This window comes from Apus apus, chromosome 2 (genome assembly GCF_020740795.1).
Source record: "Apus apus isolate bApuApu2 chromosome 2, bApuApu2.pri.cur, whole genome shotgun sequence".
Classification (NCBI taxonomy): domain Eukaryota; kingdom Metazoa; phylum Chordata; class Aves; order Apodiformes; family Apodidae; genus Apus; species Apus apus.
Window position 1 is genome coordinate 118,628,706 of NC_067283.1, and position 144,179 is coordinate 118,772,884.

The 144,179-nt window shown below is 39.5% G+C and overlaps 1 protein-coding gene across 1 annotated transcript; it reads right to left on the reverse strand.

Annotated features, from left to right (window-relative positions):
• Positions 1–34,754: 34,754 nt before the first annotated feature.
• Positions 34,755–84,329, reverse strand: CA8 (carbonic anhydrase 8). Its single transcript, XM_051609769.1, has 9 exons — positions 84,102–84,329; positions 83,643–83,834; positions 79,721–79,845; positions 59,605–59,700; positions 57,172–57,234; positions 55,693–55,741; positions 52,993–53,105; positions 46,556–46,724; positions 34,755–35,219 (listed from the first exon to the last, which is right to left on the reverse strand). The coding sequence occupies exons 1-8, from the start codon at positions 84,178–84,180 to the stop codon at positions 46,590–46,592; spliced, it is 852 nt and encodes a 283-aa protein (XP_051465729.1). The 5' UTR covers positions 84,181–84,329; the 3' UTR covers positions 34,755–35,219; positions 46,556–46,589.
• Between the last annotated feature and the right edge of the window lie 59,850 nt (positions 84,330–144,179).

Genomic DNA, 144,179 nt, shown 5'->3' on the forward strand with positions numbered 1-144,179 from the left:
CTTTCTGTTTTCACTGATCTGCAATAGCCCATCCACCATCAAACTTTCTATTTCCTCTGAATGTGATGATATTATTATGCAGAAATGTAGTACTACTCTGGACTGGCTAAACCATAAAATATGTATGTTTCTAAAATTGCCTTAGAGTATGTTTATTTTCAATTTATTTTAAAAAAAAGTTACAGTAATGGTGCGGGTCAGATATATATAAAATTTCTAACAATCAATGCTGATATAAACTTCATGGTTTGTATTACAGACATTCAGATCATATGTTCAGAAAAACAGGCTTTCAAAACAGGAGTTAAGAAATAGCAGAATTGAGGTTACCATTAAGATTATGTGCCCATTTTTCTAATGCTATCTTTAATTATACAACTACAAAATAATTCCTTACACACCACCTACCTCAGTCAGCATGCAAAACAGTCTTGAGGATAATCTAACCAATATTCTGTTTTTCCTTATTGTTCAGTGTGCAACCTCAGGCCATATTTGTTGCTAAAATGTAAGCTTACAGATGGGAAAATGAATTTTCATATCAGAGACACTCATCACATCCACAACGGAGTGACACATAAATATTAATTATCTTCACAACAACTTGGTGAGCTGAAGAGTGGTGTGAATACTATTTTATAGCCAGAGTGCCTGAACACACATGTGAAAACAGATATATTTCCTCTGATCAGCAGGCAGAATTTGAGACACAGGAAGATGAGACCCCTCAGAGCACTTGATGTCATATACCGGTTTACATAATCCTATTGAGTTTAGCTGAAGGTGTGAGCTCCTAGTACTTTTCTAAATCAGATGTCCTGGTACTGCAGTAAAAATCAGTGATAAGCTGTGAAAAATGCAGTCTGATGTGACTTCCTGTTATTTTGCAACTACATGTCCTCTCAGCTGGGAGTTTAACTTGTCCGAATGATCTGAATTTAAGTTCCTCTTTAAGAAAAGGGTTTGAGCTCACAAATGGGGAGCAGGATATGGAAACCAAGCTGCCATCTACCAACCCCAGGCTGGCTGCAATTATGCTGTTGATACTATGCAATTCAAAGGCACTGGAGGTTTGTAGATATCTGCCTGCCTGGACCATGAACACTCAAGTCCAGGAACTTTAGGAAAATGTTCTGTTGGCTGTATTCAAGGGACATGAGGTTTATTTAATTCAGTATGTTCTTTCAGTGCCTGTGTTGGCCATCGAACAACTTCAACTGGTGAAAATAAACTCTGCCAGACTCACCTTTGTACACAGCACTGCCTCATTCCCAAACTGTTTCTGGACTTGTAGAGAGAAGGGCAGGGCACTGGAGGAGATGGAAAGGGCTAAAGAGCATGTAGCTCTTTTGAAAGGAGCGTAGATGGATGTCACAATACTTATTTAAAAAGGAATTTCTAATTAAGTTGCAATGGAAACCTTAATTTTCCAGCTTTCTCATTTCTCATTGTGCTCACCAACAAGGAAGGCCTTGTTGAAGCAGTGGTGGTCAATGGCAGCCTTGGTTGCAGTGACCACTAGTTGGTGGAGTTCAGGATCCTGTGTGGGAGGAACAGAATACTCAGCAGGACCAGAACCCTGGACTTCCACAGAGCAAACTTCGGCCTCTTCAATCAATTGTTAAGGGAGGTCCCATGGGACAAGGTGCTAGAAGGTAAAGGGGCTCAAGATAGCTGGTCAACATTCAAGGACCACTTCTTGCAAGCACAGCATCAGTGTGTCCCAATGGGTAGAAAATCTAGTAAGGGAGCTAGGAGACCAGCGTGGTTAATAAAGGAACTGCTGGGCAAACTCAAGTGGAAAAGGAAAATCTATAGATCATGGAAGGAGGGGCTGGTTACTTGGGAGGAATATAAGAATGTTGTCAGAGAATGTAGGGAGGCAATTAGGAAAGCTAAGGCCTCCTTGGAACTTAACCTTGCAAGTCGGGTTAAGGATAATAGAAAGGGCTTTTTCAAATACATAGCTGACAAAACTAACACCAGAGGCAATATAGGCCCACTGCTGAATGAGGTGGGTGCGCTGGTGACAGAGGATATAAAGAAGGCAGAGGTGCTGAATGCCTTCTTTGCATCTGTCTTTACTCCTGCAGGCGTTCCCCATGAGCCCCAGAAGAAGTCAAGATAAAGGAGGAGTTTGCTAAGGTAGACGAGGATTGGGTTAGGGATCAGTTGAGTAATCTGGACATCCATAAATCGATGGGTCCGGATGAAATGCATCCAAGGGTGCTGAGGGAGCTGGCGGAGGTCATTGCTAGGCCACTCTCCATCATCTTCGGTAAGTCATGGGTAACAGGAGAGGTGCCTGAGGACTGGAGGATAGCAAATGTCACTCCAGTCTACAAGAAGGGCAAGAAGGAGGACCCGGGTAACTATAGACCGGTCAGCCTCACCTCCATCCCTGGAAAGGTGATGGAACAACTTGTCCTTGGCACTATCTCTAGGCATATCAAGGAGATGGGGGTCATCAAGAGCAGTCAACATGGTTTTACCAAGGGTAAGTCATGTTTGACTAACCTTATAGCCTTCTATGAGGAAATTACTAGGTGGATAGATGATAGTAGAGTGGTAGATGTGATCTATCTTGATTTCAGTAAAGCATTTGACACCGTCTCCCACAGCATCCTTGTAGATAAGTTGATCAAGTATGGGTTTGATGATCAAGCAGTGAGGTGGATCAAGAACTGGTTGAAAGGAAGAAGTCAGAGAGTTGTAGTCAATGGGGCAGAATCTAGTTGGAGGCCTGTGACTAGTGGAGTCCCTCAGGGGTCAGTACTGGGACCGGTGTTGTTCAACATCTTCATCAGCGACCTGGATGAGGGTACAGAATGTACCCTCAGCAAGTTTGCTGATGACACCAAACTGGGAGGAGTGGCTGACACATCAGAAGGCTGTGCTGCCATTCAGAGAGACCTAGACAGGCTGGAGACTTGGGCAGGGAAAAACCTGATGAAGTTCAACAAGGGCAAGTGTAGAGTCTTGCATTTGGGGAAGAAAAACGCCATGTCCCAGTACAGGTTGGGGGCTGACCTGCTGGAGAGCAGTGTAGGTGAAAGGGACCTGGGGGTCCTGGTAGACAGGAGGATGACCATGAGCCAGCAGTGTGCCCTTGTGGCTAAGAAGGCCAATGGCATCCTGGGGTGCATTAGAAAGGGTGTGGTTAGTAGGTCAAGAGAGGTCCTCCTCCCCCTCTATTCTGCATTGGTGAGGCCGCATCTGGAATATTGTGTCCAGTTCTGGGCCCCTCAGTTCAGGAAGGACAGGGAAGCACTTGAAAGAGTCCAGCGCAGAGCCACAAAGATGATGGAGGGAGTGGAACATCTCCCTTATGAGGAAAGGTTGAGGGAGCTGGGTCTCTTTAGCTTGGAGAAAAGGAGACTGAGGGGTGACCTCATCAATATTTACAAATACATAAAGGGTGAGCATCAAGAAGATGGAGTTAAGCTTTTTTCAGTGATGACCAGTGATAGGACAAGGAGTAATGGATACAAATTGGAGCATAGGAGGCTTAAGGTGAATATCAGAAAAAAATTTTTTACTGTGAGAGTGACAGAGCACTGGAACAGGCTGCCCAGAGAGGTTGTGGAGTCTCCTTCACTGGAGACATTCAAAACCCACCTGGATGCCTTCCTGTGTGATGTGCTCTAGGTGATCCTGCTCTGGCAGGGGGATTGGACTAGATGATCTTTCGAGGTCCCTTCCAACCCCTAGGATTCTATGATTCTATGATTCTGTGATACTGAATGTTGAATGTAAATGTTGAATGTAAATGTTGAAAGTAAATTTTGCCAGGTGACACCAAAGGTGGGTCTAGCCCCATGTCTCCATTGGAGAGTGTGTGGAGAGAGAGAGCCAACCTCCACCGGTACCTGACTGACTTCTTATTCTAGAGGTTACAGCTTGTCACGTGTATTAGCCAACAGTGGATCTAACCTGCATTAATTCCTCTGATCCCCTTATAAACTAATTTAGAAAAGTATGCCTTCTGTGCATGAAAAGTATACATTTCATGTCTTTCAAAGTCTCCTTTAACAATTTCATTTGGTGGTGTTACCCGTATTGTGAGAGGAGCTGTTTGCTATCGATCTCCTCTGTTCTGCAAATCTCTCATATTCTTTGTCATCTTTTTGCTACAAATTCAGATTTTCATTTGCTCTGTACCTGTATGAAAGACAATCCACACCTCTGTTTATGTTTGTTGCCTGTGTCTGGATCCTTGGTAATTCTATTATACCTTTTTCTTTTGTTATGGCAAGCCCAGGAATACAAGTTCCAATTCTTAAATTTAGAATAATGAAATCTTGAAATATTAATAGATTATTAATGTGCCCTGAGACATGATTATGCATTCTGTTAGGCTCCTAATTATTCTTCAAATTCTAGTTACATTTATAGACACTGCTGAACTCTGAGCTTTTATTCTGAAAAACAGTTTGCAATGGTTTCAAGATCTCTTTTCTGATTGATAGTAACTAAAGTGAAGGCCATCATATATAAATACATGTAGGTTATTTCTTTTCCTAGGCTCTATATTCCACTTTCTAACATTTCTTCTACCTTTTTATAATCTACTTATAAATTTGAGTTCCTTGACAACTTCTCACAATCAGCTTTAGATTACTCCGAATAATTCTGTAACATTTTCAAATTTTGTCTCCCCATCATTCAAGTGATATCCATTTATAAATACATTGAATGGCATATATTACATATATAGAGTATGTTTGAGCTCCCTTCTTTCTGAAAACCAGCTACCCACACCTATCATCTGTTTCTTATTTTTTAACCAATTCTTAATCCACCACCGGACATTCTTTTACCCCATGAGAGCTTAGTGTCTTTAAGCAATTTTGAAATGAGACCTTCTCAAAAGTTGGGGTTTTTTTAATGCCTGTATGTTACATCACCTGAATCATATGTTCAGTGGCTCTTCTACAGTTATCTAACTGGTAATGTGAGTCATGACTTCTCTATGTAAAGGCTATGTTGGATTTTCCCTAGTATATTGTATTTTGCTATTTTATTACTCAGTCTGTTCTTACAGAATGGAATCTTCCTACAAAATCGCTCTTACACAAATATAATTTATCAGATTTTAGTCATCTGTGTTAATCTGGAAAATCTTATAAAATTCTGGGGTCATATTTGCCATTTTCCATTCTTGAGGTAACACAACTCATTTAAATGATAGGTTATTATTATTCACCATTAATAGCTCAACAGTTGTTTATTTTAGTTGGTTAAGAGTTCCTGAAGGGAACAATCCTCAGAACTTATCCTCTGGAAAAGAATAGCTCTCAGTAGGAATTTCTCTGACCTACAATAATTTTTTATTATTTTTTTTTTCTCCAAAAGCATGACCTTAGTGAATGCTCCTTTCACAGCTTGACCAACTATGAGACCCACATATTTTCTTGAAGAGAAACTTTTAGGAGAAAAAAATGTTTAAATTTTGTTATTTTATTAGCTTTCGTCCTGTGCGTTTTTATGTGTGACCTCTTGGGCTTTTTTGAAAGAAGAAACTGGAGAAAAATTTGTCCTGTGGCAAAAAATGAAAGACCTGGAGAAGAACTTTAGGGGTTTTAGCAGAGAGCAGGCATCAGCAATATAGTTCTTGCTGGTCAGATGTGGAGCCCTGAGGTAGCAGTTTGTCATCTCACTGTCATTTTTACTAGCTGCAGAACAACGGTGAGACTCAGGACACTTGTTTTGACCCAGCAGTGTGCATATTGAGCAAAGACTTTTTCCCATTCCTGCCTTCTTTGACCTTGACTTTTGGTCCTTATGTCAGCTCATTTGAACTATTTTAGTTGGCTTTTTCCAAGAATGGCAACCTGAAGCCAACATTCAAAATATCATCCCAGACAAGCTGGCAAATTTGGAAGTCACTGAAAACAGATCTTGATAACTGAAAGCATGAAACTGTCATAGTAAGAGACAACAATACTAGTTCTGCCTAAAATTGCTATTCTTAAAAAAAAAAAACTTTTCTATCTATGTGTTTTCAGGGGGGAACCATAGGATTTCAATGGTGCTATGGTATTACAGTTTCTAAATTGTAACTGATTCAAAATGCAAGTTATTTCAGCTAAGAAAAAACATGTCAAAATTCCACAAGTTTGTACCATCACTTTGCAAGAAGAAAAGGCTCATATAACTTCCTCTCTATCACTCTCTCATTCTCCCTCTCACTGAGCTTTGCAGGAGCTTCACCCTGGAAATCACTCACCAAATACTTATTCATACTAATACTGTTATGCGTGCTATGAACCCTTGCCAGGGATCTCTGGGAAAGGGCTGGTGCTTTCAGAGTCCTAACTTTCAGGGAGGTCTTCTGAAAAACCGTGAAACTAATCTGAACCTTACACTTAGTTCAAGTTTCATTCTCTGACCTTGCAATGCAGATCCTATGAATAGAACATTGTCCTTTCCGTGCAGTCTCAATAACTGGACATTTTCTGGGTCTGTGGATTTGTACAATGAGATATCTACTCCAATCTGTGTGCATAATGCTCCAATGCCTGCCAGGAATGGCTGCAATATTGACGCCTTTCAATGTCGATCACATCATTGACATACCAGGGTTCAATAAAATGATACTGTAGTTAACAAGTTTTATAACACAAAGTTACTTTAAAACATGGAACTAATCAGGAGGAAGCCTGTTTATGCATGTCACAGTTACATGGAATTGTCAATAAATAAACAAAGATTTGCTTCACCTATTGTCATGTATATCAAGTAAGTCATTAATCTATACTAATGAAGCTTAAGATATATGACAGGCCGTTCTTATAGAGCTCCTTCTTAATGATATGTTTGCTTTTCATTGTAACACCAAGAGAGCCCATTATCTAGAAAGAAGCACATTATAGCCAAAAAGCCTTGAATCCGCTGCTTCTCTCTTTGTTCCTTGCTCACAATAACTAGTGCTTCCACCTACATTTCCATAAAGCTCTCTTGGATGAATAACATTATTCAGAATTGAAGAAAAAATCAAAATAAAAATTGCAACAGGAAAATAATGTGTCCATTGCTTCATCTTTAGTCAGTTGTCTATTTTGTTAGAAAGGTAGTTAGTTAAGGAATTTTTTTTCTCCCCTGGAAGACAAAAATGAAGGCTGGATTCGGTTTCATACGAACATCCATTTTAAATTTATGAGAGTATTGATTCTACAAAGCTTTAAGTGACTGCTTGCTGTTGACATGAACCTATCTTTGTTATGAGGCACCATAGAATAAACCCATTAAAAATGTTGCAGAGAAAGCAAACAAACTTGAATTTCCAAGAGCAAGATTTCTGGTTTCTCTCCATGGCTTTGCCAGTTTGATATTACGGACAGAAAAATGAAATGGCAATCTGTTTATCATTTCCTTCTGAAAATGGTCAGAATTAATTCAGAAAGACCACCTAGTAACAGATCAGCTTCATTTCTTGTTGTACAAGGTGCTCAGATATCAGCATCTCATGCCAGTTTGACTGTCCTAGGACATGAGACACACAGCCAGACAAGCAGTTGTGGCATCACTGTGAAAACAGCTGTACTTGCAAAGCACCTGAAGACAAGATCACACCTTCTAGAGCATCTCAGGTGGCAGTAAACACCCCTGATTTGGCTCCTGAATCAAGCACGGGATGCTTCCCATATTCCTGTGTTTGAGTGAAGGTGTTTCCAGAGGTAAATCTTGATAAGAAGGGAATCAAATCTCCCTTCAAAATCTTCATATTTTTCTTGGTATTCTGTATCAGAAGTGAATAGGCTCTGTGGTAAAAATTATTGCCCTGTTTCTAATTTCACTTTAACTCTTCTAAGTCTTAGATGTTATATTTTTAAGTGCTTTGCCACAGTGAAGAACCTGATTGTCTTTCTGGTCCCCTGAAAGTACTGAAATCCTTGAGTGTTTAGTACTCATCACTTTTGGACCATGAAATGTCATTTCATACAAAAGAAAATCTTGTCAAGTGTTGGAGAAGATGTTTCACATAAAACATAAGTTTGCATTGATGTTACAACTTCCATTGATCCAAGTTGCACTAAGGTGGTGTGATCATCTGGGAAATACATATGTCTAGGTGTGTATATCCCATTTCTATGTTGTATACTCTTTTCTAGCTGTAAGCAGGTCTTGAAAATTCATATGTTCCGTGGGGATATTTCAATTAGATTTTAGGTCTCCCAGTCCTGTTGTGAATTGCTTCAGATTGCTTTGCCCAGATTAAAGTATGTCATTGATCTGAGGAACCCAAAACATTTCACTTGAAATACTTCTTAAAATCTGCCTGATTTCTTTGGAAGATTGGAACCTTCTTGTTCTTAAGGACTGGCCTCCGCAAAACTACTTTTTCCATAGGGCAGTATGAAAAAGACGGGCAATACCTTAGTGACATAATGCTGAGTGCATCATGCAAAATCTAGCACCTCTGCAAAACTTGAGACTTTCTTGGTCAGCTTGAAATGTTGACCATAAACAACTTTTATGGACTGAGGCAACTGCCTGACAAAGACTGAGATATGCAGTTAACATCAACCGTGAATGCACCCCACTAGATTCATACAGGAATCAGAATATGTCCAAGAACCATTGTTCAGTACTAATTTTTCAAGAATTAACACTTTACAGATGCTAAACCTGCACAGACATTTGCCATTGCTAGTTGCCCTCTATTACAAAACTTCAAACTAGCCTCTAAAATGTCTTCTTTTTTTTCCCCTGTTTTGGACCACAGAGAATTCTTTGCACTGGATCCTTAGCTCCTATGAACAGAAATAAAATGCTGCTGATCAGGTCTTTTTCACTAAGCAGAGAAACTAGTCTTCAGAACCACTGTAGGACTAATTCAAAGTAATTGAGATTTTAATTTAGTATAAGCAATCTGAGCATCCCATCCTAGCATAAAATGGTTCAGTGAATCACTATCACCAATCTGTCTGGGGTTTGTTCTCATTCGTAAACACTTCACCACTGATGTAATGCCTGCAATTGTAAAATGATCCTATGTATAAAGTATAAATATTCAGTATTAATAGCTATCTAACAGCTATTAAAGAAAGCAAGCTCTGGAGAGAAAGTGGGGTTTCCAAAGCTCTGCTCTACCTTTGCAGCAAGAGGGGTTTTTTTACTTTTTCCCTTATTTTCTGGGATTAAAAAAGAATCTGTTCAGTTTACTACACAGCCATTTACATTCTGGCTTTGGGTTTTCAAGAAGACAAAAAGTCTGTTTCCATTAGCACTAAAACCAAAGAGAGGCTTTCACCCTAGAAATGTCAGGCACCATTACTTTCAGTAGAGTCTGAAAGCACTGCATCTGTTGATGTCAGAAATGGGCAATATGTCTATCCATAGAAGAGCAATGAGGCCTGTGAAAAGAACGTGTAAAAAGCCAGTCAAAAATGTTTTCATAGATGGCAAGTATCAACACTGGTAAGAAAAATCCCAAATTTCCATTTTGTGTGGAAGAAATAAAACACTAAAAGAAGCCACCTGAGCTATTTATTTTGGGGGAAGAAAAAGTAAACACTTTGCATGGTTGAGGTGTACACAACTTCCAAAATTTGAAACACTTCAGATGCAATAGATGAATGCAATATTGATGTGTGATATTCCACTTTAAGCAGCACTTCGAAAAACTTGTGTTGCCTTGAGCTAAATGTTGTTTGTTGTATACACTAAAATCCATATTATTCAGAAAGATATTAGGCTTAAGAGATAGATGTTAAACTTAAACGTTTACAAGAAAGTACTAAATTAATAAAATACCGGAATTGTTAGCATGTCGACTTAACCATGGTTTTTTTGTAAATTATTTAAATAATTCTTGTTCCCGTAAAATTCTCATGCCAGCTTGAGTAGATGTATTAAGGGATCTAAGACTTTGCAAAAGCATTCTACCTGTATTCAACCAAAAATCTATATATGCTTTCTTTCACCTGACCTGGACAGTCAGGAATAGCTGTTCCATACTTCACTTTTTCACTGAGAACATATTCTTCTTCATAGTCAGATGTCATACAAGCATGACTTTTTATAGATTCTCTGTCTCAAAATAGGCCAATGTGAACCAATCAAATCAAGATTTTGTGTTCCAGCCACAGATAGACTCAGATCTGCCTCACTATTTAAATATTTTTAAAATATAATCTCTATCGACATAATAGCATTTTTATGTGTGATGGTCTAACATTGCTCCAGCAATTAAAAGGCCACAGACGTACATGGGAATGCTGGTATTTTTCACAGCTATGAATTATTGCAAATTTGTTTTATTCAGCAACCTAAACTAGCAGAAATTTAAGGTATATACCCATATCTGTTGCAAGTACATATGATGACATCATGGCCATAAATCATATCAAAAAGGGATTTTTTTCAAACTTGTGAAATTCAGTCTCTTCAACTGAATTATAGATATTCTATTTTAAATGCAGGGTTTGCTTGGAACATTCTTATAACACAGCTCTTACCACCCACTCAATAGATTTTATTAGTTTTGTACTTAAAATAAACATATTTAAATGAAATTCAGAAATTAGTAAAAATTAAAAGATAATGCTGAAAGACAAAATGCTCCTAAGAGTTCAAATAAAGACCTAATCTCATCTTTTTTTTGCAGTCTTTGAAAATAGTGTGATATGGGAGGCCAGATCACAGCCCTGGTAATCATATTATTAAGACAAAGAACTAAAACACTGTTACCTAGTGTGCAAAGAACTCTCTGGATTGTGCCAGGAACAATCCTCAATTGTCCCATAAACTCTTAGCATTTCTATTACAGTCTATTGGGGAGAGAGAATTGGAATATGCAGATATTAGATCTACTATCTATATAGTAAAAGTTGCATTTACTTCACAAGATCTGGATTTCACTCACTGTGTCTAAAACCAACAGCAAAAGCTATTCAGGACCTTGAGTAAATGTTGCTTAAAATTATGGAATCTCTCAGTAGGGTCATTTAAGAAAAACATGTCACAAATTCACAATTGCACTGTGTTGAATGTATTATGGTAATTGAACTGTCATCATAGTGTTGTCAGTGTGCATCTGTGTCTAATTGAAAATACATTTCATTGCAGCTTTAGCAATAAACAGCATGTGACAAGCCTTTCTTGGAGGACTGGGGGATGGGTTCTGAAGCTTTTGGCACTTTTTTTTGCCTTTGGTGTGAGCTGTAACCAGGAACACCAGAAACACCACCACCAAGTAAGCAGAAGAATTTAACAAATAGAATTAGCCTTATACTCATGAATTTCATAAACCTTGGGTTTAGATGAATTTTAAAGTGATTTTCCTGTCAGTAATGCTAGCATTGATCTGAGCAGGAAAAAATTATTAACAATTTTCTATTGTAGATCATTTTAAGAGAGTTATGTACTTTAGGCCTGAATACCACATGCAATAATTCATAGCAGAGCAATCCACATGCTACACATCTCTGTTAATCTGTCAAGTGAAAATGCTAAACCAGGAGCAGATGAGAAGAACAGATTTATTGGGACAACATATTTTTTATTCCTTTTTTTTCTTTTCTCACCTAAAAACTTGTGTATGCTAGATATTATTCCTAGGTAAATACTTATCCATGACTTTATGTACTTTCCTGGTGAGAATTCATCTTTTCTCACCAAGACTCTCAGCCAAGACTGCCCAAATCACTAGTTCAATATTCACTTCAGATCCTCCTGTAAGTAATGCAGTATTTATTGCTAGCACTAAAGAAAGAGAAATTACTTGAGTAGATGGCAAATTTAAAGGCAAGTCTGCAAGGGAATAGATCAGAAAGTATTGTAGGTATTGCTTTAAACTCTTGTTACAAGTCAAAGTCACAGAAGGCTGACATACTGCAATAAAGTATTTTTGGGTCACTCATACAGCCAAAATTACTTAATTTTTTAAGTTGGAATAAAATAATAATTACTTGAGCTTTCATCTGAATAAAGTCGTAAGTATTGATGAGCTCACATCAGTGTCTGGATCTAGAGTCAGAAGAGCAGACGTAGATGGGTCTCAGTCTTCTAGCTTGGGGACCTAACCAGGCAGAGCATGAGTTGCTGGCAGGTCTTGTGCCCCTGTCTCCATCTTTGCTGGCTTGGCTGAACTCAGCCTAGGTTCACATACCTGTCCAAGAGCCTGCAAACAGTCCTGGTTCCCCCAGCTTAGGCACAGACCATGTGAATGTCAGACCCCCAGTCATGTCAAGTTAAACTTGCTATAGCTGATGTGAAACAAAAACAGTCTGTGGCCCTCCCTTCAGAAGTTAGACAAGAAGACCTCTATTGACTATTCAAAACCTGTAAAATCCTAAGCTTCTGACTCTCATGTTAGCACTGTCTGGCTCACGCAGTTCTGTTGAAAAAGTAGGTTTTATATATATAAATATATATATATATATACACACACACATATTACTTATATATATACTAAATAAATATATTTATATATTTATAAATATATATATTAAAATATTTTACATATATATCTATGTAAAAAGACATGGCTTGCACATTATTTTCATCTTAGTCACTGGTTAAGGAGATAGGAACATCCTAACTGAAGAGATGGACAAAGTGTTCAATGCCAATCTTTCTCATTTTAATGTAACCAAGCAGTGAAAAGCACAAGGCACATTTTTGGCCATTTTGATTCATCACTCAGCACCTCACTAAGCCACTCATTATCACTTACTGATAAACCTGATTTAGACTAATTTCAGTTGCTGCCATGACTCTCAGACATACCTTCATTCTTTCATCTATCCAGAGGGTGAAACTACACTTCTGCCATCCCTACTTAGTTCCCTAGGGGTCAGTCACAACTGTGGGCTTTATTAATGCAAAATAATTCTCTCGTCCTCTTATCTCCTGACATCACTTTCCTCTCCTGTTTAATGGTGGAAAGCAATGAAGACATACTATAGATAAAGTATGTGTCAGATAATCGTGGTAGCTACCAGGCAGCCAGATCATCAGACCCTTCACAGAAGGAAACAGAATTACTGATATGAGAAGGCTGTCAGATGAAGATGCTTTGTCAAGAAGAATCAAAACGGGATCTTACAGGTTAAGAAGAAAGATAGCTGATGAAAATGTACACTAGAGAACATCCATAAGCCTGCTGAGGATTATAAATAAACAACAAACAAATAATGAAACCCAATGTCAAGATTTATGTATACATTGCAATCAGGTCTATGATGCCTACATATGAGGTGATACTGCAATACTGTTTTATTTCCATCATTTATTTCCTTGGTTTTGTTTTTCACATAGATAAAACCCTTTTTTTAACTTTTAGCACCAAAGATATATTTAATATTGTCTGTTACTAAAGAAAGAGTTTTCTGGATAAAAATATGGCAACTGAATACTAAATTCCATATTTAAGTCCTCAGAAATCAGAAAATTCTAAAATAAAGACTGCTACTTAGGTAGTGGTACTAAGTCCATGAATTTCAATTAACCAAGTACAAAATACCCTATTTTAAAAACATGGATTTTGATACACGATATACACACACATTATAAACAAAGTATCTGTTCTGGTGTGCAACGAAATGTTAAGGTTTCCAATGAGTTTGGTCTAGATAACAACCATATTTTTATAAATATTACCACTTTGATATTTTCACAGATATTTCAGAATCAAGGTCCTTTGGTAAGTGTGCCTTGTCATGTACTACTTTATTCAGTCCTCATTTTTATGCTATTTATTCATAAATACTACAATTGTATAAAGTACACAGTGAAAAATAGTTTTAGCGCAGTTAAGATTTTTACATAGCATTAAAAGTGTAATGGGGTCTGCCAGGCAGGTTTTTCTCCATAAGTTACTAGGAAATGTATTACTGAAGAGACTAACAAGTGATCTAATGGTTGCTAAAGTTTCTTAAGAAAAGGCTGGTGTCTCCATACCCATGCACAGAGTGTAAACAACTACAGAGTTAATGCTTCAATTAACTCCCACTCTGAGAAGCCATTGTTATTACATTCCAGAGAAATATGGATATGTATCGAGAGTAAGGGGATTAAATTATATATAGGTATAGATACAGATACAGATATTTATCTATAGCTCAGCTTCTGTGCATAAATAGAATGACTTAAGTCTTCAAAGGAAAATGACAGGTGGCATTAGTGAAGCATGTATCCCACTAAATGTTGCTATGAAATAAAACTTGATGAGCTGCTTGTGATTGTTCAGTAAACCAGACTAGAAGACAACTATTTAAGTTAAGAGGGAACACATAAGAAGAGTGTATAAACTCATTGTATAAACTTGTAGGTTTCATGAATAAACACATTATCTGTTCTGACCCCAGTTAAATACTATTAAGGTAATTAAGACAAAATTGGAAGTATATTTTTTAATCCATTCACTGAAGAGAATTATTAATCAGTTTATGTTTGGGAATTATTTTATTTGCTTTAGGTTGTTGGGAACAACTTTTAATTTAAAAAATTCTATTTATTTTTGCAAGAAACTTTTCTGCCAACAAAAATATACAGAACACCCACAAGTTTCTCTGTTTCTTTTTCACACTAGCTGTCACATATGTAAGAAGAAAATAAATAGATAAAGAACTGGTCAGGTTATACAACTGAGTACAAAAAGGGAACTTTGAAGGAAGGACACATTGTTTAGAAATTATCTTGATGGAAGCAACAAATCTAAAATCATCTGTGAAGATTGTATCAATGACACAAATATACTTCAATTAAAAAACAAAACAAAACAAACAAACAAAAAAAACCAAAACAAACCTGTCTGTCTCCTGTGTTCAGAGTGGATCTGTTCTTTCTTCTGAGAAGGTCAATAAATATCCACTGCTTTCAGAGCCTGAAGGAAACTATTCCCCCTAGTGAAGAAGCAGAATCTCTTATCATACACCTGTGTACAAGCAGGCATCCACATTTTAATAACCCAAAGTTATGTGAAGTCTTCTCATAGAAGTCACTCAGTCACCCAAACTCCACAGATGCCAACTGCAGACAATTATACTGGTCCTTGCATCTCATTACTAGGAGGGCAGATGTGTTAGTAATTATGAGGGTTTTCATTTTTGCAGTGTATCAGGCCAAAAATAACAGATTGTAGTTCTGAAATCCTGCCTTTTGGATTTATTTGCCACTTGATGGATAGCAAAAAAAAAACAACAAACCCAGGCTGGTGGATGGAGTCTGCACAGTGACTCTAAGGTGTGTTGGGTGCCTGGGGCTCTTCTCCTGCAGAAAACACCTGCAGGTGCTCTGTTTGCCAAGGGTGAAAAGCAGAAGTGCTGCACAAGTGCCACCAGCTCCTCATGTCCCATTACTGTACACAAATGTGTCACCTCCTCAGAGAACCACAAGCCCAGGGATCAGTAGGTTGCTGCCCAAACTGAAAGGGCAACAAATTTTCACTAAAAGGTCAAGAGATAACTCTGATAATCTTCCCTCTGCTTTAGTGAGTTTCACCAATAAATTTCCTTTACCTTTTTTTTTCCTGATATCACACACAAAAATTACATTTATGCTTGTATACTTGAACTAATGAGATCATAGAGTCATAGAACTGTTTGTGTTAGAAGAGGCCTTAGAGAACATTCAGTCCCAACGCCCCTGCATGGGCAGGGACACCTCTCTCAAAACTAGGTTGCTCAAAGCCTCATCCAAACTGGCCTTGAACACTTCCAGGAAGGGGGCATCCACAACTGTCCTGGGCAACATGGGCCAGTGTCTCAACACTCTCACAGGAAATAATTTCTTCCTACTATCTAATCTAAATCTACCCTCTTCATCAGGAAACCATCCCCACCCCATATCCTATTACTACATGTCCTTGTAAAAAGTCCCTCCCCAGCTTTCCTGTAGTCCCTTCAGATACTGGAAGGCTACTATAAGGACTCCCTGAAGCCTCCTCTTCTCCAGACTGAGTAACCCCAACTCTCTCAGCCTGTCTTCATAGGAGAGGTGCTCCAGCTCTCTGAACATGTTTGTGACCCTCCTTTGGACTCCCTCTAACAGCTCCATGCCCTTCTTGCTTTGAAGGCCCTAGAGATCAGCTAAAGAGGTCACCTACAGTGTGAGCTTGGAGGAACCAGCTGAAGAGATTTGCAGCATCTACAACATGACAAAAATTATAGGAGGCTGGGTAGATATCCCTTAGGAAATATTTAGTTATAGCTGATCCTGCTGAGGAAGTGGGCAGATGAACTCTTGAGATTATTTTCTGTCATGTTTTCTAAGATTTTGGGAAATCTAATGACAACATCTGTTTCTCACTAACAATGGATATTTGGACTGCAGAAGAGCAGTGAACAGCCTAAAAGAAAAGATATAATCACTTTTGACTGATATGTCTACTGAAAACCCAATCTGTAACTCTTTCTCAGTGAACATTTTCTTTACATTTTAGCTACATTTTATTTTTAAAATTCAATTCACTCGAGTTTAAGTAGCTCACATTCTAGGTTTGTAAATAGCTTGTCTGGTAAATGCAGGAGAGATGCTGGCAGCAAGCACCCACCTTCAATGTTTTGATTAGTTCTGCTTGGCTTGTATCATCAGTTGACTGAATGTACGATTGTGCACATTAAATACAGTAATGTATTTATGGCTACTTGGCAATTATTTAACCACTACATTGTACCCCAAACCTCTTTTTCCCAGATAAATAAAATAAATCCATCATTATCCATCCAAAGAAAGACACTATTATTATTATTCAATACATATAATTCACAGAAAGACATAATAACAGACTTTAAATATGCTTCAAGTTGAACTTGTAAATGGACATCCTGCTGTGGAAAGAACTCCATACAGACATTTTATGCTGGTTTTCAGGAGGTATTGTTGTGTAAAAGTGCTCGAAGTCTGTTGAATCTGTAGATGTTCTGAGTCACTAAATCAGGCCTCACTTACTGTCACACCAATAAAGGAGAGAATGAATTCTCTGAATTTCCCTGGAAAGGATGCAGAGCTATTCAGTTATTCATCAGATGCTGAGGGCTTTTTTCAAGCAGTGGATACAGTTCCTCAAGATTGCGGGGTGGAGGGAGGCAGATCCCAAGTTGAGGCAACCAGAACATGACTTTTAGTGTTTCTCTGTGCTGAAATAATGTAAAGAAAAAGATTACTAAAATTTAATATTTTTATGATGTGTACCAATCCACAGGATGGCACGAAGACGTGGAACAAAAGGTCTTTAAAGGTCTCTTCCAGCCCAAACCATTCTGTGATTCTATGATTTCTGATGTATCTTCACAATTTTTCTGAGATCCTTTGCAAATAAACCCTCAGCATCAGTCCTGCAAGTGTGCTGGTTCTAAGAAACTAGGCACGCAGGGATAGTGACACTGTGTTACAGAGGCACTTGATTTCTACCTGAGCTGCAGTGCTTGCCTCTGAGGTCTCTGATCACTAAATGAAGAGAGGGAGGAAGCCTCTCCAAAACCAGGAAATCAGTTTGGAGCCTGGAAAGACTGATATCATAAAGTAAGATAATGTGTTTGGTCCTGCCTCTCTCTTGCTTTCTTTCATGCTTCCTTGTGTTCCCAGGCCCATAATTAAAACATTAGTTGAGATAGCTTGGGGTTTCACAGAGTACTACTCCAAATGCAGAAACTATTTTCTATGAGCTGTGTTGACTTTTAATTCAAAATAACTTAGTGCTGAAAGGACTATTCATTCTCCACATGAGATTAAACTTACCTGGTCCATATTTAATCTGCCTACTGAGTTTATTAGGATTTAATAAAAAATCAGAATTAATTTAATTTTATTAGAATTGACAAGAAAAGTGTCTAAAACTTCCTTACCCTTCCTTTAGAACCATTCTGAAAAAAAAAAAAATTCAAAATATTCATGAAATACAAAAAAATATGCTCGTCATTTTTTAATAATCTGATAAAATATATTGCTCTTCAAAATACTTTGAAGGAGCTGTAGCAGCTGCTGCTCGGTGACTTTGTAAAGGTGGGCTCCCAGGTTGTGCACAGGCTTGTTGAAGACAAGCAGACGGTACCTGAACTTTGCAATTCTCCTTGTGTGTATTTGCCTACAGGACTGGCTCTGTCTCTCATGTCTTCAAGAAATGCAACTGTTCCAGAGGAAAGAACGTATTTTTTCAGTTTATCACTGTTGCTTGAAACTTCAGAATCTGGCAGCAATATGAAAAAACATCTCACTGTTTGTCAGTGTTCATTTCAATATTTTCTTGGAGATGTGGCAGTAATTTGCAATCAGACAGCTCAGTGCACTTGGAAATACTTAATTTCTAGAAAGTGGAAGTTCTGGGCTCCTGTGGAGTCCCAAAGCCTGAAGTTAATATATAGGCCCCAACCTTGCTTTCATTTAAGTCACTGGCAAAATTCCCGTTGACTTCAAGTGAAGCAGGATTGGCCTGGTTTCAAAGAAGAAGTATTATTAGGTTTAACATTTTAAACCCGCAAACAAGAAATAGTCTTAACATCATTGTGATTGAGCATTTTATTCTCAAATGCATTTGACAGTGTATTCAAACAAAGAAATGTTGCTTATCTTTTAAACTTCCAAATTACTGGTTTGAGCAAAGTGGGAGCTGCTTTCAATTAAATAACGCAACGAAAATTATCAAGACTGAATTGCATTTGGCAGAAGAAAATACTGTATTTATCTCATTGTAGTGCATTCAGTGGTTATGGCTGCAAAGCCTTCAAGCAAGTATCATAAATCCACATGATGTCTTTGCATGTTGTAGCAGATTTTTCATTTGGGTCTCAGTGTTAACTGAAAGATGTGTTAAAACTCATTAAATTAGGCAACTTCCAGTCAGCCACCCATCTGAGAAGCCTCAGAAGTGCTTACAATGAGGTTTGGGATAAAGCTACACACCAGAAATTGGGTCCAGATATGTACACTACAGAGGAGAAAACCACATGAAGTGCAACTGAAATGTCCTACAACAGGCCAACCAAAACCTCTTTGGAGGTTCTGACATCACAATTGTGAAAGGAATTCAGGTTTAGAGACATAAATGTAAACTCCCAAGCTAAAAATATTGCCAGGATGAAAGGCTGCTCTAACCAGCTCAGTCTGGCACTCCTGAGTATCAGAATTCCTTAGCCATTGTCCTACCTATTGTAACCTGGGCAGGGTGGCCTACTCCTCAGTTGCACAAGCAGTGATACCTCCTTGTGGACAGTGTGCTAATGAAAGAGCAAAAGAGACACGCACCAAGTGCTCCTGGGGACAGTGAACTGAATCCTGTTGTGGGTATTGTTCAGCAGGAGTGAGGAGCAGGCTGCAGGCTTCTCAAACCCTGTTTGAAGGCTCCTCTGGAAGCTGTGCTGCTCTGAGTGAGGCTCACATGGAGACTCGAGAGGTGTGGGACTGTACAGCTTGGTCCATGCTGGCAGCAAACAGTAACAGTACAAGGAACGGCTGGACTAGACCAGATGTGCCTGGTTGGTATCTTTCAAAACAGGAATCTCAGAAGCAATGTCTCCACCAAAGTGTCCAGTGGAGCCTCTGTGTCAGCTTATCCAGTGGTTTTGGCTGTAAAGGTCTTGCTCAGGTACAGCTGGGCACAGAGAGCCCTGTATCCAGAGGATACTTTCACTCCCTATGCCAGCATACTGGGATCAGTGAATGAATGGGCTTCTGAGAGGACAGATACAGTCAGGCTCTAACAACAAAAAATGCTAATGTTTGAGCTGAGCTCTTTCTCTATGCCATAGAGGTTGACTGGGGTTTTTTTGCTCTGTTGTATATACATATGTAGAAGACTTGTATTATGGTTTTTATTTCTTTTTATATTATTCTAATAAAGGAAACAGAGAGGATTCAAAGACAGCCAAGAATGAGGATGTAATATCCTAGCTTCTCGGAGCAAAGGGATTTCCAAGAACCTATCATGAGAAGCTTCCAACATCAGCTAATCCACTGCATGGGACAGTGTGACCAGGGACTTGTTCTGCCAAGAGTTCCAAATTACCTCTCTATCTTCTCTCACAGACACAGACTTTGAAGAGTGACTTCCCTCTCTCAGAGTAAGTCATCAAGGCACCTCATCTGTCACACGTCTGCCAGAGGCTCCAGCACTCCTGGACAGGTACTTAACATTGGCCAGAAGAGTATGGAAAAAGTACCCAGGATTTGCTTGTTTGCCATGAGGAATAAGTAACAAAAGTGTTTGGTTTATAATTGGCTGCTCAATAAACAAAATTACTGCAACATTCAAGCTTCCTACCACTTGCATGCTGAGTTCAAAGTGAAAGGATTAAGCAGCTTGTGATAGGTCTAGTAACTGAAAAAGTGAATGAACCCTATTACATTACCAGCTGAAAGAACCTGATTATAATTATGATTCATCCACCACTTTCTACTACAGCAATTGCAAATGTTGTGAGTACTGTAACTGAAGGAAAACTATTTTGTCAATTTTTATATTGACAAGGCCATTCAAACAAATGATAACCGCAATTTACCATATATCCAAAATAACTGTTCTCTGCAGATTTCAACATAGAACAGTCAGTCTTTTTTTAATCCATCTAATTTAATGTTTGTTTATCATAATGCAGAGAGGACAGATAATCAGTACACAGGTTGTTTTAGAAAGTTAATAACTCTTGAGTTATTAGATGAGACTTTGTACCTAAACAAACACAGGGACATAAATGTGTCAACTAGTCACAGTCAGTTCTAGAAAGGAATCGCAACCACATAACTCAGTTTATCCGTGGAAGATAAAACTCCTGTAAAGGGTAATTTTCATTTCAGGGTGAGATGACAAATAATTCATTTTAAAATATTTGTAAAGGCTTGATCCTCTTCCTCTGAATGGGGTGGTTTGTCACTGAACCAGACACTGAATCATCAGAGTCAGATCATTAATGTTGCCTGAAAACAATTAAGGCAGAATGCATGTCCCCAGATATTTCACTATATTATACACTTTCAGAATATACATTTTGTAGTACACTTGTGGCTTCCTAGAAATATTCAATGCCTGTAGTAAGGGGAAAAAATGCTGGAAGGAAATCGATCCAGTTTTACTGTTAAAAATGTATACTTTCCTGTTGACATAGGATATAACCACTAGGTAATCTTAGACATTTTTCTTTGAGACAATTACAGATCTTTCTCTAAAACATCAACTTTAAATGCTGTCTTGTTATCTACAGCTGATGCTCTTACCATTCCTTTTTATAGCAACCATTTTTCAAACATTTTTTGAGTTGGTGCCTCAGTCTGCTGGCCATTGTCTCTTCAAACACTCTTTATTCTGGATGGTGCCAAAATTGCTGGCTATCACAGATCTAGAAGATTAATTACTGCAATGAAAAATATTCAGCCATCAAAATGGCTGCTGTCTTTGCAAGATACTGCATTAAAGTGTGGACATGGCCTAGCCTAGATATTCCCAGTATTAGCAATGTATTAAAGAAATCAGAAATGCATTTACCATTTAATGTGTTAAAAGACTCAAGAACCTTCGGGATAAACGTATCAGAAAATACAGTGTATAACTTCCTTGCCTCTCTCTGTGTATTATCTTTTTCATGAACTTTGTTTACAATGAAATTTCCTTTTTCTATACAGAAGTTATGCTACCTCTGCTGGTAAATCAGGCTACTTTAATCTGTTTATGTGTTGATCTAGCAAAAGTGTTCTTGGTACATCCTCTGGTGGCAACATTTGGAAACATCAGTTAGGTGTGCAAAGAACTGACTTCTCCAGTTTCTGTCTTAGTGTATTAGAGCTGCCTTTTCCCTGTTTAGGCAGAGGAGATCTGGTGGGCAAGAGTGTCCAGAAGGAGCATTTGGGAAGCAGAAGACCACCTCCACCCCAGGCTGGGCTGCCATTCACGAGGGCTGTCCACTGCACAAATTCAGATGGCTGGTGGCACAATCACACCACAGCCCTTTGTTCACACCCCTCCATGCCAACCTTCTGCCTCAAACTAATACTTTTCTGTGGAACAGAAGTGAAGCTGTACAAGTCTTGCTTGTGGTTTGTTTTCCCCAGAGCATGTGTTACATGCAAGGCCCTCAGGGCAGGCACAGACAGCAAAGCCCCACACCAGAGGGAAGCAATGTAGATGGGAATATACTCCTGGCTCTCTGTATTTAATGCAAACAGGAGAAAGTAAGAACTACTGAAGCAATTTTCCGCTACAATGGATGAGCCTGACTGAACAGAAGGTGACAGTCTGGCTGTTGAGGAGCAGCAGAGTGAGGTCCCTTAACCTCTCCCTGTTTCTTCTTCCCAGGCAGCCCAGACACTGCTTCTCCTCAGCACTGGAAGTCAGTGAGCAGGACAATGCCACAAATTAATAATGTGCACAAGGAATGAATAAAGAGCTATGAAATAGGTGTGAAATTGTATTAATTTTAAAATGGCTAACACATGATAATGTGAGGAGCATGTATAAAAAGCTCCTTTTCTAAACAGGAGGTTTTCTCTTTTACCCAAAAGATAGCTTTTCTTCTTCTTTTAACCTTTTAAATTCAGGAGATGGGTAATATACAACATGTTTTACTGTACTACTTTTCACTCTAACAGGGAAGGGAGATTAGTTACTACTTAATCAGCTGCTTTGTTCCCAAGACATGTTGATGAGGCCTATGAAATTAAACCGTGCAGATTTCTCAGTCTTGGAAAGTGGATTGTGCTGTTGGGTGAATTTCTGTCCTAGGGGATGAGCCCTGGGAAGGAGGCAGAGAGGACCAGAGAGAGACGTATCATCAACCACCAGGAAGTGGTGCCAGGTGGGATCAGTAGCATCTCGTCATCACATGCACCTCAGTCCTCCAGTGGGATGCTGGCTTCTCTGTACCATATATATTACAGACTAAACAAAAGTGCCCAGTGCAGAAAATAGCAGAGGTTGGCAACAGAATTTCTTCAGAGGACTCTGCCTGAGTCCTGTCTCTATTCCCACGCTGGTGCCCGATGCCAGGACAGGGGCTGCCCCAGTGCCCCTGGCTGCTCCTGGCTGAGGTGCTGGGATAGGACGGGCTGCCAGGCCCTCTCCTGTATCCCCAGGGAGCCCCCAGTCCTCATAGTGCCCTGCTACACTACCATTTCCATACCTTGAAGGATTCAAAAGGGACGGGGGCAAGCTAGGGGCACATGGTCACTGAAGCTGCGTGTGGTTAGCCCAGAGGAAAAGCTTTCTAAGGAGACAAGGAAGGCTCACTTGGGAGGCTCCTTAAAGCAAGTTACACAGATAATCATCAGCCATGCTTGCCTATTGCTAGGATAGAACCAGACAGGGTAGTTCAAAGATGCTGCTGTTTTGACAGCAGCAACAGGCTCAGGTGTGACAAAGGGAGACCTCTGGGAGCAATTGCTCTTGTTAAGCTCTCTTGAAGGTGCATCATCAGACTTCACCCAAGTAGAATGAATCACTGTTTTGCCTACCCCTTTAGAACCCTGCTACAGTGGCCAAGGAGGGATCAAGCACTTTCATTAAGTCCTTCCTGCTACTGAGCCCATCCAATTCCGGCCATATCAGCCACCTCTTTTTCAAGAGATTGACTCCATGGCACTGATGCCATTTTGTAGTAACTTGAACTATCAATAAGTAGTGCCTGCAAACCTAATATTTAATTATTTGAGTATTTAGGTATTTTTACAAATATTTATTCAAGGTGCATTATTATAAGGGCAAACTATTAGATACTCTGGGTACTAGAGTGTCTTACTACAGCTCTGGCAAGAGGAAAACTTGTGCATGCATATAACAAGCAGGATAGGCAGACAATAAATTGTTTCCAGGCCATCTCCTACTGTTCAGAGATGTACTCCTGATGTACTATGTAAGAAACAGGTCCTGAACAGAATTTTAAAGAAGTGAAGCATTTGGACCATTCCTATTGATTCTGCAGTACCTGGAAAACAGGAAATAAAAAGTCATTTCTTGTTTAAAAACTCATATCCTGGAGATCTGTTAGTCACAAAAAAGAGAACAGAACCCTTTGTCCTGCAGCTGGAGGAAGTGAAGTTACTAACAGGAGTAAGAAAAAGTGGAAACTTGTTTCTGTCAGGTGATGCCTGAATGTGCACAGAGGTAATCTATTTACTAGATTACAAAGGTGACTCAGTCACTTTTGGAGAAAAGCTACGTTGGCTAAATCAAATCCTTATACTATCAGATCAAGGGATCTCCTTAAGCACTGAAGTGCGTAGAGAGGGTTAAATATTTTTCCCAAGAAGCGCATAAACTCATTTATATGTCATCAATCCCTCATTTTACCTAAAAATCTTAGAAGTAAAAAGATCTTTGTCACTCCCAGTGCATGCACAAAGAGATTCCTGTGGAAGTGGTCAACACCCATTTTTGGCTCTTCACCTAAGATCCATCACCTGATTGCAGTGACAGGGAAGATTCTGGATTTATATTGATTAATTTGTGTTCTGTCTGTTTTCCTTCTCATCTCGCTCAACTGCCCTCCTAATTGTATACCTAATCTGCAGGTGTACACATGATCAGCGACAACTTTTATCACATAAAGTTCAGAGTTCAGCATCAGTTCTGGCTTTGCAGGGGTGGAGGAGCTTTTCCTCAGCTTTCTCTCTTTTGCAGTCTAAGGGGCTGGTGGTGCTCTCTGAGACTGCATCTCCATCCTAAGACATGAGCCCTGGATGTGCCAAGCCTCCTAACCCCTTGCAAGACTGGTCTGCCTCCAATGGTGAAATGCAGATCTCAGCTGGCAAGCAGCATGCAAGGTTGTGCCACTCAGTGTGGCAACCATCAGCCACGGCTGCCTCTTATCATAGAATCGTAGAAGGTTTTTGGTTGGAAGGGACCTTAAAGATCATCTAGTTCCAATCCCCCTGCATAAGCAGGGACACCTCCCACTACACGAGATTGCTCAAAGCCCTGTCCTACCCAGCCTTGAACACTTCCAGGGAGGGAGCATCCACAGCTTCCCTGGGCAACCTGTGCCAGTGTCTCACCACCCTCACACTAAATAATTTCTTCCTAATATCCACAGCTGGTGCCTTACCTTAAGCTACAGGCACCAGCCAGATATAGGAGGCAGCACTGGCAGCCCCCCTCTCACTGCCAGGCTGACTCTGGCAGCCACACCTCTCAGCTTGTCACACTGCAATGGCAGAGGAACACTATCACAAACAGGTTGAATGTGGGCAGCTGCCTCTCTCTGATAAAACCAGTGCTTGCCTAAGCTTCTCTTTTTATTCTGCTGGTGGCTATTTGATTGGCAGCATCAGGGGAGCAGAGGGCTGCTAAGCCGAGCCAAGCTGCATGCACACTCGCTCTCTGCCCCATCTTTGCTGGCAGAAGGGAACAGGCAGGGCTGTCACCTGGCAAAGTCCAAATAAGCAACTTCTCCACCTCAGCCCATAGGAGAGAGCCTGCACCCCTGTCTCCAAGAAAGCAGTTTCCCAGAAGAGAAAGAGCAGCAGAGCCCTCTCATACCATGCTCCAGGGGTGAGCTGCAAGTAGCAACTGAAAGGTGGCTGAGAGCAATATCCTAGGACAAGTGTGTCTCACCAGCCTTTCTGTACAGCACAGTATGGATCAGTGTGCTGGGGTAAATCCTGTGAAGAGAGAGGGCTCAGGGACTGCCAAGATGCGGGTTGAGGTTGACATTGCCTGTTACTAAGCTAAGAGGTTTGCCAAGGTCTAGAATGAAAGAGTGACTCAACGTACAAATCCCAGACAAGTGCTGTCTAAGTGATGTGTTTACTTGTATTGGCCAAACAAAATAGTATTACTGTATCCTTCTCGTATTTCTTACCAGGGGGGCCTTGATATTAAAGAACAATGGGAGGGTATTGAACAAAATGGGTGTTAATGAAGGAAATTCTACTGTCTGGGTTGTTCAAAGATAAGGTGAAACTACCAGAAGGATTCTTTCTGGTCTTAATATCAGGAAGCTTATCACTTTGCTGACATTGGTGTTACTGAGGCTGTAGTTAGACAAGATGATAAACCCATTTTAGGATGCTTATTACAAGATCAAAAACCCTGTGGCCATATGACACAAAACACTGAAACAACTTCAGTCTGTCAGTACAAATTTGTTCCAAATATTTTGAATTCTTAGAACAACTTCAATCTGTCTTGACAGATCAGTTTTTATCTCATTCTGCCCACTCTAATTTTATGCTGAATACACATCATCTGTTTACCCCTAGTTGGGATAAAGCCTGGCATATATCCATACCCTGTACTCTGGCTAATTCATCAGAAATATGCCCATACCTCATTCAGATCAGATTTGTAACACAGTATGATCCAGGAGCACATTGATCTTATGCTGTGGAAGCACAACCCACGTGCACCCTGTTGACAGAAATAGCATGTGACAGAAAGAATCCAGGAAGAAAGTAGAATGTAAAAAAGCTGGAGGAAAGCTGATGGGCAAAAAAAGAATGAGATCTGACTTAGAAAGGAAAATAGAAAATAAAAAGCAAAAATATAAAGCACGTAAACCAAAAGATGTGAAAACCACACACAAAACTGCATGTAATGCAAATACAGTTACACACGGTACCAGATGTATGTAAAACATTGAGAACATGGACTAAAGGCAACTCAAGACAGGCAGAAGGTCAATGCAAGCTTCTTGACTTGATGAAGAAATGACTGTGCGAAAACCTGGGGTCTGTTTTAGTACAACCAGGCCAAACACAGTGAACCTTTCCATTTTAATATTGGATGATCGTAAGCAATTGCAAGACACTTTGGTGAAGCAGTCTGCACACACAGGCTTGAATATATTGTTATTACTGCTCTGAATGTAAGGCTGTACAGCTGGAAACAAACAGGAAGAATGCACAGATAAAATGGGAGGACTCGATCTGAAGGAGATGAAGAAAACCTCATTAAAATCTAATGAAAGACAATTTAAGGGACTAAGGAGATAAAAAATACCACATGATCTCATTAAATTAGTAATTGAAAAACTCTTGAGAGCAGATTTAGACTTGAGAGATTTCTAACTCCTTTGCTTCCCATAGCCAAATATCTTCCTCTTACAGAGGCAACTATTTTGTTTTTGGTGACAACAGCTCTAACCCTACATGCAGATGTTCATCACAGCTAAAATGTCAGCTGGAATTTATTTTTTTTTCTCTCCTTCTTTTGGCTGCTGGGGAAAGGGACAGACATAAGGAAAGTGAGGGGAACAGTGGTACCTCATCAGCTGGCCTCTTGTTGCCTAATAAGCTTGCCAAGATTGAAAATGTTTGGATTCTTCATTCTTAGAAATTGGTGGGAAAGCATTATTATTAAAAACGGTAGAAGAAATCTTATCTCTACCTAGCTAGATGTCCTTCTATATTAAAAGATCACCAAAGTAATAACAGATTGCTCTTTTCTAACTGGATCATTAGCAAGAGGAGGTGTGTATTTGAACTGACAAGGCATCTCCTATTTAGATACAGTAATGTAACCACACATTATCAGTCCCTTCATTTACAGGACAACAGCTACATACTTTCTCAAAGAGCATTTCTTTTTTTCTTTCTCTTTCTTTGACAAATAAAAACAATTATTTTACAAAGCAAAGGTAGAATGCAGGTTGGACTAGAAAAAAGCTGGAGGCAAAATGAAAAGAAAAATTTAGCTGATATAACAAAAGTTGTAAGAAATGTGACTAAAAATAGTTGAAATTGGAAATCTCAATAATGTAGGGCATTCTGACATAATTAAAATTTCATTCTAGTTCAGCAAAATACTAGAAATGTCAAAAAGAGCACTTTCTTTCCTTGCAGGAGGAACAAAGACCGGTCTTCCAAGGGCATCACTTGCTCCATTTTTTGGAGACTCCAAGGTTATGCGCACTGTAGGCTTTTCTCTCAAGACAAACCATCTGCCCAAAAGGATTTCACATTTTCTTGAGTTCAAAGAAAAGGTGTTACCAGTGCAGACGTACAATGAACAGCACAGTTTAGCATTCACATAAATGGCAACAGGGTTCTGCTCTAATTCAAAAAGACATGGCAATGGCAACCTATCGGTTGCACCTTCACTTGTAAAAAACAGAAAAACATCCTCCCCCTGTCCCTCAGCTTCACAAATCTGAGACTCACTATTACGGACAAAGAGAGATAGTTGCTGCCACTCTTAACTACAAGACACCAAACAGATCTTCCTTCTCTGCATTTAACAAATGAAAAGGGTGTGAAATGAGCTTGTTAGCCTTTTAGTGATTAAAGACAAAGTTAATTGTGATGGAACACTAACTGCAATTATGGTAATCAACTCTAAAATGAGAACAAATCCTTAATATTAGATTCAATTTTGTTAACGAGAACTGGATTTAGGAACTGTTACTTGATTAATTAACCAAGAGATGTAAAGAAGCAAGGAAAGTCTGAACATAATATAGCACTCAAATTCTTTTTGGAAAGGGTAAATACTGTACTATCAATTAGCCCGCAAAAAGCAGCTGTGCTCTCCAGCTACCCACTACTACATATATTTGGGAAAAAAACTCAGGATCAGGAGAAGCAACGGGAGGTTGTATCTTGGAGCAAGCAAACAAAACCAACATGATATAGATGTCAAGAGGTGTTGGAGGGAAGAGGCAAAGTTCAAATGTAAGGGTTATGCAACATGGTAAATGATCCATTAATCTGCCTCTGTAGAGATGCTAATTTGAGATACAGCAGCTACTGCCTTTACATAAAACAGGATTTTTCAAAAATCTTCACAAACTTCACTTATTCCCAGACTGTGAACACAGATAGCAGGGATCTCTAAAGCTGGGTGTCTGATCTCAAGCAATACTTGCTTTCCAGATGCTGCCAAAGGCCCTGAAAAAAAGAGGATTTTTCCCCCATCCTATTCTTGGCATTTAAGCACAGCAAGCACCTAGGAAGGGCAACAGATCATTGTGCCTTGGGGAAATGTTGTGAGAAAAGTGTTTGTGCCAAACAGGTATATAAACTTCTGCCCATGCATCACACATGTAGACTGGGCTGTCCTATTGTTCAGGAAAAATGTGTGGCCTTCTTTAATGTAATAAATTATTACCTTACCTCTATTATTAAGCAGGAAGTCCTTGGGGACTATACCTAGACTAAGAGTGCTTGCATCTCCCAGCTTTGTATTTCCCTTGTAACAGCAGCTATTTTATTAAAATCAAACAGATTAGCTCCATTTTGCAAGTAAGAAGCAGCAAAAAGCAGAGTTAATCCCTGAATAGTTGGAGGCAAACCAGGACCAGGACTCATGGTGTTCCTCAAAGATGCTGGTGGCTCTGCTGCTGCCAACTCCAACAGGAAGATCTCCAATGCATCTGCAGTGATGCTGGGAGAGCAGTGCCCTGAGCCATGGGTGCACTGAGCACCCATGGGGGCTGCAGCACTGACTTCATAGCCACCCTTACTCCTGAGGACATCACTGCCACAGCAGGACTTCCCGCTGTCTTTGTTGCAGGTTACTGTTGCTTCATGGCACCCCACAACCCACTTAATTGGAATTGGTGATGATTTACGTGGTGGCATTTTGGATTTGACTTCCTTTGTTTATTTGTGAATTTCATCTGAATAGATGTGATCTCGACAAATTACTTCATCTACAGTTTTCTTTCCACTTTTAATAGAAGCCTGCCTCAATTTTCATACATGAAATTTTTCTTGCAGAGTATCTGTTTGCCCACAGATCCTTCCTTGAAGCAGGGGCAGAGGTCAGAAAAAACAGATGCTGAATTATGATGCAAAGAGACATACATAGGTATGAAATTTCTTTGTTTGCCTTGTATGCTGGAGAACAAACCCTTGCCTGAAGCACTATGGTATGCAGACATCTAGCGGCTGCATAATATAGTGCAATTAAACATCTTTACAGGACATTTGTAAAAATTTTGCAGTGTTACACCATCAGCTAAAGGCCAGATACCCTGGGTCCTGCTGAAAACAGTGTCTTTGGCTTTGCAAGTCTTTTTTTCAGTCATTACAGCCCTAGTTGTAGGTATTTTCAGGTGCTCTCATCTCGTGTTTCTAGGATTTAATTTTTAATTGTGTGCAACAAGGGTAGTCAAAACATAAAATGCCAAGAAATTAGGATGGTTCAAAATACTGCAGCATATCTGCTGAATCACAGCCTGTAATTTCACACTGAGCCTCATGCACTTGATAATCATTATTGGCTTCCCTGACAAGAGCATGCAGCTTCTCAGGGTTTTTTGTGTTTGTTTTTGATTTGTCTCTTGAGTAAACATCTCCTTATCTATGTGAATTACTACATGTTTCTAAGCCATGAATAAATCTTTCCGCTACCTTTGGTTTGCCTTTTTTTCTACTTGCTCAGCGGCATGTACAACTATCCAACTAGAGAGACCAAGCTTTTTTCTAATTATGATTCAAGATAATGAAATTCACTTCCAACTGACCTATAGTGCATCAAAAAAATCTGGTATGTTCACAACATGCATTTAAAAGCATATTCTCCAGAATTGCTTTATATGTGCTACTTAAAATACTGCTGACATAGTGTATGGTGTGCAGTTGTGTGTGTTTCACTGACTTATCATAACTGTCATCTGTTTTGTGCTCACCACTGTCAGATATTTACATGGGATTCACTTCAGAAAGCACTGTTTGTAGTGTGTATTTGTATTAAAGCCTAAGGGACGCATGGAGTTTATGCAAGATCAAGATGTTTCTGTCTCCACCTCAGACACAAACATCACCTTTAATAACAAGCACAGGAGCTGCTTATGCACTTGAAGCTCCAGCCTTCTCAAGTGTTTTGCTTCTTAAGAGTGGAGTTTGTGTTATGACCTTATTTCTTTATTGTCTTGTGGGTGTGTGGGGGGGGGGTAACCCAACACAGGGAATTTAGTGAATAGTCAGGGTTTGGGATAAGGACTGGTGTGTGTGCTGTCCAAGGATGAGTAGCCAATTCCCTGGCACTGGTGGGAGAGGGACGGGGAGCAGCAGGCTTGGGAACAAGGCTTGCTAGATGTGGTTTCTAACCACTGATCTGGGAGCTGGCTGTGAGTTAGTCAGCAGGTTTTATCCAACCCAGGATGGACCACTTCCAACACAACCCAGTTGAGATGGAAATAGCAAAGGAATATTTCCAACCTCCTCCCTTCTAGAGAAAAAGACACTTAAGGAAGTTTCTTTATGTTGTTTTTGGTTCATGCTACCTTTATGCTTTCTTTTTTCTTTGTTATTCAAGGCTTAAAAGTTCATTGTGTGCTTTATAGGAAAAGTTATTTTCAAGTTTATCTAATACTCACAGGCTCCATCTTCAGTTGCTTGCCTGACATCTTGGGAGGAAAAGGGCCTCTTTGGATCAATATGGGGTCAGGCTCTGGGGAAAACCAAGCAAAAAAGAAAAGCTGCCACTGCCTCTGTACACAGCATGGTAAGGACACTGGTGAGAATGTGAAGATGTAAAGATACTGGACAGAAGGGTCACAAAAACTGACCCTCTCCCTCTTCTCGTTGCTTTTGCAGTCTCATCAAAATTCAGATTAAATTTCTAACTTTTTTTGTGTAGATTTTTTGTTTTTTTGTTTGTTGTGTTTTTTTTTTTAATGTTGCCTCTTTGTTAAGCACTTTTAACTCTTCAGCAACAGTAGCCTTCAGTTTCGCTCTGGGATTCAGAAACAACCTTCAGGAGACAGGAATGCTGACCAGGGATGACCTTGCAGACTCAGTGTCCTAGTTCACGCCTGTTTCTGTACACAGGTACCATACCATGCTTGCCAAGGCAATGTCTGGGATCCAGCCTATCCTTTAACCTACACCAATTTACGCCTGGTCACCTCCCAAGTGTATTTTGGAGACAGGCTTAGTATTTTCACTATTGCGCCACCTATGCCTTGATTTTCACGCAAGGGAAACACAGGAGTCAGGGGAGAAGGCAGCCGTAGGGAGGCATGGTGCTCTCTAAGAGGTTCCTCTGACCTGAACAAGCAGGAGTCCAGGATCACAGCACAGAGTGCAAAGTCCATTACACCATAGTCTGAAGTCAAACTATGAGTTTAAAGCCTCTGTGCTTTCCTGGGAGCTCCAGGAAACTACAGGGGAACACAAAGAACATGTCACCTGCAGAGGGACGATCATCGACAGCAGACATCCTGCCTCAACTCACCTGCCTTGTCCCACAGCTAGCCTTCTCATTCCCAACACCTTTCTGAAGTTTACCAGAAGTCTGCGGAGTCAATGTTTGCCTCATGAGGCGCATAGCTGCTTTTAAGTATTATGTCACCAATTTATTGATCAAAAGTGTGTAACTGCTCAACACCTCTTGGAAACTTATAATTCACATTTCTAATAAAAATTTGAGATTATGTGGAGCATCACACACATTATTACTTACCTTTGAAAATACTTCCAGTGCAGATAGCCATCTGATTCAGAATAATTTTAGCAGCTGCAGGCTTGAAGAGGAAATTATTAATTTAGGCCCTTACACTACGCTCAGAACACCTTTATCAGTTTTTATGATTTCTTACAAATGTTAATACAAAAGCAGGCATGTGGAACTCTAATTGCAGAGTAGCAGAGCCTCGCCACACTCAATAAAACCTCTCATGAGTGCAGCGTAACTGAAGTAATACACCGAGAGTCCTTCCTGCAAATTCCTCCCTGTGGATTCCTACCAAAGCCAGAAAGACTAATTTAACCTTTCCCGACACACCATGAATGAGGGTTGACCACTCTGTAATTAGAATGGGTGTGTTTTGTGAATGATTTTTGTTGTTATAATTAGATCTGGTTCAAAAGACAAAATACAGTTACAAGTATTTTTACCAGTGGCATATTTTTTCTCTTTCAAAGCCAAGCCTAGAAAAAGAAAATCTGACAACTGTTGAGAAAAATTTACTAACCTCAATTCCTCAGTAGCAGTATTTATACGACTAGAAGTTCACTGCACAAGGCAACGCAGGAAAGAACAGCAAACACAGGAAGGGAACACAGGAAAGGAAAATAATGGACTTCAATTTTTTGGTGGAGACATTACATCATTTGCTTTGCAATGTATCTGTATTTCACAGCCGGAATAGTATCAGCTAACTCCAAGATAAGGAACATGTTTGCTTAGTGAATAAATCAAGTTCAGATTTCATCATATTGTCAATATTTGCTGTATTAATATTACAGCTCCTTTCAGTTAATATTAGTTAATAACATGCTGTGTGCAAAGGGAGCAGACCTTCTGAATGAGCTGTGCATATAATTGGGAATTGCCTGGTTCAGAACATGGTTCACTCTGCTTTTGGAGGGTTCCTTCATTTCTGGGTACAAGGAGATAGGAACAGGTCTTCCATTGGTAGAAACCAGTTGACTTCCAGCTTGTAGGGCTTTGTTTTGACATTCTTCCCCACAAGATTTTAGTGCCAAATCTGACCATTAGGACAAATCATCAGACTCCTGTCAAAAACCCCAGACAGTCCAGCCTCCCCATAGCATACCATTGCAGCAGACTTTATGCAGAGACTCCTCCCTGCCCTATGGCAAGATGTGGGCTGGTGGGGGGTAGGCTCTGGAGACCAGCATGTTGGGTTTGGGCTCCAGCTGCAGCTACTTGAGGAGTCATTGCTGAAGGCAGAGGAGCAGCAGTTTGTGAGGCTGCTACATGGACATTATGGAAGTGCTGGGGACATTGCAGCTAGAAAGCTTGGTTTTGACCAGCATTCAAATCTTGAACCACTTGACAATGAGGTTACACTTCATTAAACTTCCTTAAATAAAAGCCTAAGAAACACAAGTTTCCCTAGGTTCAAGAAACAATTTGCCAAATGCTACCATGCTAAGACCAAAACAGAGATGACTTCATGGTGGGCTGTTTGCTGTACATTTTCTGTGCATTTGTTGTGATGCGTGCTGTCTAGGGCAGCTGTGTGTATCTCCAAAGGAAGCACGTTTCTGCAGTACACATAGTTGTGAACAGCCAGCAGTATCCACCCTCCCTCACCCAGCTCAAGTGTGGTGTGTGGGCTTCTCCCATTGTTTCTGCTGTCCCTCATATATACATAAATGTCTCAGAGAATTCGTAACTTCTTATTCAGCAGCAGCATTCCCCATAGCCCTTGAAGAGGTGAACTAAGCATGCCTTCTGACACTGCCTTTACCATTGCCTGGTGATGACTTTGTGATTGATGACTCCCTGATCTGCTCCAAGGGAGTAACCTCCCCTTTGTGAACCCTGGGTTTGCATCTCCATTGTGCCCCTGCCTGGAGCTCGCCATCTGTGCCTCCAGCATTCTTCCACTCACGTAGGTCTCTGCATAAACCTGTCCACCTCATGCTAGTAAAGTGGACCTCACTGATAATTATGGTGATCTAAGCTACTGCCCGTCACATTACTGACTCCATCCTTCAGATCTTGGTGTTTTGCAGGAATCAGAAACTATGAGCTTGACTAGCTGGCTTAGACTACCATGCTCTTATCTGTTCTGTCGTATGTGTCATGTGTGGCCCAGCGTGGCAATGCCCATGCTGTGCAGTGAGCTCAGGACGTGCAGAGCAGGTCCCCAGACCACCATCCTCAGCAACGTATGGAAACAAATGGAACTGTCATAATACACAGGACAACAAAGGCTGATCATTTTCCGCCTAAATTGAACATTTCTTTGCAAAGTCCCATGACTCACCAAGTAGAAAATGATTAAGATTATTCTGTTTATTGTCACATTGGTTAATTTTCATTATTTCAGAACTGCCCTTTATTTCAGTAAGGTTCTCAGTAATGCACATGTCATTCAGCTTTATTCAGATAAACGATGTTAAGTGCATAGGTTTGGCAGAGAAGTGCTCTTTTCTACCCCAAAATTAATTCTGAATTTGTATAATTCTCTCTGTGAACAAACAATGTTTTTTATTAGCTTTATAGAATGCAGCTCCCCTCTACAGAAAAGATGGTTACTGACATCATAAGAGATTACGATAAGGAATAAAATTAAATCTAACAGTCAAAACAAAGTATTTCTACATATTAACATTCATATCAAGCTTAAAATTAGCACACACCACTACTGAATGCTATGGCGAAGAAACTATATAAGCAATGATAATTACCATTTAAAAATAGCCAACAGTGTGAATTGGAAGGTTTAATGTGTTTTCTTCTTTTAACGTACAGTCCTACTCCCAGAATTTCACTGGGCCATGCGGACAGACCAACTGTCACAGCTGTCTATCAAGGCTGAATTAGATGAAGACAAACAATACAGGCTTTGTGGTTCAACTGAAGCAGCAGCCTCAAAAGTTTCCATTTCTCATCTGAGGGCACTGTGGGAGCATTGTCTTCCCCCTCTCTGAAAAGAGAATGGAACAATTATGTTACTGAAATTCCTCCACAGTGGGTCTGAAAGACTGTTTATGTCCAGCCAGGGAGACCGGGAAAACTAAAAACAGGGATTTCATGACAGCAGGTGGGGGCAGTTTCAGGGTATATACTTCAGTGGCATAATGGTCCTGATTCTTTTCTTTCTGGGTAAAGCCAGTGCTTGAAGATTTACTAGCAAAAGGCAATAAAAATGCAAAGTTAAATGCAGTGGTAAAATTGTTAACTTGAAACAAACCTTTGCAATTGGCTTTCTGAATCAATCAGGTAATTGACTCTAATGTGGAGAGCATGGCAATCAACTAGACAGTAAAACATACTAGTCACTGAGAAATTTTTACCATTTACTCTTCGGAGGCCCCGACCAAGGCAAGTGCTGAGTACACAGCTCTTTCTCACAGGAGTCGAGTGGGCTCAGGAGATAGAAAGCAAACACCCAGTTTGTCCCTCCTAATAGCAGTAATATTCATTAGCAGCAGAGATAAACCAATACTTGATTCCATGAAAACAGCTATTCCTGTACTTCAGCATAACCTCAGGAAATCAGCTGTTCAGGTTGCCCTAGTGCTCTAGTTCAGAAGGAGTAGGTATGAGAATGTCAAACCATTTCATTTTGTTGTACTACTAATTTCCTTTTTTCTGAGGTTTAGTGCCAACTATAGCTCAGTACGTACACACAAAATATCTGTAAGTGCTTGGGTGCAAGCCATCACCCGGGGCTACAGTTCCCTCCAGGAAGAGTCAACACACCTCTAGAGAGTCCCACTCTTTTTCTTAAGTAGGGAGTGTCAGTTAGCCACAGTGCTGCTAAGAAATCAGCATCTACCCACAAGACAATCTGTGCCATGATTTCCATGTACTCCCTGGTTATCATTCAATACCCCCAAAAGTCATGGTATCTGGCAGCAGGACCATTTGATGGTCAACTGGAAGAACTTTCTAACAGCTGCCTCCTAAGGGAGGCTGTAACCCCTTCAAAGAGCAGTTAGTTTTAGCCACAGTTATGCTTTCTGTAATAGCACAGAGGATCCCCAGTTCTTCCTGGGGTTTGGTATAAAGGTCTAATATAAAAAAAACATACAATAATAACAAGTTATGCTCCATCTCTGGAAAAACTCTTGGCATGTTTTTCAGTGGCTGACTGGTATGAGGGTGCAGGGACCAACCTCCTCCTTGAACATGAACAGAAAGGTTCCTCTCGTGTGCACAGAAAATACTGGATCAGTGAATCAGACTGAAAAATCTGAGTGAGTAAGCTCAAAAGAAGCTAAAAACTTTGCATTCCTAAGGTTCTGTGTAGGCAAACAAATGTTGTGACATGGTGGCACTGTCTCGATCTCAATTAGCACTAGACTAACTAACAAAACTGTTTTATACACCGCAGTGAGTAGTATCTCTGTTCTTTCTTGGATAAGCCCTAGTGTGATGTAAGGGTGACTGAGTATCTAATTACTTCTTAATTGAATGCACATTTTGTACATTTTTCACTAGTTTAACTTAATGCTTTTGGTCCAAAAATCAAAGCCAGTGAAATTAAGTTGAACTGGGATTTGGGCAGCTATTGTTATTAATGGATTACTTTTGGAAAGGAGCTTAATTTTGAACCAGTTTGAATACTTCAGTTGCATTTGTTATAGAAATACTTCATGTATTGTTTGACAAAAGACTGATTGCCTATATTGGAAGTGTTGTTACATATATTTACCCTTTATTCTTATGTAAGAGTAGTGTTCCTACCATGCTAAATTAATAGCAGTGCTCCATAAAACACGTGGTTAAGTAACACGCTATTTCAGGCTACAGGTTTATGTGGATTTGAAGATACCTGCTTCTCATACACTCTTGGTAAGTTTTTGGAAATGTAATATTTGAGCCACAATTATACAGATGTGTATGTGTATTATAACCAGACAAATTACCTAGATTCCTTGCTTGTTTATAGATTATATTTCTGCCTCTGAAATTTCCTTTGCTTGGGTTGAGGACTACATACAATGAGTCCCACTACTTCTGGTGAGGTCCTCTACAGATCACACAACCATCCCCAAAGAACAGCTTTTCAGGATCAGTGCCATAAAGTGTAAATATCTGGTAAATCTGAGAGCTATTATCACAATACCCATGGTTTATAAAAAAGTAATATTAAAAAATATTAATCGAAATTCAGCAATAATCATACTTAAAATCAGACAGTAAAAAAAAAATTCATTTTGTTCCCAAGAATATTTCTTTCTAATTATTTCGTATAATAATTTTATGTACTTAGGATTCCTCACATTTTCTTGCACAAAACTGAGATAAACACAAGACTGTAACTTTATCTCAGGAACAAGGAGCAATGGCAGGAGCAAAGACAAGGCCAAGCTGGTATATTTTTAAGAACCAAAGGTCCCAAGAGTAATAGACAGAACACATTTAAAAGAGAAGATATACAGAAATTTCAGTGAAAAGGATTATTTTTCAAAGTCCTCCAAAAGTGTTGAGAAAGTGCAAATAAAAGGGCTATGTAGAAATGAAATAGGATGGCCATGATAATATGCTCTTTCATCTGGTAAGGAGGAAATAAGATACCCAACTGCAGCAGGAATAGGTCAATATCACTACACAAGATCAAAGACTTTCTTCTGATACATAAAAGTAGTCAGTCAATCTGCTCTCTGGAGAACTTTTCCATCTCTTTAGTCTTACCATATTTCTTACTATTATTGCCTCACACAAAGTCTCTGTTTTTTTTTTCCTTACAGAAGCATCTTGCCTTCTCATCCCCAACACTGCATTAAACCAAAACATGTAAGAGCTTAAAACAATTCAAAGAACATGAGTAGCAAAACCATGTTAACACTGACAGTACATTGCCACCTTCCTGAAAACAGCACCTGAAAGCATGGTCAGGCATGAATTCAGTGTCTCAAAAAAGACAACCAACTATCTTAGGAATCCTTATCTTTCCTGAAACACTTTGCATTCCTTACCATGCAAAGGTCACAATTTTTTGAGACTACATCTAATTTTGTGGACATTTAACAACACCTCGCTAACTAAAAGCTATCTTTGTTTCTTTTGAGTTCCAGGGATGCATGAAAATCTTTTTAAAATTACAGTAAGTTTTGCTTGGTAGCACTGCTCTGGCATAAACTGTGGTCTTAGTCATAAAACATTGCTAACAACAACCACTGCTGGCATTCTCCTCCTTGTGTGACAATTATCAGTTGCAAAAACCTTTCAACTGATAACGTGGTCAGGTTCGTTTGTTATTTATCTTCAAAATGTTGCTGTATTCTTAGCAAGAGTTTGTTTGCATACTTCAATTGAATTGTTTTCTTTCCTATAAAGAATTAGAATCGCAAATTCTATAACTACCTGGACCCTCAGTTCCAGTGGAGTAATAACATTCTCCTTAAAAATCTCTCAGTGATTTCATCTAGGTAAACCAGAATGCACTCCCACTGTCTAACATGTATAACATTGCCAAAGAAACAACCCATATTGTAGGATTTCTCCTGTGGCTGTGGTCAGACACATGTACCTGTACGTCTTTCTGACATCCCTGATATCTGAGAGCTGTTGCATGGCTACATTTTACACCTACAAATCTAGAGTGTCTGTACTTTAACAGACAGGTGTAGTTTTATCGAAGATAATTTAAGCTTCCTACCACTGTGTCTCAGCACTGATTTGCAGCATTTTCTCCATAAGAGAAAATAGCATGGCAGAGTTTCAGTATGTGTTCAGACTCCAGCTTTTGTGTTGAAATTGTGAATAAACATGCTGTGGGTGTTCTTATGACAGACATTCCCAGCTAGATTATCACTTCCCAAGCAGCAGTGCACAAACTATATTTGGTTTATGGTAAGCAGCTGGAAAATATACTCTCAAAATGACTTTCATCAAAAGGCTGATGATAACAGAGAATTATGGATAGCAAAGAATTTGAGATGTTGATAGAGGGCCACAGGTCAAGAAATTTGGAAGCCCTTGTCAGCATGAAGTATCTTATTTGAAGCTTAAGCAAGGGTCTGGTCACTAGGCTACCTTATGATTATTTTTAGCTTTGAAAAGGAATCACAGCATTTTGTTTCTTCTTTGCTTCTTTACATGCTAAGGGATTTTGAATTTTTTCCATTGTTCCACCAATATTTGCCTATTTCTAAGAAGAGTTCAGGAAAGGGTTGAACAGTGACAATTCCAATATGGTACTCATTCTGGAAATGGGTACAATTCAAAATGGTTTTCTTCCTTATTTAGGGCTTGATGCCTATACTGATGCTCTGGCCTGGACACAGCATGAATTCCTACTACAGCAATGAACTAGTCTATGACTTTTGGGCTGGCTGTGGCTACGAAATCCCTAAATTGTGGCTTCTGTGTCACAGGTATGTCACACATGCAACAAATGTGTTTTGCTACTCACTAATTTGAATTGTCAGTAGTCGGAAGACAAGTCAGGCTGACATCGCAGGGTTAATTTATAACCTCAGTGCACACCCAGTCTTCTGCTATTTCAATGAAGTAATGGGAAGCAACCTGAAAAGGCACCCTCTTCCAGCCATTCCTGAAGCTCTTGGTTCCCTGAACACTCCAAGAGCTTTGATATGTTTCCAACAGGTCTCTGATTATGGTGTGTAGCTCACAAGCCAAAGTGCTTGGCCCTCTGTTCTGTAGTCATGCACTCAAAGGTAAATGCATTCTCAAGTACTGTGAGGTGGCAGCAGAATGCTGGGCACTATACATAAGCTCTTAAAAATGGGAGAGCAATAGTTGGTTTCACTGATAACATGAAGTTGAGTTTCTTTCAAAGACTGAGACTTAAAATTAAACCAATTACCTCTTAAGCACAAAACCTAAACTCAAGGAGGCAAACAATGACAAATGAAAAATCACTTGCTGAGAAACAGCATAAATACTTCATTAAATCTAGGAAACTGGTGTTTGTATTTCTAAAGAACTAGTGTTGATAATCTTTGTGCTCTTTTTTTAAAAAACCAGGAAAAAGAGAAGAATGGCCACTGTAGCCTAATGATGCATGACTGCTGAAAGCTCACTCCAGCTCTGGATTTACACAACAGGAAAGAATAAAATCCCCAAGCGCTGGAACTTCTGCAGAGCAATTTGTTTGCGAACTTCAGGAACTACCAAGGCTACTAGTAAACTGAGAGTAAAGACACATATTTATTTGGTAATATAAACCTCTGTTCACTGAGATTTATTCAGGCAAAGAAATAAAGACCATAGCATCCTGCCACTTTTACCTTCATTTCTCAATGGTGAAGTACAGCTCCCTAGCTCACTCTGAATTTGAATGTCCCTTCGTATTCTATAATCTGTTCCCATACAACGAGCAATGCCACAAAGAGGGGAGTGCACCACTAGCTGTTTAGTACTCGCTCATTCCCAATGGCAACACTGATCCCCTGTTCCATGTTCTATGGAAAAGGCACCATAAGCTGCCACAAGAGCAGCTCAGCAGCTTCAAAAGCAAGTAATTTTCACTATCCACTCACTAACACATTGGATACCATCACCACATTGCCCTCTCTTTTCACTGGGAAACTAATGCTGTGACAGTTTCTGCTCGCCTGCTGAGACCTGTCAGTACCAGGCAGACAGGCTCTGCAGCATCAGGCATGCAGTCGCCATTCCTCCCACCCAAAATAACTCCTTCCTGTGCCTTAGGCCTAGAATAACCTTGATAATTTAATTATGTCATTTATTTTTTTTCCTCCGATATTGAATACACAACTAGGAAAACAGTAGTTCTATTAAGAATGGTTTTTAATCCAAATTAATTTCTGTCTGATTTAGCAGACATTGGGTAAACTTCTAGCTACTGACAATCTGAGGTCTACCAAAAATGTATATATATGTATGAATGCATACATGCATTTGTGTATATAAAAACTGATACTTTTTTTCAGGAGTTTGTGAATCTCTCACCAAAAAAATCGTAGAATCATAGAATGTATTGGGTTGGAAGGGACCTGTAAAGGTCATCTAGCCCAACCCCCTTAAAATAAGCAGGGATATCTCCAACTAGACCAGATTCCTCAGAGCCCCATCAAGCCTGACCTTGAATGTCTCTGGAGTAATGTAGATAGATAGATGGAGTAGGTATAAACAATCATCACATTTGGAGGACTATTCTTCATTTAGAGATACAAAGTAAATTGTTGCATCTGAGATACAAACGTTTGAGGCAACACACTGAAGACCTAATTCTTTAGTTTACTGGTTACACGCTCAGTAGAAAATAAATCAAATCTTGCCAATTCAAAAATAAAATATTCTTTCAATTTAACTTTAGCAAGTTATTATTGGAACAAGGTCTTACTGTCTTGTATTAAAAGAATCTCATTGATTCCAATGACTTCTGCACCAGGCATTTATTTAACCTCCTCTTAGAAAATGGGAGCAATGTCATTTAACTATCCTATGCGTGGAATCATGTTTATACACCTCGATTTATAAAAGGATAATGACATGCCATTATTAATTTATTATTATTATAAATTTCAGTTGATATTCAAGTGTTTGAAATCAGACATCTTGCTCTTTCACAGACAGAGCTATTCCACTGACAAAATAAAGGATAAAGGCATGCCTATAAAATCAGTCACATGTAAAGCAGTAAGAATTAAAGAGAGGGTAGTAAATCCATTGGAAATCACAAATTTTTCTGTCTTCAGGGAGGAATACGATTTTTTAAAAGTACTTCATTAGGAAAGGTGGCAAGCCCCAAAATAAATCAGCCTGCTGGTATAGGAAGGACATTGAGGTGCTGGAGAGGGTGCAGAGAAAGGCAGCTAGGCTGATTAGGGGTCTGGAGAACAGGTGTTATGAGGAGAGGCTGAGGGAGCTCTGGCTGTTCAGCCTGGAGAAAAGGAGACTGAGAGGAGACTTCATTGCTCTCTACAACTGCCCGGAATAAGGTTGTGGTGAGGTGGGTGTTGGCCTCTTCTCCCTAATGACTAGTGATAGGGAACGGGGTTAAATTGTGCCAGGGGAGGTTCAGATAGGATATCAGGAAAAATTTCTCCACAGAAAGAGTGGTGAGGCATTGGAAGAGGCTGGTCAGGGAGATGGTGGAGGCACCATCCCTGGAGGTGTTATAAAAACAGGTAGATGTGGTGTTTTGGGTAATGGTTTAGTGGTCACAGGGATGCAGGGCTGATGGTTGGACTTGATGATCTTGAAGGTATTTTCCAACCTTAATGATTCTATGATTTTATACTTACAATTCACATTTTGATTAATGAGTCAGGACTCAAATTGCCAAAAAACTTCAATAAAATGGAAGATTTGGAGTTTTTCTTCCTTGATTCTCAGGAGCGATAGCATTTCATGTCCCCATTGTTAAGCTTTGCTGTATAGCAGTAAGAACCACAACTCGTCTCCTGAGATCACCTGATCAAGAAATACTCTGGTGCCCGTAACAAGGGCTCTGAGTCAAGTCTGAAATATCAAAACACTAGCACTAACACTGAGGAAATCACAATGTTATCCCATACCTCTTTTCTTTCAGAAAATGATCCGGGCATCCTGGTAAACAGCTGAACATGAGCCAGTAATGCACCCATTTCCACAAAGGTCAGCAGCCTCCTGGGCTACACTAGGAAGAGCATTGCCAGCAGGTGGAGTGAGATGATCCTTGACTTCTACTCAGCACTGATCAAGAACATCTAGAGGAATGGGTCCAGTTCCGGGTTCCCCAATTCAAAATAAACAGGAACATGCTGGAGTGAGACCAGCAATAGGCCACAAGTGCAATTAAGGATTCCTAGAAGAATAGACAGAGAGCTGGGACTTTTTAGCCCAGAGAGGTATCAAGAGGGATCTTATCAATATGAGAAGAAACATAGAAAATGGCACCAGACTCTTCAGTGGTATCCAGTGAAAGGAGAAGAAGCAATGGGTACAAATTGAAATAAAGGAAATTTCCTTTACAACTAAGAAAAAGCTTTTCCCTACTAGAGTGGTCAAACACAGGTACAGGTTACTCAGAGAGGTTATGGATTTCCATCCTTACAATATTCAAAACCCTGCTGGACATGGCCCTGAGCATCCTGCTGTAGTTAAAGCTACTTTGAGCAGACAAGTGGACTAGTAGATCTCCAGAGGCAGCTTCCAATTGCAGCTATTCTGTGATTCTGTTGCTCTTCACTATCTAAAACCAAACTCAATTTTTTCACCTTCAGTGTCTGAAAAAAAATCTGTACTGAGTTTCCCTCCAAATTCCTTAACACCTGACTGGTTCTATCACTACTGGACATTACTTAAAGAGGTTAGAAATAAGATATAAAACGGCTTTTTCTGACGAAGCATACATGAAAACTTTGGCACCTGCAGGAGAGAAAGGATGTAAAGGCTGCTGTCTAAGGGGTGCTTTAAAAACCCACACATAGTAGTGTCCAAAGACTCATTAACCCCAGGTTATAGCAGAAAAGCAGAGCCAAAGAGGCCAATTAGATAGCAACAAACTTATTCTAAAGCCCATTTGGTTAAAGAGAGCAGTAAAGCTACAAAGTTCTACCTGTTGCCACCCTGAAAACTATTACCTCCCCATTTGTTTCTGAGTCTTCATTGCAATATGCAACCAATGTCAGTAGTCACAGTTTTAGAACCCTTACCCATTCCTATAAACGAAGGAAGGTGTCTTTTGTTAGGATATCTGAGGTCTGTGTGAGGAGCTATTATTTCTCTACACCTTCCTTCCGGAGAGATCTGTGTGAAGAAATAACTACAAAGTAAGTAGTATTGTTTTCTTCCCTTTCTCCCTCTTTGCATAGAAGAAAGGTGATCAAAGCCACACACTTTTTTTTACACTTCATATGTCTAGTTTCCAGCTCCCCAGAGACAAACCCAATAGCAAGAATATATTGTAAACCCTTGATTGGTTCACTGCTATTTGGACTAATGCATCCAAAACTCAAAAGAAGACCTAGCCAAAAGAATTTCTAATAAATAATTCAATCAGGTGTAGAGAGCCAAGTGCCAATTCTTCTGTGGGCTACACAAAGCCAGGAGTCACAGTTCTTTCTCAGTGCTTGAGAGCCCATAATTAGCACAGCCCTAAAGTGAGGGCTACCATTTTGCATTTAAAATTCCTTCATTTGGGAATTAAAAGGGCAGATTATTTTGTGAAGCACAGCAAAGATAAATCTTATTATTTAAAACAAATCTATAAGTATTTACAAATGCAATGAAATTTCAAGCATGAAAGCAAAAGAGAAATTTTTACATTTCAGTTCCAGCACTGTAAAGGAAACTCTTACCTGCTTAAATTTCAAACTCCGTGTGTCAAATAATTTTACAGTTACAGACTTGAATTACCTGCATTGGCCTCAGGACATTATTCACTCTCTGGGAAAAATTGTACTTTAATATTACTATGACTTTCCCAAGTAATTTTTATGCAGAAGTCAGGATGGATTTGAAACATCCATTAAAATATTAAAGTAGACAACATTTGGTGACTGCAGAGAACCATGTAATTGAGAATTGGGCTTAGGCATGTGCCCAAAATTAAATATGGGAATGAGAAAAAAATACTAATAAAAGGACCAATGCTTTATTTCTTTGCTTAACTTCTGGGATGTGGACATTAAATAAGGCTATAAAATACAAATAAAACCTTACTTCAACAATGCTTAGATACATACACTATATTGAACACTTACACTACATGGAAAGACCATGAAATTGTTGGCCACTGTCCCAGCCCATTTAATAATTTCTGTCACATGCAGGAGGAAAGATATTCCCATTTGGTTTTAATGGATCCATTTTTGGAAGCACTGAATTATTAATCTCTTTTAGGAATTATCTGCAGCCTGATCACTTGTTAACTTCATAGGAAGTTGGGGGCTGGATCCAGAGCATGCTCTGACAAGGCTTAACTCCATAAGAGAGCCTAAAGTGAACTAAGGAGTTCCATCACTGACCTAGATAGGTCAAGACAGTAATGTACAAATAAATGTCCTTACCTAAAACTGTATATTAAAAACCTTTCAGCCACATGCTTCCAACTGAAACTCTGGATGAATTGGTTGTCTTGTGAGCATATGGCTTTGAAGAAATGGGCAGGTAGAAAAACTGATGCTTTTATAGAATGGATTCTACCAGTAAAACAGGGTAGTGGGTAGTACCCATTGATTTTATTACATAAATAATGCTTACTGTAGGATAATGGATGAAAATTTTACTATGTTGAAAAGTCATAGGACTTATTAAAGAAAGCAAGTGAACAGATTAATTCTGGTCTTGAAGACTTCCCAGATTAGTTGTCTTACTATTTGTATCAAGGTGGAGCCACTTCATTACAAAATCAACTGTAAGTGTTGGTGCCTTGACTTAGTACTTTCAAGGTAACTAGTTGTCTTGATAGCAAATCTTTTTTAGCTCTTTAAGAATCTCATTACCAGGTTTTTCATTATAGTAAAACATTGATTAATGAAGTATTATGAGACTTAAGATTAACTGTTGAGCACTGAGGAAATTTATCTTATAACTGATAGAGGTTAGAGGAAGATGCCATGGGAGGTTTTAACAACTCAAGTGGGGATAATGCAGGTTCACGTGTATTAACTTTTGTACATTAAATCCAATGTCATTCTAAAATTCTTGTTCTGTGAGCCAATGCAGGCTGAAAACATCACTGAAGACAAGAAGAAGCAACTACTTTGATGAAATATGAAAAATTAGCCATGACACAAGTTAATTAGTTTCCTCTTGTATCTGCACTGGTTTTGCCCAAGATTCAGTCCTGTTGGGAAAGAACAGCATTGCAAAGCAGGGAGAAGGAATTAAAAAAAAAAAAAAAAAAAAAAAAAAAAAAAAAAAAAAAGCCTCCTTCTAAAACTACTACTTTATTTCTTTAACAGATAACACTAGAAAGATTCACTAATGACTGGTCTTCTAAGAACACAGCAAGAAATGAACCAGTGAAACTCAGTAAGTGGAGAATTCTACCACATAATCTGGGCATACTGTGCTTTTGCTCACTGCAGTAGGAGAAATTCAAAGCTACAAGAAGTAACTGTGATCTAACTGTGTGTGATCCACTGTCTACTGAAGTCATTACAAATATTTAAATTCCCTAATCACATCTGAGATTCCAGCCACTAAGGAACAAATAAATAGCAACCAAACTATTATACCATGGGATAAAATAAAACAGTGCAGTATCAAAATTTACAATTGTGACAACATTTAAAATTGGCTGAAATTAACCCACTGCATTTTCTCCTTTAGCTAAATCTGCCTTATGAAAATTATTTCAATGTTTTATTCTTCCCCTAAGCTTTTACTTACCTGAATAAAGGTTTTTGTTGCTCCTCCTCTTCTGCTACTGAAATGCAGCCCTGATAACTCTATCGCTAAGTGGCTGAGTTGGTCTGAAGTTATCTCCTAGGATTCCATCACAGCCCTCTAAAAGTTCTGCACCTTTAACATGTGTCCTCAGTCTACGAAACTCCTCTATCTGAAAGGAAGAAAAAAGGACATGAAGAAGCTGAGATACATTCTTCATGGTGGGACTATTAATCAAAATCATCCTTGCCCACCCACTTCTGCAGCTTTGAAACCTGGACTGTTCAGGTACCATATAATAAGGTCAAGATACATCATTAATAAGATTTTGTAATAGTTGTCAGCACTGACAAAACCTTTAACATATAGAGAAAAATATGAACTTGGTTTGACAAACTTATCTTTTACTTTTTCATAACTTTTTTTGGGATCTATATTACTCCTTAGGCATTGTAGATACATTCTACAGAACAACCTCACAGTTGCAACATGAGAGTAATCACTCTGTTCTTCTTCAAAGAAATGCATTTCAGGAATAACTTGGTTGACTATAAATAGTTTTCCATTTTCTTCTAGTGATTTATTTACCATCTGAAATGATTGCTTCATTTAAATAAAAAATATTTTCTAAACCAGGAAAATTCTGAACAGACTTTCAGCTTTAGAGGAAGTCTGCTGAAATTTTATATGGAAAAATATTTTTTTCACATCAGAACAAAATACCACCTCAACATCTCTGTAGAAGTAGGTGCTAAGTGTACTTAGAAAATTAAAACAGTCAGAAATCTATATAAAACATTTCAATTAGTCCAAAACTACTATGCTTCCAGTTTATAGACACTTTCTAAATCTAATCTAGTGTAGGGAAGAATGCGAACACCTTCCATCTCTATCCCTGGTATCAGCTCCAAGCTCTGTGTGATAAAAGAACTAAGGAAATCAAAACTAAGGAAATCTCAGTAAGATTATACCTTATTGTTCACAGTGCTGTTTTTAAGAGTCTGGTATTTTTAAAAAAGTAGGAGCAACTACTAAAAAAAATTGTGTTTGTTTTTGCTTTGGCCTATTGGTAATCTATCTTAAGTGGATACAGCAAACCTACTTGAAGGCAGACTCCCCTAGGCTGAGCCTTTGTACTTGTACTGACCCTGTGATGCCTTACTATCCAGCTCAGCTGTAGCTTGAAACTGAAGCTACACACAAAGCAAAATGGAACCTTAAGTATTTAATCATTACATCATCTAAGAAATTATAGAGAGTTAATTTATCCAGGAAAAAGAAATTCTGAACAATTACAGAGAGAATGCAAGTGTGATTCCAGAATTAAAACAAATGAGGTACTAAACAGCAAGTAATGGCAATTTTATTCTTATATTGTCTGCAGAGAATACTTTCTTAGCGCAACATGGAAGACAATTGCATTCATTGCTGTTTTCCACTCTACAGCAGAACTGATACAGACTTATTTAATTGATTTAGAGGCTATCTCTGCTCTGCTGTAGTCTCCTCAAAAAACAGCGTGCTGAGAAATCAACACTCAGCTTCTTGGAGCTGAGATGTGAGGCAACTGCTTAGACTGAAAAGATGAAAAGCAGAACACACTGTAAAGCTCCTTGGAGGTGCTTTTAGAGACAGAACTCTCTGTTGGAACATGGTTTGTTTGCTTAAAGAAAACTGAAAACAAACCCACTACAGACTTGGAACTGAAAAAGTGTTCAGGAGTCAAGTGCTGGTAAATCACTGAATGGGTTTTGTAAAGTTGCCCTCTCTTACCATCTGAATCAACTCTGCAAAGACTGCAATAACCGTCCTTTAGGAAGGAGCATGTTGCAAGAATGTGGCTTTTGTTTGATCTTTTGAGAATGAGAGACTTCAAACAAATACAGATGAAGGAGAGGGAAGAGCAGACTTACTGCACAGCTGGCATTCGTGAGCTGTCTCCTACAATAACTACAAATGCTCTGTCCCAGTCTCCACAGTGAAACCTTTGGGAGCTACTTCTCACAAAGCAGCTACCAGTCTCCTCAGTCAAGAAAGCAGGACTGACTTGATCCATGTGCCTGCTCTTTAGTCTACAGAGAAGAATTGCAGCCCTACTCCGAGGTGGAATGGCTTCTGAGCCCACCAGCCTCCTTGTTCAGTCTTTCATGTCCTGGTTCACAGCCCCATGACAGAGACTCTATGTACATGGTGGTCTGCCTCACTCTTGAGAAGAAATTGTGAGGGAAGTATAGTAGCTCTGCTGACACTACTTTCTGTATTAAATTTCCATGTGATAAAGCAACAATATGTGTGCCCCAATCACCCTGCTTCCTCTAATATGGAACCATTTACTATCTCCTCCCAACCCCCCTCAAGTCATTGCTGTGAAGTACACCCTGTAAGTCTCCCAAGGAAACGGGTGTTTCAAAGGCATATAGCTAAACACTCTTGGATAGCCACACACTTTCAACAGGAACAGCTATTTATAAAAGTTTATCTAAAGCCCAGAAGACACTAAGGATGACCCATGCCTGTTAGCACCAAAATTCAGGATCCAATTCTAGTCAGTGAAATGCATAATGTTAACACTTTTACTGAGTAAAAATAGTTATTTTTTATTTTGTAGAATTTTGCAAGAATGTTTTTACCACTTTCCTGTATTCAGATCCTGACTACCGCTTTCTTTTGTTCCACTTAAACATTTCCAGAACACACAGGGCAAAGAATTTGCATGTTTCTCCAAAAACATTTCTTCTAGATGAGAAATAGAAGCATTATCCCTGTTTGAAAATTTCAGATGTCTCCATGACACCTTCCAAGAACATAGACCTGTTTCCCAGTGAACAGAATACTGTGAACCTCTCAGAGTGCTATATTTCACAAGCTACATAAGTTCTGCACAATTCCCATTCCAGCTCCATATGCTCATTACTATTTCTGTCCTTTATGAGGTCTTGATTTTGAATGAGGTCGACAAAAGGATTAGAGACCTCACTATTCAATACAAAACCAGTTAACTCTGACAATGACTACAGAAGAATGACAGCTTCTTGCTGCATCATTGTTTGAAATCCCTATTCTGAGTGGCTTAAACAATGTACTTGTTCTGGGCTTCAGCAAACCACAAAGCACATTATTCACATTTGTCCTGTTTTGTGTTTTTTTTAATATAGTGGAGAGAAGCATGAGCAAGTCTTTTTCAGTTATTTCCTTCTCTTTACTGGCCTAATAGGAGTGGGTTTTCTATTTTCTCCCATTGCATTTCAGCCATGTACATGCATTGGTAAGGTGTCTCACAAAAGAAGTCAAGACAGTTCTTTCTGGGCTGTATATTTCAACATAGGACAAGTGAGGATGATAAAAACCACAGAAGGCAGGAATATGTAAAAAGAGCACTGCAGGGGGCAGCTTTCCAGACAAGCTCCTTTCCACCGAGGTCAGTAATAAATCTTCAAGACTCAGATTTGCAAAGCCCTTATTGTCCAGGGGAGAAGAGTTGCCTGCACACTTTATCCAGACCTCACAGAACCACCCATGAAGGAAATGGGCCTCTGATGGAAAGGAAGTCTCCTGTCAAAGAAAATTACTTCCCGTGAGGAAACAGCACTGGATTCCAGGAAAGCACATCCTGATGCTGCAGACCTGGCTTGCTCTTTTGCTATTTATATAACCAAAACACTCCTATCCCAGTTGCTGAAGCAAGGTGTTTCACTTAACAATTGACTTAGATGAGTAGCAAGCCAAATCTAACAGTTGAACTTTACTATCTATAAGTGTCTTCAGGAGAAACAGAAAAGGGTTCTCTACTTTGCAATGGTCAGACTATTATGGCAATGCCAAAATAGTTACTTCTCCATTGTTTCAAAAGAAGCAAATGGGAAAATATCTAGATGTGACTATGAAATAGCATTGTAATTTTATTCATTTTTTACCCTTATGACCCACAGTTTGTTAAGCTAATCAACATTCCTATATTAATTACCGAAAATGAGAATGTGAATGAGCATCTTGTCTCCAATATATTAACTAGCTTCATCTGAGGAAGGCAACAAAACCATTCCATAACAGAGTGTGTTGCTCTTGATTGCTATTTGTTATTGACACTCAGAAGTTGATTATTTTACAGCCTGAAAAATGAAAACATAAAGCTTTGAATTTGTCTCTTAGTGGCTATAACTACTATTTGTGTAAATCACTTGGAAGTTTCATGAGCTGTGTTAATTTGTACCCCACAGAAGAAGGTTCTACAAGTTAGTGGTACATGTAAAAATAAGGTATTTAAATCCATTAGAAATGAATTGGCACTGAAATCTATGCATTAATACTACAAGGAGACTTAATAAAATTGAATGCCTTTACCTGCCTTCCATGGATAATGTGAAGGGTATACGCTCTACTACATCCTCTTATTTTCCATTGACAAAAGCCCTTGCATTTCTCTCTCTCCTTAATGGGATCTTTCATAGGCACTCATGCCCACATGCACAAAAGAGGCCAGATACTTAAATGCAGCCAAAATGTTAAATACAAGATAAAAACTTGGATTTCTAGGTTATAGCAAAATATTCTGTCACCCCCCAACTCTTCTTTTGGGCATCCTGGAGAAATCTGAGTCTCTTTTGACTTTAAAATCCCAGAATCACTGTCTCTCACTTACTTGGCTCCATATTTATTTTCAATTGACATCTGAAAGGTATATATGATGCAAGTAAAATTTCTGTCCTTCATGTTCTTAACAAGTCTCTGCTGCACAATCTTGACCTTAATGCTGCTGCATTCATAACTAGTAGTGATGATTTTTTTTTCTAATAGATGCTGATCTATAAGTATAAAGTATGGTGGATCATTCTGGCATAAGTCCACTGACAGTCTCTCACTCTGCTCCAGTACCACATCTCAGCTGCATACTGTGTCAGTGGCAGGTAAAAAGCCCCTCCATGACTTTACACCCTTAGTCACTGCAACATTGTTGTTGGATTGGGTTTACACCAATCAAAGCAATGCAGCAACACAAGCCAGATGACCCTCACCTAACAAAGGCCACGGTTACGAATCACTCTCTCTTCCCCAGGGACAGGGGGACACTCCTTTCCCCAGGCACGATGTTCTGGAGACTTAACCTTATTCACACCATCTTCCAAAATCTTGTTTTTTAGTGGTAATCAAGCACAATATACTAACAAAACTTGTGTTTCAACTTAATTCCTTTTTCATTCACCCTCTCACTCTCTCCCACCATGTACAATGGCTTGAATTCTGTCCCCCTCTGTGCATCGACTGCATTAAAAGGGAACAGAGACTACAAAAACTATGGTCCTTATACTTCTGACTAAGTCTTCTCATTTATCCATATCATACCTGGATAATTAGCTGCAAAGTTATGCACTCTTGTCTTTAAAAGCTATTCTGAATCTAATAATGCCAACAGAATTCTGTTTCCTTTTACTCAGCAGTAAGCGGCCATAAGACTTATCTTTTCATAAGCAAATCAATATCAGGTTCATGATGGGATACATTTAAGTTGCAGCTACCACACAAATAAGCTTATTGGGAGCTATTACTTTTAGCCTACAATTAGAACTAGGATTTGGCTTCCATATGAAAAGAAACACTGCCAACTTCAAATTGTTAAAATTTTAGGTTATTAAAACTGCAATAACTTAAAGCTTAATTTATCACCTTTTATACTTCGCTCCCTTTTGTTTGCACATGCTTCAGAGCAAGCAATGAAAAATAACACATTCAGCTTCAGGGATTCTAGATAGTTTCACTTAAATCAAACCACATTCCTCCAGCTGGGATTCACAGACTGTGGGAGAATACTTATCAGAAGTTTTCATTGTTTTTACTGGGATTATTTGTAGACAGCTGAGGCTGTCTATGAAATGCTTTCTACAGAAAGGCTCCCATGTCTGTTTATAATTTAAAAAAAAACCAAAAACAACAACCCACCACTTTAAAATACACGTGTGAAATAAAATTTAAATAGGTAGTTTTCATTTGACATTTGTAATAAAACAGAATTTTAAAAGAGCAAAATAAGTTAAATATAAAATAGAATATAGCTAGCCTGTACTATGTTAACATTTTTCATTCTGCAGGACATAGTGTCTCCCTGTGCTTTTTTTGTTCCTTCAACATCAAAAAGCAGTGATATTTGAAAGCTTACAATTACAAAGAACTGAATTTCTTTTGCCTATTGACTTTTTCTTTTTCTTTCACTTAAATAAAGAATTATTTTAAATGCAGATGATAAATGATAACAAGGTTTTTCATCTCTGACCTTTGCATTGCTTTCAGGGACTCAAAAGGCTTAACCTTTACTTGAAAAGCCATGTACTGATCTAATGGGATCTTCAAGGAGAACAGATATAATGCCCTGATATATATATATATTTGCACGCTATAACCTTTAGCTCATAACAATATTCCAAGGTCACTTCAAGCACAGCTGTTACCTGCACTTGGGACACAGTCAAAGGATAGCGAAATAATATCCAGGTGACACCTTCACTGCAGGGTGGAATGGTTAGAGAACCCTCATACACCCAGTAGTCACGCAGAAGAGGATCTGAAATTAAAAGAAATGCGGAATTTTAATTACATTAAGGAAGATAATTGTCTTCCAATGACGACAGCTTATGATAGCCATGGGCTTGCTCATCGGATCAGGTTAGTATGCAGTAAGTTAAGGTGTGAATTTACAACCTGCCAAGCACTGTACACTACTTTCTCATGTGAACATACATAAGGTTTTGACCATTATATCACAGAAGCTTCCTTTTGCAGATGAGTATTTTAAGGATGAGAATGCTACTTTGCAGATGTGTAAAATAATGTGCACTACTCCTTAAACTAACACAGCAATTAAATAATATGGTGGGAAATAACTCCTATTAATGTTAAAAGCTACATCCCATTTTGAAGGCAGAGGGGTTATGGTGATCAAATTTTAACTGACTTCTGCGTTTAAGATATGTCTCAAGGATTAATTTTTTTCATTTTTTAGAAAAATTCAGTGAAAATAGCTCAAGCCAAACTTTTCCATTCACAAATCTGGTGACATTTTTCAAGATGCACTGGTGTCTCCTAGCTTTGGAAATAGGAGGGTAAAATCACAGGGAAAATAAAAACAAGGTTTATTTAAGAATAAGCTTATTTTTAAAGTTTCTAAACTTTTAAATAACTGCTAGAATAAACAGTTGTCTCTCAAAAAAAATGTACAACCATTTACCCAAGCAGAGTTTCATCTCTACATGCATGCTCGACTTCAATTATTTTAATTCCCAGAAATTCCAGTCACACTACACTTCAGAAGTGAAACTACATGGGGCTGCCCTTTGCTGCTGTAGGCCACACTCACAAATGACTTCCTGACACAGCTTCAGAAGTATGTATAGGAAACTGCCTCACTGTAAAAGAGGAGACAAGATACGAACATTGAGAGGAACTGGATACAAAGGCTGGTTAATCATGGCATGGAGAGCTGAGGGAAGGTTGCAACTAGCTTGACAAGGACAGGATGGGAGGTTGGAAACAGGAATAAACTTGCTCAGTTGACCTAGCTTGTTACTGCCATTTCACTACTAGTTCAGCAGAGTATCAGTAGAATTAAATCTTGTGAATGAAGCCTGTGCTTGTCAGTGAATTGATTTTGTTTTGTTGGTGCAATTTTCTATCTTAGTTAGGGAATTGCATAGCAAATCCATTGAAAGATTGTTGCATTGTCAAACACTCAGAAGTTAAGAACTGCAAGAATTAATTCAGCCCATCCTGTGCATGCATTGTGACAGCATCTTGATTGTATATATGATCATGTATGTCTTTTCTAAAGAACTTTTCATCATTCACTTGCAAAGATGAATGGTTTTCTTTTGATAAGCATCTAATGATATTTGGATTTCTCAGTACAACATGTGGTCTTTGGTCTTCTTTTTTACCATACTATTCAAATCCTGCTTGTTAGAAGGACCACATTGTCTCATTTTTCATATTTCTAATGCACTCATTTCTTCAGTGTCTGAGTGCTTCACAAACATGAATTAATTTATCCTTCCAACACCCCAGTGTGGTGAGGAAGGACAGATTACCCCCACACTTTAAAGCTGGGGATCTGAGACACAGATAAGTTAAGGTCAAATGCATCTTTTAATTTGAGGTGTTCAATATGAGATGTTTAGAACCTGATTTCTCAGAGTAGTTAACTTTCTATAGCACTTAATGCAGTCAGAGCACTGCTCCCATTGACTTCAGTTGGAGGTGTAAGCACTCAGCACTTCTGCAAATCAGACCCCATGATCTCAAGTCGGGCACCTAGAAAATGAGGAACACATAGTTAGAGATGACTTATGAAAATTTTGGTTTATGTGACTTGATCAGCATCAAACAGGAACTATGAGGCAGGGGTCCTGTAAAAATAACTTACGGTCATTGAATTAACAGATGTATATAATGCATATGCATGAAGAGGCACAGGCAGCCTTAATTCCTGCAATTCCTAAGCTCTTGACTTTGCAACCTAAACAGTATTCTTTTGATATAGTTAATATAGTTTAAGGTAGACCTGGATTACTTCAGAAAATTAAAGACTTTTGAGCTTAGAAGGATTCCTTGCAAAAACATTTGTCTCGTAGAAATTTTTTAAAGTGGCTTTTTTTTCAAGACAAGGTAGAGGAAGCGGTTGTTTCTTACTGTTGCTCTTTAACTTTCAACTGTATGAATTTTAAGTTGTCTCCCATTGTCACTACTCTTTGTATGCTATACAACTGGCACTGCATTATGGCACTGTCTTTTGTTGCTACCAAAAAGCTACCTTGGTAGGTGAGTAACCTTAGCTTCTTACTTTAAGCCGAAGCAGAGAAGAGTGCACACAGCTCCCCCCCTAGGTGGGACGATAAATCATCGGGAAAACTGGCCACAGTCTTGCCAGCAGTGCATCCACTGGACCACATCCCACTCGGATTTGGAAGTTGCAGATTTATCACAAATTCCAAAGGGACTTCATCCCTATCCCTGTTAGCATCACTAGGTGCAGAATGCATTACCACTTTATGGGACACTCTCAGGCTTGCAGTTTGGCTTTGCTCTAGATCAAGACTGTCTCAGCCTCTGCAATTACCTAATAATCCGCCCACATCAAAATAAGCAAAGTCACCTACCTGGCAATAAAGAGTTGGGATTAAAACAGGGTATTGTTTTGGACTTTCCCTGAAAAAATGAATACAAATCAATCTCATCTCTGGTTTCTTATTAAAAGGATGATGAATGGAGAGGCAAAACACACTGCGTGTTGTTACAACATTAAGCCTTGAATTCCTGTGCAAAGCAACCTCATTAATAGCCCCCATTTAATCATGAATGCATTTGTTCTTACAGTTACACAAACAAACTTTTTAATTCTATTTTATATTTTACTTCTAAAGTTATCTCAGCAATTTGTTAACTTTTTGCCTTTAATACCTGGGCTTCTTCCAGGTCCTAGCCTTGAAATACTCTACATGAAATTCAGGGTTCCATACAAAATTGGTTTAAAAAACAAGGGCAAATGTGAGCTTTCCCTTGACAAACATGGATAACTTTTTAATAAAATAAAGCTGGTTTCACACAGTTAATGAAAGAAAAAATATGTATACCAAAAGTGTGTTTTATGCTGACCCTCTGAAAGACATTAGCATAAAATGCTCAAAATTACAAGGACTTTCCTTACCTTCTTCTACCTGGCTGTCCTTTCAGTAAGGAAACTACAGAGACCTTCTTCTACCTGGCTGTCCTTTCAGTAAGGAAACTATAGAGTTCCATACTCTGTTGTTTTCTCTGAGACCTTCATAAACCGTAAGTTTGTAATATTAAACATAATGACTGAGGTTTATCATAAATAATTCTACTAAAAGATTTTTAACTCCCCATAGCAGCTTCTAATTTTTCTGCATTTCAGCATCCAGTGAAGTGAATGGCTAATTTTTCCAGACCAATACTGAATGTCTCAATACATCTCAAAATCCTTTAAAATCAAAGGTAGGTATGATTATTTCTGTGCTAGACAGAAACATGAAGCAGAGAGATGGAAGTAACTTGCCTAAGGTCATTCATGATAGCATCAACATTCTGGAGAGCACTCGTATCTTTCCAGTCCTGCTAGGCTTATTATCTGTCCTCCAGGGGCCCCCACACACAATCCAACTGACAAGAGAGCATTGTGGGTTTTGTTCATTTTCCCACTGCAAGTTAATATGGCTGCTCAGTTCATCTATTATTTTCCTCTACAAATTAAAATCAGCTAAGTTTGGAGACACTGCTGGTGTTCACTTAGCATGTTGCAGTGCTTGCATTCACACTGACTTCATGATAGTCACTGAAAAAGTAGCACTTATAATCACTTACTGCTATAGAAGATCAAAACTTCTGGCCATCAGAAAAGGTAGTAACAATATATTAGTTAGACTATATATTATCTGAAAGTGATGTAAAATGCTGAGCTTCTGATGCAGGCTACCAAACTATGGCTTTCACATTTGCTTTTCCTGCAGAGGTATCTGAAACCTTTTATTTGGCTTCAGTGTTTCATATATATCCTTCACTCTCTCACTCTCTATCTGGTCAGTGAAGGAACCCTTTCTTCAGACAATGTCTTACCTTACCTTGTACTGGATGTCCTGGAGGATTTCAGTTACAGCCTTTAGGCCTACATGCTCTTTTCCTATCTGAAATACAGCAAGCAAAGGTGAGTTTCAGTATTTTACTATTTCTGAAGCTGTGAGGTAACACAGAGGTCAACCAGAACAGTAAGTTCTGTAGTTGTTCTTAGTTAAGCCACCCAACCTTGTGTTAACCAAATGCACTGACACATGGCACTTCCAACAAATCACAATAAAGTCACCAGTCAAAAGTAAACAAGGTGTAACAACTTTAAAGCAGAGACACAAACTCACAGAACAAGAAAAAAAGTCACAGGTAAGTCTGGTAAGCTTCTACTAGCCATGTTTTACAGCATATACTGCATGTGGACTCAAAATCCTGCAGCATTATGGCATATAAATGCCAAGGATATGGTTTGTCTTTACCAGTTTTTGTCAGAAAAGTATAGAGAAAGAAACAGAGTGAGAAAATGCAAAAGACACTTGTTGCATTTGTTCCCACAGCATTGCAAATCTGCCCCAAGATATCTCTGAAGCTTGAAAGAGATTTTTTTCCTGCCTGCAGAGTACAGAGCAGCAGATCCCCTCCCTCATGGCATCTCTGGGATCCTGCTCCCAGCAGCCTGCAGCACTGCCTTTGCCAGATGTCACAATGTACTGAAGGCACAGAAGATGAAGCTTCCAAAAGAAACCATTCTAGAAACAAGCTACGCTTATTTTGTATGAACTTTGCTCACCCTGTGTGCTGATTTCAGCTGCTTCTGATCTACATCACTCATCCTAGGACCCTAGCTTCTACCTTCAGAACAACACTGGCAGAACAAGAAGACTCAGAACAGCCTTCCACTTCATTTCAGTGCCAATGTGTGCACATATGCAGTGAGGAATGAAGAGGTATAAGCAAGAACGGGACAGCTGGACCCTGAAAAATCTGTTCACTTCTTGTTCCTCTTGGAATAGAATGCCACAGTAGTCACTGGAAGGAAACAGCTGAATGTCAGCAATAGGTAGTTCATCACTTCTAGGAATTTAAGAGGCTTTTCCTTTGTTTCAGAATTTCCATTTTAAAACTTCAAAGTTGCTCAAAGATACTGAAATCACTTCAAAGATGCTGTTCCTAAATGAATAATCACCAAGGGCTGTCACTTACGTGAGTGAAAATATTTTCATTTACTTTTAAATTATGTGTTTGAGAACCGTGGTGCAAAACTTATTTTATTTCCATGCCTGGTCACTGAATTTCTTCTCCCTGTTCCTTTAATAACCAGCATAGATACTATTTTTCCTTGGTCAATTGTAATTATATTATAACTTTCTTGACTAATGAAAAAGCCCTTTGGAATGCCTATGAACTCTGATGAAGGTGAGAGACCAGAAATGGAAAATATACCATTGAAGTTTCATATTTATTTAAGAACTTATATATAACTTTGTAACTAACTCGAAGGTTACCTCTGCTGGAATTAGAAGGTGACTTACATAAGCAATTATCAGACAGCCCTCTAGGATACAAAATTGAAGACCTCCTAACTTCCATTTTTAGCAGTTCTATCTGAGTGTTGGAGCTGTAACCAATGTATATTTAAATTCAAACAGAGGTAAAGTTCAAAGGCATTCATAAACTCGTTATGGAATATGACAAATTAATAATATCACTGTGAAGTGAAATAAAATACGTTTGAACTAAGCATGAACTCTAAACCCCTTTCTCCAAACCCACTTAAATAAAACATTTTGTCATTTCTCATGAGGAGGATGAGAATCTGGAGCTTGAAGACTTCTTCATTGGGTGCAGCCCTTGAAAAACCTTCAACAGCAATTAGATTATGGGGCTGACTTGCATTACACCTTCTCCCCAGCAAGTTTTAATCTTCCTGGTTGCAGGCTTTTCTGAGAGAAGACTCCTTAAACTCTCAGTTTGGTATCTCCAAAGATGTACTATGGCTCCCCCTCACATTTCTCCTGGGTAAAGAAACACACTTGTCACCGGGTTCAGAAAACACAATCCTACAGCCAGTTTTTGGCTGTGCCAACAGGTTAGTAGTTTGGCATTTTTTCCTCTCTCCACATCTCTTCTGTATATTTCCTTAATCCTCGAACAGCAGGCCTGGCTAGCAATGGAGAAAAAAACATTGCAGAGGTAGTGAAGTACCTGTACTTCCTGACAGCCCTCATTCTGCCCTCAGAGAAGTAGAGAGTGGATGTCTGCTTATAGCCAGAGTCAGAGAGAGATGGCCAACTGTACATTATCCCTTCTTTAACTAACATACTTTCAATATCCTGTTTAAACAAGAATTACTTATTGACCAAGAAGTATTTTTTAATAGAATTTCAGCAGTCATACATTGTTTTATTTTATTAAATCCTTAAAAATGAAAGAAAATTGAAAGAAATTACTTTTCTCAGACAAAGGATAGTGCAACAGAGGAAACTTACCTGCACGAATAAAGCAATAATAGCTATGCCGTGCTTCTTCCCTACTGCCTCATCAATGCTGCTGTACAGTGTGGAGTTCCAGTGCATTAGATGAAGCTAAAACAAAGCAGTACAAATAAGCCAATAGAGAAATATACTTTGCAATAAAAAACCAACATCAGTTAATGTCAATTAACAAAGCCTCAGCATGTGTGTGTGCATGCGTGACAGAACATATGTGCATGTCTAAGGCTGTGCATATAGATATAACTGCATTTCTGATATAAACATGAAGAATTCCAAGAAAGAAAAAGGTCAGCGGCAGAGAAAGCAGTGTATAGCCAGTTACCAAATATCTACAACAAAGGTATGAATAACTATGTTAAGGATGCTAGTGATGATTTACCAACTCCCTCACTTTGAATACCTAAATTATGTAGTTAAGGAAACTCATCAGTGACACCTCTCAGCCAGCCAGCTCTCTTCCAAGGCAGGAGTATAATTATGGACACAGACTGTCCAAATACATGTTTGACTGGCTAACTGTACTATATTAATGTCACTTGTCTCACATATCACCTCCCTAGATGAGTCACTTAAATGTTGTTAATAGTTGTTAAGAGTAGAAGTGATTTCAGGAAAGGTTAAACATAGAGAAAGTCAAGCAGAGAAAAGTGGCTGCAGGACCACCTTGGTGACAGCAGTGAAAGAGACTGGAGAGGGAATCATGAGCCCCCTTCTGCCTTCTGCAAGGTAACAGGGCCTGCAGGAGTTAACGCATGAACACCTGTTAGGGGAGAGAGGGGAAAGGAAAAAGTTCTGGAAGACAGTTGGAAAGGGAGGGAGGGAAGGAGGAAAGGATTGTAAACACAAGTTTTTCAATACTAATGCTAAAATGTAATCTCTGTGGCTCAGTCTGATAATATTGCAGAGCATCAACATCATAAGCACAGCCAATCTGAAGTTTATCTGCCAACAACTTTTGCACACTCCATACAGATAAAAAAGCTAAAAAGATAGAAACTCTTAGATTTAATTCCTGTTGTAAAATTGTGATCAATATTTTGCTCAGTCAGGGGTCTAAGAAGTTAAAATGTCATCTTGTTACCTATAATTGTGTCCACCTTCAGCAAAATTAGTTTTTAAAACACACGGCGCGTCTTCCTATTTTGTGTTTCATTTCTGCCCAGTAATGGCCTCTGTGAAATACTTGCTGCTCCTTACATGGGAGGAGTTCACTCAGGCATTTCAGCTTTTCAGAAGACCAGTTCCTCAATCCCTCTCCCCTTACTTAGTCTCCAATAATAATTTTGGGCATACCTCTTGATGATATTAATTTCAGAAGTCAATATAAAATTTTAAACAAACATATTGTACCTCAAATTAAATTCCACATTATCATACAAATAATTATATTCACGCTTCTCAAAGGCATCTGCTGTGCTAAAAACACGAAACCTTTTTATTAAAAAATATAATCATTCATTTGCACATCAGAAAACTTAGGCAAACGTACTTTCCCACGGCTACAAAACTTTCAGACATATAAATGTTCCCTGTTATAATTAAGCTATCTCACTATCACAAATTTACTTATTTGGAGCCATGTATTTTATCATCTATCAAAAGCTTTGTTACAAATACTATTTGCTTTTGGCTTTTAAAGAAATAAAACCAGAGGATCAAATAAAGAGATTTCAGCTCCAAGACTCACTTTATCAGAGAGAACTAGCACCACCCGAGAAGATCAAGCCAGAGCATTGCGTTTTCCAAGACAAGCGTTTGCATCAGCCATCACTAGAGGGGGCTCAAGGAGTCCCACCAGCCTCCCCAAAACCCTGACGATAAGGATAGCGAAAAGAACGAGGTTGGGGTGACTGCAGTCGGGATGGCAAAGTCCTTGGTGCAGCCAGCACAGGGCTGCGTGGCACCACAGCTCGGTTGGTTGGAAATGTCGCAGCAAACTTGTCCGGTGGTGGCTGCAACCACAGCACTGAGGGTGATCGCCAGATCTAAAGTGACCATGACGCTAAACGTGTCAACAGGCACGTCTTGGCTAAAGCTGCCGTGGCATTCAGCATGTTATGCTCCTGTGGAGGGGAGGTCTAATCTGACATTCGTCTGCATTCTGACAGCAGTGGGGAGTTTTTTTGGAAGACTTGAAAGGAAAATGCTGAGCCCCAGCAGGCGGAAAATGACCAAGTGCTTCAGAACGTACCAGCAACCACAGAATCATACCACAGAATGGTTTGGGTTGGAAGACACCTTAAAGATCATCTAGTTCCAAACCCCCTGCATGGGCAGGGACACCTCCAGCAAGACCAGGTTGCTCAAAGCCTCATCCAATGACCCCGGTTTATCCAGAAACGGGCTGTTGCCCTGTCTCAGGCAGCCAGCTCATCAAGGCAGAGACTTTCATGTGATAAGGCTACATATCAGATAGAAAAATTAAACCAAAACCTCTGTGTAATAGTATAAAACATTAAGGGATCTAGAATTAGTCTGCACAGCAGCATAAGCAGCCTGACAGGAAGACAGGCTGCAAAATACACTCAGGGGCTGCATGAAAGGGGGACGGACCACAGAGCAAAACGCCCTGCGGCCGGAACTGCTTTCCAAGGAACATACCTGCTGGCCAGCTTATCTTCCCACACCTCCAGGGGACATCATGAGAGGAGTAAGTTAAGTATTAGCTACACATTTTAAGGGTGTCTTAGGTCTCTGCATCCCCCCCAGGCCTCCTGCCTTTCTACTAAAAAATTTTAAAAAATGTAACACAAAACCAAAAAAAGGGATATACTTTGAGGCTAAGGTAGACACCCCTAAACTAGGTTCAGTTTTACTAATCAGCATTACTGAAGGTACTGTCATAAACACAGTGGTGCCAAGATAGCATCAGCAGGTTAATAAATGGATTAGATGAGTTATGGACAAGTGCAAAAACAGACACTGAAGAGAACAGGTAGAGATGCTGCCTCTAGCACTCCTAGTCCTACGGCAGATGACTGTGGTTGGGCTCATGTGCTTCCTGTGCAGCACCCCTTACTGACACTGCTAGGGACAGGATACTGGATGGACCACTGCCTTGATCTAGCAGTGCATTTATTATGTTCCCATATTCTGAATCAAGGTGATAAATGGAATAGCTATTCACACACACACAAAAAGAATAAGTTCTGTCATGAGGGATTTACAGACTGAAATTAGACAGGTAACCTAATGTAAAATAATAATTAATAACATAATATCCCCTAACAATAGGTCAACAGGCCTCACATCTTTTGCTCTAACTCTGGTAAGCCAATGCATGCACACGGAAAGAAATAAACAACATCAACATGCACTTATATAAATGGAAATAAAATCAAATTAATTCTTCTACAGAGCAGGAAAAATGTAGCTCAGATATGAACTAGGTGAGTAAATGGAAAAGTGATTCAGAAAGGAAAATACTAGCAAATAGTAAGGTCTGAATGTTTGGGTAGCAAAGTTATGCTTTCAAATTGTGGTTTATCCTCTGTTTGTGTGGTTTCCTGGAGCTGTTCTGTCTTTTGTTCACTCTTGTTTTATTTGTATTATAACATCAGATGAAAACACCAGATAACAGCTTAAAAAAGAAAGCCAAAAAGTCCACAAACATTACAAACTTTGAACTCCTGAGAGCAAAATCCAGAAACAACATGGCCTGTAAATCTTGTTAATATTTATGGGAATCAGATGTGCACAGAGGAAAGTACTTTTACAAATCTCAAAACTGTCAATATCATATAATACAATGTCCCCGTATACTGACAACTTCATACCTACGCACATGTATCTTACAAGGAGCAACAGACAGAGAGGCTTATTAGATTAACACTCTGTATTTTGTTTTACAATTACTTGAGACAGCTATATAAAAATTGCACACCCACAAGGGGTGCCAGTCTCTGATATAAATACAATCATGTAGGTTGTGGGGTTTTTTAAATAATCAGCGGGTGTGTGTTGGCAGCTTATCATTGTGTGGTTTTCATTCAGAGTGCAAATAAGCTGCACACGCCAGTGTGGCAGAAGAGGCTTTGCTCAACTTGTTAGCTAATGTTCTGATACTTGGGAGTTATGATGGTTTTATACAGTCAAAATGAGTCAGCTATGCTGTCACCCATTATCAGTGGCTGGATTAGCATGCCAGACAGTATATTTTTGTAAAATAATCAGAAAGCTGTGAGAAACTCACAGCTTAGCACTCAAAAAATACATACATTTTTTAAAAAATAAACTAAATTCAGTTTTACATTCCAGCTGTAAAGCAAAGAATTGTAGCAGCGACTTGCTTAAAATCAGATAGACTGAAAACTCATGAAGGCAAATGATAACAAAATGCTGATAAAATTTATTTGTTCTGTGAACAGCTGGAGAAACTCTTCTTCACAGGAAAGATTAAGAAATGTTTCCAGGTATCAGAGCAAGCCCTGCAGAAGGATTATTCTGTATAGAAAAAATTCTTAGAATCTTCTCAACTTTCATGCCGTCCCCATTCAAACAATAGACTTCTGATCCCAGTCCTAATGTCCTTGCTTAGGAAAAGTTGACAGTAACAAGGGACCTGTCTCAAATCAAGACTTCCTCAAAACTGAGCAAGGACCTGAGATTCTGGCTTTAAAATCGATAAACAAATGATGAAAATCCTACACTTAAGTCCATTCCTTTCTCTAACACAGAAATGTATTTTGTGTCAATATGAAAACAAAAAGCCTCAGGTGGTAGATTTTTAGACATAATCAGAGTCCCTGGGATGACAGATTCTGCCAGGAATCAGTCACTGTAAATGAACTAGCACATTTAAGGCAGTTTCTCCCAATACAAAACAGAGTTACAAAAACACGAACTCTGTGGAAATCTTCAGGGTCCTAAGCTCACAAAAACTATCTTTTAAGCTCTGCTGCTGACCTTACTTCACTCCCAGCTCGCACATAAAAACATGTAATGACAGGATAATTTATGTTGGAAGTAGCCTGTGAAGTTCATCTACCTCCTTCCCCCATTCCCAGCAGCACCACCTTCAAAGTTGACTACTAATTAAAAGTCAAGCCACTCGGGGCCTTGTCTAACTGAATTTTGCATATCTGCAAGAATGCAGACATGGGAGATCCTACAGCTTCTCTGGGCAACCTGTTCTGTGTTTGACCTCTCCCATAGTGAAGAATTTTTTCTCCTTGTACCGGATCAGAAACTCTCCTGTTGCAGCCTGTGTCCCTTGCCTCTCATCCCTTCACACTCTCCAAGAGTCTCAGGGGCCCAGGCATGAATTGCCCATGACCCCCAGAATGACACCACTTGACTGACTCCTGAATGACCCCTCTTTCTCACACTCTCTGTCATCCACCTATGTGAATGACCACATTTCACCCAAGTTTACTTTCACCTAAGGTTACCCAAATCTTGCATCAGGGAAGTTGCTACTAGCTCTGTCCAACTGCAACATGCTGATGTGCATCTGCCACCCAAGGGCCAGATCAAACATAAGACAGGTTCAATCCTTACAGGAAAACACACTGTGAAATAAATCACAGCTCATCTTTTGTTATGACATATCTGATTAGTGGTAAGGGAAGAAGGACTCTGCTCCAATTTTTCTGCACTCTTATATGATCTTAATGTTACAAATTTGCTCTAAACCTGCACAATCTGGAATGACTTGCTACTATAAAAAGGAATCCATATACTATACTTGCTTTTTTTATTAATATCTATTGTTAAACTACTGAAACCCTGATTTGTTATTGAGATCCCTATAAAACACCGTGCAATATGCAGCACTTCCACTGGCTAAGCCCAGGAGTTTGGAGCAAAGCACCATGCTCACACCTCACTGGAGTCAAGGGGAAATGTGCCAACAACAAAATTCCTGCTGACCTCCCTGGCACCAGAACCAGGCTCCAGAAGGGGCTTATGCCTGATAAAACCACTGACAGCTGAGGCAGCAGGAGGCAACAGAAATCACCTGCCCAGCCTGGGTGTAAGTCCTGCCTCAACCTAGTTGGCAATCACAGCCCATTTTGCAAGAACATGTGACATGGGGGATCCTTCTGTTCAACAGGCTACTGTTTGTGCTCTACACACAATAGCCAGGCCACCACTTTTCAACAGTTCCTCTTCAGATCTGCATGTTAATTTTTTAGAACATCAAACTGTGACACTATTGTCACTAAACTTGCTTGAATCTACTGTTGTTGCAATTGCCTATTGTACTTTTTCCACTCTCTACTCTCTTACTCTTTACTAAGGAGCTAATTATTACGAAAGCTTCTTTCTTCAATTCATGCAGCACCATGTGTAAATTAATCTTCTGGAAAGCTTTGTTCCTTGATCAGAACAAGGCTATACAGCTATTTCTTGTCAGCTGTGCAACTAGTAATTACAAGATCCAGAGAAGTCTGCTTAGTTTATTAGTATCAAAAGACAACGAGGCATCTAAGGGTGAGAGATATGTTCTTGCTCTTGTATCTTTCCAACTCTGGTTTCAATTCCTACAGGCTGTACATCAGAAGACTAATAGGTGAATACTGCATCACCACATCTTAACCAGAGCTGCATGTTACTCTGGAAATTCTGAAAATATTTCTTCTTGTCATATTTCTGTCAGTGTGAGAAAGAGAGTGGAGCTGAAACTCTGCTTGATTCCACATAAATGTCATCTCAGGAATGAATCATATATCCCTAAGGTAAATTAAAGCAGCTTTAGAGCAGCTTTGCTAAAGACTGTAGAGCTAAGAACTGTTCTCCTGGACTCAACCAATATGCGATAAGAGTTCAGGAGAGAACAGTACAAATGGGAAACTCTGGCTACCTAACTAGAGCCAGAATGAAGTCTTTTTCCTGATTTGACAGGGGTGACAAGAAGCTGAGGATGTCAGCTAGTGATAATGGAAGGCAACACAGTCTAATCATACAATAATGATGTGTAACTTCAAAAATGCAAATATTGCATAAACAATGTTACAGAAGGGCAAAATGTGGAAAAAATGTATCCTGCTATTATACATGTGCATATGAATTTATGAGTTGATACTTGACTTGGCACTGAATTGTTTCAGGAAGCAATTGACTAAGCTGCTGGCAGTGACCATAACACATAGTAATTAAGTTCAAAATCCTCACAAAGGGACCAAACCAAGGATATGACCAGGGCACACAGCTTCAAGAAAAGTAATTTAAAAGGTAGAAAGTTAGTTATTAACAGCCTGAAGGAGAAGGTTAGGAAATTAAAGTTAATGGAATTGATACAGAGGCTGTTTGAAAATATTTTAGGAGAAGCAGCAGTATGTGCATACGCTCCATACTACAAACAAAACAAAACAGCAACAAAAAAAGCACAAAAAAATCCATCAGGTAAAAAAACTGCATGGTTAAACATTACAGTTCAGTCAAGGTAAATATGCTTACTTTGAAAATGCAAATTCAAAGAAAAGCAAACTACTAGATCATGAAGTCTGGGAAAAATCAAGAAAAGGAAGATGAGAAAATAGTCAAGGGAGCTAGGTTCTTAATCAGTTTACTTGGTTTTTGCTTGTAGGCAAATTTTTCAGTGCTTCTGCAGTGGATAGGTGTCAAAATGCCCCTGAATTTCAGTAGAAATTAAATCTTCTTTAAAATTTAATACATAGATCATCGTCATTAAAAAATGACATAAAGAGAACTCTATGACTATCTTTGAAAGCAACACTAATTTCAGTGTTAAGACAGACAAGCCAAAAAGAGCACTAAGAAACACAGATAATGACACTGTTAGCATCAAAAACTTCCTCATTAATACAATGTGGGAAAAGGGAAAGCGCAGGTTCTGCTGAACTTCTGCTTGTTACATTTTACTGCAAGTGTTAAAGATGTAGCAGGTCTAGTCTGTGGGTTAGCCGTCAAGCTCCACGTATGTAAAGAACAAGATGACATTCTCTGAACAAAGAACTCTGTAATCTAAAATCAAGAGAAATTAGGTGCAAACAAATCAGATTAGAGCAGAGTACAAGGTATTCTGAAGATCCTGTTGAAACAACTTTGCAGTCACAGTGTGAGAAGCTGTATGTCTCAGGTCAAAAGCTAAATTCACAGCTAAAACATGCAGAACAAATGCTCAGCCAAGACATAAGCATAGTCTAGAACCTTTGCCGTCTGGTGGTCTCCTCTCTGCTAACATCTTTGAAATTGCTGTAAATAAAATTGCTGTAAATAAAATTATTTTAGTTCAATCATAAAAGGCAGGGTTGCAAAGACATTTTCCAAAATCTATTCTCTTTCCAAAAAGCCAGGCAAGCAACAGCAAAAGTAGTCTAGGAAATTATGCAGCATACCGTCAGGTGTGCTACTGAAAAGGTAAGGAATAGTGGGACTACTGAATTATTTGCAGCATCTCAGGAAATACTTCCATAGTTGCTGTGGCAAATCACCTGTGCTAAAGAAGTATCTACAACAGTAAGCCATCCTGAGAAAGTATAGTAAAAACATTGCAATGTCTAACATTAGCCAAGGATCCATGTTCCCTTTGAGCAGTCTAGTCACATGCAGTAGTCTCATTTCATATATGACATAGAACTGTTGGTCCATTGAAGAAATGAAATTGACAGCAGGGAGTACATAAGTAAATTGAGAGATTCAAAAGACTGCAGCTATAAACAGGAAGCTAAAAAGAAAAGTAATGGGAACCATAAAAAATCCAATGGAATGTTCTTCTTTCTGCTCTGGCAAAAGAAGCACAAAGGCTAAATAAAGAAAATTAATTTAAATGTAAGGAAAAAAGTGTGTTCCTCTTCTAACAAGAGATGGACTAACTTTTCAGAGCATGGCTTCACTTCCACTGTACACAAGGTAAGGAAACAGGAAGTGGACACAAGTAGGCTGACACCAAATCCAAGCACTGTGGCAGTTCTCCCAGCACTCAGACGGAAGCAAGACATGGGCATAAACTCTCTGATGGTTAATGCAACCACAACACCAGTTTCTTTACTTGTCTTCGTTTTTGTGACAGACATCAACCCACAAAAAGCTTGGCAAATGTGACCTAGATCTCTTTTATCCAGGTCTGGAACAAAAGATCAAAATTTAACCCCATTTGCTCACAGAAGCTGCTGACATGTGACATTAGCTAGCCTGTTTCTTAGGAAAACCACTGGCAACACACTGAAGGGTAGAGGGGAAACCGAGGCTGCTGTAATTTGTGATTTGTATGGATTTATTTTTTCCTCCTGTTTGAAAGCACATGAACTGTTTATTTATACTGGCACACACAGAAGATGAAAAGAAAGCAGGAATTAATAAGAAGTGAACATTTTTCCAACAGTAATAAAATTATACAGCCTAAGAAAAGGAATGAAAAAGACAAAACACCCTTGATGATATTATAAACTAGCAATGCCATCAAGAAGACAGAAAACACAAAGTGCTATGGTTTAAGTACTTAATTCTGGAAGTGTTGTTTATATGACTAAGCATTTAATGTAAGTACGTCCAATTCCACAGTGTTGGCTGCAATCTGTTGTCCTGGGTTTAAAACCAGACTCTTCATAGACAAAAGAATTTAAATCACTGATTTAATTTTCAGTAGTAGATTCTGTAATGAAGGCAGAAAAAAACTCCTTTTCTGTTAATTTACTAAGTTTTATTAATAACTTATTTGAATCCCATAGTTCTCTGTGTTTCAAAGCTAAAGGTCTCCCTAAAGAGAGGAGAATCTGCAGCTGCTTATTATCTTCTTAACTCGCAATCTCGACTGCTCTCCAGTGAGCAGTTGCTCTTCCATACTACGCTCCTCTAGGAAGTTCAGTCAGGTTTTTTTTCTGTAATATTGGCTAAGCTTCCATTGAAATAATAAAATTTGTTACGCCTTTCCAACTGCTCTCTCTTGAATTGCAAGTTTGCAGATTGCTTAATGGTATTATGCTTTTCTCCTCTCCCATTGTTCCATAAACTCTCCAAATTTTGTTAAACTTTAACTATTCCCCAGTCCAGCTAATTACATGGCTCAATGCTGGCACAGCAAGAAGGCAGGAATGACCAATGAAACTATCTTGTCAGCAACAGTGTGGGCTATGCATGAGGGCACCGGATTGCCCTGCTGTTCAACTGCTGAACAAGGGATTTACAACCTAATGTTAGGTATTTCCGTACTATAGTGTCTGAATGTCTCACTAGAATTCAAGCATCTAGAAATCATGAGTTCTCTGCCAGTTTTGAAAAAAGCATCATGTGTGACCATGGCCTGATAATTTATTCCTTTTGAATGTGCTTTCTACCAGTTCATTGGCAATAGTAGGACTTGTCTCTGTCACACTGATGCTTTAAGAATTATATTATTTGTGTTTGTAAGGAACTCAGGCATGACAGCAAATATTTGTGAAAGTCTTCAAAGGTTTTCAGCTCTAAGATGATCTATAAGTTTCATCCTTTCTCTCTAAAGAGGTAACCATTAGCACCATTAGCACAAAAGAACACATAAGAAAGCTATTATCTACCTCTGAGAGTATTCACTCATGCACTGAGGCCAACCTAGGATCTGGTCCTGACACACGCATGCAGCATGGAAATAAGGAATCTCCTTTGCCAGCTTCTTCCACAAGCGACAAGTCTTAGACAGAAAATGCTAGGCCTAGTGGTTATGGCCAAATGCCAAGGAAAACCAAACTGGAAAACCAAGGCGCCAGGAAACTGAGGCAAGATTTGAGCAGAGTGCCAGCAATGATCATGGTAGAAATTAGAAAATTATGTACAACTGAAGCAAATCATATCAAGGGCACATGACCAAGAAGAACAGCAAGGAAGAGACTTGAACAGCCCTCTTTTTGTGCTCAAACTTGGGCCTAAAACAGATGTCCCATCTTCTAAGTGACTATTCAAGCTCGTCTCCCACAACAGAGTGAAAACGTATGTAGCCATCCTGTTAGAGCTGGGAATGGGGTTTGCAATAGGGGATGTCACGATGGCAGTCACTGTATTCCTGAGTACAAGCACTGATACCAAGACACTCGTGTGAGAGAGCAGAGTAAGAAGAAAGCAAAGCTATATTTCTGCTCAAGTAGTGGAAAAGATCTTTCCATTTATAAAGCATCAGAGGCTATGTTGTTTCCACCACAGACATGGACTGCTGAGAGCTACGTTGCTCAAGGTTACTTGGAGAGGGTCCAGAGAAGGGCCACCAAGATGATCAAAGGGCTGGAGCACCTCTGCTATGAAGACAGGCTGAGAGAGTTGGGGCTGTTCAGCCTAGAGAAGAGAAGGCTCTGAGGAGACCTTATAGCGGCCTTCCAGTGCTTGAGAGGAGCCTACAGGAAAGCTGGGGAGGGGCTTTTCATCACAGAAGATAGTGATAGGACAAAGGGTAATGGTTTTAAACTGAGAGAGGGGAGATTTAGGTTAGATACTAGGAAGAAATTCTTCACTATAAGGGTGGTGAGGAACCGGAATGGGTTGCCCACGGAGGCTGTTGATACCCCATCCCTGGAGGTTTTTAAGGCCAGGTTGGATGAGGTTTTGTGCAACCTGATGTAGTGGTAGGGTTCCCTGCTCATGGCGGGGGGGTTGGAACTTGATGATCTTTAAGGTCCCTTCCAACCTTAATGATTCTATGATTCTATGACTTGCCTACCTCTGCGACGACACAGCACTGCCAAAACTGTTACTACTACATGCAGCAACTGAACATTACATCTTAGCCCAGCACAACTGCAAGAAAATTTGGTGGAAAATATCTATTACAGGCAAAGCACTAAGGCTGTCTGAAACTTCTGACAAAACTAAACCAATAAGCCGAGGTAAGATGGAACAGGGAGCCCAGAGAATGGCTCCACTCTTGAGCTACTCCTCATTTTCTTCTCATTCTCATTTTTGTCACCTGATTTCTCTCCGCCTATGACATTTCTCCTCAGAAGAGTTTTCTCCTATTCTGATCAGTCATTTGTAGTTTGGACCATCTATTTCTTCAAAGACTACTGAAATTCTCCATCATGGTATAAGTTACATATCACAGACAACTGCAACTGTCACTTCAAAAGAGTTTTAGGTGCATATGAGCCACAACTCTTCTCCACACATGACTGGCTGTAAATTGGATAGCTATTAAAAGAGAGACAAAAGGATAAATAAACTTCAGTATACACTGTTAATGCCACTGTTCTTTGACCTGCTGTCTGGCAGCTTGTAGATCTTCCACAATCCAATAAATAAATGGCAGATTTTGCACAGAGGGAAATCATGTTTGCTACCTCTGAAGATGTATGTGTATGGTTCTTCCAGAGAGCTTAACATTTCTCAGGCACTAGCCAAGCTAAAAGCATGTTTGCACTAACACATCAGCCCTTTTTTTGCACCTGCTTCTTTCATCAATCCACAATAAAAAGCACATAGATGTATTCCTTTAAAAAAAGTCAAACTGCATGTGACTGAGCAAACAAAGGCCAATCCAAGCTTATATTGACAAATTACCTGGAAACAAAGTATACTTCAGAGACTGCATGTGCCTATTTAGGTCAAATTAACCCTCAACCACAATAAAAATACACTGAAAGAGCTTAGCAACTAGCAATCTCAAGAGTCATAAGCGGCTCATTGGTGCTTTTACAATGATGGTAATTTTGTTTTCCTCTTGTTGTTGGATTTCTGTTTCCCAGTATACAGGGAGGGGATGGAGACTTCCCAGCTTTGTACTACAAAACATCCAACAGAAGTCACATCAATTAGGGGACTGCAAAGTGTATGGTATACAGTAACATGCAGAAAAGCACTTAAACGCATACACACATGGGGCTGGGATCCTACAGAATACAATTCACAGGCAGCCCTAGAATTGGTGCTTAGGAGCCATTTTGCCCATGGAGTGCTCTGTAGAGCTAAGTATTATTTTTATGTTTGTAAATGACATCTACATAATGTGCAAAAGATTCTGTTTCTGGATAAATCAGTGCAGATTTGGAAAACAAAACTGAAAACATCTGCTTAGATATTGGCCTCATTTTCCTGTGTTTTTCCACAATTCTGTCCTGAAAAATTAGATAATGTCCAATGGGCATATCTACTTTAAACTATTATTAATCTGTTATTCATACCCTGTCAAGGATACAGCTATTACATGAATGTCATCATTTTTTATAAGACATACTGTTTTAATCATGGTTCACAGTATTCATCTGCAGTGATTCCAAAACTTAGAAAAATGGCCAAGACTTTGAGTAACAAGTTAATTTTCCACCAGAGAACTTGGACAATTTCTGAGCAGAATTCCAGACATCAACATGAAGCTACGGATTCCTTCTGGAATCTGTTCTTTTTGCCTCCTGTTAAATTTATTACTGCCTAAGCAAGATGTTCTTCATTCATAGCTCTCATGCTGCTAAAGTGAGCAGAATGGATGAATTTCTTCTTCACCAGCAGCTAATCAATGCAACCAGCTCAGGCAACAGGATTTACTTCTTAATTTAAAAACTTTGTTTTTAGGGTTTATGACCGGGATCATAGTCCCATTCAAGCTACCAGCAAAAACACACAGATATCAGAACTGAGCTCATATAAAAGAAACTACTGTATTTACAGATTAAATCCTGTGTGCCTTTCACACCTACCCAGTGCCACTGCAGTTTGTAAATCTCTGTAAAGAGGGAGAGACACAATTAAATACACACTCTCAGGCCTTCTATTACAACTACAAATACTCTGTTTTATTTTTTTAACCCAAATAATTTTCTAACAAGCTAATAAGAAACTGATTAAAACAAACAGCAAGATTAAATAATATTGGCAAAGAATGTTCAAGCTTGGTAAAGATCAAATTTCCATGTTGAAAGCATGATACCTCCTTTCAAGAAATGCCAGAAAGGGGATGCCCAGTGTGCAAGTACCTGATTTCAGAGCCAGGCACAGAGAAATCCCCACACCAAAGACTGGAAAGACTTGAGTAGATAAGCATAATGTTAACAGCCTAGCCTGAAGCCCTAAAGCTGTGACTTTGTTTGATGATCCTTAGGCAGGCACCATTTCACGTGAACAAAGGAAAACATAATGATTTAAATCAGATCAAGGTAGGATATGGGTTATTTGCATTCTATTTAACATCATTGCAGCAGGTATTTCAGTAACTCTGAAAGAGTCTACAGAATGTATTAGTCTGCTTTTCATTACACAACAGAAAGGAACATATATTTTTTCCTTTACAGAACTGGTTCTGGTCCTTCGGGCAACCGGATTTTCTTCTGTTGTACTGAAAAACTGTAGGACAGACAATAATACAGTTTTTAATCTTTGTGCACATCTTGGAAACATTTTTTAAATTATTTTTTGCCAATCCTCTTCTACTGAGAGCTTTCACATGGTTCACAGCTAATATAAGCCTACATTTTTAAGAGGATGGATTACAGAGAATTATCCTCCTGGTCATATTACAAGTGCTGAAAGGAAGTTTCTTATTTTCTCAGATGCAGTTTTAAAGCAGTGGCCTGGAAACAACTTTTACCTTCTGGTCAGATTATACCACCACTTGAGTAAATAAGAGGAATAGACACCTTTAAGGTATAATTTTCCCTGTTTCCAGTCACTTCAAAAGCAGTGAAAAACTCTTTTTTTACTAGTTTCTTTTTCCATAAAATTGCATTGATGCCACCATGTGATTCACTTTTTCCTGCTGTTTTTTCAGTCTTTTTTAACTGTACATTTATTTGGCCTAGCACTATAGCATGCTGTGTTTATACAGACTGGGTACAATGGGCCTCCATTTTTAGCTGCTCCTGGTTTAACCTTGTCAATAACAAAAGTAAATATCAGTAATTCACAGAATCAGAATCACAGAATCATCATGCTTGGAAAGGACCTCTGAGATCACCAAGTCCAGCCATCAGCACAAAAAAATAAAACAAACAAATACAAACACACACACTCCACCAAAAATACCCCACAAAAAAACTCTACAACCTCGGTCACTAGAGCATGCTCTGAAGTGCCACATCTACATATTTCCAAAACACCTCCAAGGATGATGACCCAATTACCTCCCTGGGCAGGCTGTTCCAGTGCCTGACCACTCTTTCAGTATAGAAATTCTTGCTAATATCCAATCTAAACCTCCCCTGCCACAACTTCAGGCCATTTCCTCTGGTCCTGTCATTATCCACTTGGGAGAAGAGGCCAACACCCACCTCCCTACAACCTCCTTTCAGGCAGTTGTAGAGGGCGATGAGGTCTCACATCAGCCTCCTTTTCTTCAGACTAAGTAACCACAGTTCCCTCAGTCTCTCATCATATGATTTTTTTCTCTAGACCCTTCACCAGTTTGGTAGCTCTCCTCTGGACACGCTCCAGCACCTCAGTGTCCATCCTACAGTGAGGGGCCCAGAACTGAACACAGTACTTGAAGTGGGGCCTCACCAGTGCTGAGTGCAGGGGCACATCAACTCCCTAGTCCTGCTGGCCATGCTCACCAGGATGCTGTTGGCCTTCTTGGCCACCTGGACACACTGTGGGCTCATGTCCATCTGGCTGTCCACCAGCAACCCCAGATACTTTCCAGACACTCCTCCCCAAGCCTGTAGCATTGCCTGGGGTTGTGACTGAAATGCAGGACCCGGCACTTGGCTTTATAGACTTGTGCATGTCTAGGTGCAGAAGCAGATCATTAACTCATCAATCCTCCTGGATTATGGGGGGGTTGCTCTGCTCTCTGTCCTTATCTTCCAGCTCAGGAGGCTGAACTCCCTGGGATGAGCTGGTCTGACTATTAAAGATGGAGGCAAAGAAGGCATTAAGTATCTTAGCCTTTTCCTCATCCTTGGTTGCAATGCTTCCCTCCACATCCAGTAAGGGATGGAGATTCTCCCTGGCTCTTTTATGAACACATTATTACAAATGAATAATAATGTATTTATAAAAGCTTTTTTTGTTGTCCCTTATGTCAGTGACCAAGTCAAACTCCCACTGGGCTTTTGCCTTCTTAATTTTCTCTCTGTATGACCTAACGAGATCTCAGTACTCCTCTTGAGTTGCCTGTCCCTTCTTCCAAAGGTGGTAAACCCTCCCTTTTTTCCTAAGTCCCAGCAAAAGCTCCCTGTTCAATCAGGCTGGCCCTCTTTCGTGCCCTTTACTTGTGACACATGGGGACAGTCTGCTCCTGGGCCTTTAAGACTTCCTTCTTAAAGAATATGCAGCCTTCCTGAACCCCTCTGCCCTTCAGGATTGTCTCTATTTGCTATTCCTGTCCCTGTCTATCTACTTCTTATACATTAAAGGTAAGGGAGAGAGTCAGAGCTTCATTAGTTCTTCATTTGTTCTTCCTCCTTCTACAATCTATACTCTTGGCATGAAGGACACGACTAAAGATCCCAAGTATTTCCTCTCTTTTTCACGCCAGAATTAGGTTCACGTAAGTCATATGTGAATGTAAGTGTGGGTTTTACTGCTCTGTGGAAACATCTACTGTAAAGCACAATCTAATCTTTGGTACCTTGTTCTGTTTGCTGTCGAGAAACAGTCTCTCAGTGTTAAGACCATTGCTAAATACTTAGCACAAACAGTAGCAGTAGCCAAAGTAACTTCGGCCAAAATGCTAAGCAATGCTCCTTACATGCAGTAGAAGTACTCGGTGAGAAAGATTTCTGGAAAAGTTTGTACAGATGTCTCCTTCCAATTTCTGGCCAAAAGGCAAGGATGGCCTTCATGCTCTTGTTTTCAAGGAAAAGAGAGAGGAGTATTGTACCCGTACGTACCATCTTCTGCTTTTCCTTTGTTTAAAAAGATGTCTTACAGTATTTAACCTTTGACAACTATTTATCGTTTTGTCCTGATTACCTGACTGATTGCAAACACAAACATTGCAGTGAAAATGATAACACTGGCGTATTGCTGTCAACATTCTGGTTTCTTCAGTCAAGGAAGGTGGAAACATATCTTTGCTGAATTTCATGTAATGATAAAAATAACAATGAACTCAGCCTCCAAGCCACATGAACAACCTTTTTTGACAGTGTGAATTATTTCAAGAAGCTGTTCCAGAGATTACATAAGTTTAGTAGTCTAACCTATTTCACCATGAACCTATATACCCTAACAACGCACAAAGGCTCCAGCTGTCTACTAAGAAATAGATTTTTCTACTAAGATATGCAGGATATTACCCACGTATCAACGGTGAAGAGACTAAGGGAGTATCTGAAGTGCTCTTCCAAAATTTTAAAAATAACATTTTTAAAAGTCATCTTTTACAAAGCTCATTATACTGATAATTTGAAGCTGTTCCACAACTATTTGGTTCAATCTAATAAAATAAAATCTTATAGTCTTCAGTCCTAAAAAAACAAACTGCTGTTCCAGTCAATAAACAGTCTAAGGTGGTCATCTCAGATAGATATTTTCCAACTCAAAGTTGATTTCTGTAGAAATGCTCAAGTTTTATAACAGTGTAATGGAGCATATAAACTGGGCCTAATTTGTTGTGGTGTTAATGTATTTACTTAAACCAAGTATTTATGTTTTCATACTACTGCTTATCCCCTTGACTTGTCTTCCTCCCACAAAGAGAGAAGAATTTAAAATCCTTAGCATTGGCTTTGAAAATAATTTTTAATTTCTTAGGAAAATGTCCTACTAGATTTACACCACTGGAAGAAGATCCAAACTTAGTCACTTGGTGCTCAACATATTTCTAAGCATGCAGTTGTGTACAAACAATGCCAGCTTAAGGAAAAAACAGAAAGTATAAAATACAAAAGTATAAACAAAAGTATAAACTACACCAGACTGCTAGTACAAAGCTGAAAAAGGCACCCATCACTGTTTGGGTTCAGTAACTACAAACGCAGTGAAAATCAAGTCCAATACATGTTCAGAATTATGGTGACTTCCAACAAAATGTATAAAGCAGTGCTAACGTTAAAAATTAAGAAAGTAAGATTCCCTGGTCTCTTGATCAAAACTATTGTTCCCACAAAAAAAAAAAAAAGGTGGCAATCCTTGGAAAGGAAACAGAAAATCTTCATTCTGGAGTCTCAGGTGTACTACATTAACATCTATAATGGTCACAAGCACCTATTTTATTATTGCCCAAGTAGAATATTTGATTTTGTTAATCTGAGATGGATTTAATATAGCAGCACTTTGTAGATAGAGCAGCTCATCTGTGGAACAAACTGCCCTGCACTTTCTTGCAGCATGGGGCAGAAGATGATGAACTGGCTCAGCCAATACACCTGTGTACTACTAACCTTGGATACAACAAGCCATTTCTGCTAGCAGAATTAATCTGCATACGGATCTGTTAACAAAATTAAACATTCACACTGTATTTAAAGTGTAATTTAAGTATTTTTTTTTTCTACTACATAATTTTTGCATCAGTAGTTATTTATTTGAGATCACAGTCTAGCTGAAAGTTACTTGGATGCAAGAGACAGGACAACACTGGCTTGTTCACCTCCAGGTGATGTTCTTCAACTGTGCCAGAATTCTGTTTGTACAGCTGCTGTGCTGCTTTTAAAGTAGGTGAAGAATGAAATCCCTTCATGACTGATTAAGTTTGTTGTTTTTCATTTCTGTGTCAAGCATATTTTTCTCTGGACTGATCTGGAGTAGAGAATTCTGGGGTTTCTGCAGGTTATCAATAGACTGTTCCCACATACCTCCAAGACTATTTGTGAAGTGATCCTTAATAAACAAGGAGACAGGAGACCCTGACAGACTCCCAGGTACAGTTCTTGACAATAGTTCATGTCAATAGTCCTTGACAACCAGATGCTGGATCAGCTTTGAGGTAAAGCACTAAGCAGAGCAGTTTCATAATAAAACTGCCTCAGGGGAGCACTGCAGTATCCTGAAGACCCTACTGCCACATAACACATAATGTATATATTATGGCAGGTAACCAGGATGCAGAGGTGATTCCTCTGCTTTCCCTTTGGTTGATGAGTCTTCTCCATTCAACTAAGTCTCCTGTACTGACAGGATCTGCCTGCAATCAGCCCACAAAGCCCCTGTGACTCACTTTATATATGGGATTTTTTGATGGACCAATGCCAAATAGCAAACAGCAGAAACCAAGATCTGAACTACAACTCTCAAAGAAAGTACCTGAACAATGCCAAGAAATAGATGGATGCTGAGTCCACAAGCTTTTTACACTTAGTTCTGCAGTAGTTGCTCTAATACTTTTTATATCATTCTCTGTAAAGCAGTTCTATCCTTGCAGTCTGGCACTCAAGAATGTAATACTACAATAACCAACTTCCTAACACTGAACAGCACAGAGAAAACAAAATTTTCAGGCTTGTAAGGGATTATGATGGATAAATAAGGCAAAAATAACTCAAAGAACTCTCAAAAAAATCTTGAGTTTCTTTAAAACCAAAAGCACACAACAAATGGAATAAAAGATGCAAAGCTGAAGTCCCCAAACAGCAGGGCTGGAATCTATTAAAATTGGTCTTGCAGCCCAGGTTCTAAGGGATGTTCCGAGCCATTCCTTCACAGCGTGAGCAATGAGACAGTGGGAAGTGAAGTCATGCAATGAACAGCTGCTGAAGGGTAGGAGAAATAGGTCCCAGCATTTTGGGTTGCCTAGAAGCCCAGACTGACACCCCATGAACAACTGAATTTTTTCAGGCTGCATTATCGCTTTGTTTGCATTCTGAAATTTTGTAATCCATTGAAATATTACAGAACATCCCCAAGAATATAACATAATCTTCAATTTTCAGGTATGTAAAGCTATTTCACAAACAAATTGTTCTACACTTACTCCAAATTTACCTAAGTTGTTATTATTCACCACAGAAATATTTCCAGGGCCTAGTTCTCCCCATCTATAGCTGTCAGTCAAAGTGACATAGGAAGTGTTGAAACAACAGATCTTGTTAGAACACTAATATTACTAAGACAGAAGTTAATAATTCTGCAAGTTAACTTTATGACCAATAAATTACTAAATGTGATGAGTGCTGGAGGCATTCTATTCCAGATGCACATCCTAATTTACCTGCACTATGGCACACTTCAGCAAGATAGCTTTGTGGTTGAACTTTAAAGCAATTAAAAAGCTGAACTAAAAGAAACTCACTTTTGAACTACTAGGAATTCAGGCTATGAAATCAAATCTTTTGCATTTAGTGGATGTCATGCAATGCAGCGTCACCCTTACCTCCATGGGAAAGGCCTTGAAATTAACTGTGTGTTCAGAACCACGCTGGTTTTCTCTCCCCCAGTGAAATCGAACATCATGTAGTTCAAACTCATGTCCTCGAGGTAATGGCCCTCCTATTAACACTGGAGAAGAAGACAAACTGTAAGGAACTTGGCTTTCCAAGCAGACAAGCCACTGAATATATTCTCCAAATACAATGGGGAGGTCGTTGCAGCTTTTTTATTATTAGCAGTACTAAAAAGGAGAAGAACAAAGTTGACAGACCTGACGTCTTTACTTTTGAATTACAGAAAGTGAAGCCAGGCAGTTATGAACAACAGGGAAATTGCTATCATGCTGCACTCTTGGTGAGGGAGAACAGCTGGTCATAACACACAAAAAAAATACATTGGACCTTTATAAGTCAGAAAAGAGAATATTTTTATTACTCTTATCAAGACAGTAGCTGTGTGCTTTAAACAGATGGGGGAGTTCTGAACTGAATTGGTAACTACTCCCAACTTGTCCAAATGCTTGATCTCCATCAGCTACATTTGCTATGAGACACAGAAACTGATACAAAACTAGGGATTGCCAATACTTTACTAGGTAAAGGTGCTCAGTCACACACCATCTGGCAGGCTTCTGAGATACATAATGCCTCCATATCTGAACATAATCAGACTTACACACACGACTAACTACACACCTCATTTACTCAAAAATTGCTTCTAGGAAGCCTTGGTGTTTGGGTTTTTTTAGTTTGTTTTTTGAAACATCTGGAATTTCATAAAAGCATCGATCCACCATTGCAGTACATACAAAAAAAAAAAAAAAAAAAAGTACATAATAGCTTGATACTTTTGCATTAATAGAGACTTCCGCCATAAGTAGTGAAAGTGAGCAGTTGTACCTTGTGAAGCCAAATCTACTCTGGAATTAAGCACTGTGAACATTGCACCCAGGGATTTGTGAATCTGCTTCAGATCAAACATTATTCCACAAGCTGCACAAGATAACTTCCTACTTAAATCATTGAAAGTTGGCTTCCAGGCAGGGCTGGATTTATTTACTGACATTCACAGTCTTTCCCAGAATCCATTAAATTCTAGCTTACTTCTTATAGACTTTGAATGAATATCTTACAATTTCTGATAACTGATAAGGATTATTTAATGACATAACCTACAACTTTAAGGAATTAAAGTTCCATAATAAAAAGTTATTTTAACACAAACTAAACAGCCTTTGCAGCACAAGATGTAGGGTAATAACAAAACACAATTTACCAATTAAATCATATTGCAACTGCACAAACACAAAAACAAAAGTACAGAAGTATTAAAAAGCCTAAAAGAAAACTGATTAGAGTTTTCATATGCAAAATTACATTGGAGAAAAAAGTAAAATACTCTGATTAACCCCCTTTCAATAATTCTTTAAAACTAATCTAACAGCCATTAGGGTTTCTAAAATGAAATGTCCTAAATATACTTACAGATTCAGATTTGTTCCTTAAACTTGCTTTATCTATATTCTGTCTATGCCTATATCATCTGGTGAACACTGGGGGAAACAGCCAATTATTCAGAGATCTCTGGGCAACTAAAAAGAAACATGATACTTAATCAGTGCTGTATCTTAGGAAAATGGAGCATTTTCTCTGTTTTAAAATATTGTTCCTAGACAAAGTGTAACTGGAACAAATGTTCTCTGTATCATGTAGTTCTGGATCTGCAAGAGCTTCAGAGATTTTATTTTTGAGGCTTAAGTTATAACATTGATCCCATGCTAAAAGCATTTCAATGCGTGAAGCACGTTTATCTTTCCTTTGCCTTTCATCAAACCATGATCCCTGTCAACGCATGAAACATGTTTAACTTCCCTTGGCCTTTCAGTAATTTTTGATCCTCATTAAAAATTATTCTAAAACCAGCATCCACTGCTGGCTTAAGAAAAGTCTCTCTGTTAGTGGGATATCCTCTAAAGCATTTTTCAACATGCAATTGCATTACACAGTTGGTCGTGCTTCTTCCACCTAATGCATAACACATGTACAATGATCAAACTGGAAGCAGTCTGTGAAAATGTTTGCAATTAAATAATAAAAAGGATTTGGGAATTCCAGATGGACTGTGTGTCCTGAATTAAAGTATAAAATCAATCACCACTAGTGACAAATTGATTTTTAATATGTGTCTTAATCAGTTTAGGTTTTTTCTTTGACTGTTAACATTGCAGTAGATGAGGATCTCTAGCACATTAATTGGACAAAGTTTCAAAAGCATTTAGTGCTCAACAGTTCCCATTAAAATAATCTGGCTAAATGGATTTGTCATTAGAGATCCCCTGTGAGGAAAAGAAGCAGCAGGAGTTTCCACAATCCCTGAAAATTGGCCAGAATACTAGGTCAAACAGAGCTTATTAACTCTTTTCTGCTCTTGGTAGGGATAATAAACATTGTCTTCCCCCTCCTAAAAATGAAAAAATTATCCTAAGTGTACAAATGGAGAATGGGTAATTATGTAACATGAAAACTAAGGAAAAGTTGAAAGTAAAACAACATTTCCTAAATGGTCATTCCACGCCTCAGTCATAAGCCTTTATTCTATTTCATATTTTCTTGAATTTCAAGACTCATCAGTCTGGCATCACACTGCATTCAAGTTTAAGAAGCAGTCTTTCCTTCTCCTAAGCCTCCAGTGGATTTTCACATGTCTTTAGGTATGTTGGTCCCCTCTTAATCATTGCTACTAAGTTACAAACTGCCCTTGGGAAAGGTAGGGTTGAATGAATTTCATTTTGGCATGCAAGTGATGACATCTTAGCAGTCACTCTCACTTCCTCCACAGGAGAATTCATGAACCTTCTTGATCCTGCAGAGAGAACCTTACTCCTTGGGAAAAGAGCTCTGCTTCTGACGAAGGCAGTAAAACTGACTGGAAGTATAAAATTTCTATTCTGTTGGAAATCTGAAAAATTCTGTGGAAAAAAATGCTCTGTGTTGCAATAATACATGGAAATTAACATGGAAAGGAAATTATAAAGGAAAGCATCATTATTAAAATAACAAACCATTTATTTAAAAAAAAAAAACTGTAAAATGGAACCAACTCCCTCACTCCCAGCACAGCTGCAGCTCCCAGGACTACTGGGATCTCAGAAGGAAACAAAAGCTGGAATGTCTTGTGGTTTGACAATGTTCAGCTGTTTAAATGCCCCCAAAAGGCTGTTACTAGCTAAGATTGGTTAGAGTTACTTGAATGCTCTTCCAAACACATGGTAAGAACTACCACAGCATTGGAAAACACTTTTTTCTTCCTACTTTCTTGACAGGTCTGAAAGAGATACTGCAACTTCACTTAAGTTGGAATTGTTTCTTTTATTACTTAGTCTTAATATTTATTTGACTAATAACACAAAAAAAAAACCTCTTTAAGAAAGGACAGCTCAGCTACCTGCTCTTCATCCATATTGTAAGCATGTATAACTGGATTGTCTTCAGCTGCCCAGTTCTGTGCTTAGTATTCGCAGCCCACTCTAATGGAAAAAGCTCTTTCAACTTACACTGTCTTTGGACCAAAGACAAATTTTGCCAGCTGCACAAAACAGTTTGGCATCACACTGTCTCAGGGATAGCCTGGACTGCTTCTGAAAGCAGACAACTGTTAATGGCAGTGAATTAGGTGGCACCAGCACAGGAGGAAATCCAGGACATGCCCTGAAGCAACCTGAGTGACCATCCAGTCTGGTGTTGAAACTCGCGGCTCCCGTTGCAAAGCTCGCTCCTTTTCCTACAGCAGACACCAGCAGCAAACGCCCTGCACCGGCGGCAGCCCACGCCGAGCGGGCACAGCCGCTGGCTGCCGGGAGCGGCTCCGGGACAGCCTGTAGGCAAGGCGGGCTCCGGCTGGAAAGCAAAGGCCGTGTCTCAGCATACCTGATTTTGACTTCAGGGCAATTTGAATCGAATGCCCGTCGTTGACGACCTCACAGTCGCGGCACACCACGTAGTTTGGCGACAAACGCACTTCCAGGAGCGAGGGGTCGTACTTCGCTTCTCTCGAGTTCAGGTTAATGGGCGACTGGTACTCCCCGTTAGCATCAGGGAAGATCAGCCCCCACTCCACTCCTGAGGCACAAGGGAGAGCCGTCACGGGGGGACCCGGCACCCCGCGGCTTAGCGGGACAGCCAGACCCTCCCCGCCCACCCCGCCGCTCCCCGGCCCGCCGGCAGCCACGCACCCGCCCGCTGCGGACCGGCGCGTCCCCGCCGCTCGGGCCGGCCGGTTTTCCCTTTCGCTCCGTCATTTAAATCCTTCCCACCTCCACCTTCTCCCCCTCCTCTCCCAGCAGCGGGGAAAGTTTTTCCCCGCCGAAGCCGCAGCCCGCTCCTCACCTTCCTCGTAGCCCCACTCCGGAGCCTCCTCCCGGCGCTGGAAGGGCTCCCCGCCCTCGATCAGGCTCCTGTCAGCCATGGGCGAGCAAGCCCGGCTCCCACCGCCCGGGCGGGGTGTGTGTGCGCGAGTGTGTGTGCGTGTATCTCGTGTGCGGGTGTGTGCGCGGGGGCGAGGCGGGCTGCCGCGCTCCGCAGCGAACCTCAGCCCTCCTCCCTCCGCCCTCCCGCCCCCGCCGGCGGGGCAGGGGCCAGGGGCAGGGCCGCCGGGCGGTCCCGGGGGCACGGAGGGGCAGGCGAGGGCTGAGGCGGCAGAGGGGAGAGGGGACGGGGCGGCCGCAGGAGCCGCAGCCCGTGCTGGCGTCCCCCGAGGGCCGCTGCTCCCCTCTGCTCCTGCCTCCCCTTCCCGCTGCCCTCGCCTCCCCCGGGGAGGCGGCTCCTCTCCCACGGCTGCTTATCCCCGCAGCTCCCGCAGCCCCCTGGGCTGGGCACAGGCAGTCTGTGAGCAAAGCTGGGAGAGCAGCTTCAACCAGGGGAAGGGTAAAGCCCTGTTCCTGAAGAGGAACAACGCAGGGACTGGTGCAGGCTGAGAGACGGCTGGCTGGAAAGCAGCTTGGCAGAGGAGGACCTGGGGGTCCTGGTGGGATGTGAGCTAGCAATATGCCCTTGCTGGAAATAAGGTGAGTGATATATTTGGGCTCCATTAGTAAAAGTGTTGCCAGCAGGTCAAGAGCGGTGACCTGGACACCACTCTGGGTGCTGGGTCCCATTCTGGCCTCCCCAGTACAAGAGAGATGTAGAGCTACTGGAGGCCATAGGGATGGCAACAGTACAAGGCCATGAAGATGGTTAAGGGACTGGAGCATCTCTCACATGAGGAAAGGCTGAGAGAGCTGGGACTCTTCATCTGGGAGAAGAGCAGGCTCAGGGGGATGTTAACAGTGTGTACAGATACCTGAGGGGGGGATGAAGAGGACAGAGCCAAACTCTTCTCAGTGGTGCACAGTAACAGGACCAGAGGCAATGGGCACACAATCAAACACAGGAAAGTTCCCTCTGAACAGCAGGAAACACTTTTTCACCACTTTTTCCCTGTGGGGTTGACCAAGTAGTGGCACAGATTGCCCAGAGAGGTGTGGAGATTCCATCCTTGGAGATATATCAAAAAACCTGTCAGGACATGGTCCTGGGGAGCTTGCTCCAGGTGGCCCTGTTTAGCAGGGATGTTGGACAAGGTGATTTCCAGAGGTCCCTTCCCATCTCAGCCATTCTGTGATGCTGAGGTTTCTCCTCACCCCACAGCATTGCGTCACTCCTATGGAGGGATGGAGGCCCTCAGTGATGGTAAGGGAGCCACTGAAAGAGCAGGGGAGCCCAGCTTTGTGCTTTCTGTTCTGAAGGAGTGTTGAGCCCTCCACTCTCATTGCAGTGACCCCTTGGTGTGAGCCATATCCAGGAGTGTGGTTTCAACACCTCCTGCAGAATATACAGGATATAGGTTTTCAAGGAAGTCTCTCCCCAACAAGAGGATGCCCTAGTCCAAGGATATGAAAGGACTCATCCTTCTCCTTTGCCAACAGCCATGGATGGACCTAGAAAACATTAATTCTGTCAAGGGAAAAAAGGACAGACGTCTGTCTTCAACAGGGATCTTCCTTAGGCAGTGACTGAAACACTTGCATCTGAGCGATCTGCCCTAGTTTGTTTTGGTCCTGCTCTGGCAGGAGTGTTGGACTCGACAATCATTGGAGGTCCCTTACAACCCCTAATATGCTGTGATTCTGTGATCAGTGACAGCAAGAGGAATGGGAACCTGGCACTGACAGTGCTGTCCCTGACAGCAACCAGGAAAGGCCCATCCTTGGCCACTTAAAGACAGTGGGCAGACCCCTGCATTCTGATAACCCAAGAGGATAACATCCTGATCCTGTGCTGTTGATCCACAAGCTTGAATCTAGATGCAGACCTCACTGTGCTCTGCTCCTCCCTATCTTAGCCATAATACCTGCAATTCCTGTGCAGGGCTGTCACGGGAGCAGAAATTATCATCAGTGTGGAACTGAGCTGGAAGTAGAGAAGAACTGAGCTGGAAATTCATTAATGAAGCAAGAGAGTACTGGTTTATGAGCTGCATGCAAGGTGAAAAGAAAATAGGACAAAAGAAATGGAATGTAATGGGTTGAGGGTTTTTTTAACACCTGAACAGAAACACAAGTTTCTTTCTGCAGGATCATTTGTTACTATCTTCACTGTTGATAATTGAAAGGAATGCATAATACATAAGCAAGCTACAACCTTAATGCAGCTTATTGAGGAAATAAATAAATAAATAAATAAATAAAGCCCACCAGACATTTTTCCTCGTATAGTGAGCACCTGGCATCAGGACAAACAGAACACTCAGATTTTTTAACATTAATTTTAGCCACATGAGATAAGATGTTGTATATGCATACCTATCACCCATATCAAACTGGCGTTATTGGTTGTTAATCGTGTCTCCTCTCATCACTTCTTAAACACATGCTAGTTATTTCTGTTAGTATAGGTCCCTTTGAATCATTGCTCAGCCTGATGGAAAAAAAACAAACATTCCCCTAAATCATCACTGATTCTGGTCCATCTGACTGGAAATTCATTTTCCTCTTCAAGCATAATCTCAACATTTTTAAATAAAAAACAAACAAACAAAAACAAACAAACAAAAAACAACCCACACCAAGAAGGCTGCTTTCATTCCCTTGCTCCTCGAAGCATGGCATTTCATTCATGCCCTCTATTAAGTCCTTTCCTGCAGTAGCCTTTTTGTGGGGCATCTGTTCTAGAATTTCACACTTAAGAGAGGCAACATAATCAGGAACCCGCAGGTTCCTGTTTTGTAATAAATACTTTTCATGGCTTTCCACAGTTTCCATGCCTTCCATTCATATCTGAACTTAAGAACTAAGCTTCTTATATTTGTTGCCCTTTCTTTTAACCTTTCCATTCTTTCCGTATCTCTGCAAAATTACACCTAACAGGTAAAGCCTTATTGAGCAGTTGGCGTTTCTTTATTCCCATATGTCTGCTCAGTTGTTTTCTGTGCAGATCTCCTATTCCGTAGTTGCCATCGGACATGGCATGATCTAATCAGCAGTTTAGACTCCGCTGAAGATTCCTACAAGCCATCTGATCATAAAGTGTGTAAGTAACAAAGGAGTTCAAGGGTCTGTCTCTACAATTAAATGAAGCATGGAACAGAGTTCTCACATTTAACTCCAACCACAAATGTGGATATTGACCTGACTGATCTCTGCTCAAACCATGCCATTCATTTATGGATCCAACTTCAAATAAAAGGATTGAGACAATCAGATGGACATAGTGGCATAATCTAAATCTTGTTCAAGATCAGTGGGATTTTGTCTCCTTTGGTGATGTAGGCACCCTTCAAAGTGTTGCACCCTCTGCCAGTCCATTTTTGTTCCTAGGTATGGTATACTGTCAGTGCCCTACACACTGTGCTTTGCCACAGATTGATGTACCTGTGCAATCACGTAGAAACACTCACTGTTGGAGCGTTATGTTATCTGATGTGCTTGTCCCTAGGCATCCACTTCCACATTACAGTTGTTTCCTCTTTAATTAAAGTCTGTTTTTTGTGGGGCTCACATGGTTTATGCCAACCATCTGTGTTCCATCTCTCACTTAAACTGACCTCATATCAATCTTCAGAAACTTTATTGTTAGGAGACATCTAAAGTTTAAGTTTTTTGCAGAAACTCCCAATAGTTGAATTTATTATAAGAAGATTATATACATTATAAGATTATAAGAACTATTATACACATAGATAAACTCTTTATTCTGTAAAAATGCATTAGCACGCTAGTGGTATTTGCTACGCTGGCTCAGCATACTGAAAAATCTGTAGGGAGCCATAGTTACATCCCTGAAGCTTGCATCAAATTGATGGGTGAAAAGGAGCAAACATGACCTTTGTAAGTGACATGGCACTACACCAGAAGAACCAGGAGCAGGACACCTCTCTCCTGAATCCAGGTTCAGCCTTTGATTCTGTGGAACATGCTGACTTCTTGTTTAACGGGGATTAACAATAACACCCTTTGATGATACCAGGAAAAAAAGCTCAGGCACAGATCCAGGGCTTAACAGGTTTCTCTTTGAACTCAGAGGACAGTAGTTCAGAAGCAGCCGTCTCTCTGACATTCTTTATTTGTCAAATAAAATATGGCATTTTGACACATGTTTGTTATAATACTTAATCCCGGTGAGATTCCAAACAACTATTCTTGTACTTCTTAAATGTAAATATGGTTATTATTATTTGTTATGCATTTAGTGTTTATTTAAAAACAAAATATACCTTTTCTAAACAACTTAAAATGTATATATTGGGAAAACCAAGCCTGAAACAAAATTTTGCATCCAAACACTATCAAATTTGTATGCATAAATCATCATTAATGACTAGCTACATGTTTTAAGAGATTAAATTTCAACAGCTGTACTTACAGCTTTCAGCACTCCGAAGGGGAGACTCCAATGAAGATAACTACAGCCAACTAACTGATCTATAAAAAAAGTAAAAGCAATATTACATACAGGTTATTTTAAACTATACAGTCCTACCTGCAGGATTCTGTGCAGACCACAGAACTGCTGGTTATTCCTCTGATTCAGAGGACATGAAATTCAGATTTTGAGAGGATCATATTTCCTTTATTATTCACCTTTTCTTTATGGCCTTGCTGCCAGCAAAGACCAGTTGAGAGCACACAGGACTTAATATTATGATAAGGGAATAAATATTCTGTGGGATACTGGAGTATTCCATTTACAATGAATGCATTTAAAGAGTACATTTTTGCTTCTCTTAAGCCAGATCTCAATTCTTGCCAAGGTGTCCTCAAAGAAAAGGCCAATGTAGGCAACAGAGGGGATGGGGACCATCTAGCTTTTTCAGTGAATCGGGCTTCCTTTTTTTTATTCCTGTATTGGACTACAAAGTTGGCCAGCAATCATCACTCACGTGGTCTTGTTTCTATCTTTATTTCTTGCCAGGGCACTCTTTCAAATAAGTTTGATTCTTTTCCAAAATTAGAAATGTAAGCAGAAAGTTTCTGTGTTTGATTGTTAAAGTACAAGCTTATATCTAACAAAATCAAAAATCTCTCTGTGCATTTAAAAAAGAACTAGTTCATTACAAGCAACAGTATTCCAGTATTCCTGGAATCATATTATTTGCCTATTTATTTTTTTTCTGCAGCTGAAATAACGTGTCACAAAACAGAAAAGGGTGGTTGGATAATATAAACAGTCCAAGATGAAAAGGTTAAGAGAGACCATTTTCAATAAAGGGACCATTTATTGCAAAGAGAAACCGTTCACAGCAAACAACTGTGTATGTTTGGAAGTCAGGTTTACATTGGCAAATCCTGTCCTGCAAACATTGCAAAATATGTCAGCTGGATCCCAATTTCCCCTTAAATCCACACCAAAGTGTGGTTTCAGTGGCTTCATGTGTTTTGTGGATCTGTAAGTGTGAATTTGTGCTTCTTGGCTTTGCCAGCTAACAAGATAGCAGGCTGCTCCTGAGCACACTTCACACATTAGACTTTGCAATATACATATCTTTGGAGGTATTAAAAGATCAGTACATTGACCTGAAAGTGTGTACACAAGTTTTTCTACAGGACAGGTATTGAACTCTTACATGTAAAATTGCATCTTTAAGAGTACACAGGAGATGAAGGGAAAATGGGAATAGGGTAATATTTCTAAATTGATGGGCATAACTAGCATGTATTCATCCAGTGTTCAAATGTGCAAAACAGGACTGTTAGGGCTGCCCAAGAGAATTCAAACATACATCTAGATGACACTGAAAAGACGACAGGATAGTTTCAGGTTCTTCAAAGAAAACCCAAAGAATATGAAGCCATTTCTAAGAACTAAAAATACCATAGTTGGAAGAAGTAATTAAAAATACAGTGTAAAAATATTAGAGAATAATCTAGTATTGTCTTCTGGATCTTTTCTTTTCCCTAACAGGATCTAGCCCTGGAAAAAAAATCTGTAAAGAATGATAAAAAGTGGCAAAGACAACAGGAATTGCTGATTAAGTAAAATAAGTACAAAAGTAAAGTGAAATCCTGATGACAATAGAAAAGTAAAAGGGAAGTGAGTTTTTCCCCTACTAGGCTAAAAGGAAAAGACAGATTAAGGATGAAATAAGATCTGTCTGAAATACAGAATGCAAATTATAATCAAGGGCCCTGACATGGCAAAACTCCTATACAAATAGCTCCTTATTTCTTTAGGAAGGAAGCAGGACTAAAGATACACCCAGACCCAAATCTAAGGAAGAAGATAGGATGCTTAGGGGAAAAATCTGCCATAGGGAGATGATAAATATTTATTTACCTAACTGTAATAATTTCACATCTTTAACATTCAATGAGATACCTGAAGTGTTATGAGTTTCATCTCATACCTACTGAAATGAAGTGGTTCTTTTATCAAGTGCAACTGAAATTTAATGTTTACAATAGAAGCACTGTTTCAGGGAAAGACATAATACATTCTAATGTTTAAAATAAAAGGAGAGAACGAGCTAAATAATGGGACAGCAGTTTTTCACTAGAAGAGCACAAGCAGGTGTTGGTCGTAAAGGCTTCTTCTCTGGGAAGCTCATGAGAAAGTGGAAACACTTCTCAGGATCAAGTGGCAAGGGAATAACAATATATTTGAGTCTGTAAAATGATGGTGAAAGGAAAGTCAGTTCTTCATTCACTCTAACAAGTTTTGCTTATCAATGTGTAAACATCCGTAGATGATAAAGGTCTCACATGCCCCATTCTGGTACAGCTATGAAGTCATATATTCAGAGTGCAGTCTGGCTTCCTATATCACAAGCTATTACATTTCATGCAGTTACTCATGTATTAAGTTAATTATTTCCTATCAATAAATAATACTTTGTGTTTTGCCCCAGCACATTTTCCAGAATGCATGACCTGAAGACATGAAGAAATGAAGAATTCATTACTTTGACAGTTTGTTCCAGTGGTTAATCCCCTTCAGTGTTAGCTAATGGGCACCCCATCCTAATATGAATTTATCTGGCTTTAACTTCCAGCCACATTATGCTTATTTGCCTTGATGGAAGAGCCTTTATTGCTTTGTGTTTTTTCTCCAATGTACTCACCCACTTCAGTCTGGTCACCTCTGTGCGGCTCTAAACAAGAGGAGCTCATTAACATTTACGAGGAGGTTAAGACCAGGATATCCCGGATTTAGCTTTTTTCTGCACATTTTCCTGTTTTTCACATCAAAAATGCAGACACCAGAAGTGTTCTGTGTAGCTCCTGTGTTCTGTGTTCTCATTTCTTAGTTATCTGGACATTGATGATTCACATTTGTCTTTTTTTGCTGTTGGATCAGACCTTGGAGCTCTTGTTCTGCTGCTGTTGAATATAAAGTTTAAATGCTCTCTCTGAGTCAGGGTATCCAGGAGCCAGTCTAAGGAATGTGGACACAGCCTGTATTATCAGTTTGCATTTACTTGGCTCAAAATGCCATTCATTTAAATGAGTCCTAGTGTCCAGGTTTAATCAGAACCTTGTACACTAGTAAATCATATGCCTCATAAAAATCCGTGATCTCATTATACGTGTTTGTTTGACAAGATATACTTTCATTAAAACTATTGTCACTAGCATTAGTTATATTCCTCTCCATCAAGCTTTTATGACTGTAATCCCATATCAATGTGGGGTTTTTTGGTATTTTTCCTGGAACTATTCTGAAGCTAGCCAGATATTAATTACTTAGATTATCTAATTTGTCTCTCTTTAATATTTGCATAATCTTAACATTCTGTATGTTGTTAATTCTTTACATTTACAGAAAGACTTAAGATGTCTTCAGCCAATTCTTGTTGTGTGAGTATATAGATTTATAAATCTTGAGTGTGAGTATATAGATTTAAATCAGATTTAATTATTCTAAGTTTTATTATATTGTAGAATAGCACTTCCCTATTCATAAACTGCAAAATTCTTTACCAACATATCATGTAAGCAGATCAGACTCCTCTCTAAACATGGAAGCCTCAAACTTTTATGAATATTTTATTTCCTTATCATCATTAGCAAATACACTGTCTCAGAGAGTAACTGACTTTCGGTTTCTTTTCTTACTAATGTAGTTGGGTAATTGTTCATTTGTATGAAACCTAGTTATGGATTTTTCCCTGAAGTGTTAGTCCTTATTTTTATGGTTTGCAATTTCTACTTTATATCAATACTTGTTTACTCTTTTTTCCACTTATTACAGCTTTTTTTTTTTTTTCACCACAGAATCAGCACCAGATTCTAAGTACAGCTGCTTTTTGTTTTTTCAGTTGCAGAGTTGTGACATATCATCACATTTCACAGCAATTAAAGAGCTCCCTATTTTAATTCCATTTTTTCTACCTTTTTCCTCTCAGGTCATGTAATTTGTAATATTAGCAATAGAAAACAAAACATATTATTTCAAATTCTATAAAGCAGGAAGCAAAAGATACGGAAAGCAGTTTGTAGTTTCAAAGTCCAGTGGTTAACCACTGCTAATAATTATGAAGAAGCAAGTATTTAAAGGGGAACCAGCCAGTAAATGACAGAGTACACTGTGAGATAACACTGTAATACTGCTTGAAAGACTCTTAGCTCACATCCTCAGTTTTGCAATTCAAAACAGCTCATCTGGAACCTAGGAACAGGAGATGATTCCGTTCAGATTTAGATTTTACCGTTCATTAATCATGTTTCAATGTAGATAACTGCGAAGAAGAAACTGATTTTGTTCTAATTTAAATGTTTGGAGTAGGAACACTGAACACTGTTTTCTTGAATTAGTATTCTTCTAGGGTGATAACATAATAAAAAATAACTTGTTCATACCTGCCTTAGATTAGATGTGTTGTAGAAAGAATCAGTAAAGGGATTTATCCTTGTATTCCTAACCTCAAAAAACTTAGCCCTTGCAAGGACACAGAAATGTGCATACTCAGAAGTGCAAAGGACCTACTAACTTTCCAAGCCACTGAAAAGCTTCATCCAGGTGCCATTAATAAAATCATTTCATGTATTCAATGTGAAATCTTTGCCCAAAAAGCCCAAGATTTCCATGCAGTAGGTGATGCAGTGGCTCTAACATTTTATCAATAATGTCCAGCAATACATCCATATACAGCAGCTTTATATTAAAGAGGGGAGGATAAAGGCATCAGAGAAGACTTATTCACTGAAATGAAGAGTTTGTATAAGCCTTTTTTATTTTTCCCTAAAAGATTTTGTATTTCTTAATCTCTACCCCACTGTTTCATAATCTCAAAACAGGCATTTTCTGGTTTATAGTGAAGCACAAGAGTCTTAAATATCTCTTCAGCTGCTTCCTTATGTTTGTTCCACAGGAAGGGAGTTAGTTTGCAGCACAGCGTGCTTTGTTGTATCTGCATCAGCAAAGCAGATAAGCGCAGCCTCTCCTCATCTGGAAAAGGGGCAGACAAAGAGCACCAGGAGACAGTGCAATACTGAAGGATTATTGTGAAGGTTTCAGGCACCAAGACTACTGTCAGGTAAGCAGAAAAGGCCCTCTACTATTTATGTTCCCATGCTCCTTCCCAAACTGCTTAACTGTGTGTAAGCACTTCCTCTGAAGTAGCTTGTTTTTGGCTCCCAGATGTGGGTCGATATTTCTCATAGCAAACTGAAATTCTCCTAAAATCTATAATAATTATTCCTTATAATAATTATTCCTTCTAAGCACTTAAAATTTCATTTTGGCACTGAAAAGCTCTGTCTTAGGTATGTTAACATAGATTCAAGTTCTGGGTATTCCCTCCACACAGAAGACAGCCCAGCTCCAGCAGCTCTACCTGACACACTTGGGCTGGCATCATATGAAAGGGCAGCCTCCTCATGAGTCCTTGCACATTTTTGGCTTTGGCAGATCCCTCCCTGGAATTCAGGGAGGCAGAAGATAGTTTTCAGGCTGAAAGGTATCATATATGGTTTCTTGGGACTTTTCCTGGACTGCCTACATTAGCAATAAGTAGAAGACCTGCAGCAATAAGACTGATGGCACTAAATCAAAGCACCTTCAAAGCTTCTAAAACTACAGTTCTTCTGTGGGCTTCCCTAGAGCACTATTTCCCCTACCCTTCCACTTCTCTTACTATCTCTGTTCGGGGCTGAGCTTTTGGCACAGTCATTGACACACAGCTTTGTCAAGTTGCAAATTATGAAGTAAAAGTGTGGAAATACAAAATTAAAAGCTTGTTTATCACAGAGCTTCTTTGCTAGTGTAGGGCATGTTGTTCTGTGACAGGAGGGCTGGTGCTTTCTCAGTGTCACGGGGAAAGAGAAATCCATGCCAGGCAATCCAGTGCATCAAGCCCAGAAAGCTGCAGGAGTTTATAAGAAAAACTCCTTTCATAGTCAAAATCCCTGAGATTTTACAAAATCCCTGTAGCGTGGTGTTTAAAATGGGGTACTACAAGAGTGGCAAATAAAAAGTGGGCATGCTCTACTAATGAGGGTAAATCATGCCAGCTCTTTACAAAGAACAGAATGTTTCCACCCACATCAAACCCGCTCTGCTAGACCAATGTGGAGAGGGACGAGAGGCTATGGCACACTTTAGTCCTTTCTACTTACCTCAGTCTGGCATCTTGTAGAGACAGACTATGGATCACATTGCATCCAGTCTTGCCCTAAATGGAAACCGACAATGCATTGTGTGAGAGATGGATTGCCTAGGGGGAAGATGACAGTACTCAGATTATCACTACACATCTAATTGTAACATACTCTCAGATTACATTGCTGTTCACTTTAACAGCAATAATGTGATTGGCAACAATAAGATTGTGGCCTTCATTAGGTTCCAGAGCTAAGAAACTGTTCGATGTAAATGATAATATTTTAGAATTACTACTTCAGGATATGTGTATGCAGATTCAGACAGTGCTGCAATGTATGGAGAGTATCCATTTGGGGAATTCCAGCTCCTAAGAAATTTTGTAACTCTAATAGTGTTCAATTAAGGCAGACATTTCTAGTATTAGGCCTTTTTCATAAGTACTTTCTCTGGTAATTTAATAAATCATTCCTTATATCCTCATGTTTAAATTATACTCCCAAACAAACCGCATCTATCGGAGTTGATGGGAGTGCAGCAGTGCATGCTGTAACTTTCAAAGGGCTGGTGTCTTACACCCTCATTAGCAGAAATGTATCTAGAAGCTATAAGTGCCTTTCTAAAGACGCGTACAACACATCTCCCTATGACTTACTTGCTTCCTGTTTTCCTTCAAAAGCAGCTGAAAGAGGCACTCTACACCTGCTTTCTCCTTGTGCTGACATCGGGTTCTACATGAGAAAGGAGGCAATTACCATTAAGCTGAAGGGACTTATTTTATTTATGATTGAAAAGATTATTGGCTTGAAAAATCAGTTCAATTCCAGTGCCTTTCATCTTCTATGCTAAGCAGGAAGACAAAGAGAGCATTCATAGACACAACACATGTGACATGGGGCAGTCTAATGGCATTAGAACAGTTCAGTGAAGCATTAATGAATTTACAGTGATGACAGCACAGCAGTGCTAGGATCTAATCTGCTCTGTTGTAAGTGGCTTTCATAAGTAACCTCAAACACAAATAACCAGTCAGGACTCTAACTAAAATCTTTTGTGTTCTGATAAAACATACATATTTTTCTTCTGAAAACAGTAGCCATTGCCTTGTTTGCTGTCGCTGGTGTTTCTCCAGTCCGTGTCATATCTCAGACTGTTCTCGCCAAGCTCAGATGAGACTTCACCTCTTCCAAGCATCTGATATTTTAAATAGGTTTTTGCCAATCATCTCCTGTGCTTCGTGCTACTAGCTTCAGCAGCTACTTGGAAGAGACATCCAGAAGAAAAAGCCTTGCACAGAAAAATAAGTGGCATGGTCTTGTCCATAATACCATACCTTTAATCCAACTTCAAACTCACATCCTTTTCTTCACCATCATATCTCCTTGCTGTCACGTATCTGTGCCTCCTCATCTATTTGAGTGAGGTGGACATATAAGGTGTTAAAGTAGATAGCAACAAGATTCTAGATATGAGAACAATGTGAGCACTGGCTTAACAAAAGACCTTATCCTGCCTCGATGACATCAAAAAGGTTATTGCCATTGACTGCCACAGCAACCTCTGCTAGAATGCCCATTGCCAGAATCCTAGTGAAGAAGGTATTGAGCTTGCAGAGATAAATATGTGAGGGTGCTTCTCTTCACAGTCCACCCAGAATGGTGGCAGTAGACACGTAAGATACAGTAGACACATTAGTATCCACAACATTTTTCACAAGATTAGTAATTTTATTGTAGATATTCCCTAGTAAAGAAACAATGAGTTCTGTACTTGAAGCAAAGTAAAAGTACTTCCAGTATTTCTTAAATGTCTGTGTTTTTAAATATATCCCATGATATGTCTCTGAAGAAATGGGTATTCTTCCAAATGTTATAAAGTTACATATTCTAAATCACCTTGTCTTTCCCAGGAAAATGAGTAATGAAACAAGAAAGTAGCACAAAGACATGGAAGAGTGACTGCCTGTAGTGTCTGCCTGCAGTCCGTGGTGTTCCTAAATGGGTAAATGGTTCCAAAATGGGTAAATACAATCATATTTGCCTCACTTTAGTTTACTCCAGCACTAATACCAGTGAAACCAAGCAGTGTGGGATGCAGTGCAGACCAGCTAATTGCAGAAATACCTAAAGGCCTGGGAAGATGCATAGCACAGCAAAAGCCTTTGTCACCAGTACCCAAGTCAGCAAGGCCAAAGGTAACTTTCATAGCAGCTGAAGTTTATTAGTACACCAGTAAGACCTAGAATTGTGTTGCACTTTTCTTATGCAAAGAAAATGTGGCTCTAAGGACATTGTCATGAGAGAGGATCATGAGAGAGGAGCTACAGGAGCAAGGCAGAACGAAAGTGCACTCATAGAGTTTTATTTACGCTCCAGACTGCTTGTCAATTGACTTCAGTAGGACTTCTCATGTCAGCAGGGATTGCTGGTAGAAGAAAAACCTCTCCTTTTTCTATCAGAAGTACTTTGAGAACCAGATTTACAAAAAAACCCCACAACTTTATATAGGATTTGTTCCCTTCATTATCCTCATTTAAATAATATTATTAGCTATAATTCACAGGACAGTTTCATATGGAATTGCTTTCTTATTAATATCACATCATCTTCATCCTCATTCTCCCACCAATTATCATGTTCATTCATCATATGCTGGAAATCCCAATAAAATTATCTAATTGGAGACTTATAGTAAGGTTGAATCTTTCTCTTTTCCATATATTCTGTTAGCTATTTTTAATATCTATCTTTGTTTTTCCAATTCTTTTTTTGTCAAATTGTATTGCACAGCACAGAATGCTTTTCTGGTCCTTGCCATGTCTCATTAAAAATGCAATAGAGAAGATATCAACTACCTCAATTTGCTTTAAAATGTTGTCTTACCCTCATAGCCACTGAGAATAAGACTCATGAATGCATTCATCCTAAACAGAGCAAGTGATGATTCCTCATTTATTAAAAATGCAGGCCAAAAGTTACTATTAAAAGGATGATGAAAAAATAAAATTATAGTTTGCTCCATATGCTTGATGTTCCAAATAATTTGTTGCTGATAATAATCATAACAATAATAGGAAGCTGAAGAAAATATAAAATGTGCTTGTCTAATTCAAGCCCAGGAAGAAAATGAGTTTTCCTGAACAACCAAAAACTGCTTTCAGAAATGGTTTTATCTCTGTGGAATTGGTGCAAAAGTCATGCTGTTACATATTGCTTCTGTTCAGTACCTAAAAGGCTGGGGGAGATAATTTTTCACACATATTCCCAGCCCTCCTGTATTCCCTTTGTGCTTTTGGGATCAGCACAAAAGGTCTAGAAAGTAGGCTGGAAAAATCAGCTGCAGGTTCTCCTTGAGAGAAGGGCTCCCCAGCTGCTGCAGTGCCCACACAGTCAGCTGTCCACCACCAGCAGCTCACTCCTCCTTTCTGGCACATTGTCCTGTCACAGGGCACCACTGAAAAGAGCCTGACTCCATCCTCTCTTCTCACCTCCATTTGGTGTTGACACACATTGCTGAGATCCTCCTGAGCCTTCTGTTTTGGCTGAACAGTCCCAGCTCTCAGCCTTTCCTTGTAGGAAGGATGCTCTAGTCTCTAAAATGTCTTCATATTCCTATGCTGGACTCTCTCCAATATGTCCATGTGTATCTTGCACTGGAGAGACCAGAACTGAACACGGTACACCAGGTGTGGTCTTACTAGTGCTCAGGAGAGGGACAGGATCATCCCCTCAGCCTGCTGGCCACACTCCTACTAATGCAGCCCAGCGGCCTGTTGGCCATCTTTATCATATAGGTGCATTTCTGGTCCAGGTTCAACCTGGTGTCCCCCAAGACCCCCAGGTCCTTTTCGGTAAAGATGCTCTCCTTCTGGTTGACCCCACTACCTGATACTAGAGTTTGTTCCTCTCCAGGGGCAGGGCTTGGCATTTCCCTTTGTTGAACTTAATGAGGTTTCTGTCAGGCCATTTCTCCAGCCTGTCAAGGTCCCTCCGGGTGGCAGGACAAATATCTGCTAAAGCAGCCACTCCTCTCAGTTTTGTATCATCTGCAAAACTACTGAGGGTGTGCTCTGTCCCACTGTTTAGGTAACTTATAAAGATGTTAAGCAGTGCTGGGCCCAGCATCAACTTCCAGTGTACAGCTCTGGTGACTGGCTTCCAGATGGACTTTGTCTGGCTGATCACAGTTCTTTCAGCCTTTCAGCAGTTCAGCCAATTTTCAGTCCAGCTCACTGTATTCTTACCTAGTCTGTACTTTGTCAGTTTTCCAGTGAAGGTGTTATGGCAGAAATTGTCAAAAACCTTGCTCAGCTCAAGATAAACAACCACTGCTCTCCCCTCATGCACCAGACTAGTAATTTTGTCATAGAAGGCTACCAGGTTGGTCAAGGATGATTTTCCCTTCTTAAGACCCATGCTGAATACTTCTAGTCACCTCTTGTCCTTTTTGTCTTTGCAAATGACATCCAGGATAATTTGTTCCATCTCCTCCCCAAGGATGAGGTGAGACTGACCAACCTGTAGCTCCTTCATGAAGAAAGGAGCACCATTTTCTTTCTTTCAGTCCTCAGGAAACTTCCCTGATTGCCATGACTGTATAAAGATTACCAAAAGTGGCTTTGCAGTGACATCAGCCAGCTCTCTCAGCACTTGCAGTTGCATCCCATCAGGTCCCATGGATTTGCATGTGTCCCAGTGTTCCCTAACCTGGACATTCTTCAACAATAGTAATTCTTCCTTATTCCAGATGTTTCTGTGAGTCTCAGGGGCCTGGGATTCCTGAAGTTAATTCTTACCAGTAAAGACCAATGAAAAAAGGTCATTAAGTACATTGGTCTTTTCTGTATCCTCTGTCAACAGGTCCCCTGACTCAATTAACAGTGGGAACACGTTTTCCCTAGTCTCCCTGTCTCTGCTGATATACCCATAGAAACTTCTCTTGTTGCCCATTATGCCACTCACCAGATTTAACTCCAGGCAGGCTCTGACTTTCCTAACTGGATCCCTGCATCTTTTGGCAGAGTTTCTGTACTTCTCCTATATCACCTAATTCTACTTCCACCTGTGGAATGTTTCTTTTTCTATCTTTGATTTTTGTCAAGAGCTTCTTATTCACCTATGCAGACCTCCTGCAACCTTTGCTTGACTTCTGGCATGGACTGCTCTTGAGTCTGGGGGATGTAACCCTTGAAAATCAGCTAGTTCTCCTGGCCTCCTCCTCTCTTCTTCAAGATGATCTCTCATGGGATCTTTCTAAGCAGGAAGGAATAGAGAAGCCAATGCTTTCCTTCCTGGTATCCAGGGTTCTTAACTGGCTATTTGCCTTCTCTCAGGATCCTAAGCTCCACCTCACAGCCAAGGTGGCCAGTGCTGTCCCCGAGTTTCACATTTCCAATCAGTTCTTCATTGTTTGTAAAAATCAGCATCTCCCCTCTTCATCTCCTCAACAACCTGTGTGAGGAAATTGTTGTCAGAGCATGCCAGAAAACTCCTCAATTGTTTCTGCCCTGCTGTGTTGCCCCTCCAAAAGATACAAGGGTTGTAAAAGGCTCATGTGAGGATCTAAGCCAGTGAACATGTCATGTCTTCCAGTTGTCTGAAGGACACCTGGTCTCCTCATTCTACCTGACCAGGTAGTCTGTAGCAGACACTGTCCACACCATTGTCAACTACATCAGTCTGCTGGCCAACCCAGACCCATAAGCTCTCAGGTGACTGATTGCAGAGCTCCATGCATTCCTTCTTCCCTCTCAAATATAGGACAACTCTCCTTCCTCAACATCCTACCACATCCTTCCCAAAGAGCCATTGCAGCACTCCAGTTCTGTGAGTGGGATTTGCCTCTTAATCAGAGATTTCCAAAAATGTAGGCTCCATCTACTGAAGATATCAAAGGTGATCAGGGTTTTTTCTATATTTCTTTCTTTTCCAAACAGTTGTCAACAAACAGGAAGTCCATTTCTCAGTACGATTTTAAAGTGCATGTGTTATGGTCAAGTATGTCCTATATTGTGGCTAGTTTTGTAACACAGAAATGTTTCTATCAAATGGTTCTTATCAATAAAATTAAATAGAAATGATAAATGGCTTGCTAATATTTTTGTGAGCCAGTTTTCAATTAGGTCACATTGTTCTTCTCTTTACTGGCAACCTAAAATAGAAGTTATGATATCAACAGTGGTTTGCACATAATAGAATGTTATCTGAAATGGAGTTTGGTAATGTTTTTCCTTGAAAATTAAGGCTACCATAGTATAGTTATTGAAAATTATTATAGCTTACTTTTTATTTCTCTGTTTAAAAGCAATATTCTTGATAGTAAAAATTGCAGTTGGAGTTCTGAATAGAGAAAATGATCTCTTGGTAAAAGCAATAAGGAAAATGAATGTTCATGTTGAGAACACAGTATTATTGAGGCTTCTTTTTCCTTCATGGGTTGAATTGTCTGCCAGAATATCTGATGGAATTCCATAAACTTCAGTGGGTTTGCACCAATTTATTTTACAGAGAATACGGGACTCTATTCTTGTTAAAACTGAAATAAGTTATAAAAATAAGGGTAGAATTTAAATAAAAGCATTAGCAGCATTTTCTTTGACAAATCTTGGATATGAGTGGCTGTTTACAAAAATCACACTGTGGTCCATTTTTCCCTGGAGTATTTTGCAGATGTGCAAGGAAAATATGAACTACCATGAATATCAGCAAAAAGCCAAGTACATGCAGCCCACCCAAGGCACATGAGGCCATCCAAGTCACCAGCACATCCAAGGGAGGAGTTTTTACACTCACTGTGAAACACTCTGGGAAAATGGAAATTCAGATGTGTGGAGGGTGCAAGTTGTTCAATCCAGACTGGGAACTGATGATCTCAGAGGTCTTTTCCAACAAAGGTAATTCATAGAGTCATAGAATCAGAGAATGGCTAGGGTTGGAAGGGACCTTAAAGAACATCATGTTCCTTCATGGGCAGGGACACCTCCTTCTAGATCAGGTTGCTCAAGGCCCCAACCTGGTCTTGAAGACCTCCAAGGAGGGGGCATCCATAACCTTCCTGGGCAACCTGTTCCAGCTTCTCACGACCCTCACAGGAAAGAACTTTTCCTAAGGTCCAACCTGAATCTTCCCTCTTTAAGCTTCAAACCATTGCCCCCTGCCTTCTCACTATACACCTGTGCAAAAAACCCTACATCAGCTTTCTTGTAGGCCCCCTTCAGATATTGGAAAGTTGCTATAAGTTCACCATGGAGCCTCCTCCTCTCTAGGCTGAACAACCCCAATTTGCTCAGCTTGTCTTCATAAGGGAGGTGCTCCAGCCCTCTGATCATCTTCATGGCTCTCCTCTGGACACACTCAAGGAGTTCTATGTCCTTCTTATGTTGGGGACTCCAGGACTGGACACAGTACTCCAGGTGCGGTCTTACCAGAGCAGAGTAGAGGGGGAGAATCACCTCTTTCGACCAGCTGAAATTCTGTGATTCTGCAGTGCCAGTGAAGACTGTGTTCAGGCAATGCCACGTGCAGCTGTAGAGAATTCCTTCTCAGGGAATGGATTTTCCCACTATCATAAAAGCAGCTTCTGCTTTCACTCAGCTCTCAGTTCAGGATTAAAGGGCATCTCAGGACTCCATTTCAGTGCCTTAAGTTCAAGTAGGGCTAGAATGGTCAAAATCATTTGCAACCCTTCAAAACATAACAAGGGGAAATAAAGAGGTCTTTCTACCACCTGCTGAGGAGAACAGAAGTGCAGGAGGGAACAAACTCAAGCACAAGGTCCTGACTACACCAGGCACCATGTGTTATACTCTGGGGATTTCTTCAGAGGTGAATTTCACTTGCACTGAGATCAATGAACACCTGTGCATTCAATTGTTCCTCATAAAAAAATACCTCTGAGTCTCTTCAGTGTGCAAGTCAGAACTATCTCAAAGTCATAGGGAAATGAAGGCTGAAAGGCTAAGAATTTCATGCTTCTTTTTCTTTTTATATACTCTTTATTCCCCTGGATCCTATGGGAAACATAGGACTTCAGCACAGGGACGGCCAGAAAGATTCAGGGCTGTTAAATTAGTAGCTTGCTTAAATCCCAAGGTAAACTAGTTGTGCTAAATTAATCTATGAACCCTCATGTCAGATCTAGAGCCTCTGAGCAGTACAGATATTTTGAGATGATCTAATTGTGGTTGGAGAGAAGGGAGAGTATGGGCTGGAGTAATGCTATATTGTGTGCCTCAGTGGAGTTGGCACATGGTGCAGGGCAAAAAGCTCACAGGGGCAACACAGCCAGAACACCATGGATCAAAGATGCCTAGGCATTTCTAAAAAAATAATTGCTGGAATAATCATAGGCAGGACCAGTCTCTCATGGGAGTTTATCCAAATCTTAAGCAGGAATCAGCTAGCTTTGTTTTCTAAACTCAGGCACAACCAGTTAATAGTAGTGCCTCTCACCAGAGTGAATTAGAGACTACAGGTACTGCCATCTTTAACACTGTGCTGGGAAGCAGGAGTCAGGTCTTGACAAATGGTAGGTGAAGGCTGCACTGTGGAGCCAAGTGAGAGCAGCATTTAGGGTAACCCAAGGCTCCCTCTGGATAACACTCTTGGGAGTCCAGCACTGGCGGATGCTGTGGGGCAGAAGCACTACATCCATCCCCACTCCACACCTAGCCTGGTGGAAGCACATGCAAATCATCATGGTGTTGGCAATCTAATCACTACAACCAAACAAGAAGGGAATAAAGAAGACTTCCAATGAGCTGCTGATAAATGTGGAATTTGTAGGATAGTGGTATATCCACCTTCGTTGGCGGGGTGGCTTTTATGCACTGAAATGGTTATTTTAAATAAAATTCTTGAGATTGCACTTTTGTTTTTACAAAAATGGTGAAAAACATTTTAAAAGTACTATGCTGCAGACAGAAATAGAGTGAATAGCCATTTTGCAGTTTGTGACTCCTTCAGGACATGATTGATCATTGTCCTGTTGCCACAGGTCAACCTCTGCCATAGAAACCTCCAGATAATCTTCAGCTGCATTTCCTAAACCATTAATAAGACTGACAAGGCTAAGATAACAATGCACAATTTATTTCCCAAAAGCAGCTGACAGGAGGAAATGGATATCAAATGAATTAACTCATTAGAACAGTACAGCACCTTTGGAAATTCAAAACAGACTGCCTAGAATGATTTAAATCTAGCACGAGGTTAATGTCAGCTCTTTGGTTAGGTATGTCAGTGTTGTAATCTAGTGCTCCAGCTTTAGAAAGGTTGATGGGTGCACGCCCTGGAGCTTGCATGTTAGGGTGAGCCTGGATTTAATGAATTACCTGACTAGAATACCACCTATCACAGCAACACATACAGATTATGCAAGGGCTGCTTTCACTTCCATGGACACACAGGCAACACACAGACACACCAACACTTTCTAATATAAACAAAGATTTCTCTTATTTGCTTTATGAGAGGCATTATTAAAAATAGTAGGTATCCTATAGGCTGTAAATACATTCTGTCTTTAAGCAGCTGCATCTATATCTAGGGCAAAAACTTTGCTGTCATCTCAAGGGAGCAAGGGTTTCTCTCGTGCTCGATTTATACCCAACAGAGAATTTCTCAGAAATTGGGTTTTACCATTTGTCAGCAACAAGTTGTCAACCAAGCCTATTTTCTCCTGGTTAACTTCTACCTGTGTCTCTTTCAAAGTTAGGGAAGTGTATTTTTAGAAAACTGTGGGCCTTTATTCAGCATAGCAGACTCCATTAGAAGCACTGCTAAAGTAAAATGCACATTTCTAGCTGTTAGCAATAGGGTATATCTAAGAGTTTTAGTTACTTTTTATCATTCATGGGGTAAAAAGTCCTAGCTAAAGGAGTCAGGGGGTTTGTTACAGAAACATTTGCCACCATGTGTAGCACAAAGATTACTTTGCAAAGAGACAACTGGCAGCCAAAGCAGTTCAGGGTGTTTCTTCACATGCACATTGCAAAGGCTCAAGAGCACTTTTTGTTAAAAAAATAATCTAATACAAGACCTACTTAAATCACTGTATCTGAAAACAGCTGAAACTTCATTTGTGTGTGCAGATAATGGGGACGAGGCAGCACCACAAAAATGGTCTTGTTGATGGATATCTGAGGAGTCTACGATGAGCAGCTGTAAAAAGCTCTCTGCTTTCCTTTTGGTGTGGGAATCACTTGGGACAAAGGTCATCCCAAAAGCAATTCAAGCAGCCTGTCTGAGAGGAAGATGAGGAAGGAAGGAGGAATGCTTATTTCGTCTTCTTCACTGTCAATCATTTTTGCATCACCCCAGATTATGCAATTTACCATAGCAGGGACTGCAAAGCTTGAGTAAATCAGGAAAGGGCAGTCTTCCTTCGACTGTCTGCTGCACAACATGTGCTCTCAGATGTCTGAGGCAGAAGGGTCCCAGCCACAGACTTCAGATCATCTCTATCCAGCTTCAGTCTACACCCACCCTTGATTATCCAGGTTATGAGGAAGACAGGTTAAATACTTTATTTTGTGTTTGTCCTGGTAGCAAATATAGAAGAACCCATCCAAAAGAAAATTAAGTAGTTCCCTTCTTAAGAATGACATCATTACTGTGCAGTACAGATCAAAATAAAATTCCATTAATTAGTGATTTGATTTCATTTTGCAATGATGTTTTACAATGTGATGTTTTACAATTTATAGTGGTAAAGAGAGCACACATGAATTTATGATGTATAATGCTGTGTAATGTCTTTGGTGCTCAAACTCTTGCTCTTTTGTTTGCATGTATGATGACAGTGACACATGGTCATACAAAGTAGCTCGGCATAAGACAACAGATTTTTTTCTCATCTCAAAAAAAAATCAGCTGTACTGGAAGAGGTAAAATGATGGAGGTAAATGCAGAATTACTTTAATCCAAGGGACTGTGTCATATGGTCACAACCATTTCTTTCCTTGAGTGTTTGTGTTTATTATGATATTCCAATAATCTTCAGAGGAGTGATGAAAATTCCTCTTTTTAAACCGCATTAGTCTTTCTCCTTTAACTGAATTCCCCGTACACACACACACATATGCACACATTCTCTGAACCTTTTTCACTCTGCACCAAAAGGCTTTAGTGAAACCCCAAGACACAGCGTTTCTGAAATCAAACATGTTGGTGTTTTGTGGAAGCTATCTTGCAAAATCTTGCAGAACAGATGTGCGATCCCAATTCAAAGCAAGGCGCATGCAAACTGCCAGCTCTGCATACAAATTAGGAGTTCAAATCAGATACAATCTTCTTCCTTTATTTTGTTCTGGCTTCAAAAAGCTCTCTGAGATCAACCTCATTCATGCAAAAGTCCCAAAGAAAAAAGCTAGATTTAGCTGACAGCTGCATAAAATCTCATGTTATCACAGAATTCCCCAGTGTCTACTCAGCACCAGATGTCAAAGAATGCAAATCTGCAGCTGGGCCTGGTGTTCATTTATTCTCCAAATTCCCTCCTTCACAGCTGTTGTTTTCCAGTTCCATGTATATAGAGCCAAATTTTCAGCAGCAGGAGACAGACCATGGCTCCCCATACCGATATAAACATACACGTTTCTTTATTTGCCTGAAAAACTCCTGTTGGAGTGGAGGAAGAGTGCATTTGTGAAGGCATATATAAGTATGCTCACCCACCAGCATTGAAAACAACCTTACCCATCTTTCAAACACAAGCTCTTTTCAACCTGTCCTCTGGAACTGGAGCTGTCTTTCCAAATATCTGTTTGGAGGTACAGAATAGGATTTTCATCCTTGCTTAGGCCTCCTGGGCACTGTGGAAATAATAATCATAACCACAGTAGCCCAGAACAAAAGACGTGACCATGAGGAGCTGCCGAGCAGCACTTCTTCAGTTATCTGGGGGGGACTTTCCCAGCCATCTCATGAGACCCACAGGAAAGGAAGCTCTAGCCTCACACTTTAATGACTGTTTTAAACTTCTGTTTTACTTGTGTGGCTATTGACAGCCTGCACAGCTTCTGAAATATAGTCAGTAAGTGCCATTAAAATAATATGTCTGCAAGAGCTGAATTGATGTGAATATTTCTTTTTTTTTTTTTTTCTATCTAAATGGGTGGAAAATTGTGCTACAACAGCCCACCTTTGTTTTCCTGAGCTTCTTTTAAATTAATTCAGATTTGCAAGGTTCGCCTCCAGTGGCCTCAAGTGTAGTTTACATTTCATTTTCTTAAATGAAGATTAAAAAGCATATGGAGACCTTTTGTTTCTCCTTACCTATGTAATGATTTTCAATTCACTGAGCTCTTGGTTGTACAACTAGTAATCATAATCTAAACAAATATTTGTCTACTTATACCTCTGATTTTCTGCCAAATCACTAATGTATACTTGAGAAAGTTTGTTTCTTCTGGATCTGAGATGATGCCTTAATTTGTTTAAAAGGGGTGGAGGAAGTACTCCAATCATAAGCTTAAACTTAAATAAAAATTCCAGATGGGACAATCACACATAAATACCTGATTTTTAAGGAAAACATAGCACCTACTTTACCATTCCAACATTACTTTTATCAGACTCCATTAGTTTCCAAGAATATTTATCCCTTCCCAAATGGTTTTTATTGCCTTCAGCTAAATGGGGATATTTTTGTCTTAGTTTTATGTCCCTGAATGTTTCCATGCTGGTGCCAAATGCAATTCACCTAACAGCAGTAACTCCTCAAATTCATGGACACCTAAGATGGCATTCCATGTTAGGAATAGCCATGTAGCCATGTTGTGCAGATCATTCAGAACCAAACCACAAGGAGAGGCCATCACTGCTTATTCAGTGCTCACTGTATAAACACAGATACTTTTGGGTAAATAATATTATATACCTACTTTATGGTCATTATCATAGCAACATATCCCAGAAGCAGTGCTTTCTGCCTGGAAAATAAATGTTTCTATGTTATAGACCAAACTCAATAGAATTACCAAACACTTCTTCAGGTCTTGACCTGGTTTGCATGCAGCTACCCCAGCTCTTTCTACAGCACCAGCCCTGGTGCAAGCAGAGCCATGTTGGGTACCTGCATCTGCCAGATGAATACTCTCAAATGGCCAATAATTTGAATCAGATAAAAAAATCTGGCAACAAAAGACTGAAAAGTTGACTCCTAAAGATGCATAAGCTAGTAAGTCCTTGTATTGTCATGAAATGTTGTGATATCATTTGAATGCTAGCCATGAAATATGGAAGTGGAACAGAAATGTACCCAGAATCCCGGACAGTATCTCTGTTCACTGTGGACATAAGACAGAGCAACAGTAATGAAAACGTTAAGTGTTAAAGGCATTTTTGGGCAGTCTAGAAGTGTTTATTACTACCACTATTATATGCATATCCAGAATATCAATTTTTCAAAGTAGACAATACTATCCATTTAGGAAAGCAGTGATTTAAGATAAAAGAAGAAGTGGTAATTACTGGTTTGACAATAAGCAATAGAAGAGCTATCCACCTATCAGATAAGAAGAAAGGAGGGTAAAGACTTTAAATTACTTTGAAGTTATATGACCCGGCACAAATAGCCACAATGACATTTTTAGATCAAATAGTCCAAGCATCAAGTACATGTACTTCAAATTATAAGGGGAAGTTGTGATAAGTTCAGCCTGATCAAGCAAAGGATCTAGTGCCTGTGGTGACAGAGACTTGAATTTAATGCCAAGTTACTGAAGTTAATCCTGCATATTCTCACAAGTATCACCAGGCTGTATTTATTTATTTTATATCAAATATTTTCTAGTGATAATATCCCAATGGAGCATTTTATGCAGAAACTAAAAAAGCATTTACCAAGTTCCATTTTTAGGTTAGTGACTATTTCCTGAAAGAATGGAAGTGAATTGCTACTAAGGCAAAAGTAAATATTTCTGAAATTTAGAAAGAAATACATGTTCAGAGGTTTAAAAAAACCAGTTATCCAGAGATGACACTAAATACAATAGTTTTTAAAAGGAACATTAAAAATGTTGAACAAATACTAAAAAAGAGGAAGCACTGGGAAAGGTAGGGAAGTCAAGGTGATTCTCAAGTGGCCTGCACCATGAAAAATACATTAAATCCGAGACTACAAGATGTTGAGACCCAAGCTGGGAGAATTCAGCAGGAAAACAAAGTGCTGATTGTGCCCAGTGTAAAGCACAAGAGGTGCACAAGGAGGGGATTTAAAATCCTGCCTGCAGTTGTATATGGAATGTTTGTGGGAGGCATCATTTGTGGAAAGCGTCATTCTGAGGCAAATGGACAGGTGGGCAGCTCTTGCATAAAAAGCAGCCATGGGAAAAGGCACTGTCACCTATACAAATAATTGGAAAAGAGGGTTAGAAGTTTCTTCCCTTGCAAAGGCTTTCATTCATAGGAAACTAATAAAGGACATTTGTGCATACAACACAGTCTGCCAAAGCCTGTCTCTGCTCCCCATGCAACCAGCAACCCTTCTGTCAGAAAGAAAATGCAGGTTTGCAGCCAGCATCGCTCTCCAGGAGTCAATGTGCTGCTGGAAGTGGCTACCAGTGTGGAGCACACCGAGCCCGGGCAGGACCTGTATGAAGAACAGGGCTTGAGCCCAGTGGCTGGGCTGTGGAGAGCGAGGCCACAAGAAATGACCAATGCTGCTCATTCAGTGTTCACTGTATAAATGCAGATACCTTTGGATTAATTACATTATATGCCTGCTTTGTTATCATTATCATATAAATTTATCTCAGAAGCAATGTTTTCTGCCTGGAAAAGAAATGTTTCTACTTTGCTTCATTGCCTAATAGCTGGAGCAGTCCATTATCTCAGGAAAATGTTTTTTTTCCATTTACACTAACTCTTAAATATTTTATGATCTTTATCATTTCTAGCTTTCACAGTAAATAAAAGTAATACATGACAGACACAAGAAGTTAAATAGTCACCGATGTATATAATGTAGTGTATACATTGAATCCTCACATGTTTTCATCCCAACTTTATCTACAGATTGTAAGGTACACTATATCACTTCCTTCAATTATTTTCATTCACTTTAAACTGTCAGTGCTTAGTCCAACCACCATTCAGTCACTATAAGTACTTCATAGTGGGCTTCAGGAGCTTTTAAATTATGTAGTCCTGGGATTTGGATTGTGGTGTTCGAAAGACATTTAATTATTACTTCTGTGAGGATTGCTGGGGTGACATTACAGTGTAGTACCTCTGCCAGTAGCTCACTTTCCATTAGTTCAGAATAAAATATTATTTTCATCAGCCTGAAAAAGATTTGATGAGACTATTTTTTAATAATCAAACATAATACATTCTGTAGTTCTGCACATACAGCCAAAATAGCTCCAGATATCTTGGGACTCAAAGGCATCTTAGGGACACACTGATTGGACATATCCCTGAAAACTTTTTTCTATAGCACTGTTTTGTTTTGCCTCCTCTCAATTTTGAGGAATGAAATAATGAAAGAAAATTGGCAATGTGATCACCTGATTTCACTTGCATGTGTCAGCTGCATGGAAATATCCATGTATGTACAGGGAAACTGAGCCAAGGTCTCCCTAATGTAGGATGAGACTCTTCTCTCTGTACTGAACCACTCCAGAATGGGTTATGGGTAACAGGAAGTGCCCGTGTTGCATATATAAAGTACAACGTACATGCTTGATATCTTAGAAGTAAAGGTTTGATCATTAAAGTAATCACAAATGTTGTGCATTCAGTTAAATCAAAACAAGGTTTTGTAACTTTGTAGGAAAAATACATCTAGGCTTATTATGTTCCATAAAATCTTGTAAGTTCTGGCTTGCACCTTTGAGTCTCAAGTTGAAAACCCCATGAAGAGACATCCTTCTCACTTTCTGAAATAAAAAAAAATAAAAAAAATAATAAAAAAAAAGCAGGTCCATTTAATAAGTTATTTCTTGGCTACCAAAGACAAAAAATAATTATTCTTTCTGCTTTTCCATAAAATCTCTCAATTTTTCTAGTGCAAAACATACATAGATATTGAACAAAATCTTTCAGGAACTCCTTCAATCTCTGTGAAACTGTTACATTTACGATGTGCAGGATATAGATTACATCCATTTTCAAAGGTCAAGATATGAAATACTATATTATTACAACATTAACTATACCCACCAGCTATCACCATATGTAAACCACTGACTAGGCATCATATCATTAACATTTTTTCTCAGAAAAAAACCTAAAATACAGGTCCTGATAAAAGAGTCTTTTACCAAACTACCTTCTCTGATTCTTGCAAGCTTTAGAAATATGGTCTGCTTCCAAGGAGTAGCTACAAAAGAGATGAGATTTAAAGCTGGCATCAGAGCTGGGCAAATAAGTTTTTGTGTAAAGAAAATTAACTCTAGGGGGACTGGAACTAGGGAACTTTGAATAAAATCAGCTAATAAATTCAGCCAGAAACAGGGATTGACTGGGGAGAATAAAAAGGTCACAATATTTTAGTTTGATATTTTCCTTTTTAATGAAATTCCTTATTTTGAAAGCACTGGATATTGTGTAATGATAGCTTTTAAACAAAACATTTGACATCATGTTTTTAAACACCACTTTTAATTACTAACTTTATCTTTTAATAAGATAATCAGAAAGTCTTAGTCCAATATTTAAAAACAGCATTTCAATCTTAAAAAAAAAAAAGAAGACCCAAATTGGGCTCCCAAAAAATCCTTAGAATATATATGTATTTCCCATTAATTTACTTTCTCCTCTGAATAAAAATGCTTGCTCTCCAGGTGACTTTCTCCTAGTGAAGCACAGGGTGTGTAATCTGCTGAGCTGTAGCTTGCACAACAGTTGGATATAATTTTTGCAACATTTTCTGAAATGTGCTTTATAGATATATTCATTTGACCTAAATTTTACCTAAATCCCTGAGCCTGTTGTCTCCTATTGGCCGACTCTAAGCCTTCAGAGTCACCTTGTTAAAAGTGAACAAATTTAACTGGAGGTTAAGCTGTTTGACAGTGGTCCTAGATTTATTGCAATTCCTTACATTGAACTTTCAAAAGGAGATATAATTTATAATACTAATACATTCTAATATGTTTTTTTTCTTGGCTGCTTATATGGTTAGTTTATGTCTTCACTAAATGAATAGGAATATTTACAGGAATGTTTTCTGAGACTTTATTAAATCGCTATACCGGGGAATTGTACATCATGAGCACACTTTTTTCTAAAGTCATACTGAGAGGCATGACAGTGATGCTGTTATGAAGAGTAATAGAACATATCCAAAATATATATTCAGCAAATACTACTGAATGCTTGGGTTTTTTGCAAGCCTGAACACACAAGTAACTCTGTTTATAATACTAATTCTCTTTCTATCAAAGAGTGGCCTCTTGCTTTATGACCTACCACCCTTGCATGCCAGCTAAGACGTAGTAAATAGTAAACTGAAGCCTCTGAGTGCCAGTTGTACCACTTCTCCTTCACATCACCCAGAGATAACATGACTTTACTAACACAGACTGCCATGACCCATGGTTTTGCTGCTGCACCTTCTCCAGCTAATGTATAGCAAAGGTTACAGTGGACAAGGTCTTTTTTGACAGAATGTTAGAATTGTCAGTGGTTGGAAAGGACCTCTGAGATCACCAAGTCCAACCATCAGCACAAAAACAAACAAAAAACCAACAAAAACAAACAAACAAAAAAAACCCCAAAACAACAAAAAAAAACCCACACACAAACCAAAACAAACAAAAAATACTCCACAAAAACCCCACAACCTTGGCCATTAGAGCATGCCCTGAAGTGCCACATCTACATGTTTCTTGAACACCTCCAAGGATGGTGAATCAACCACCTCCCTGGGCAGGCTACTTCAGTGCCTGACCACTCTTCCAGCATGGAAATTCTTCCTAATATCCAATCTAAACCTCCCCTGCCACAGCTTCAGGACATTTCCTCTGGTTCTGTCATTATCCACTTGGGAGAAGAGACCAAGACCCACCTCCCTACAACCTCCTTTCAGGCAGTTGTAGAGGGTGATGAGGTCTCCCATCAGCCTCCTTTACTTCAGACTAAATAACCACAGTTCCCTCAGTTTCTTCTCCTCGTATGACTTGTTTTCTAGACCCTTCACCAGCTTGGTGGCTCTTCTCTGGACACACTCCAGCACCTCAATGTCATTCCAGTAGTAAGGAGCCCAGAACTGGACACAGTACTTGAGGTACAGCCTCAAAAGTGCTGAGTGCAGGGGCACGATCACTTTGGTACTCCTGCTGGCCACACTATTCCTGATACAGGCCAGGATGCTATCAGACATTGTTGACTCACATCCATCTGGCTGTCAACCAGCAACCCCAGGTCCTTTTCTGCTGGGCAGCTTTCCAGACACTCCTCCCCAAGCTTGTAGCATTGCCTGGGGTTGTTGTGACTGAAATGCAGGACTCTGAACCTCAAACAATTGGCCTTGGCCTGTTGATCCAGCCTGTCTATTTTGCTAAAGCAGAGAAAAGTGTGTGGGTTTTGTGTAGTGTCAGAAAGATCTGGGAAAATAAATTCCTTTTGGTATTGGGTTTCTAAATTGAAAACGTATGCACACTGCAATTCAGGGTGAGGCAGTAGCATCCACCATAACTTCAGAGAAGTATTAGTCTAGGAAATATCCTCAACGTAGTGTATTTTCTTTCAAATATTTATTTCCGTTTATATCTTTTGCTGTTATCTATAGAAATTATTATGAACCCAGTCAATCACTTTAGATACCCAAAGCAACACAGTCTTTAACAGTCCCTTCATCCCATACCAATAATAATCACACAAAGACCATCCCATAACTTCATTGTTGCTTTCCATTCCTTTCTTTAACTTTGGAAACAAGAAAAAGGAGAAGAGAGGCTTTCCAATGTGCCTCAAGGGAAATTATGTGCCTCCAGTCACAGAATTCACATAGGTATAGGTATAATTTCAGGTCTTCCAAAGATGGGCACTGAGGTACAGTGCTCTGAGCACTGAATAAGCAAAACCCACTTATTTCTTCAGGTCAAACATTTCTTTAGGAGTGGCATTTGTTTAGATTTTCCAAGAGCAGTGTAGGTGAAAGGGACCTGGGGGTCCTGGTAGACAGGAGGATGACCATGAGCCAGCAGTGTGCCCTTGTGGCTAAGAAGGCCAATGGCATCCTGGGGTGCATTAGAAAGGGTGTGGTTAGTTGGTCAAGAGAGGTTCTCCTCCCCCTCTATTCTGCCTTGGTGAGGCCGCATCTGGAATATTGTGTCCAGTTCTGGGCCCCTCAGTTCAGGAAGGACAGGGAACTGCTTGAAAGAGTCCAGCGCAGAGCCACAAAGATGATGGAGGGAGTGGAACATCTCCCTTATGAGGAAAGGCTGAGGGAGCTGGGTCTCTTTGCTTGGAGAAAAGGAGACTGAGGGGTGACCTCATCAATATTTACAAATACATAAAGGGTGAGCGTCAAGAAGATGGAGTTAAGCTTTTTTCAGTGATGACCAGTGATAGGACAAGGAGTAATGGATACAAATTGGAGCATAGGAGGTTTAAGGTGAATATCAGAAAAAAATTTTTTACTGTGAGAGTGACAGAGCACTGGAACAGGCTGCCCAGAGAGGCTGTGGAGTCTCCTTCACTGGAGACATTCAAAACCCGCCTGGACGTGTTCCTGTGTGATGTGCTCTAGGTGACCCTGCTCTGGCAGGGGGGTTGGACTAGATGATCTTTCGAGGTCCCTTCCAACCCCTAGGATTCTATGATTCTATGATGATTCTATGACATCTGAATAATTTGGGTTGTCTGATAGTTCTGTTCCTCACCAGGCTAACAAATATGAAGACTGTAAAGAAAGATAGATTTAACCTTAAAATTACTTACTTACATTATTTATTTGTTCCCTGTTGCTGTGTGGTTTTCTGTATATAATATCAGCTTAATCCAAAAAAGTACTTTTCCGATAGTATCCATGCAAGCAAAATCCCTCTGGCTCATCCAGGTTTTGCTTGAGTAAAAGTAAGGGAATTATTATTTGTCCTCACAACTTGAACTGCTCCATCTTTGCTACATACCCTCAGAATCTATATGACAGTGCTCATTTAAACAGAAAAAACTACTTACCAATAGTAAGAAGTATGCAAGCTGAGAGTATTGGATTTGTCACACTGGAACTTATCCCCAGTGTATTTCATCTATTCTCTGACAAAGACCTCATCAAGATGTCTCTGCAGAAAGCAATATCATCACTCCCAGTGCCTACAAAAATTGTCTAAAGTGCATCTGATCAGCGTTTATTCTCACAGAACGCTTGGGATGGAGACACACGAATGACTCTAACCAGAAGTGAGTGAACAACAAGAATATCATCAGCCAATTTTCCTTTCTCTTTTTGTTGTTTCCCCAGATCTCATAGCTGGAATCTGCTTAGTTCGATAGATACAGTTGTTAGGGATTTACAGAAAATGTCTAAACACTGTATGGCATCCTTTAATCTATATCAATTTCAGTCAAAAAGGGCAGAAGCTTAGCTTTACCCCAGCACTAGAGATGGCCTTCAGCTTTTGCAAGAGCTATTTGAGTGTCTGTTTGATGAGTGAGTCCCCAGAGAGCACTTTCTCTTCTTTCATCCTCTGATTTCCAGCTGGCATTCACTGCAATTTAGCTTCTAGGAATCCCATCTATAAGAGTGAAATGACTACTCTGAGGGTTTTAACTTGTTTTTCTACCCGCATTACCCAGCTGACAAACCTCTGCATTTTATGAAAACACAAATGCATGAAGCAAAATATGTGTGTTCAACCTTGACTTTGTTTATTTTCACTGGCTAGGTTTCACTGTAAATTTAGGATCTAAACACTCAGATTGAATCCAGGCAAACAAATGCACTTACACAATTTTTATTACTACAAAAGTAATCTTCCTGCACCTTAATCCACTTGCTAATCTTACAAAGACTTTCTATGCAAAAGTTACTTATTTTAAGCTAAATTATATGTGTTTGACATATAATGATTTATCAAAATATGCTCTAGTGGGCAATTTTATTTATTTAGGGGGGATGTTAATGGTTGGATGTGGTGATCTTAGAGGTCTTTTCCAACCATGACATATCTGTGGTTCTGTGAGAAATATCTGTGATAAATCTTACATAGCTTAAGATAACCACCAAACAAAAACATACTTGCCTCCCTCTCCGGAACATAAACATAAATCAGCAATGTATGTTGGCCTGCATTAATATGTAAGCACTTTGATAATTCTTTAATCCCTAGTGCTTCATCCTCAACCAGATCTTTTCCCTACCTCTGCTGCCTTCCAGTGGCTCTATTGCCCTTCAGCTGTAATGTACTCTTTACAGCATATATTCTTTCTTCCAGTATCTTTGGTCTCTTAGCTATATTCATAATTCTTGCTTTACCTTCATTTACCTTATTTACATTATGATGAACATTGGGAGCAGAGGTTAAATAAGCTTCATTTCTTAGTTTTAACCGTTTATTTATGGAGGAAGTAAAAAGGAGTTGAGTTTCTGGAATACTTCCAAATGGTCCACATCCCAAAAGACCAGATATCTCAAGTTCTTGATCTGTCTGGTAGTACTCACTGTAATTTCTGTGCCGTTCTTCTCTATACACACACAAATTAAAAATAAATAAATAAATAAATATATTATTCTACTTCTGCCCACAAAGGCTTCTTATTTGAGCATCTCCCCAGGTATGGGATCATTCCTCACCTGATCCAATGGAAACATCATAGCGTCATTTATCAAAATTTATAGTAAGGTTGGGAATTATTTTTTTTATACCATTAGCAGTAGCACAGGGTGTTTTTTTTTCACACTTCTATTTCCTGTATCCCCTCAGTAACAACCACCTTAACAAGAAAACCCAACTCTATAACCTGTCACTTCCCAACAGCTCTGTGACTGACTCTCTTCTTTCAGACTGCAGATGAAATAAATTTCTTAGAGAACAAACAGATTTTTTTATTAACAGAATTGTATGAACAGTGCAACTCTCCTGATGAAGCTCAGACAGGGTTCATTATGCAGACAATACAAGCTATTAAAGCACAAAAAATAGAACTAGCTCTTACATCATTCAAGTGTGCCTGTGCCAAAACAAGAAGTAAATCACTGAAGAGGTGTATTATGCATGGGGTACACAACATTGTTGAAATCTGATTTTTTTTTTAAATTACAAAAGGGAAGTTGCATAGGACTAAGATGTGATTTTAAATTCTTAGCCTAATATCATTGCTAATTTTAATTGCTATTAGAAGACCTCATTTTCCTCTAAGGCATTATGTAAAGAATCATTCTAACCCAAATATGCATGGGAAATGTTTTAGGGCCATTACAGAACAAACAATGAATATGAAAGCAACAGCAATAAATGAGCACATATTCCTAGCTATGATGCTAGGACTTGGCTGTTTAGCTATTAAGCAGACGTTAGCAGATGACAGACAAGTAATTATGCAAGAAAGTTGGATGAAAACTGCTTGAGTGCATCCAAACAATAATGCAAAATAAATTCTAAATTTTGATGAATGGGGAAAATTACACATAACATAACATAATTTCTGTGTAATATTCTTAATTATGACATATTAACATTTCAGCATGCGAGGTTTCTGGCAGCAGTTTGGAATCCCATTTTTGAAACTGAGTCCCACACATTTACATGTAATTGGATCTATGCAAAAGATTCCAGCCTATTCTGAGAACAGATTTTGGCAGGGCCTCAGGGTGGCGGGGGTGGGTCGGGGAAACAGCACAAAGGCAGTGGCATCTTACATCTTGCCTAGACACTTTTCTGCGGAGAAGCAGAGCTGTCCTGTACAACAATAGCGACAACCAGAAGTACTTATCACCTTATAGGCAGTGACACGGGCAGGAAGGCAGAGAGGGTCTTTGAAGACACACCCTGTTCCTCTCCAGACCTCAGGAAAGCCCTGCTTCTTGCTGCAGGGAGAGAAATTACATTGCTGAAGGACAACACATGGGATTCTAAAAGTAGTGCCTGCAAGAGGTGCATGTAGATAAAATGGAGAGTTTTGCAACAGATGTGGATTCTAACACATGTAACTAAAGTACATGAAATTACAGAGAAAAATGGAAATGTTACAAGCAGGCAACATGTAAGTAAGTGATTCAGTGATGAACAAAGTATAACACAGCAAAATGAGAGAAGGATGAACATTCAACTAAAAACAGTGAAGGGATGCAACAAGAAACATATTGATTAGTGTGCTGAAGATACAAGTAGATCTTGTGTTCACTGAAAACTAAGAATTTAAAAAAGAAAGAGCAAAACATTTTAAGCAAGCTTTCTAAGCAAGTGTAGCTTCTCATAAGGATGGGAATTGGAATAACCAGTGCATGTAACCACATCCAGCATCAAAATGTTGACCATTGTGATGGCAGATTCTCAAGTGCCTTCTTCACAAGTACCTTCTGTAAAGATTATTATTAAGTGAGGGAATAATGAAGAAGGAGAAAAAAAATACAGTACAGAATCCAGCTCAACAGCCCAAGCATTCTCTAATACAGACCACATTGTGCTATTCAGAGAACTATCCAAAGTAGACAGATGTTAGGGCAGTTCGTAAATCAATTACTTAGCTGTTAACAGCATTGTAAAGAACCCGTTGGACATTACACAAACATTTGCTGAAAATAATTTGGGTTTTATAGCAAAGAAATGCTTGTAGGCAAACAAAGAGTCAGGCGTGTATTGACTTTGCATGGCAAGGGTTTCGTAGAAGGGGGGCTACAGGGGTGGCTTCTGTGGGAAGCTGCTAGAAGCTCATCCCATGTCCACTAGAGCCAATGCCAGCTGGCTCCAAGTTTAACCCGCTGGCCAAGGTTGAACCCATCACCGATGGTGGTAGCACCTCTGGGATAACAGTTAAGAGAAAAAAAATGCACAGTCACAGCTGGAGGAGAGGAGTGAGAATCTGAGAGAGCAACAGCCCTGCAGACTCCAAGATCAGGGAAGAAGGAGGCGGATGAAGTGCTTCAGGTGCCGGAGCAGAGATTCCTCTGCAGCCCATGGTGAAGACTGTGGTGGCCAGGCTGTCCTGCTGTAGCTTATGGAGGTTAATGGTGGAGCAGATATCCACCTGCAGTCCATGGGGGACCCCACACTGGAGCAGGTGAATGACTGAAGGAGGCTATGATCCTGTGAGAAGCCTGCACTGGAGCAGGTTTGCTGGCAGGCCCTGTCAGGGCCCTGCACTGGAGCAATCTGTTCCTGAAGTACTGCACCCTGTGGAAGAGACCAGCACTGCAGCCGTTCATGAAGAACTGCAACCCATGGGTAAGACTTGTATTGGAGAAGTGCATGGAGGGATGTCTCTCATGGGAGGGACCCCATGCTGGAGTAGAGGAAACATGTGAGGAGTTCTCCTGCTTAGGAGGACGGAGTGACAGAGATGTGTGATGAACTGACAACAGCCCTATTCTCTTCCCCCTGTGCTGCTGTGGGGATGGAGGTAGAGAAATCGAGAGTGGAACGGAGCCCAGGAAGAAGGGAGGGGTGGAGGGAAGGTGTTTTAAGATTTCGTTTTTATTTTCTCATTATCCTACTCTGATTTGATTGGTAATAAATTAAATTCCTTTTCCTCAAGTCAAGTCTGTTTTGCCTGTGATGGTAATTGATGAGTGATTTCTCCCTGTCCTCATCTCAACCCACAAGCCTTTTGTTATATTTTCTCTCCCCTGTCTGTCTGAGGAAGGGAATCACAGAGGGACTTTGGTGGGAACCTGGACTCTAGCCAGGGTCAGTCCACTGTGAGTCCATATGTAGGACAATTTCACAAACCTAATAACTATATTGAGTCAATTTGTAATCAGTTAATTTGAAGAAAAACTATGGTTTAAAATAACATATAAGACGTAGAATTCTTGTTGTACACTCTGAGTTCTAACTGGCAGGAACAATTTGCTCATAACAATTATATTTTAACTAATAACAGAACAAGAAGGTGATGTAAAAGACATAATAATGAGTGAGAACAACAAATCCTGGCACTATAGTCTGAAAAGAACAAATAGAAAACTGAAAATATTAGTCATAGTAGTCATAAAATGTAATTTTGAAATATATGGTGGAGTGAGGACAAAACTGAATATTGACATAAACAATGTTTTTCTGATTGAGCAACAAAACTTTATTGTGCATAAAATAATGGAAAATTGTTTAAACTGAATTGGAATAAACAGAATATTCCTAGGTCATAAAAACATTTTACATTTTTGTCATAAAATATTATTTTTTTATAAATACAGACTGATTGGTAATGGCTGGAAGAGAAGCCTATCCTAACTCATAAACTGTTTATCAAGTATTAATTTGGAATGGCAGTTAACTATTTCAGAATTTTTCTAATGAAAGGTTACTTCTATTGTTTGACATGCATATGAATATTTTCTGCTATCCTTTGTTGCTCAGTGCTTTGCATATTTCATAGGAATGTAAGATTGGAAACCTCCCCCCCCTTTAGTATCTAAATACATTCCCTGCTGACAAAGACAATCATGTGAATAGTTTGCTATCATTCAGTTATTATTAGATACATTAGGCAGCTTCCTTTTTCTTTTTTTAATAATATTGTCCAGGGAAGCTCTGTAAGTCTCATTATGTTAGGTTCACTGCCAATGCTCATGAACAAAGGGGGAAGACGTACCATAAAAACAAAACCTGTTATCTTTTAACCACATGTGAATTCCTGGCATGACTGAAGTCAAGGGGTGCCTTGCCATTTGTGTGGGATTTTACCCTGCAATGACTGAAAGGGGTGTGGGTGTTCTCACTCTTTAGGGCTTTTCTCCTTTAGCTGTCAGAAGCACAAGAACAAGGATAGGAACATAAAGCTAGATTCATAGAAAGATTAGGGTCAAGGACTTAGACACTGAATCTGAAACTCACCTCACCTACCTGAAGCCCTCACTCAGCAGCCTCTTTGCTCCAGAAAGGCCAAACATTTCCAGATACCTAAATTTTGCCAATAAAATGTCTGGGGCACACCCAGAACTGCTTATGTCTCCGAACAGAATTCCTAAATTAGAGAAGTACCATTGCAGTTCTGCCTTGTGAGGCCCAGATGCAACTCATGTTCTAAGACCAAAATTAAAATAAATTAAAAAGAAAAGTGTTTCCTCTACAAAATAATAATTAAAAAACCCCTGCTGTATCTTTTGTCCTCACCTGTTAATGTCCTCATCATCATTCATTAAAAATCTAGAAGATGACTTGAACTGCATTACCCACTTCCTGTGGATTATATATCACCATTTCTCAATCTTAAGCTGTCTCCACTTTGCATATAGCAATTTGAGAGGACTTCAAAGACTGGAGAGATCTGAACAGTCAAAGTCCATTCAACTACTTCATACAGTATGCAAAAGTTTAATCAGAAGAAACTACAAAACCCACACTCAACTCTCCCCTCACTGCCACCTCCGAAGACAGAAAAGTCTCAATACACACTCAGTATTTCACAACACTGAATAAATTACATTGGGTCTGCTTCTCACCTGCTTTAGGGATTTCCAAGAAAGGGCGACTAACTTTAGGGGAGAGTTGTGAAGATGAAGAATCTTATCTTTTTATGGAGTGAGGCTTACTCCCCCTTGGGATTTCTTGTTACCATCACATGCCAACAAGTGGCTCCCACAAATCCCACCCTTGCGTACCTAACTCTCTGTATGTATGTGTGTGTATATATATATATATAAAAATATATATATATAATGGTTGTTTAACAGTTTATTTCTCCATGTTGAAAAGGTTATCCCTGAAAACCTTTTAACTGGCAAAGGATACAGGCACAGACAATAAAAGAAAATAAATTTTCTTCCTGTCAGTCCTTAGCTCTAAATTACTAACATTATAGATCAGACAGGATATAATAACTCCAGTGTGAAACTGGCCTGTTCAAATATTTTCTGGGGAAGTAATACTTCTGGGACTTGAATAAATGTTTTTTTCTGTTTATGAAAACACTGAGCTGGTGCTTTTGGACTGAAGAACAGTATGTCCCTTACACAGAATAAAGCATGAATATGCCCTTCACCAGTTGCAAAATAAGCAAAAAATGCAGAGGAAATGGTAAGAGATGGTTGCATTTGCTGTTTTCTGAATACAAAATGAAGCATTTGCTTTCCAGCAGGTAGTGATTTCTCTCACACATTTCCTTGTATCGTGCATTGGTGTTGTGGAGGTCACATTTACACAGCTGCTTTGTGGCAAGAGGAGTAAGTTCACAACCTTCCTCCTTGTGCATTTTCACTTGTTCTACAGATGTCACACTCTAAAACAAAAATCTCTGTCATTACACCTGAACTTTGTGTCCCACAATTTTATCTCTAACTGTGGACATCTTGGCTCTTGATCTCTTGTTTCTATGTTAATTAAATGGAAAACAATTACTTAGACCATCCAGCTATCTGGACTGCTTCCATACAGAGAACTGAAAAGAGGAGGGTTTTTTTCTTGGTCTGGTTCTCAATTCTGTTGCTCCAAAGTGTAAACAAGATAAATTATTTTCTGTTCTCTGTCCGTCATATAATATTTGAGAGTATGTCAGCCTCCTGTAGTGTTACCTGTACTGGCACACAGAAGCTGTTACAATGCTTACAAGAGCTGGCAGAACAAAACTTATGATGAAAAATAGTCAAGAAAACTGTTTGATTAAATTATAACTCTAGATAGACCCTTCCTTAAACAAGCAGATACTGAGGTGGAGGGTTTTTGTAAGGGATAAATACATCAGCACTGCTTATGCCTAACATGTTAATGTGATACACTGACATGCTTTGTTTAAACACTTCTAAACACTTTTAAGCACTTATGAAAACAAACAGGTTATGTTTTCTCAGAAAGCAAAAAGGAAGATCTGAAAGACTATATTTCAGTTTCCTCAAATCAGAAGGTGCAAAATTGGCAAAATGTAGAAGTCAAAAGAATTGCTGTGATCTAGGTTTCTGAGAAGCAACCTGCATTTACCAGATCTTGGAATGAGTTAAACTAGATCTTTTTCCTGTAGTGATTAAATGCCCTCCACAAAGACTTTTAAATTCAAAAAAGTCAGTTTTCCTTAGAAAATTGCATTCTTTGGTTTTTATACCGAGGAAACTCAAAAGTGATTAAATCAGGCAAAACAAAAATTTTTAAGTTTATATAGAAATATCCGTTTGCCTCCATACCTTGCAGAGGGGCCTTATTGGGTCCAGGCTTTGTGACTGTGGCCTTCAGGAGCAAAGAAAACAGTCTCCTGTGGATTTCTCTTTGCTTCCTAAGGATACTTCCTGCACCTCTTGGAATTCTCAGCCTGAGCATCAGCCCTCAGTTGAAGCTGCAAACCTCTCTTTTTTCTCCCACAGGCTCCAGCTGATGGAACTCTTGCTCTCCAGCTGTGCCGAGATGTTCCCATGGGAAGGAACCATTGTCCTGCTCCTTCCTGCTTTGGTCAGCAGCCTTTGCTGTGCCTGCACCACCACTGTGGATCTGCTGGCAGGAAAACAACCACCAGCACAATCTGAGTAGATGAATTTTCATCTGCTTTTTGTTATGTTTATTACTCTTTAGCCCTGTTTGGTGTGTATATCCTTCCAATCAGATGTCTTGTCACTCAAACCATGAACATAATTCCAGTATTTGGTGGGTTTTTTTCAGTTCAAGGAGAATAAGATGGCCTTGTCTCTGGCCATCAGTGCTATGCAGTGTGTCCTAGAGAACCATACAATGGGATTTTCGTGCAAGAGCAGCTGCTGGACGCCTGTCCTGGCATAGAAAGTCAGTTTCAGTGCAGCCTTCTGCCAAACTGTCTGGAAGTTACCCTAAAGCAAATTATCAACTGGGCCTGGATTTGTGTTTGAGTGAAATAATTATCATCTTCTGAAGAGAAGAGGGCATGATGGCTCATCAAGGAAAATTAAGCCCAGAAATGGAGACAAGGAACAAGCAGAACAGACAGTGTTGAAATACCTTCACAGTCCCCAACCCTAATGCAATCTTTCATCCTGCCCATGAAGCAGATTCACACACTACAAACACCCCAAGTCTTAGCTACTGCTGTCACCCAGCTTCTGCCTTGCACTGGCTCTTGTAGCACTGGTACAGGATGACAAAATCCCAGGGGATCCCTGGGTTGGCTAGGCAGGGTCTAGAAGCCTGTCCCACCCCACCACCTCAGCCAGGAGCAGCTGGGGACTATCTAACCCTCACCCTGGCTCTGACTTCAATTCCTGGCAGGGGTTCCCTTTCATCAGTGGGAAGAAAATAATGTGTCGCACTCCCCGATCAGTTCCCCCTTTCTGCCCTGGAGGGCCTTACAAAATGCCGTAACAAATTCTGCTCTTCAAATATTTGGTTTCCAAATGATAACGCCAGCTCTACATTAAATCTTAATTATGTCTAGTTAGATATGGCCTCTCATGCCAGTAATATCTATAAGAAATTGCCCTTTCCAAACATGGGTAGACCTTACAAAAGAGGAGAATATACTGTAGTGTTGAAGCTTTAGATTTCTAAGCTCTAAATTTACTTCCATCCCTGGCCCTAAGCTTAATTATTATCAGGAGTCCCTTCTAGTGTTCTCCTTATATTATTTAATAATATTTGAAAGCTATTATTTTATACTAATTATTACTATAAATAAATATTAATAAATAGTATTTCTTCCTTTCTTTGTAAATCATAAGAAGTGCAAATCCTAATGCAAAATTTAATTATATTAACAAATTGAAGGAAGCCCAGAAATAAATGAGAACATAAAGAACTGGCCCATCCAACTGCTTTCTTTATTTGTAGCTATCTAGACTCTTCAGAATGCAAAAAATAAATAGGTTCCTTTAAGCATTAAGCCTAAAACTTTAATCCTAACTCAAATCTTAATATTAACATCAACACCAATACTGAGTACAGCAATGAAAGTGAAGTAAAATCACATTCCCATAGAGAAACATGTCGTCTTTTTATTTCTCTGGTCCCTGAAGAATCCACGACTAAACTGGAAACAGCAAAGTTTAGATTCCCAACTTGTAACACTAACAGTAGCCAATGCAGCTGTATAAATCTAGCTTCTACAAGACAATGTACAACATTGGTATTTTCCAAAACCCACCTGCTTCCAACTCTTTAGTAATAATAGGATACAGCAATGATCTGGGACATTAGGAAGGAATGTGTCAATAGAAGAGAATGTTTCTTAACCTGAAACTTAACCTCAGTCCTAAATTTAAATCAAGCTAAAGCCACAACCTAGCACATAGCCCACCACTAGCCCTAACCTTAGTTATAACCTGGTAAGCATCCAAACAATAAAATACACAGCATTTGCCTTTACCAGCTCCTGTTATCTTGTCTACTGAACTCTGTAAGCCACAGAGAATAGATTATAAACTGGAGTCTTGAAAATCCTGTTCCAGACCCTATCTCTGATCTTAGTTATTCTCAGGTTTAACAGCACAATAAAAGCACATCCAACCTTCCACACTGTCATCACCTGCCCTTTTCCAAAATCTGTCAAACCACTACAATATCCTGAAGACCTGAATTCCCAAATACTAACTCTAACATTTGCATTGATTAAAAATATGTGAATAGTAAAGAAGGACATAGAGCATTTACCCCTTTCTGCTGTCTTCCTGATTCTTCATTTCTCTGAGAAAACAAAAAACCTCCAATTCTTTCTAATACTCCAACTCAAAATGTACCTTGAAGCTTAACATTAGCTAATACAGCTGAACAAGCAATGGCCCTTTTTGAAGTGTCCTCTTCTGGACATGTGGGTCCTAAAAGCTTTTCACTCTGACTCTTACACAAGCCACATACCTCTTTTTAATTATTTCCAGCAGACAAATGCGTAGATTGCAAATTCCCGACAGATTTGTCCCCACAGATAAGTCCCAGCAGATTAAGAAAAAATGGCCCCATCAATCTTTATTCTCCTCCCACCTATAATACACCTGGCTCCTGAATCCATCGAAATTCCAAAGTTAACCTGGGTCCTGATTCTACCTAACGCTTGGGATCTATGTCCAACACACACACAAAACAACATTAAAAGATTCCTTTTTTGTCAGAATTTGTCCTCTTGTTACTTCTGAGGAAACTGCTAACTCAAGTTTGGACATGTTTACAGAACCAAGAAAAATAATAAAATATTACTTCTCCTATGCTTATGATTAATTGGTATCCAGCTAAATGGTGTTTCGGGTTTTTTTAATAAATATCTCTTTTTGGCAAACATTTTTCACTGTTTCTTCCCCTGGAGTCTTCATTGTCAGCACCTCATTAGAATAAGCTGAACGGTGAATAAAAATGTTTTAAATTAGACCATTTCACAGAAAATTTGATAACTGTTGAAATCAACTTCTTCAGCTAATATAGCAAGAAATGTGTGTGAATACTTTTATTAATTTTTAAACATAAATTAATATAGTGTTCTACAACCTCACAGAAATTCTGTGCTACAAATTTAAAAGTGCTCTTCAACAGAAATGATAAAAGGAAAGTATGATACAAAAACTGTTCTGTTATTGGGAGTTTAATTTTTGCAGCAGAGGCTATGATTACTGTTAATATTTTTAGTTATATACTTGATACAAGTTCTCCACCTAGTGGAGTAATCTTTAATCCTCCAAAGAATCACAATTCCTTGCATGTCATCATTTTTATTTCTGATTCATTTAAGGAATAACAGCTAGAGTTCCCTTGCATAATATTTTCTAAATATTTAAGCTATATAATAAGTTTTTCCAGAATTTAACTTCATTTCACACTGTGACTGAAATATTTACAATAGCTTCAGAAAACATAAAGGACAAAAGAACTATAAAAGAAAACCCAGTCACAACAATCAAACTGTATCCACAAAACTGTATGAACAAAACTACCTCAGTTATTTTGTGCATCTAGGTTGCGTCTTGGTAGTTGAGTGAAGTTCTATTTTTAGAAAATCCTATACACTTCACAAACATTTACAATCACATAAAGAAAAGTTTATAGCAGACAACATACCTGCATAACATTGGGAAAACAAGCCCATCCAGGTGCCAGAGTAAAAAGTTTGAGCTGTTTTTCATAGGACACACTAAATTCCAAATCCACTTTAAGCTCTTACTTTGAGGCTGGGTGGGACTGTAAAATATGCCCATATCTGTGTGTGTATACCTACATCGTCCAGATGTAGAAGCATTGTCATCTGCAAAGTCACACTGGACAAGCATGATCATCCACCCTGCTTAAACGTATTAATAATGATGGCAATGATCCTCTGGGAGGCGGGGGGGGGAGAAAGTGCTCATATCAAATACAAAGTTCACATCTCAGACTTACTAAAAGTTAAGCCAGCTCCCAGGTCCAAGACCGGTAACCACAACTGTAGCACACAGCACAGAAAAACAAATGTCCTTTCAGGTAGGTTGATCCTGAGCCACCTTGGGAGAAAAAGGTCAAAAGAGAGGATATGAATTTCACCTCTGTTCTTGCTGGCAACGGGTGCATTCTCAAAGCAATTGGTGTAATGCACTGTGCTCCTCGCATGACACATTACTTAATAATTGCATGGCTGCATTTCAAGTCACCTTCAGTTCACAGTTGTTTTTAGTTGTGACTTGACAGTAAGAGTGGGTTACAGCTACCCTACACTTGAGATAATGAAGGTATAGAGTATAGCTGAGAGCCCACGTCAGACAAAAGAGGTCACACGTCCTGACTCAAAGCAGATCAACATTATAAACTTGATCTCACATAACATGAGCATCAGAAAGATGCCTTGACTCGTTCAGTGCACTTACCAGAACTCACTTTGCCAGTATTGGTGATCATATTTCCTCGAGCTGACGAAGTTTCAGTTTAATCTTTCTTACTGTACCATCTGGCTCTTCCACAGCACCAAGCCTTGCAGATGCAGGTAGACTTAGGTGGGCAGCCCAGCTTCCTGCCCGCACACTGTCTTACTGTGCTGCTCACACAGCAGCTGCTGCAGGCAGAGGTCCCTGCTGCACTGAAAGGGAAACTGAGACAGCAGCAGCCTCAGGCTTATCTGAACAGATCCCAAAAAAAAGCTGTCAGAGACCTGACAGAAATATTTTCCTGTATGTTAATAACGCATAGCCTTCAAAACCAGTGCATTACCCTCCCAAGCAGGAAGAGAGTACTTAATCCAGCACAAAAGATTTATTAATGGTCCATTAGGCAGCACAAAGACAGTATCCTGCAAGGTCTGATGCCAAGGCAAGAAAGACAGGTTGTGACTATGGGAAATCCACATCTAATACAGTCTTTTACTGTGCCTGAGTTCCAACTGTGGCACAAACCTTAGCACATTAATTTTGTTGTGTTTACTCTTTCTTAGAGAAAAACAAAAATATGGAGCTATGTAGCTTGTGGAGTTGGGCAGCTTTTTTTTTTTTTTTTTAAGTTACTGATCTCCCCGAGCTCCCAAGAAATTTTGGCCACCCAGAAGCAACTTCAGTATACTTGTTACTATGATTCTAGTTCATGATCCATCACCAAGAGCAAATCCCTCTTTCTTATTTCTGGAGATCAGAGTGAAGGCTTTAAAAGCCCATGAGCTGTTGAGTGGAAACAAAAGGGCTGAAGTGCAGAAGCCACCACCACCATCACCTCTCCAACTAGAGCCTGTAAGGAATACAAGCATATAGCAAAGGTTAAGGGTGGAGCTAACAGGCACCAAACGACAGTGCTAAGAAAGGTTCTCACCTCCTTCAGCAACTTTAGCTGTAAACATTTAACTTTGGTTTTAATGCACAGAGGTTAGATTTTGTGTCCCCTCTTACCATAAGGGGCTGCTCAGGGAGCTGGGGCTGCCTGACTGTACACTGAGTTAGCCAGTGTGTGCTCTAAGCCTACTTTGTGGTCCTTGGCATGCTCCAGCAGTTACTTGCATGGTTGAAATTAAAAAATACTGCTTAAAAAATGCTGCCAAATACTAGAGTGCAAATACCCCAAGCACAATGACAAGGAAAGATCAGACTTAGTTACTAAGTCAGACCACATGAGCAATCTGGTTGAAGCAGAGGGGCAAAATTCATGTCCCCTCTGCACAGTTCTCCTGCCTGGAAACACATTTTCTGCTCTTCATTTGTAGCTACACTGGCCTTTGGCCAAAATGCTATTGTTCAGTTTTTCTTCTTCAGTGTCAGCAGTCTACTGATCTCATCTGCTACTCCCGCTTATAGGGTCCCTTTATTTCTTCCTAAGAATCAATAAATGTTACTGTCCTTCAGAGGCAGGAAGATAGACAGGGTAATGACATTCCCTGCTTGCCAGGTTCCTTCCACAGAGATTGCAACAACAAGGTTTCTGGTAGTGAGCTAGAAAACCTCTGCAATATTCTTCCATCCTGCTCTCCACAAAGGAGAGAGTTCACGTGCTGTGCTAAATTAAGTCCTAACTTTTCATAGGCTGACTGAAATTAGTTTGTTATCTGAATAAAAGCTGACCTTATGTTCCTTGCTAAAATGCAAATAACCAGAAGAAGAAAAAGATATCCTCAGACATTTGAAAAAATACCCTTTAATCAAGGAGTATGCCTTGATTTTTATGTGTGTTGACACAAGGGGTGCTGAGAAATCTCATGATACCAAGAAGTCAGTAATTTATAAGGATGTACCAACAAGGCACTGCTTCAAGAGTAAGAACTAATTTGTGTGCATAGCTCTGAGGGTTGTTTTTTTTAATTCCCTAATGGAATTGCATGATGTTTTCAGTACACTAGCAATGCAAACCAAAGCAATCAAAATGAAGTTTGATAGCACAGTTCAGAGCTCCTACCCTGCCAGATTTCATCTTGCTTACTACTGATTTGCTCTGGTGCTAGGATTGTAACAAATTTTAAATTAATTACTATGGGAATATTTTTTTTTACTTGTTATGTTTAAAAAAAACACCTGAAATCTTCAGTGAAATTTGTTCCAAAAACTCCTATGAATCAAAAAATGTGAGGCAAACAGAAGTTTCTAGAAGTAATGAGCACATGGAAATATTTACTAACATTGTTAGGCAGTCTTGCAACTAACACATCGGAATATGCAAGCTTGCTATGTACTTCACTTTGGCATAAGGTCACAACTATCTGTAATTCACACTATTATGAATGGCTAATGCCCTTTTGGGTTTGTTTTGGTTTTTTTCACTTACATTCAATTGGCATCTGGCTTTAACATTGGGCTACTTGGTAGTTTCTTAATAGCATGGCAGATTCTCTTTTCTTACTCGCAGTTCGTGAAAGGATCCCTCACAAAAAACATGTGCTAGTACAAGACCAGAGCTCAGTGTTAGAAAGCATATTTTCATATATCTACAGCTGAAGGCAATTTTCTGCAGATTGCCACTGTGCAGCTACAGGAAGAAAGGAAACATTTCTCCATTATATTATTATTATAATTAGGGTCACAGTGGACACAGAATAAGTATCCTTTGGGATTGGACAGCAATTCCAAATTCTTTTCTTCTTCCTAAAGATGATAAATGTAAAACATTTTAAGTAGCTCTTGCTCCTTTTCTATGTAGGGTACATGGACAAATCTGTCACACTGTTCTTCTATGAATTGACCATTTACTAAATGAAATTCTAAAATGCTTTTCACAGACAGACATTGTTTGTTGGCAAGGATTATATCCAGAGTTATGACTGTGAATATCATGGGAGACATGCAGTCTATTTATGTGTATAAGACTTGGTTGTTTTCCTCTCATCTGTACCACAATCCCTGACTGAAGATTTACAAGAGAAGTTTTAGAAAATTGAAACTTTCAGGTTTTATTGGATATTACCACAGACTCATCACTTGCTTATTACCTGATAAAATAAAGCCCAGAACACAAGAGGCTGATTCGATACTGCCTGAAGTAAAAACCATGGCTCTGTATAAAGTTCATGAAGCAAAGCAGGTCAAACTGCTATCTGAAGGAGGTCTCTGAATTGCTTTCTGAAGATGTCCATCTTTCTCCATTGATAGAGAGGGAGTGTAGAAGAATTGATGGCTAAACCAAGACAGGCAAAAGTGTTAGACAATTTGGAGACGATTTTTATGTAAATTAACATATGTTCAAGGAAGAACTATGTTAAGCTCTGGGTTTGTTACTGAAGTAACAAAAGCTAAACATTTCTATTTGCAAAGCTGAGATCATCTTTCTTATGAAAACAGCAATAGAAGGCTTAGTTGGGAAAGGGGTGGTTGCTATTGTTATGATCTTAAGATTGTGATATGCAGATTTTTTCAATGTTCTTTCTATTCACAGTTGCAGTCTTACAGTTAAGAAAAATGGATTGCCGTCCTGCCCTCTGAATTGGTCCTTCAAATCCTTGTGTTTTCCTGCCTCCCTAAGATAGGAAGAGATTAAGGATGACTGACAGCAGAAAAAAATTAGGCAGCCACATATATGTTAATCTTGCCATCTTTTCTGCAGGATTTGGAAGGAGAAGGATATTTATAACTGTTTCTTTGTCTTGCTTTTGGACTAGCCACTGATTTTGCAGCACCCCAGAAAACATGTCAAAAGGTCTGGGACAGAAAAATAATTATTTCTAGACAACTAATCTCTCCATTCATGTCATTCATATGAAAGTAATTCTGCACCTTTAATATTGGCCAGAATATTTGATCTTGAGTCTTAGGCCAGGAAAAGACTGGGAGACTCTGATAAACATTTCCTTAATCACAGTCTTAACTAACTGTCATGGTTTGAGCCAAGATGAAGCCAAATTTCCTTTAACTGATTTTTTTTTTTCCTTCAGTTAGCTTTCTTTTAACTAGCACTACTGTGTTCTAACTAAGACTGATAAGAATGGAATATTTTTCTAACTGCTGAGGCTTCAAGGTCGCACCTTCACTCTGCCAGCTCAGACACTACGGGGAGATCTGTGACGCCCCCATAGGAGACTGCGTCAGACAGACAGCAAAATTGGCCAGAGATATTCCATTCCATATATCTACGTAAGCTCAGAGGAAGGTCAGAGATCACAGAAGACAACTTCCTTCCTGCTCCTTCTTCCCTTCTCTTCCGTCCATGGCCAGCGTCCGGGGAGGACTCCGTCCATCCAGCACCGTTGACCCCCAGGCTCAAGCTCTCCTGACCCTCATCACTCTCTTCTTTCTCCAGCAGCAGCTCCGGGATTCTTCAGGACTGTTCGCAGCTCAGGAGATGCTGTGGGAGTTGCTGGGGGTGGGGGGAGGCGAGAGGCTTTTGCACACACCTGAACATATCTGTATATAATTGCATATCTTTTCTTATATCATTAGTGTTTAATTAAACCTGTGTAGTTTAGTTTTCAATCCAGCCAAATCTCTCTCTTTTTCTCTCTCTCCTTCCCTACCTGGGTGGGAGGGGGAGGGGATCGAGAGCATTGTTGTCGAATCTGAATCAAACAGTGACACTAAACCAAATTAATGCAACATTTGAAATTAAGTCAGTATACTTTGGATGTTGGCAAACTTGGGACAGCAAGCTGTTACTGGTCACAGGCTGCAAAGGGGTTTTTTTGACCTTAAACACAACCAAGCTTTTATCTGAAGGCCTTCTTAATTGAGAGGGGCACAAGTATAAGTGAGACTGGAGAAGAGCCCTGCAGAAATCGTCCTGTATGATCTAGCTTCATAATTGTTAACAATTCCAATATGTTAACCTGGTTTATAGGAGCTGAGATCCAAGCTTATTTTAATAATAAGTTAAATCATATTCATTTATCAAAAAAATACTCCAAATCCCCTCTAACATTTGTTCTATTCCATGTATTTTCAGTATTTCTAGGTCCCACTTTTCCAGAGTTTAGCCTCAGAATACTGTTACTTTTGCATTTGAAACAGGCTCTTGTCTTTGTCTATTCAAACCCACATTAGACACCAAACTACTACATATCCCTAACCACCATAAGTTCTTATTACTTCTTTTTTGACATGGCCATATTGGATACCAAGACAACATATTCTGAACAAGAATGACAGGACTTACTGGGAACATAAATGAATTCAATTTGTTCACTTACAACTAAGTCTGATCACTTCAATTTTTTTACTTTATTAATATTTTATATGTATAAAGACCCTTTTGTCCAAAGCAAACCATTAAAAAGGAATAGGAGTGATTTAGATACTACTCCCCATAATTGGATTATATGTTCCTTGCTTCTGTGTTAAATTACTGTAGCAGTTCAGCCTACAGATGACCAAAGTCTCTGATTTCTCAGTTGAGAAACAGTCTTTTCTTTGAGCAACAGACTTGTAATTGTAGCACAGAATTTGTCAAAAGATCCATTCTATCCTCTGCTGAATTAAACTCATAAAAGATGCAAGAACACATTTGTGCTGCTGACAGTGACAGTACTGGCTCTGCAGATGTCACTGTTGCTGCCGCTTTGCCCCACATAACTCAGGCAGCCTTGGGTGTCTTTCCAGAAACTAGCACAAAGCCTGATTCAGTCCTTCAATTTTAAACATGGCTTTTATAGTACATGGAATGATAGCAGCCATTTGGCAAGCAATTTCTAATTTATATTTTTAATGCTTGAACTACAGTTTCAGCAAGCTACTGGTCCTTAGTTTGGCCCTTTGGGGCTGAGTGCCTCTAGATCTCTGGCTTTGGAACATATTTCTAAGCCTGTAGGCTTAGTATGAAGTGCTGACTGGTGCAGGACAAGGTTTTTTGAAAGAACAATATTCAATTATATTTTAAAGTTCTATGTTGCAAGAGGTTAGAGGAATAGCCACAGGTCCCTCACTGCACCCTTCTGGACAAGTTGTCCAGCTGTGGAATGAAAGGGTTCGTGACGTGCTGGGTGAAGAACTGACTGAATTATAGAATCATAGAATGGTTTGGGTTGGAAGGGACCTTTAAGAACATCTAGTTCCAAACCCCCTGCATGGGCAGGTACATCTACCACTAGACCAGGCTGCTCAAAGTCCCGTCCAACCTGGCCTTGAGCAATTCCAGGAAGGGAGCATCCACAACCACCCTGGACAACCTATTCCAGTGTCTCACCACCCTCACAGTAAAGATTTCCTTCCTACTAACCAATCTAAATCTACCCTCTTCCAGCTTAAAACCATTACTCCTTGTCCCATCACCACACACCCTTGTAAGAGCAGGGAAGACTGTAGACTGAAGGGCAGAGCTCAAAGGATTGTTGTAGTGAATGGGGCTACATCTGGCCAGTGACTGGTCATCAGTGGTGTTCCTCAGCATTCAATTCTAGGGTCAGTCCTGTTTAATATATTCATCAATGATCTGAATGGGGGAGTTGAATGCAGCATTAACAAACTTGTTGATGATACCTACCTGGGAAGTGCTGTTGATCTCTCTTGAGGGACAAGAGGCCTTGCAAAGAGATCTAGGTAGACTGGAGCACTGGGCAAGGATAAAACAAATTAAATTAGTGGAAACGCTGCATTTTACATCTAGGACAGAGTAATACCGGGCACAAGTATAAATTGGAAGAGAAGTGGATGGAGAGCCACCCTGCAGAAAGGGATCTGGGGATGCTGGTTGACACCAAGCTCAACATGAGTCAGCGGTGTGTCCTGGCAGCCAAGGGGGCAAACCCCATCCTCAGGTGCATCAAACAGAGCATGAACAGCTGGTCAAAAGAGGTGATTATCCATCTGTATTCAGCACTGGGGCAGCCTCACCTTGAGCACTATGTGCAGTTGTGGACCTCACAGTGTTAAGGTACTTGAGTGTGTCTAGAGGAGGGCAACAAAGCTGGTGAAAGGGCTGGAAGGAATGTCTTGTGAGGAGTGGCTGAGGACTTTGGGCTTGTCTAGTTTGGAAAGAAAGAGGCTGAACCTCATTATTCTCTACAGCTTCCTGAGGAAGGCAACTGGAGAGGGAGATACGGATCTCTTCTGCCTGGCATCCAGTGATAGGACACATGAGAATAGCTCAAAGCTACATCAGGGGACGTTTAGAATGGACATTAGGAAGTATTTCTTTACAGACAGAGTGGTCAAACACTGGAACAGGCCTCCTAGAGAGGTGGCTGATGCTCCAAGCCTATCTGTGTTTAAGAGGCTTTTGGACAATGCTCTTAACAACACACCTTAACTAGTGAATTGGGCAGGATTAGATGACTATTGTAGGTAATTTCCAACCAAAACCAGTCTAGTCTATTCTAGTCTATTCTATTTATAAGGAGAAGCCAAATTATACTTATGAACATTCTATTTTGTTAAGTATTGGAATTCAAAGAAAAAGATTAAAAGGAGTAATCCCAGGATTGTAGTAGTCAAGGTTTTTGGAAACTTGACAGGCAAAAGAGATACCCCTGCAAGTTATGGTATGAGGGCTTTTATATGGCTCAAGTTAATAGAGCTCTAGTTTTAAAGTTGCATCTTGTAACATTTAACTGGTCTGGCAGGAGAAGCTGAGATGTTTTGAGTCTTGTTTGCCTGATGTAGATTGCTCTAGGAGAAGTTATTGTGGAAGATCTAGCTACCCACAAGTATAATCGAATGCACAGTTGAAAGATTTTTGCATTGGGATAGAAGAACTCTTACATCAGCTAAAGAAGGAGTATTTCAGAGAAGTCTTTGAGTACTATTTGAGGAGAAATGGCACTGAAATGACTATTATGTGAGGGAAAAAAAAAAAAAAAAAAAAAAGGAGAATTCCAAAACAGTATAATGAAAAACGAAAATTGACATACTGTTCCATGAAAACAAAAAGGAAACTATGTGCCAGTGGAAAATCTGTCAACTGTCAGCAACCAAAACCAGAATAATTAAAATAAAATTGTTTAAAATCACATCTCCCTGTAAACAGACAGATAAATCAGCTTTAACCAGCCTGCTTTATCATAATGAAAGTGGGATTTGACCAGGATATCCTGGATAACTGAAAAAAGGGAATGTTAATTCTGTGAAAGGCAGTAGTGGGACCAGTGGCTCAGATACAGGATTACAGAGCAGAATCATCCAAAGAGCCATGCAAAACAAGTGAGCAGACACAAAGCAGAAAACCCTGGCACCTAAAATACTCTGAATAACTTAGAATTACTAATTTTGTCAAAAAGATAAAAGTAAAAGATGAGGGTTTGTGGGACACGTGAGCAGATGATTTTCTATGGATATGCCCTAGAAAGTTCGGAGAGTAAAGAAACAGTGTGTCTGACTGTCACTGGACATAAATACATTAGAAAGTATAGAGGGAAATCTTATTTTAGTTTAATTGTCCCCAACTGGACTCGGCACTTGATCAATAGCTACAATATTCCTAAAATTATAAACATAGTGCAGTAAAGTACAGTAAGTCATATGGTTGCAGTTCACTAGTGTGGTATCAAAAACTGACCTTGCTAAGAGTATGTTCTTCATCTAGCTGGCACTTGTAGACATCATTACATTCCTATAATTTAGCCAACTGAAAAAGAAAGAGAATTAATTGTCTCGCCAGACAAAGTCCGTAATGTGGCATGTTACATTCATGGACATGGTTATTAAAAATTTAACAGCAATATTTTGGACAAATGCTACTGCTCAGTGGCCCAAGAAGACAAACTAAATTATACTAACCTAAGTATTTTAAAGGATCATATTGGTGCTATTTTAAAAAGACAAGAATGTTGGTGAGTTTACAGGTAAGAAATGGCAGTGAACACTCAGCACATACAGGTGGAATCTACCTGGAAAGAGAAAGAATTTGTGTCTTGGATCAGTCAACACAGAAAATAGCTGCTTTGCACCATCAGCAAGCTATTTACTGGAGATGTACAGGAAAACAGCTTACAAAATACTCGAAGAAGAGTATTCAAGCATCTTTGAAGGTTTAGACTGGATCTCTAGTCTGCATGCGAGAAATATGACCAGTAACCTATAGAGAAGACCTACTAATGTCTAACCTAATATATCAAGTGATCAAGGAAAACAAAAAAGAATTATAAAATAGACCAAAATAAGGCTCTGAGAAACTGGAGGAAAATGTACTGGTATACCACAGGTATCTCAGGTCCAGGCCTTTCAGCAGGTAAATCTTGCTACTCACTCCTAGAGCCAGAAAAAGCCTACCACCAAGGGTTACACTGAAAAATGCACAGCCTTCTGTAGGCACAGAAATCTTATTTGGTTGAGCAAATATGCATGAAGATTGCAACAGTGGATAAAAATATAATGTATAACTTTAAAGGGAAATACGTACCACAAATGTGGAATAGCCTTATTATTGTCATACCATTATTGAAGACTATGTGGTGAGTGTAAGAAAAAAGGTTGCAGCCATCATGGGAACGCTGAATACATCTTGAAGTTGGTGAATCTTTAAGTAAATCTCTTTACTTGACCAAAAGTGGGCTGAAATTCATCTTCCTGTAAGGAATTTGAAGTTCATAGAATCATAGAATCATAGAATCATAGAATCTTAGGGGTTGGAAGGGACCTCGAAAGATCATCTAGTCCAACCCCCCTGCCAGAGCAGGGTCACCTAGAGTACATCACACAGGAAGGCGTCCAGGCGGGTTTTGAATGTCTCCAGCGAAGGAGACTCCACAACCTCTCTGGGCAGCCTGTTCCAGTGCTCTGTCACTCTTACAGTAAAAAAATTTTTCCTGATATTCATCTTAAACCTCCTATGCTCCAACTTGTATCCATTACTCCTTGTCCTATCACTGGTCATCACCGAAAAAAGCTTAACTCCATCGTCTTGACACTCACCCTTTACGTATTTGTAAACATTGATGAGGTCACCCCTCAGTCTCCTTTTCTCCAAACTAAAGAGACCCAGCTCCCTCAGCCTTTCCTCATAAGGGAGATGTTCCACTCCCTTAATCATCTTTGTGGCTCTGCGCTGGACTCTTTCAAGCACTTCCCTGTCCTTCCTGAACTGAGGGGCCCAGAACTGGACACAATATTCCAGATGCAGCCTCACCAAGGCAGAATAGAGGGGGAGGAGAACCTCTCTTGACCGACTAACCACACCCTTTCTAATACACCCCAGGATGCCATTGGCCTTCTTAGCCACAAGGGCACACTGCTGACTCATGGCCATCCTCCTGTCTACCATGACCCCCAGGTCCCTTTCACCTATACTGCTCTCCAGCAGGTCAGCCCCCAACCTGTACTGGTGCATGGCGTTTTTCTTCCCCAAATGCAAAACTCTACACTTGCTCTTGTTAAACTTCATCAGGTTTTTCCCTGCCCAAGTCTCCAGCCTGTCTAAGTCTCTCTGAATGGCAGCACAGCCTTCTGGTGTGTCAGCCACTCCTCCCAGCTTGGTGTCATCAGCAAACTTGCTGAGGGTACATTCTGTACCCTCATCCAGGTCGTTGATGAAGATGTTGAACAACACCGGTCCCAGTACCGACCCCTGAGGGACTCCACTAGTCACAGGCCTCCAACTAGATTCTGCCCCATTGACTACAACTCTCTGACTTCTTCCTTTCAACCAGTTCTTGATCCACCTCACTGCCTGATCATCAAACCCATACTTGATCAACTTACCTACAAGGATGCTGTGGGAGACGGTGTCAAATGCTTTACTGAAATCAAGATAGACCACATCTACCGCTCTACCATCTATCCACCTAGTAATTTCCTCATAGAAGGCTATGAGGTTAGTTAAACATGACTTACCCTTGGTAAAACCATGTTGACTGCTCTTGATGACCCCCATCTCCTTGATATGTCTAGAGATAGTGCCAAGGACAAGTTGTTCCATTACCTTTCCAGGGATGGAGGTGAGGCTGACCGGTCTATAGTTACCCGGGTCCTCCTTCTTGCCCTTCTTGTAGACTGGAGTGACGTTTGCTATCCTCCAGTCCTCAGGCACCTCTCCAGTTACCCATGACTTACCGAAGATGATGGAGAGTGGACTAGCAATGACCTCCGCCAGCTCCCTCAGCACCCTTGGATGCATTTCATCTGGACCCATCGATTTACGGATGTCCAGATTATGCAACTGATCCCTAACCCAATCCTCATCTACTATGTCCTCACCTATCTTGACTACTTCTGGGGTTATATGAATCTGGGGCTCATGGGAAAAGCCTGCAGGAGTAAAGACAGAGGCAAAGAAGGCATTCAGCACCTCTGCCTTCTTTATATCCTCTGTCACCAGGGCACCCACCTCATTCAGCAGTGGGCCTATATTGCCTCTGGTATTAGCTTTGTTGGCTATGTATTTGAAAAAGCCCTTTCTACTATCCTTAACCCGACTTGCAAGGTTAAGTTCCAAGGAGGCCTTAGCTTTCCTAGTTGCCTCCCTACATTCCCTGACAACATTCCTATATTCCTCCCAAGTGACCAGTCCCTCCTTCCATGATCTATAGATTTTCCTCTTCCACTTGAGTTTCCCCAGCAGTTCCTTTTTTAACCACGCTGGTCTCCTAGCTCCCTTACTAGATTTTCTACCCATTGGGACACACTGATGCTCTGCTTGCAAGAAGTGGTCCTTGAATATTGTCCAGCTATCTTGAGCCCCTTTACCTTCTAGCACTCTGTCCCATGGGACTTCCCTTAACAATTGGTTGAGGAGGTCGAAGTTTGCTCTGTAGAAGTCCAGGGTTCTGGTCCTGCTGGAAATTCTGTTCCTCCCATACAGGATCCTGAATTCCACCATCTCATGGTCACTGCAGCCAAGGTTGCCATTGACCACCACTGCTTCAATAAGGCCCTCCTTGTTGGTGAGCACAAGATCCAGCAGCGCTCCTCTTCTAGTCGGCTTATCCACCATTTGCATTAAGAAGTTGTCATCAATGCATTGGAGGAACCTCCTAGACTGTGAGTTCATTGGTATAGTATTCATTCAAGTCATTAAACTTCCTCATCTGCTTTTGAAATATATTTGAAACGTTTTTCAAGTGCTAATACATACAAAAACACTGAAGGGAAGAAAGGGCAAGGGGTGGGGGGAGATATATATTATCCAAAGAGTTACCTGCACTGAGAAACTTCAAAGAATTTTAAACCAACTACCTTGACTACAAGTTGCAGCTAATCCATACCTGGATGCTGACTTTTACCAAATTTTAGCCGGTAAACCAAATAATTGATAATGGACCACTGACTATAGCTAAAATAAATAATTACTTTCTTTCATGAAAGCTAGAAATTCTGACTTGGAATTAGGCTTCAAACTGGCAAACATTGTAACCTTCTGCAATACAAATTCCTTAAATTCCTTCAGGAGTTACAGAGATGGCAGCTCCTTATCCTGTCCCTTCAGTTCTCCCAGGCTGAAACTCAGTGCAGTCAGTCAGCTTAGATGCTAAAAGAGGTAAATATATTTGTCTGCTGAAGAGACAAATGTTTCCTCCAGATTATTTCTGATTATGAGAAAATTGCCAGAATCTAAACTAATGGTAAAAAGTAATAGCTCTGTTTAGTAGTTAGGAGATAGGCAAAGAAATGGGAAGGTATCCCTGTTAGGCATTACTAATCTCTTGAGAGAAAAAGAAAAGAAAAAAGAAAAAGAAAAAAGAAAAAAATTGCCTAAATTGAAGTCTTCTGCATGAGGAAAAATTTCACTACCCAGAAGAAAGATACAAATTTTGCTAACTTGTTTAATTACAAGACATTTGGTCACAAAAATACTTAGAGTTGAAAACATAGCATGACAAACAATTGACATACTGGCTGAGTTGATTACAGCTGAATAACCTCTTACAGAATTTAGATTATATATAAACATAATCAAGTGGGAGGTTTTTCTGAAGTACCTAAAATCACTTTAGTAAATCTTGGCTCTGTTATAATACATATATTATTAAAAATATATTACTCAAAATAGTTTGCTTTGGAAGGAAACGGTTCTTTATTTTTTTCTTTGCTGATAAAGGTTGCTAAGCTTAGGCAATAATGAAAAAGAAATGCTCGATTATGGAAAAGCAAGAACAACCACTAGCCCCAAGTAAATTAATTTTTAAGTTACCTTCTGAAATTGGTCAGCTCAAGAATTACTATGCACAGATGTTATTTCTAGATAAATGGCTGGCATGGAGCACTACATTTCTTGGTGAAAATACATTTAATATCTCCAAATAGTTAGCAATTACTTCTAAGTTGTTAGGAATTCATTACCTACTAAAAAAGTGATACAATTTTAGAGAAATTTAGTCACTGTTCTAGGTGAAAGATTGAATTCAGCTCTGTTACACAGTTACTGGTTACATTTCATAGTAAATTCAGAGAAGACTTACTAATGTAGCTGTATTCCACATAGAGAGAATATTTTTATAGACAATCCTAAACTCTGAGAGTGTTTATACAAATACAACATAAGTAACATAAGATCCATCTGTCTCTGGGATCACATTGTACAACAACACAATAAGATGTCTTACTGAAGATCTAAATGAACTTGAGTCATCTAACAACAGTCAAAGTATCATTGCTAACATAGCCCAAATATAAACAGAAACTTGGTCATTCCAGCTTGGGAATCACAGGAGATGATGGTGGCTTCTGCATACAGAATTGGTTACAGAAGTACACACCTTCTACTGAGTTACCTAGTTGTAGTCGTCTATATATCTAACATGCCTCTATTACAGTGATATCTGAGCTCTACAGTCTTGATTGATCTTGATAATATTTGAGTAATGAAAGGAAATGTTAACCATAATTTTACCAAGGCAACAGCAAATCTGTAGTAGAGCAGCAAATTCAAGTCCCAAGCTGCTGTCCCAGTTATTAAGCCAACTTCCATGATACAGCAAAAGTAAATTTAAAAACTCCATCCTAGAAATATCTTCTTCCCAATTTTAAGTGAAGTTTTGGAGAAAGAGAAGCTGGCATTAACAAGCTTCTTTGATGTTTCTAAATTACTTAACCAGGAAGATGTGACTGGGAGGGAGTAGTGGCAAAAGTGACCTTGAAACTGCTTTGTGTAAAATAAAAGTAAATTTTGTAATGTAGGCCCCTCAATTAACATAGAACATTGCAAAAGAAACACTGACTTCAGTAACCTATGCTAGCCTAAATTGTTTATTTTGACAGTTACTCAAGAAAGTGATGTTTCAGCCATGACTGCTGACCTTCCTCAAGGTTTCTTCCAAATGACTTAAAGCAAAATCTCCAAATACCTAGAAGAAATGCAATGTCAAAACAGTGTATGTCGGAATAACTGTCAACATGTATGACTAAATCAAATTAACCTGAACCAAAGATTAAACGGGTTGTTCTGAAATGCATATCAATCTTTGTATTTATTGAGGGAACTGCACCAAGATAACCTTGATAATTTCTGTGGATTTGAAGAGGAGGACACAAACATACAGCTCCTTAAAATCAGTGGTCAGTAGCCATTGGTGGCCAATGGAAACAATGAAAAACCAATATTGTGCTAAATGAAACTTCAATACTTTCAGTTTTAAGATTTAATATCTAAAGCATTGACAATGCTAACCATAAACCATGACTTGGGGAAAGAAGCTCTGTGTTCTGAAGTATCAAATCACCACAGTCCTTTAACTGTAGTAGCATTTTGGAGGTTTTTAATGGTTGTCTCAGAATTTCTTTCTGCAGTTAGTAAGAGCATCCAAAGACTGAAATGGTAGCCTGTAGGAAAATGCAGTGCATTTAGACTTTAAAAGCCAATCATGTTACTCAGATCACTTTCATTGGTAATGAAATAATTACAACAAAGCAGGAATAAGCTCCACTGAAGAGTAAACTACAGGGATTCCTATAGCTGTTATTTACAGAAGCAAAGCCTGGAAATATTTTATGTAGCTATTATTCATATATACTATCATCTCAAACATTTAGGCTTCCTCAAGAGATTTGGAGTTACACTGCTTAGCCCTGAGTTAGCTATAGAAATCTAAACTGTCTATTTCTCATCTCCTGTAATTCAATTCCTGGCAGAAAAACTGTGAGAGCACATGTGTGGTTCTATACACATAATTTTGAAATTATTAAACTGAAAATAGAGGACACTGTAAATTGAAAAAACAATACCTAGAACAGGCTGTTAATTGTAAGCCAGACATCACTGCTTAGTACATACAGTGCCAAGGCTCTTTTATTGGGCTTTTTTCCCCCTTGATGTTTACAGATAGGTTTCTTGCTACTTAAACTCACAGTAATTCCTTTTTTAAAGCTCTGGTATCACTTAACATGCCAAGAAAAGTACATGAGCCAAAATGCATCTTTGGGAAGATGTTATGCTGCTCTGAACTGCTGACTGTTCCAAAATTTAGAATCTATGGCTCTGTTCTTAGATTACAGACATTGCTTAAACTTTCAGGATCTGTGAGGTTTCAAGGGTAAATTTGGTCCAGCTGAAAAAGAAGCTGTTAGTACATTTTAAATAGTTTCTTTCCTTTGTTTCTCAATGAAGGTTTCTATCATTTAAACTACTCCACAGCCCATTCTTAAGCTTCCTGGAGTAAATCCAGCTCTAGGAAATTTTTGCGTGCCACCACAATCCATGCAGTGAAAGCAGCTAAATTATTCAGTGAAATATCTTCTCCATACTTCAAATCTTGGCAAGGTCTGCTATTTACAGGAAGACTCTACTAGAATGGACCATCGTGCTCTGATTCCAGTAACTCCTCTTTCCTATGGCTACAAGCAACTCTCTGCATAAAGCTTTTTCTTGGATTTGCAGCTTCTTACGAACTTAAATTATTCTTAATGTCTCCTTCCTTTCTTATTCTGCACTTCTCAATCCTAACAAACAATATTGGTACCAATATGGTAATTGATACTGGTACTCAATTGTGGTATAGAGTTCCCATTCCCCTCCCATAAATCTGTCTTGACGAAAAAGGACTGAGAAACTCTCACTGACCTTGTTCCACAACTGGAAGAGGGCTCTGGAGTGTTCATTTCCCCATCCTGTGCCCAGGCAGCCCCTTTCCAACCTAAATCGTTCTATGATTCTATAAATTTGCCAGGGTTACCTGATTTACTTAAACAGATTCAGATTCTTATTCAGTAGTCTAAGTTCAAGACATGACAAATAGACTCTGAGCCAAGATCATCAGCTGTAACTGAAATCTGAAGTTCTCAGGCTGATGCTCCTTGATTACCTTTAAAGGCTTTTAATTCACTATGTGCTTCTTGTTTTCTGCAACGTATTCTCCATGATGTCAAGTTTATCTTTATTGCATCACCTACTGTTTCCTCCATGAAGAGGCAACAGTTCATAAGAAGAATTAGTATAACACTGAAAATGCTTGTTCTTAAATAGTATTGAAAATTAGAGGGAAGATACAAAGAAATATCAGATACAGTTAACTGGGTATTTGCAAAAGAGTAGGAATGTATATTTTTACTGACAGAAGAAAAGATTTTCTCATAAATAAAGAAGATAATACACATGACAAAACTATGTCAGAGATTCTTTACTGCAGACAGATGTATTTATTTCCTGGAAAGCATGGCTGCTGTTTTAACAAAGACATCTAG

Excerpts from the sequence above, each read along its gene's own strand:
- CA8 (XM_051609769.1), bottom strand. The coding sequence starts at position 84,180 with ATGGCTGACAGGAGCCTGATCGAGGGCGGGGAGCCCTTCCAGCGCCGG. Across the intron at positions 83,835-84,101 it reads GGAGTGGGGCTACGAGGAAG|GAGTGGAGTGGGGGCTGATC; the intron begins GTGAGGAGCGGG and ends CTTGTGCCTCAG. Across the intron at positions 55,742-57,171 it reads TCCAGGACATCCAGTACAAG|GGAAAGTCCAAAACAATACC; the intron begins GTAAGGTAAGAC and ends TCATTTTTTCAG.